At 38.3% G+C, this 144,179-nt stretch overlaps 3 protein-coding genes across 7 annotated transcripts in view; 2 read left to right on the top strand and 1 right to left on the bottom strand.

The window, feature by feature from the left end:
* The first annotated feature begins 32,854 nt into the window (after positions 1-32,854).
* On the top strand, positions 32,855-78,520 carry USP54 (ubiquitin specific peptidase 54). Its single transcript, XM_062496190.1, has 22 exons — positions 32,855-33,050; positions 35,688-35,780; positions 45,572-45,706; positions 46,822-46,935; positions 47,098-47,180; positions 49,048-49,153; positions 51,044-51,190; positions 52,546-52,695; positions 53,995-54,163; positions 55,387-55,557; positions 59,574-59,705; positions 60,003-60,383; positions 61,399-61,633; positions 62,416-62,555; positions 63,556-63,729; positions 66,651-66,770; positions 67,908-68,100; positions 70,352-71,805; positions 74,128-74,246; positions 75,375-75,515; positions 76,966-77,152; positions 77,844-78,520. The coding sequence occupies exons 1-22, from the start codon at positions 32,904-32,906 to the stop codon at positions 78,500-78,502; spliced, it is 5,250 nt and encodes a 1,749-aa protein (XP_062352174.1). The 5' UTR covers positions 32,855-32,903; the 3' UTR covers positions 78,503-78,520.
* Positions 78,521-100,062: 21,542 nt separating this feature from the next.
* PPP3CB (protein phosphatase 3 catalytic subunit beta) lies at positions 100,063-127,802 on the top strand. Of its 4 annotated transcripts, none has more exons than XM_062496934.1 (13): positions 100,063-100,117; positions 102,143-102,267; positions 104,293-104,404; positions 105,266-105,411; positions 110,658-110,797; positions 110,895-110,972; positions 111,072-111,166; positions 112,619-112,744; positions 114,682-114,759; positions 119,229-119,310; positions 120,189-120,286; positions 125,699-125,728; positions 127,394-127,802. In XM_062496934.1, exons 1-13 carry the CDS (start codon positions 100,090-100,092, stop codon positions 127,570-127,572), a joined length of 1,317 nt encoding a protein of 438 aa, XP_062352918.1. In that variant the 5' UTR covers positions 100,063-100,089; the 3' UTR covers positions 127,573-127,802. The 4 variants fall into 4 exon arrangements, with proteins under 4 accessions (XP_062352918.1, XP_062352916.1, XP_062352919.1 ...); XM_062496932.1 differs by having other exon boundaries at positions 119,226-119,310; XM_062496935.1 differs by lacking the exon at positions 125,699-125,728.
* A 4,786-nt stretch (positions 127,803-132,588) lies between these two features.
* ANXA7 (annexin A7) overlaps positions 132,589-144,179 on the bottom strand; it is a 12,011-nt gene continuing 420 nt past the window's right edge. The window contains exons 2-12 of one of the 2 annotated variants that reach the window (XM_062496001.1): positions 141,316-141,523; positions 140,910-141,011; positions 139,787-139,827; positions 139,420-139,522; positions 139,039-139,133; positions 138,252-138,365; positions 136,821-136,991; positions 135,173-135,343; positions 134,989-135,064; positions 133,678-133,790; positions 132,589-133,152 (exon numbers count right to left, since the gene is read on the bottom strand). In XM_062496001.1, the coding sequence (XP_062351985.1) occupies positions 133,030-133,152; positions 133,678-133,790; positions 134,989-135,064; positions 135,173-135,343; positions 136,821-136,991; positions 138,252-138,365; positions 139,039-139,133; positions 139,420-139,522; positions 139,787-139,827; positions 140,910-141,011; positions 141,316-141,523 (1,317 nt within the window). In that variant the 3' untranslated portion in view covers positions 132,589-133,029. Of the gene's footprint in view, positions 133,153-133,677; positions 133,791-134,988; positions 135,065-135,172; positions 135,344-136,820; positions 136,992-138,251; positions 138,366-139,038; positions 139,134-139,419; positions 139,523-139,786; positions 139,828-140,909; positions 141,023-141,315; positions 141,524-144,179 lie in introns of both variants that reach the window. The other variant, XM_062496002.1, reaches the window with a different exon arrangement.

The raw sequence follows: 144,179 nt of genomic DNA, 5'->3' as shown, positions 1-144,179 counted from the left end.
CATGTAGCAGGCAGTGAACTAAATAGGAGAGAGTTCTTGCTTATTTCCAAGTTTAAAGGTAATACTAGGGGCCTGCACTAATGTGATTTTTTTCTATATTTCAATAGCTATATTCAGCTATATTTCAATAGCTGTCACATTTATGAGGCAGCAGTACAAAGTCTGCAAGGTGATGTGCCTCTTATCATGCAGATTTTCCTAAACACATGAAGTTCTTGAGCTCTGAGTTGAAGGGATTGTTATGGGAACTAGTAATTAACCTCCTTCGTGTTATGGGGACTAGTAATCAATCTACTTGATCTACCTCAATCAAACAGTTCGTATTTAGTATCTGTTTCAAAATATACTGAATGCCAGCCCACTTCAAACTGGCCAGTAAAAGCGTATCTCATTAGTGATTTAGTTGTGATTAGTGGTTAATATTAATCTTCAAGATTAATATAATCTGTAACATTTTTACTACCTTCCAGACATTAATACTTTACTGTGCCTATAGCAAAAAAAAAAAAAAACAACAAATAAACAAACAAACAAACAATATCCTCCTACAAAATCCCACTAGTTGAAGCCTTTGTCCTTGTAAATTACTTTATCTCATCAGGAAAAATGTGCTAAGATGTAAATTAGTGAATGACCAGTTTGCAAATTTTCTTTTGTTATATTGTCTGAGATTTCACTAAGTATATTTAGTTAATTCCCTAGTGGTTTATACTAACTTGTTTTGCTTCTAGGGGTAATTGGACTAGAACTGCATTAGTCAGTTAATGCAGTTCAGCTGGTGGTCAGTATCTTGTTAAGTCATGATAAATCAGTGTTTTAGCCTTTTCCTTCTGAGGGGGATAAAGCAGGCATGTCTGCAATGGTATTTTTTTTCCCCTTCAAAAACATCTGGTTTTGCATTTTTAACTAAATACAGTCAGATACTCCCCAACAGCTACTACATTAATCTACACAAATGGTATTTGTATTATTTTTCTTCTAATGTTAAACTTGTTAGATTTTACTCCGCTATTTTATAAAGTATTGTCATAAAATTGTACAATGTGTCAGATGAATTTTGGATAATCTTAGGGGAACTGATTAATTCTGTAGATGCTTTTGCATCCCATTTTTATTAATTTACAATTGTTTTGCACTACTTTACTTCTTTTGGTCGCTGATATTTTTGGGAAGATTAAACTTCAATGAAGGGAAGGGCTAGAAGGCTATGAGTATGCTTAGTGTACACGAAAGATAATGAAGACTTTTTCAGTTTTATGTTATCATTGTATAATTCTTGTGAAAAGGAAATAAACTATTTGGGTTCATGGTGAATAACCTACAATACACTTAAGAAAACATAGGTATTACTTATCTTTAACTCATGTGTTTTAAACTTTTTTCTTCCTGTTCTTTGTAAATGTAATCTGACATTTACATCTTAAACTGCCAGATACACATGTACTATAATAAGGGTATTATTATGTAGTTTAATTTTGGGCAAGGACAGCAAGTTACTAATGTTTTAAAAGTAACGGTACAACAATGTAGGAATGTACAGAAGGGTTGCTGGCTTTGTGTGCTGTGCAGTCAACACTGAGAGCCATCATATCTGCAGGATCATTTGTGTCAGGTTTAATCCTGTTTTTTGTCTGCAATCCCTTGTTCAGTGTATGTGCATGAATTTCGTGAACCAAGTACTGTGTGTGCGTGTCTCATCCAACCCAGCTCCATCTGCCCGGCTGGGTGTAGAGGCACATTTCATCACTGACACAGAAGCGACGCTAATAAGCTGCAAACGATCTGGTAATTGGCCTCCCCTTGCTGGTGTGATCGCTAAGTGGATTGCAGAGCTCTGGTTCCCTTCCTGTCTTAGTGCAGCTCTCCTGTGTTGGCATTGCACTGGGGATGCCCACCCCAGTGGGAAGTGCCCCTTCCTTCTGCAGGGCAGTGTCCTGACCTTTCCTTTCTGCACAGCCCGGGGCAGCTCTGGAGCATCTCTGCCCGCTGGGCTGCACTCACCGCAGTGTCCTCCTGGCAGCCGTGGAGCCGTGGCTCTGGAATGCGGGGCTTTGGGAGGCAGCGCAGTTTTGTAAGATGGACTAGGAATAAGAACTATGAAAATGTCCTTAAAACATTAGCAGAAAAGGAGTATAAATGAGGAGCAGTTTGCACAAGGAGGAAATAAAACACATACTTTTTAGTATGCAAAACCTACTGGTAGGTTATTTATTAGGTTGGATCCTGATGACATGCATCCTTTTACTGGTTAAGGAAAAGTAAAATGATGGAAGCTATCTCAGTACAACTAGCTGCCCTTCGAGATGCTGGAACACATGGAAATGTAAAGAGAGGAAAGGTCTACAATCTCCTGTCTCCTATCTTCTACATTTTGAACAAATTCTTGCAGAAAGTATAAGCCTCAGGGAGACAACAGAAACATGAGGCACAAGCACGATGAATTTAGGAAGAGTAAATAGTCATGCCAGTCTAATTTTCTTCTGTAACATGACAGTAAGGCCAGAGAATTGACAAGTGAAGTGTGGCTGTTAGTATTTTTCATGTTAGTGAGTTCTTTGGCAGTGTTTCTTGCTATAATATTGCAAACAAGGGAAGAAATGTGACCTGAAAGAAACTCTTGTAGAGTAGGAGCAAGACGTGGTGGATGACTGTGCCTAGTAGGTGGTTACTAATGATCATCTGTCAGAATGAAATGGTTGCATTGAATGTGGATCCGCCACGGTCTGTTGGGTCTGTACTCATTCTGCTTCATTTCAATCTTCTTGTTAATGACCTTGATGATAGAATAGAGCATGCTTACAAAATTGATTCACTAAAAATGCTCCTAGAACTTGGAGGGAATAAAATATACATAGGACACAAGTCTATGAGCACAGAATTATTTTGAGAAAATTAAGAAAATTTTAGGAGATAAATAGTGACAGATTGAAGTTCTACACTTAAAAGAAATAATGAATACGCAATTGGACTGTAGGGAACAAGTAATTAAATGTTAATTCTCCAGAAATCCTGAGGTAAAAGGGCAAATGTTATACCAGGAGGGATAAAAAGATACAGAATAATCTTTTTTCTTTATCCATGAGTAAGTCATCTGTTGAAGTGTTGCATCTCACTTGGGGCAAAGGCCCTATGAAAATAGAGCTCACCTGAGCAGAGTTTGGGAGAAGAGTAATCAAATAATTTGAGGTCTAGAAAATGAGGCCTAATTGGAAAGACTAATAATTTGAACTGAGGAGAGGAGAGAGTGTGCAAGTGCCAAAAAAGGAGAACCAGAAGGCATAATTTTGTGTGTATGTGGTAGGCAATTTAAGGAAGGTAGGAAGTTGTTTGGTATAAAGCCCATCCATGAGAGAAAGGGAAAGAGTGATTTTTAAAATGTTGGAAAAGGCATAGATTAGGATTAACAATGAACAATGGACCAGTTGTTGAGATAGCTGACTGTTCTTTCTCCTAAAGATTTTTATTTAGCTGTTTTTTGAACAATATTTTAAGATTGATGAACAGTACCATATGGGTTTTTTGAAATGTTACTGAGTAAAAAATGAGCACTTTGTACATGGAGACAATATATCCTGAGACAGTATCCACTTGACAAAATGGTGATGCAATCAGTCTCCATATTGCCAGTCTTTTGAGTTCTAACATTCTCTAACTCAGTAGCCTCATCTTTTTCTTGTTGATATCTCACTATGCAAGTAAGAGTTGTACCACAGAAGATTTTAAGCTCTTTTTTTTCCTTTTCAGGAGCCCTTAATAAGCCTGTCAGTAGTTAGCTTTTATTTCTTTCTCATTTTCATAATGACTTCAGTTGTTTCTCAAGCACTCTGGGTACTGGACGTATTATTAGCATATGAAAACAAGGAGTGTACTGTTGGTAATTGTTTTGTTTATAAAATCTTCCCCAGTTTCTATTGTCTATTTCTCCACTAAGAAATGAATACAAGCTGCAGTTACCTGGGGGTGTAACATATGTTGTTAGTGCACTTCGAGTCTGTTTGCATTGTTATACCCTAGAATATGCGTCTTTAATCATCGCAGTTGGAAATTACCTTACTTAGCATTTTTAGTTTCTGTTTGCTCAGAGAGATTTTGTGAGTCAAAGCCAACAGCTTGTGTACAGTGTAGCCAGCCAAACCTGAATTTTGCGCCCGAGAATGGAATTTGTCACAGCTCCAAGCACTTTTTAAGTGCTTTTTGTTTAAGTGTGAAGGAAATTCCATCATTTTGGTGTTCCTTCTCTCTAATAACTTACTAAGACCTGCTTTCAATTTATGTTTTTGCCTAATATTTCCCTTCCTTTCTCCCATGGGCAGTGTTTAAACACAGAGCACATGTCTGATATGGAAGCATTAGGAGTTCAGCATCCTGCAGGGAGACACTCTAGAGCTTTTAAAAGGTGGAGGTTTTTGCATACTACAGAAAGGATCAGGGTGACTTGAAAATAATATTTGTTTTGGTTTTGAGGAGGTAATTTGAACTCTTCTCTCTCTTCTGCTACTACTGTTTTGCTTCTCCATCACATAGAGAATTTGGGCTGAATGCTGTAAGTTCTATTATTTTTCCCGCATCACAAACCTTGCTTTCCTAGATGAATGTTTGTGTTCATGTTATCTACAGGAAAAGTTACTGTTGACACTGATTAGTTAAATATTGGTAATTAACTTTCAAATAGCCAGACAAATCTATGTGAAAACTCACTGGTGCTTTTTCAAGCCCTGGCCATATTTTAATGATATTATTTTTAACCACCAGAATCAGAAACTCTTCCTTTAAAGTAAAAAATGTAGAGTTAGCTGTATATATCTAGTAAGTGATATAGATTAGGAATAAATAGGAGGACCCTTGCTGTACTGGAATGCAAAGTAAGGCAGTTATTGTCCATGAATACTCAGTGATAAAGTAATCTTTGAAAAATACGCCCCAAGTAGTGAGTCTCAGAGAGAGTGCCAGTAACATCTGCCACTGGAACTGAAAGGTAAGACTGCTATGTAGGAGGAATGTATAATAAAGAGGTGCTGTAGTGTAGAACTTGCAGGATGTTGCAGCCTCATCAGCCAGCTCTAAGTACTGGGTGTAGGAGACCAAACCAGCATTTGGTGTGATTCAAATGAAGTACTTAAGAAGGCCTGGGGTTTGGGAGTGCTGTGATGATGCTGAGCTGGGAGCTGAGCTCATGCCAGAGCCCGAGGTTAGGACACTAGAGCTGCTTTTCCCTTGCCTGGTTGGAATGAAATTTACTGCAGCAACTGTCTGCTCATTAGTGGACAATTTCTTGTTGTATCTCACCTATTGTTTTTGAAAGCCATAGGTAGATCAGAAGACCCATAGGTTTATTTTTTCTTAGACCTGGAATGTACATGCCTTAAATAACTTAAGTTTCTGGAACTGGAGTTCCTTGTTTAGCTACATTTGCAAATCTACTGAGGAAGCACAGACCTGTCTTAGTGTTTATGCTGCATTGTGTTGTACTTTCTGTGCTTGAGTTAATGAAGATAATTAACTTTGGACCAACAGAAATTTCTTTTGCTTTGCTTTATTTGGTAGAGGAAGAATGCTGCTCATTGTGGAATGCTAGATTAGGCTAATGGATGTCATAGTACCTAGTATTTGTCTGTCTCTTTTTAGAATAACATTAAAATGTGTAATAGAAGCTTTATTTATAAGCATAAAGTGTGGCGTTAGGAAGACTCTGTTAACAGAATTACAATCCAAACTTGAAATTTAGTGAGAGGGCAGCCGCCCCTTTCACTAAAGCAGAGTTTGAATTATCTTGTAGCAACAGAAGTAGATGAAGTTAATGTTGTATTAGAAACTTAGTAGCTAAGTGCTCCCAAGTGACATCAATTTATTTGGAGGACTAAAAGTGCACTAAATTTGTTTAAGCTACAGAAATGTGGATAAAAATCCAGTGTTCCATACATAAAGCAAAGTTCAGAAGTGCTCTTGTCGTGTGCAAGACAGAATGGAGCTGTAATTTTACTTATTAAGTCTTGCTTATTCAACAGTGTTAGTGGGATAGCTGTGTTGGATGGTAGTATGTGTAAATATGTTGGTTTAATTTAATGGTTCTAGGGGAAGGCAACAGGAAGGTGACACAATAGTCTGGATAAGCAATAGCCCTGCAAACATGTCCCAGACAATAGTCGATCTGTCAGCTGTGAAGAGCTGACTTCCAGGCTCCAATTGAAGTTGCACAGTTGTCTCTCCAAGGGTGGGAGTTCAGTGATCAAAAAGACACTAAACAGGATGGATAGCAATGAAACAAGGGATTATCTTAAAATATAATTTTAAACGGAGTAAAACTAGTTTTATTTAGGGAAAAGTGTATTTAAATTCCACATTTATTGTTATCAATAATTAAGATAGTCTGTTCTGAATATACTTTAAAATAAAATCCCACTACGTGTTTGCCACTAAAATTTTAGCAAATGAGATGCTGAATTGAAGCTAGCACTAATGAACTGGCAACCTAGCTTTTGACAATAAGTGGAGTTTTGAAATTATAGTGCAGTATACCTGTTTTGATTGTTCCACACAATTTCTCACCTTAGAAACAAAGATAAAAAGGAAAAAAAAATCATATTTAAATAATAGCCTAGGGAGCTGAGGGGATGAGGAGCCTTTGTTCTAGAAGCATAAAACATTTACTTTTTCTTTTTTTTGAAGTACCTAAATAAAATAAGATTGTATAACTTCTGTCCACATGCAATCTGAGATTAGTATGAAAGTGAAATTATGTTTTAGAAAACATGCCTTATTCATAATTTTTTGGGAAATAGTACAGATTTTGTATAATAATCTTAGGCAACTAAGATCACTAAAGCAGAAACACAGATTTTATAAGTACTTGGGGAGATGAAGTGGAGAAAACATAAAGAAAATGTTTTTTGAACATCTGGGTGCCTACAAATGTCACGGGACGGGAGAAGCTGTAATCTCTATAAGGGAAAACAAGAGTTGAATGGAAATGAAATATCTGATTAGATGTATATTTATGGTATCTCCTTATTAACAAAGCAAGAAACAAAAGCTTATGTATGAGGTTATAATATATAGTGTTAAAGTACAATTCAGCCTGTTCCCATATGCACAGCAGAATTCTGTCCCTCCTCTTTTTTCAGTGCTGCACTTCTGATGGCCAGCACCATTTTTGATGAGTGCTGGTATAACTGATGGTGGAACCCATGCACAGAAACAAAGAAAAAGAGGAACTTTTACAAAATCAAATAATTATTTGGAAACAGCTGTAAAAGGTTAAATAAAAGCTTTTAGATACTAGATGGACAATGAGTGACACTGTGCTCTCTTATTACTTCATCGTTGGTATCTAAATGGAGGAACTATCCCTGTGAATGTGCATAAAAATTAGGATAGTGTCATTTGTCCACGTTACAGATGAGGAATTGGAGCAGACAAAGATGAATTCATTTGCATGAAGTTGCCCTGAAAGCTGGAAGACATGATGGTTAATCCTGGTAGTCTGTCTAGACTGATGGTTGATAACAGTAGTGAGAGAACTTAAAAAGTGCCTGCATCTTGACAGTTCCCAGCAACTCCCTTGAGGTTTATGTGAGAGTGATGTATTTTCATGCCTGGCTATGTAAGAATAGTATTTTTCTGTATGGATTAGATATAAGTAGGATGAAAATAGATCTGGGTAGATAGAAGTAAGAAGGACGACAGTATAGAAACTGCCATGTTTCTGTTCAAATTTGCTTTTTGAATAGGAACTTTTAGTATTTGTATCTTCCATTTCATTATCCTCTCTTCCCCATTTCTTGTTATTTGTCTGTCTGGAGTTGAAGTGAGGCAGATACTGATTTAAAGGTCTCTTGTCCTCCGGCACATTTCCTTGGTAGAGAGGATCACTGAGCAGGGTAAGAGGACAATTGATTTTCACTAGGGAAGAGGATAGTGATAATTCTGATTTGCCCCAATTGCATTTTGTGTGTGTCTTGTTTGTTGATGATACAAAATAAGTGGTTATCAGTTTTCTGCCATGTTACATTGGCTGGTTTCTTGTGGCAGAAATCCAGCAGTTCTTGTTCAGTATCTGGTTCTGAACATGACGCTGAGATGGTGAAGCTGTCCTTTACCAATGGGCAGGCTGACATTGCGGTTTTGGGGTGAAAGAGGAAAGCTGCGGCCTTCAAGTTTCTAAAAAATGGAGCTGTTTGTATTCTTGGATGGGAAGAATCAGGGAGGCACATCCTGTTATGGCCACGGCCGCCTCTCAAAAAGATCTGTGGAAAGAATGGGAAAGGATTCGAAGCGCGTCGCTAAAATCTCCAGGTGAGTGGTTTGCTTGCCCAAATTATTTATTTTCATAATCGGCACCCTGGGATAGTTCATTCCCGGGAGGAGGGCTGCAGGCGTCCGCGGGCGGGGCGGGGCTGAAGGCTCTCTTGGGGGTGCCGAGAGGTGGCACAGGGGAGGCGCGGGGCGGCACAGCGTGCCCTGCGGGGGCGGGCGGGCGTTACCCGAGCGCGGCCCTCGCCGCCGCCGGCCTTCCTTCCCCGCGGGGGCTGCGGCCGCCGCGGCCCCTTTAAGGCGCGACCTGCCGGGGATCAGGTGCGCGGCCGGAGCGATGACGTCATGGGGCGGGGCCGCGGCTGCCGCTCGCGCTGCCCGCGCCGCGGGACGGGGCGGCGGCTGCGCACGTGCGCGGGACACGGCGAGCGCGCGGGACACGGCGAGCGCGCGGGACACGGCGAGCGCGCGGGACACGGCGAGCGCGCGGGACACGGCGAGCGCGCGGGACACGGCGAGCGCGCGGGACACGGCGAGCGCGCGTCTCGGTGCGGAGCCGCTGCAGCAGGTGTCGGCTTGGTTTGTGTGGGGCTGCCTGCCGTATAAGCGCATGAAAGGTTTTCTCCTTCAGCAGGCTGGACGGGGAAAATGTGCTGTGTGCGGGGTGTTTATTTGCAAACTTAATTGGGTTTTTTTTGTTTTGTTTTTTTTGGTTTTTTGTTGTTGTTACTACAACCATCCGTCATGTTGTACATTTCATTTGTATTTGCTTGTTTGAACTGCTGCTTAGACAATAAGGGAGCACCACAGACTGCCGTAGTTGATTCTGTTTTCCATGGTGATGAATTGTGCTGTGTACCTGCTGTCCTTGATAGAAAATGCTGCACTAAATTTAACTCTTCATCCTTGGGTAAATTAAAGCAATTCCAAACGCTCAGACTGGGACTAGAGGAGGGATGCAGATGTCTTGGAGTGGCTCTTCCTCTCTTGCCAATGGGAGCTTATATCCCATCTGTATGGAAAAGAGACCAGACCTTTTGCTGGTTAGGTGGGAATGTCTAAGCCCGTGTGGAATTTACACCGCCTAAATATTTGTATGCATAGGAATTGTATTTGCTGGTTCTGGAGAAGAAAGGCATTACTTTGTGGCTTCTGTTGGGGCTTTTGGTTTTCTATTTTTTATTGGTTGATTGGGATTTTTTTTTTCTTTTTAAGGCAAGGGGAGGTATTGAAACCTTTCTTTGAACATTCATTTAATCTTCATGATAAATAGACTTCTATATTTGTAGTTCTAATTTCTGGCTAGTATGTTCACTTTTCAGCAGATAAGTTAAAATTGGCAGGAATAATGAGAAAAACTCTCTGCTTGAGGGAATCATCATGTGAAGATTAAAGTTGGCCAAAAGGACCTCTGTAATATTTTGGGTAGCAGAAGGATGTGACCAAGTAAAACATAGCATTAGCAGGCTTGGCTGTTTAGACTAGAGAAAACTCTCTTGGGCATTCTTATGTTAAAAATGTAGGCTAAGACTTCCCTTTGAAGTCCTGATCTGGAAATGCCCATCTATACTGCATCTAATTTTTTGCATTAAATTCCAAATTAGATGTAGTCTTTTCTAATCTGTAGTGCAGGGTTCTGGAATAAGTCTTTGTTTAGATAAAAAAAAAACAAAAACCAACAAACTTGTATGGATGTATGTGTGTTAAGAGATGTGCTGGTTTTGGTTTAGAATGTACACCTCTGAATCCATCATTCTGCGGGTTTCTTTTTTTCTATTGCTTTGATAACATTTCAGTCTAATCAGCATGCAATGGGTGATGTTCTTGCTCTCTAAATTTAGCTGCTGATGTTCAAATACTACTTGGCATTTTCTATTGGTCTTTGTAGTGGGCATCCTGCTTAGATAGATCAGCCCTGACAGCCTTTGTCCTGGAAAATGCATCATCCCAAATGACACATGGACGGTGGGCTTTCAGATGGGATGCAGTATGTTAATCTAGCATGCTTTAAGAGCAGTGGAGTCTTCAGGCGCATTAATGTGTACTTGTTCTTCATGTGTGCCTCACCTCACACCTCAGGGAGAGGAAACTGAGTGAATGTCACACTATGCTGGTGTTTACTACTCTTTTTTCCTTTTTTTTCTCCCTTATTTGTGTAGAAGCAGGTTTGCAGTCCAGTGGGATGTTCCAGCATTAGGACACCAGGCTAAGTAGGTAACACCAGAACAGTTAGATAATCCAGGGCATAGCAGGATTAGTCCACAAGGTGAAATCTGGTCAATTACTTTTCTACCTGAAAATCTCTTTACCTTCTAAGTATATTTTTTCATTACAGCACCTATTACTGTGACAGATGTGACTTTCTATAGATTTTTGGCAAGTGGCTTACTGTTTCCTTTGGATGTCATCACCTGTTTCTTACCCTTCTTGTTCATATTTAGCATCTTAATTTCGCTAGCTTTGAAACTAATGAAATAATGAAATTATTAGAAAATAATTCAAGGAGAAAGGAAAGCTGATTCAAGAATTGCTGTTACTTCCCCTCTTCTTTCTAATGGCACATTTTCATAGAGGACTTAGTTTTATGAATTGCAAATAAAAGTTTGTTTTAAATACTGTTTCCCCCATAGTGATTGGAAGGATTCCTGGAATCACTTGTGGCATTGACTTGTTCTCAGCTCTTCAGTATTGTGGCACGGATTTAAATGTTCTTGGGAGTTCCATGCTGTATGTACATCCTGGCTGCATATCAGTCCGCCAAGGTTCAGTCATAGGACAAAAATAGAACAGAAAATAATTAGTGCAGGATGTGAAAGTGTGTAAGAGAATATTTTATGAGTCTCATTACCTTGTCTATTACTATGGCTTTGTGATTTTGTTTTTTTCTGTTAAATTGATACAAAAGTAAAGTAATACAGCCAAGAGTACTTTCCATTTGGGTTTCACAAATAACAGTAAATTAGTACAAGTTAGTTTCCAAAGTGAATCTTGCACCTTCAACCTCTCATATTTTTATGTCAGATAAGAGGCTGAAAAGCATTGTTTTTATTTGATACAGGCAGGTGAAAGGAACTTGCACAATTTTCTTTCTCAAGACTTTTTGCAAGCCTTTTGTCAAGGACAACAGCACTGCTAAGATTCAAGGTTTATAGGTTGTGTGCTGTAATTTAGGGTCACAAAATTATGTAAGTTCTTGATGAGAGTAGGAAAAGTGGATACAGATTTATCACTCCAGTTATGCTGGTTCTGTGCCATGTGTGCTTTATGTAGGAAAAGTTGTTTCCTGATTCCTAATTTAGTCAAACTATAAATTAATTCCTCAGTATCCTGAGATCATATTTAAACCACAAGAAATGCCTTTTTCTACAGGAAAATGATTTTGTACCATGCCTCTTAAGGCATTAAACTCTATGTGTATTTGTGTGTGTCTTTCCCATCTGCAGAGGATGGGAGACTTGTCTTTGGCTTTGGACATAGCATGGCATCAGTCAATCAAATAATGTGCTCATGCTTTGACCAAGAAACTTAATTTCATGCTTTGCTTGATTAACAGGCATCTATAACTTGGTGTCTTACTTGCAGTCAAGAAGACCTTTTGCCTTCTCTTTCTGAGAGGATATTTATAAAACATTCTTTTGGTTTGGGTACACTTACTAAGGTGGAATTTACAAAAAGCAGGATGGATTAAATGCAGTGCACTGTGTGTGGCAGTCACAGGGAGTAAGTATGCAATAGAATTACTTTTCTTCTTTTTTGGTGGTTTTAGGAGGGTAGTAGAAACAAGAAGTGCAGTTATTTGTGGTATTTGTGGTGTTACCTCTGTGGTGTTTAGATTGTTGTTTGTCTTTGGTAACTTTTAAACCCTGGCTTTTGTAGTCTCTGAGACTTCCCAGTGCTGCAGGTAAAACTAGTTTGAGTCACTCTTAAGAGTTCCTAGATGTAGAAGGTCACATTGCTAGCAGGATACGTTCATAGTAACGTGCTCAGGGTATTAGCACTTTATTTTTCTCCCAGTATTTTTTGTTTGTTTCACTCTGCCAAAAGAAAGACTGGTTTCGATGAGGAGTGCTCTGTCTCATAGCACATAGACATAAGAAATAAAACAGCTTTTATCAATTAAGTGGAAAATATTGAGTGTATATACCAACCTTTTACTCTTAAAATTATAAATGAGCCAGATTAGTTTGTCAAATACAAGGTTTGGAATGGAATTATGACAATAGTAGTCTTGATAGTGAGGACTGGACTTACCTACGAAGGAATTGTTTCCACTTCATTGCTCCCAAGCTTGTTTTTAAAGCAAGTTTGGATTGTATTTGAACAGATGTAGTTTAAACTAATATAACCAGTACTAGCACCCCAAGTCCCTCCACACAAAAAATGCTTGTGGAGGCTATGTAGGGAACATTGAGGAACAGATCTGACTTCAAACTACCCAGGCCTATCTTTCTACCTGGCTGTTGTTTACCCTGACCAGTTGTTGTGTTGCAAGTGTTGAAGGGTTGCACAAGGATGAGAATGAGCACCTGGGAGTCTGAAAGAAAGTGGGGGAGTAAAAACTCTGTCCTCACATCAATGTCTGAATAGTCTTGGAAAATATTTCTGATTCATTTTTGGTGACTTCCAGAACAGCACTGTGCTTGGTTTGGTTATTCTTTTATATGAGAAAAGGCAAAAAGAAAGGTTTTTACTCATCTTGTAATTTACAAGCAATTTTAATAGCTCTGGGTTTCCTGACTTCAATAAAGACAGTAACTTGGATGGTAAAACAGAATGGATTTTTTTTTTTTTTTTAATATGAGTCCATCTGATTCTAAGGATATGTTGATGAAGTAAAAACATGATTTTGCTGTGCCTCCCCACTCCTCAGGCCTTATTTAAACAGTTGTCTTGCCATTTGGAAAAGGTCAGCTGAGTACAGCATATGTATTTGCCCAATATGTTTGAACACATTGCCCAAAAGTTTGTTGGACTGTTGTTAGATTTTTTAATTGGCTTTTTTCCAATCCTCTTGAAAATTGCACTGCTGATGTGGGAACATGAGCTTTTCTTTCTTAACCCACCTTCTTCACCCTCCTCAGACCCCAAAAAGGAATTGTTGATGGTCATTGCTTTCTATCCACAGAATTAACTTTTTTGACCTTAGAGATTTTCAGTGAAGAGGGCAAACATCTGTTTTCAGACTTCTTAAAAAGTCCAGGAAATGCATTCTCCAAGTTAAAACTGCTGTCCTAGAAGAATGGACTTACTTTAAAGCAAGAGGCTAGAAAAGATAAACCAGGAGGTTTAATTTGCATCAATTGTTTTGAGCTGATCTTTCCCGGAGTGCAGCTTTGCTGTGGCTGCTTAAGGACAGGGCAGGGCAGGTGGCTGGGTTTTGACTGGGTGCTCTTGCTCTTTCCCTGTTCAGCTCTTGGTTGAAGTGGCTCCTGCAGGTGTCTCACAGCACAGTGCAGTGCTTGGGAGCAGTGGGAGCATGAGGCTAAGGAAAGTACACAGATTGACAGAGTCTGCTGTTTCCCTCAGTTAAATGAAACTGTACCTTCAGTCTGTGTTGCCAATTGCTGCACAGCCATCTGACTGCAGATGGAGGGGCAGCTTTGTTATCTGGGTAGGAGGATCTAACTTCAGGCCACTGTCAAGAAGCATTGTTCACCCAGCCTACTTTCCTGCTTTTGAGTGAGAAAGCTAATGAAAAAATAAAATTACCATTGGTAGAGTTGTTTTTTGCCAACTGTTTTTTGCTGCCCTGTTATACGTCATATTGCAAACTTAGCAGTGTTAGCATAAGGGGAGCGGAAGGGGCACATAATGGTGAACAGATCCACCCTGGTAGCAGCTGTCAGCTTGGCACAGCTGCACAGCTGTATCATAAAACATACTGTAAGTTACCTGTGCTAGCAATTAGTGGATCGGCTAGTACATCTACATGGTGTCTTGACTTTGGTGGCAAAGCTCATAAAGGAGCTGTTGTGACTCCTGTTTCTCTTCCCCTCTGTAGTTTGCTGGTCTATGTTGTGCCAACAATTACAAGTGCATACTGCAGTACTGTTCTGTATTCTGAATAACTGAAATTATAAAAGTAGCCCACTTCATACTTTTATTTTCTGGTTATTTTTAACCCACATTATTTTCATGAGGCAGTTTGTAATGTGGTCCTGCACTGGTTGCCACTTGCAGACCGGAGCATCAGATGAGAATAGTAAGAACTGATCTGTGAAAAGTGGTCAGTAATTTCTGCAACTGGCTTCTTTGTTGGCAGTAAAGAAACTCCATCTTTACCACATAGCGTTTATTCCTGACAAACTTCTCCATGTAGACAAACTTACGGTATTTAAACTGTACTAAGTGTGCTGACATTTACAGCTCTGTGAGTGGGAGTGCTGTGGTGGATAATTATATGAAGGTGAAGGGAAGGGCTAGCATAGCCTTTGCTAGGTAGGAAGCTAAAGGATCTGCAAAAGCAGAAGGAAGCCAAAATCATATGACTCTGCAGACATTTGGAAAATAACTGTTTTCAGTCTTAAGAGAATGGTTGTTTCAGCTCTGTCATCTATACTTTGTTTCTTCGGGTTTTTTTTAACATATGCTTTTGTCATTTTTCTTGGTTATTCTCTTTATCTTGCCAGCCGTGAAGATATACTGTTGGCATGCATGCTTCTAATAGATGGGGTTATTTGCAAATACATTTGCTTCAGATTGCTGATGTCTGAACCAAAGCAAAAAAGCAAGAAAGGCAGAGAGAGAGATTTCAGGCTTGTCTCTGTTAATTTATTTTGCCTGGTTTTCCTGTCTCATTTCTGTCTCAGGTAGCTGTGTTGAGGGCTGTATAATTGCTGGTGTTGCTGTCCCAGTTGCCCTAGGGGCTGTGGTACTTGACCAGAACAGTTTGAGGGTTTCTGTGCTGTCCTAATTAGATGAAATGTTAGAAGAGTTGAAATGATTTTTTTCCCCCTTTCTTCCTGTTCTCTGCAGAAATGTGGTGATTGCTCTGAATTCTTTCTTAGTTCGGTGGCAGTGAGTCAGATTCTTAGCTGGTTTGTTTGGCAAAGCTCTCTTTTGTGAGTGCAGCAGTGCTCTTGTTCTTCAGCTGGGGACTTGTCCCCCTGCTTCTGTTCAAGGCGTGGAGCCCTGCTTGCTGTTTGAACTGTCTGACCCTCATCAGCACAGAGTGAACTCTTATTTTCTGTATCTTTATTGCAGAGGAATTTTTTTTAGTAGTAAAACACTTGTCCTTTGCTGCTGAATGGTTCTAAAAGGTTTTAATTTAAGGTGTGATGGAAGCAGAACTGGTTTTGCTTTCAAGAGAGCAGTAAGAAATAATTTTCATGCTTTCTTCATGCACTGAAGTGTGGAAGAACTGGTTATTGTTTAGACAGGTAACTGATAGTCTCCACTACCCACATGCTGAGGGACTGTGCAAGATGTCAAAGTAGGTGTTTGAAAATTCCACAATTCAATCCATATTTCTAGCATTTACTCAAGTATGTGTGGACACCTGAAGCACTTTATCAAAAAAATGAAAAAGAGTTCTAAAATTATGGAAACTGAGGCTGAAGCAAGCAAGAACTTGCAAACATCAGTACCACAATACTCCCTGTGATACTGATTTAGATGCTCCTGCCCTTTCGTGAACATTAGCCAGCATCTCCTCAGCAAGAAAGTCAGTGGAGTCAGGGGGAATGTGTGTGATTTTTGTGTCTGAGGAGAAAATGCAAGTGCTTTGTTCTTTGGAAGGAGGACTAAAGGAGTGTAGAGACCAGTGTTTTCTCTGCAGGGTTGCTTACCAACCTCAGGTCATTGTGTTGTGGAAATAATGCTACCTGAGCAAATGGACTTGCTGCCTGTTAGTAAAATTCTACATTTGAGAGTAAACATGCAGATCCAAGTAATAGTGTGAGACACCTGGAAGACTTGGTCACTCTTTCTGCATGCTAAAAATTAGGTTTGGCATATTGCTTTTGCCTGGAAAAAATCTGTGTTGGTGTTGCAAACTGTGTTTTTAAGTGATTTGGCTTCCTTGAAACAAGCTGTTGGAGGAAAGAGTGCTACAGAGTTAACATGCTGCTTTAACCACGCACAGCTGTGGAGGAGGTTTTGAGCCCAGCATGATTACTGAACATTGGACTGGTTTTTGTTCACAATTATGGCACTGTCAGTGCACTTCAGAAAATTACTTGATTTGAAATTTGCTCACACTAAATCTTAAAAAAGCCAAGGCTGTGTAGAAGCATCATGAGGTAAAACTGCTTAGAGTATTGTGCCTTTGGTGTATTTTTCCTTTCTTGTTCTCCTATTTTTGTCCCTCCAAAGTCTGTCATTATGGAAAGACATAGTTAAAACTTGGCTCAGCCCCTTCTATCCTGCAGGACTAAATTGTTCTTAAGGCAAACCAGTTTAATTGTATTCCAAGTGCTTCCTTTTTGCATTGTTTGTTTCTTTTAGGTAAATGGTCCCAGTGGGGATAGTATCTTCAATTCCTTGTATGGTCCAAAGTATTATTATGTTTCAATCTGATTCTGTTAGCATTATATTGTGCTGGGACAGCAAGACAATGGTGTGCATTGGTTCGGGTTTTTGGGGTTTTTTTTGTAACATAAGCAGAGTTTTCTTTACAGCTATTTTGGTCTTGGATGTAGAGTAAGTCTCCCTGTCTGTGCTCTGAATGTGACCATGTTAGAAGAGCAAATTGATGCTGAATGTGGATGGCACCCAAGTCCTAGAGCTGTACTCTAGGGGTGTCTGGGAATATTTATGTAGTAATGCTACTGCTCAGCTTATGGGAGGTTTTGGGGACAGGAAGCCATTTTTCTGTACAAACTTCTTTTTTCTGTGATCTGTATCACTGGCTTTGAACCACAGGGGATGGTTCCAGGAAGTGTCCTGCAATAATTGTTCTTTGAAAAACTGCTTTTAAGTTTATATTGCAGCTGCAGGGTTGTAAACTGAGGGACCAAAACTGAAGCTATCTTTTAAGTCCTTTCCTTTTTTTTTTTTTTTTTTTTTTTTTTTTTTTTTTTTTTTTTTTTTTGTTAAATGGTGACATGTTGCTCTTGGTTATCAATTTCTCCCATGAAAAAGCAATCCTTGACATTTAACTGCACAGTCTGCAGGAACCTCTCCAGTTCACTTGTCACACTGAGGGGAGCCCTGCCTTGCACAGGCTGCTGCTGTGAAATGAAGTCATCCCTTGCAGCCCTGTCTCTCCTTGCCTGGCCCTGTGTCCAAGGGGAGTTGTTGGTAAGCTGGGCTGGGTCTCTGGCCTTATCTCTGTTGTCAGAGCTGCCTGCCTGGTAGGTGGCAGTGGGGGCAATGCTTTTCGAATTGGACTTTCCTGTGCTTAGGGAGGCCCTTGTTTTTCTTGTTTTAACAGCTTCCTATTGTTTGAAACAGCAGGTTATCCCCTCCCATGCTATTCTAGCTCTTTCCTCCTCCCTTAAATAATTTTTCTGTGCAAGTTATTACTCAGAGCAGTTATTCTCACAGTGAGTCCTCAGTTTTCTAAACTTGCTCTGATCTCCAGCTTCTGTTGTGATACCAGTTTAGAGTCCACATAATAAATAGAAAGCAGCTTCTGAAGGTAGGTCTTTCTAATTTTTAATTCAGCATCACTATCACTGTGATGTGACTGTTTTGATTGAATTCAAGTTGTCATAGGACTTCTCTCCTACATACAGGACTGAAAGATAGAAAATTCTGAGTTTCAATGTGGCTGGCTTTTGTTTCTAAGATACAAAGAGAAAGTGTTACTTCAGTTAGTTAATAGTTTGTTTTTCAGTGTTTCAGTCCTGCTAGATAATGGTGTTTTATATGTGTACACTTTATTTGTGATGTTCTACCTCTGTGAAGGGTACTTTCTAAGACATAAGCCACCTCTGGTCCACCATACCATAACTTTTTCTGTCTAATAGTATCCGTGATAAATTTGAAGATAAAACCAGATGGAATCTCTTCTCACCATATCAGTTGTTAAATCTGGAAGGGATGTTGGTAGTTCAATTCCCATCCCACTTACTTTAGTGTAAGAATTACCTAGTCAAAAGTGCTCCAGACTGCTTTTTTGCTAAGTTAGATGTGTTTTTCTTTCCCTCTATTTGTTGAATACTGTGTAAGAAAGCTGATAATTAAATGAGGTACTAAACATTCGCAGAGCTTTTCTATTATTTTAATGTGCTGATTTGTAAAAGTCAACTTGCTTTGTGTTTTCCTGATTCCCCTACTTTCTGTCAAGTGTTATGTTTCCAAAATTAGTGATAATTTTGTGATTACTTGAAGTCTGTCACTGCTGTTTCATACTGCTTTCGGTTCAGCTTAGCAAAATGTATGTATTAGTTTAGATTTGACAAAAAAAACCAAAACCCTCACACCATTTTGATATATTTGGTGACATTAAGCAGAAGTTTTAATAATGCAAAGTTATATGTCCAGTTCTAGACTTTGTCACCAGAGAGGGCAAAGGAGGGGGGTAATAATATATGTATCAATTCCAGTACTTGACATTCAGTATAATAAACATTCTGTCTGTTCTAATGCATTCCAGATTTTTTTTAAGGAATAACTTCTCAGGCAGCCCAAAACAGAAAAGAATTTCAAAGACATTGATTGTAGTCTTCAGAGACAGGATTCATCTGATCCATATCTGGAAGATGAAGTCCCAGTGTCCTTGCCCTAACTATAACTTCTTGATAAGCTGATTCAGGGCACTAACCTAGCAGGAACTAAAGCAAGCTCCCTCTTCCACTCTTGCCATCCCTCCAAAAGTGCTAATTTTGTGAGCTGAATTTGCTTCTGTGAGCCTTAGTGTGAACTGCCTGCCCAAGAGAACTCGTGTGGAGTGAGAAAGTGACCTTTCCATACTACTCTGGTGACCCCAAGATTCTGACTTCATTTGGTTATTTAATAAGGTTCCTCTCAGAGGTATTCTGAGATGATGCATCCTCTTTCTAGAGCACTGTGTTTCATGGGAGTTAGAGAAGCTGTAGTCTTTTTTATTACTACTATTATAACTGACAGTTCAGAAACCTCTTGGAGTTTTTTGACAGAAAAGTGTTGCGGTGGACATACAAAAGTTTGCGATTTCTGAAGTTGTTAATTTATATTGTAGTTAAGTCTGTAGGTTATGACAGTGGTCTCAAGAGTTTTAGGAGTCTTAAAAACTCAAACAGGATGATTCCAGGTTAGAGAGTTCTCTGTTTAAGGCCAGACAAACATGACAAACAGTGTGAGGAGTGAAGGAAGCAGACTGTGGTGGCTGTCAGGATGAACAATGGTTTTGGCACACCTGCTGCTTTGCTGCTGAGCTTCTCCGTGCTTGGCAGGAAAGGAGTGATTTGGAGGATAACCAGAGAGTTTTGTAGATGTTTTTGCTATGTTTCCATCTTCTCTGAGGGAGAGAAAACAGCGCTTGCTTTATAACATAACTAATGGCTGGTTGAAGACTGGGGCTATAAACTTTTGGGGCAGGATTTAATAATGCACTTAGAAACGTGGAAGTCAATATTATGCTAGACTTGAGGGCTCTTAGAAGGGAGTGCAGGTAGACTGATTTACCATGAGAAGGGGGAATAGTTGGATATAGTCAAAGCAATGTGTTAGAGCAATTTATGTTCATACTGCCTCTGAGTAGATACAAACATAATTAAGAAGCAAAATTAAGAGAGCTGAAACAAATACATTTGGAAGACCTTTTTTCAGTATGACAGTTTAACTCCAGCATGTTCCAAGTGATATTATTCCCTTGATGCTTCTTCTAGAAGTTGACACACATGTAAGATGTGAGACCAGATTACCAGATTAGTCATATTAATAGTCTTTTTAAGTGATGTGTAATGCCATACATATTTATACAGACTTTCTCTGAAGCATCTCATGTGCTTGATTTCGCAAGAGGATATTGCTCTCCTAAATTGTTGAGTACCTGGATCATCAGAGTCTATTGGAATTGAAGAACTTAGGTGTACTGGGAAAAAATGAGGATGCTAAAAAGCTGGAAAAACTACCTTTTAGTCTAGCAAAGAAAATGCCTCTAATACTGTACATTGTGGCTCAAGCTAAGAGCAGTTTAATTTCAAATGGAGGGAGTTCAGTCCTGATTGTCAAGAAATAGAAGATTTTTCCAGATCATCTACTTACTTGCACGTGTGCACACACACATGCTCATGATTTATTTTATTTTCCTTGTCACAGAGGAAGGATGCATAAACTCTTAATCTGGATAAAATATTCTTATTTTTTCCTGTTTCCCTTACAGGTGTGTATATGAGGAAGTGTATAAGACTTGTTGTAATTAAGCAATGGATAATAATTATAGTAACAGTGCACCGGAATGCTTTTGTCTAGTATTAAAGAAAAAATTTGTATATGATTTCTCAGAAAATCATTTATTGTGGTGTAATGACATGACTGAAAATACTGTTGTGGTGTGGTAACCCTTCTTGATAAGGATAGCTGTTACAGATGTTGCTTTCCCAGATGTCAGGTGATTGTTCCTTTAAGCCTGGTTATTCTGAGGGGAGATGACTTTTAAACAGGGCAGTGTTTGGTTTTGTCCTTTTATTGCCTTGCTGGTGTTCTGGATATGAATTTTTTTCTGCACCAAGTTGCTAATGCAACAGTTGCATCTGTACAGCAGCTTCTTGTGTTGCCAGCATATTGTCTGGGGAATTCTGGGGAACGCAAGTTCTATTGTACAGTGTTACAATGCTTGTGGATGCCAGCCTGGAGCAACATCAGCTGGTCTTGCGCTAACAGGATTTGGCAAGAGAAGGCATGGGCAACATGTGACTGCTTTGCAAGTGGAAGGTGAAGATTCTGTCCTGTGACCAGCTCTAGGGGATCCCAGTGTAGGGAGTGGTGGCTGTGTAACCTGTATGGGAGCCTGCAGGAAGAAGCAAGCCTTAGGGACCATTTTGGAATTCCGTGGCAGGATATGGAGTCCTCCACAGTTCTTGAGATGGATGTGCCTAACCCTTTAGCTGTGGTGAGTTCCCAAAAGACTGAAAGGATTTTAACATCAAAAGGGCCCTATTTTATTTAAATAATAATACAAGTATTACTTTTTTAAAATGAGAAAATTTAAAAAATCTAGGGAAGAAAAAGTGAAAAGAGGCTTGTGTGCAAGTTTCCTGTTACCAACTGTGTCTTGCCTTCCCAGCCTATCAGTCACTGAGTGATCCCAAATATCTTAGTGGAAATTTTGTGCTAAGACCAGCCATACCACACAATCCCTGGAGCTTTCATATTTGAACTCCCTTGGTGTCTACCTGAGAGGGCAGGATGGGACTGTACCCCTTTCCCCAGGGTGCTACATGGCACAGCGACGCTCTTAAAGAATTACACCCATAATTAGAAGCCAGAAACCAAATGCTTACATAAATGTTATCATCCTAAGACCCAGTTACTTTCCTGTTCCCTACTGTGTGTGATGGAGTGGAAGAACCCCTAAAGCTGCTGTTGTCTTTTGCCTGAGACCTTTCCCCAAAGCTTCTCTGTGCTCCATTGCTGTTCCCTGAAGCACTTTGCTTAAGGAGTGACACACATCATTGTAGGCTGGGCATTTTTTCTCAGTGAGGGAAGAAAAAACGGTGAACCAAATACACAAAAGATAAGACACAAGTTTAGGAAGCTGTGCTTTCTAAATTTCGTGTGTCCTGTGCTGGACTAAGCCAGAAGCTGCTTAATCCTTTGTGCTTAACATTGCAGCACTCCTGGGAGTAGTCCTTTTTTACAGGGTATGTGTGTTGTGTTTAGTTTCACTGGTGATTTCAGCCAGTGCAAGGTCAGATTTGGGATAGTAACAGAAGTAGCTACTTGCTTTTCTGCAGAGTTCAGACTCACAGAAGTATTGCAAAAGTTGAATTACTGCTGAAAGGAATTAAACGGAATCTCTAAGCATACTTTTTTCTTTTTTAACAGTACAGGCTGAAATACTGTTGTCGGATGTTGAGCTAGACTGTGGCTTTCTCTAGGTACTTTTTCAGTGTTGAAATTAGTGGCTTTAACATTTGTTGTTGGCTGGGTACTTCACGGTCCTGTCAGGACAGGCCTCCTTTTTGTGTATGAAATGTGTATATATCCTTAAATTTGCTCCTTGACAGTCTGTTTTAAAAAAACAACAGCAACAAGTTTCAGTAGGGGTGTTTTCCTTTCCACATGTACTTGGTGGTTAAATGTATTATAACTTCCCTGGGCACCTTCAGAAGTTTTAAAATTTTATCTTTAACAGATTTCTTGGGTTTCTAAGAGAAGAACTTCTGTGACATACCTTTTCATGATCTTTTTCTGCCAATGACCAACCCACAGAAATTGTGGAAAGGCCCCCTTCAGGGTATATACCTCCTCTTAAGTTCTTCCTGGGGCTTGAGTATTTTTTTCTGTCTGGGAGATGTTTTGCTTTTTGAGGGGAGGTAAAAGTTTGAGGTTTTTGTTTGGATGAGTTGGGGGGGGGGGGGGGGGGTTGGTGGTTTTTTTGGGTTTTTTTGTAGGAAGCTTTTGTTGTTACTCAGTTGGGTCATTTTATTGCCAGGCAGAGGAAAAAAAAATGAAAATCAAAGCTGTTGACATCCTTCTTCTTTTTCTTACCCCAACACCCAACTGGTCTGTTCAGCTTGTATTATACTGCATTTGCACAGCTTCTGCTTCTGTGACCCATTAGGACAGAGCCTGCTTGTGCTTAACAAGAGTCTCTTTCATGCTTTGTGGATCTCTCCAGGCCACAGCAGGACACAAAATAATCCCTTTTGCATTTGGTAGTTTCACAGTACTTTTCTGGTGAAGATAAAATAACCTTTCTGAATGAAAACAATAGCGTCATCTCCATAAGCCTGGTTTTGATAGAAGGAATTTGTGTCATTGTTTCTGCATCTTATAAATGAGCAGCAGTTTGTTTGGGTTTTTCTTCCTCAGCAGATTACTTACAGATTTTAATATTTTAAAATCTTGCGAAGAGTGTTATAAGCTTTTAAAATCATCATGTAATTAATTTCTTACAGTAGTGTCTGTTGAGACTTAAGAGAACCAGGTTTTTTTAAATCGTAACTTAAAAGTTTGAATTTGTATTTTGAATTTAATAAGGTGAGAGTTTTGTGAAAGTTCATATGCAATCTCATGGCTTCACCTTATTATTAGTTCTAACAGAAGATCTGTATTTCATAAAATGTGTTTGTACAACAATCTGCACCTATGAAGCTTTCATTTTTGTATACTAGGCTAATTCTCAGTTTAAGTTTCTGAAATGTTTGACAAAGTAACTGTGTATGACAAAGAAAGTATCCTTTGCCTGTTTCAGCCATCTGCTGCAACTTTCACGTTGTGAGACCCGTTAAACTTGGCTTTAAGGCTTTTTTTACAATCTTTCAGAAGATGTTTTATACCAGAAGAATTCAAGCACTTTATCTATTTGTAAAGGGCTTCTCAATCAATGAAAGTAAAATTTCAAGTAATGGAGGTAGCTGAACATCCTGTTATACAAGGGCTCCTTTCCTGTGTTTGTAGGAACCATTTCATGACTTTGCCTGTATTTGATGTTCAGCTGTGAGTTCAGGGTTATTGTGCATTAAGTTGTTATTATTCTCTTTTTTTAAAACTCACGGAGACCTGCAAAATGGCTCTTTAATTCATAAGGTCCTTTGATGGATGAGTCTGGAGCTGGGGAGAGATTCAGTATGTCCACAGCTGTTAGCTCAGCCAGCAATGGACCAAGTTGGCCAAGTCTAGTCTTGGGCTGCAGGAGCCACGGGGAGGCCATGGCAATATATTACAAACACTTTATTTGCTAGTTTGCATTGTAAAGGCTTGAGGTATGGTCATATCTGTTTGTTTCATATTTAGAAAAAGAGAGGAGCCAGCTCAGAGTATCTTCTCCTTTGATTTCCCTAAATCCATCAATCTTTTGCTTTGTTTTCTTCTTTGTTTTCTTCTGCTGGCCTCCTACTTGTATAGTTCTACTACCCTGCTTGTGTGTTCCAGGTTGTTGGTGAGGTGTATGGTGTCATGGCATGTTTCCCCCAACCTGTTTGTTTCATTCTTCCATGTGCTATTAACTGCTGTTGGGTATGGGTTGTTCTGATTAAGTAAGCTTTTTCTTGTGGTGCGTGCAAGTGTTTTTCCTACTCAAGTTCTAAAGTCTTCAGTGGATTTCACAGCAAATGCTTCTCTACACGGAGCCAAATGAAGCAAAAATGAGTGTCACTGTTCTTATTAGTTACACTTACTCCTCTAAAACTACATAGGAATGATCTTAAACTCAGCTTATGCATGTCTGTGCACCCTCGTGATTCTGCTGAAATGTTATTTATAGCTATACTGCACAGATGATTGCTTAAAAAAGAGGAATAATCAGCATGTTGTGGATGCTGGGAGCATTTGCTTTATATTTTTATGTGAAGTATGAATCTATATAATGTTCTGCAGTGCAGCAGTGCTCGTTCTGCTTGTCAGTTTTAGTGAAACAGGGAAAAAATGACGTAAGCATTTAATACTGGGACCCAGCAGAGGCACCATAAACTGCGGCTCACTCTGCCTTTACTTTTTTTTTTTTTTTTTTTTAGTTCCTCTATACTGCTTTAATTTTGCACCTTGGTATGTTATTAGTCTGTCAACGACCTGACAGTTACAATCTATCTTGGTGCGTTGTACTGGTGATATAGACAAAACACAAGATACAATGAACTAATACTTTAATCTAGAACTATTATTTTAATTCCAAATACTGTCCTGAGAAAACAGGGAGGGAATAAATGTTCTTATGGTACTAACAAATACATTGTCTGGCCCCACCTGTTGATCACAAGGGAGGTGGAAATTGTCTGCCTACCTCTGTGGAAGTTTTCACTAGCCAGTGTTATCCAAAGGTCTATTGTGCATGTGCTGAGGAACTGATTTCTGCCATGAGTGTCATCTTTCCCCTTGAGCACTGCTGGGAGAGAGCAGTACATTGCAGTAATTGACTCTAAGATTCTTAGCACATCAACAGAAAGACCTATTTTTCCACCCAAACGCTGTCCATCTGATCAAAGTCTGTTGCTACTCTCAGCGTGTTGCTGCTTTTACTTAATCTTTCTTGTGTTTCCTTTGAAATCGAAAGTACTAATGGAGCCGGACTTCTTCAGTTTGCCCGTTCTCCTGCAAAAGCTGTTTCTTGGTGGTTGTTATTCTATATGGATATATCCAAATGTATCAGAAATCATTGGTTTTATGTGGGTTTGTGGTGCTGTAATGTGAGCAGCTTATGATTTGGGAGTTGATTGCTACTGACTTCTGTTTTAAGCAAAGAAAGGGGTGTGAAGATTGACGGGAGAACTCAGAGTTATAACAAGGTAGCAGTTACAGACCAGGAAAAATTTTTCTGTTCAGCAGTGAAAATCTGCAGGGTCAGGAAAAGAATGGCAGCAGGATTTTAGGATTTAGAAAGTTCTCAGTCATTAAGCCATATGTTGTTGAGTACTGCTGACTACTTCTGAAAATTTTAGGGCTCTTAAGTCATTGTTGGACTGGAATTCACACGCCAGAGTACAAATCCCTTGGTCTTTTGGATCAGTGATGTTATCAGTGGAAGAGAGAGATGAGATCGTTTGTTAATAAGGTGCCATATGAAAATGGGCCTTGAAATCTTTTTGGCAATAGCTGATGTCTATAAAATACAGAATTTTGCAATCAAAATGTTTATATCTGGAGACTGAATCAAATACTAAATTAATCTTGAAGCTCCACTTTGGAAAGTCAAGGTGGAGATTTGGAAAGGGAGTAACTGGTAGCAAGAGGCTGGCTGAGCTTTCACTTGAGTCAAGCCAGAACCTTCCATTTCCAAATCCAGTCCAAACCCTAGGATTGACAGCTGCCTCTTTGTCATGTTTTCCTGTGTTACACATGATTGATTAGTGATGTTTAACTGCTTTTGAGCAATTGCATGACATTTGAAGTTGCTGTGTTTTTCCCATTTACCCAGACTCCTTAAGTTCCATGTAGAGTGGGACTGAAAGCTGGTTTCACCCTACCCTTCTTCCTTGAGAAATGTCTAGGAGCAGCCTGGGGTAAGATAGAGTGTTTTTTAAATATGGGCTTGGGAGAATAAACTTAGATTTCATATAGAAAGTAATAGGAAACTTGAGGATAAGCACTTTGGAAATCCAGGTGAGGTAAAATGTAGGATTTTATTATCATGTACAGCAGTCTTAGCATTGAACAGCTGTAAAGGGTGGATCTGAAGGGAGCGCAGATGGTGTTGAAAGGCTTTGAATTTACTTAGGACTGGGCAGACTTTCATAATTTTATATATATTTCTTGCCTTTCCAGGTATCAGAAAAGTTGCTGAGATAACAGGGCTGTCTAACGTAAAGGATTTTGGAAGTAACACCTTGGGCTTGTCTGCCTCCATTCCCTGTAACCTTCACAGCAAATGCATGTGCTGGAAGTACCATGATGCATGAGATCAGTGGTTATTAATATGTTTTTTTTCTATCAGTAGTACCTTTATCTGGGGAGCAAAATGTGTTTTGGCAATAAGCCCCACAGAAAGTATATGATGTATTTGCATCTTTAGCTCTGACCTCCACTGTCTCATTGTTTGTCTTTGAACAGAAGCTCTTTATTACTTGATTATTTTATATTGTGCTTTAATCAAATGTAGTCTTTAAGAAGATATGTGTTGCTCTAGAAACTTCTAGATCATTTTGCAGGTTAAGTAATTGTTGATCAGAAAAGGCTGCAATGCTGGCTTTAGATATTCAGAGTTGTGTTTGGACTTTTTATTTGTTTTTTAATTATAATTTGCCTTTGAATAATTGTCATGTTCTTCTGAAGCTCCTTACCAGATGGGTTTTAATAGCTTTTCTCATTATTTGACAGGCAGATGGATATTTTGAATCATCTTAACTGTTTTATGAAAGTCTGGACACAGCTACCTTAATAGGTAGCTATGTCTCAATAACTGTACAGGATAAGTGACATACTTTTCCATTATTCTGAACAAAAGTCTATGTGGTTGTCAGTTAGCACAGAATACAGGTGTTTATCAGCTGATGTCCTTACTTCAGAAAGGGCTGCAGAAAAGACTGCTAAGACTGTAACCCTGGAGGAGAATCTTCTGTATTTTAAAGCCAATGGCTTTCTGCTGGTTTTGTGTGGCTTTTTTTTTTTTTTCAAACTGTGAAAGATGCTCTTTAAATAGATTTGCCTGACTGTCAGGCTTAAAATCAAATGATTCAGATTAGGTAAGTGTTTGCAAGATTTCATTACACTGCTTTAAGAAGCAGTCCACCAGTTTTATAAAACCTACAGGCATTTTGGATGAGGACGTTGGAGAATGTTTTGCTATGAAGAGTATTTTCATGCAGTATAAAGCTATCCTTGATCTCAGCACCTTACAGTCTCACTTTGAAGTGTTTCTGCAGACTGTGGTCTCTCTATGCCTGCTGTTGGTCTGAGCAGTTAACAGGAATGTAGAGTGGGTTGGTTTTAATGTTTCTTGGTCATTGGTTTGAAAAGTTGGTATAAAAACATGTTCTTTCTTCATAAAATTGCTTGGTCTTTTTCCTTCCTATGACTGTAGTAGTGTTATCTATAGAAATGGCAACATTGCCACATTGGGGAAATGCATCCCTAAAAGGTGATTGAGCCGTCAGTATTTTGACTACAGTTTCTTCTGTTGGTTGATGGCCTGTATAAGTGCAGTGGTTCTGACCAAAAATAGTGTTTGTTATGCTAGTTTTATTTGCTGTTGTGTCTAGTCTTTTCCATTTTTATTTGCATTATCTTGTGGTGATCTCTCAGAAATGGCCTTCACTGTGTCTTCTGGAGAAGCCTGTAATGTGTGTTCAGGCCTACTGTATCTGTACTCTCTGAAGAAGTACATCCATGGATTTGGGGAAACACGTTTTTAGTCTTCACTCCAAGATCATTTTGATGGTCTTTAGCAGCAACTTTTAGTCAGACATTGTGATAATTTGCTTCCCTTAAATGGAAGGATTTCTCTGGTGTCTGAAAGAGTATTTATCCTAACCTTAAACTCTATTTTCCAAAAAGGCTCTGAGAAGTTAGCCTAAGGTCTCTGGTAGTCAAAGCTTTGTCTTTACAACACTTGAGAGACTGAGAATCAAGCAATAGCACATGGAAAATAAAGAAGACCAGTATGAGTCTGTTGTGGGCACCAGTGGCTCTGTGAGATGCTGTCAGTTCCCAGTTCCTGGTTCCACCCAGTAGGCACAAGTGGCACAGAGCAGGGCAATCAGGTTCTTCGTTTAACAAGGAAGACTGACAAATGGGTGCAAGCTTGACAGCAGAAGCATTAGAGACTCCTCCCTGCCCCTTTCTCCCAGCAGAGCCATCAAGGCTGAGAAATGCATGCATAAAGCAGAATTTTTTTCCCTCTGTTGTCACATTTGTACTGTGAAAAAATTCTTGACAACAGAGATGAATGTAAATCTACCTTTTTGTAGTTGCACTTCATTGTCTAGGTGAGCCAATATGTGTCTTGTATTTCTGGCTAGCTAAGAATCTCAAAAAGAGGAGACATCTTCAAGAGGAGGAAATTATCTTCTTTTGCTTCTGTCAGGTCACTGCTCTCTTCACTCTTTTCTTCATCCAGCCACATGGTTATTTGGTATTGGGAAATCTTTTCACCCCTCTATTTTATTTCATTACCTTCAAGATGGAATTTAAACTGACTTGTAAAGTTGACTATCTTTTGGGATCTCTAAACTAAATGAAGTCGGTAATATTGATATCTCTGCAATTAAATATAATTTAATCCATGCAGAAATCCACAATTACTTCCATCATTGTAGAGACATGGAGAATGTGTATTCTCAAGCCTCTATTTCTACATACTTTGCATCTAGCTGAGAGCAGCCATGGGATTATGCTTGTGTCTCTTCACTGAGAGAATCAAACGTAGAAGCCATCTGGGTGAAAACTTGCAACAAAATCCATTGTCTTGGACAAGACTATCCTTTTTTTGTTATCAAAAAGATCTTGATTTCAAAGCTATTTCTCTTCTCTTTAGGTTTCAGAGGTGTTGCAGCATGTGAAGGCATGATTTGCCTTCAACACCATTCATCTATTCCCACCACCAGAATAGGTGGTAGGATACTGGGGGCAAGGAATCTCTTCTCTAAAATCAGACACATTCACACATTGAAGGATTTACGTTCTTCTGTGTTTTGAAAGTTTTTTCAGAAATTTAGGTAATAAATGCTGAATTCTAGACCTCTGCTTTAATAGTGTGATAAATACTTAATTAGTGTTTTCAGCCAAACCTAGTGCTATATGGAAGCATCATTGTTTCTAAACAGGGTTGTTCTAATTCAACCACATGCTTGAACTGGGAATTCAAGAAATAGCCTTAAATATTTGGCTAAGTGAGACTGTAGTGAGGGAGGGATGTTACATTCCACACACCCCTCCTCCTCACTCCCAAAAATGAACAATGATAGTGGGACCTTGCCAGAGAATAAAGGATGCAAAGGATGTTATGTTTCTGTGTGATTGATTTAGCAAGGAAATATAGGGATAAACAGGGTCTTGAAATCTTCTGGTACATCTTGTAGAGTGTTGTGCTCTTCTATCTGAGGACAGACTCTGGTTTCTTCAGGCCAGGAGTATGTGCAGAACCATGGGCAGCTTTGCTGTGGGGTTGTGTTGCTGGAGTGATGCCCCATGCCTCTGTCATCTGCTGAGCCTCTGTGGTTGGGAGCCCTCCTGCCTTCCCAAAGGAAGCTGCTACAAAGCAGCAGGAAGTTCTAGAATGTTGGGTTTGCTTTTTTATTATATGTTCTTTATCTATTTTTGATTAATATTTTATTTGCTCCTTATTAAAACATTTACACAATTAAACATTAAACATTTGAGTTGTTTATTTAGTTGGTAAGTGTTTTAGAGGTTGGCACTGTGCAAAGCTTGATACGGTCATCTGGTTTTGTCCTTACTGGGTGATTACCAGCTTAAGTGTTTTTTGCTCGTTCTTAGCTTTGCAAAGGCCATGTAGCCAAATGAGCAAACTGAACGTGCTCCTGTGAGCAGTCATGGTGGTAAGAAGTCAGTTCTGCTAAGCCTGTGCAGAAGCAGTGCAGGTGCTAAGCTTGCACGGTTGCTGTGGGGGTTTGGGCCAGCTTGAAGTAGTCTTGCTGCAATAGCAGGTGAACTGCAAAGCTTCTAGTCTTGAATTTTGTTCCAACGCAATAAAAATAAACTAAAAAAAATAATTCACTTTGTCATATCTGATGTAGCTTTGCTCAAAAAATGTTCTAAAGTTAGCTTTACATCCCGTTTTGAGAGCAGAGTCTTGTTTTGAACTTCACTGAATAGGTGCAGCTATGCATCTTTGGCATGTTTTGGATTGTATTTTTCTTTGTAGGTGCTATGGAAAGAAAACTGAGTTTGGGTCAATGGTGTTTGTGAGGCAGCACAGAGCCTGCCTGTCTTGGTTCATTACATGCAGCACTCTGCTCTGTCTGTGACACACAGGCTTGCCTACTGTACCTATTGCAAGTGGTGGTGCTTTACAGAGATCCCTGAATTGATCCCCAAAGAGCTCACACAGTATGGTCGGCTCATGATTCATTAGGGGGGTTGAGCAAAGAAAGGGGGCTGAGGCTGAAATTGCTTTGAAATGACTCCTGAATAAGTTCAGCACTCAGGAATGTTGCGCGACTGGCACAGTAATAGTCTGTGTCTGCAGGCTTCCAAGCACAGTCTGAAATTTTGCATGGCACTCTGGCAACCAGGAGGACTACTCATCTGGGAGGAGATATTTGCCTGCCTTACAGCAGTGCTGAAACTTCATTAATATTTGTAGAATAAGTTTAATAGGAGTACAAATGAAGTATTGCTAGCACGGAATGTGTTATGCTGCTGTAACACATTTGCAGGCATTTAGGAAGTTCTTTGTATTTTGACAGGAGATGAAGAATTTAGAATTGTGTGGAGGTTAAAGAACATTCCTTCACAGATACCTAGGGTATCTTTGTAAGGTATTATACTCTCAGTTAATTTTTGCTGATGTACAAACCATACATATGTCTATTTTCAAGTGACTTCATGCTGCAATTAATACTTTAATACATTTGCAGTAGAGTCATCTTGCTCATGCCAGCCCTAATAGGTAATTTCAGTTGTTATTATGTGTATCAAAAGTGGCATAATTCTAGATGTTATTGGGAATGTCCCTGGAAAATACTACGCAAGTGTCTGTAAATATAGGTGGACTATACTTGAGAGAACTTAAAAAATAAGTATTGCTATCAGTCTTGTAGTTCCTGTTTGTTGGAGTTTCTTGAATCGTTTTTATTTTCAGTTTCTTGTATATGAGGAATAAAGTTAACTGGTGGTGGGAAGAGCACTTTCTGTTGAATAGTTGTTTTGGCTTCTTCAGAAGCTTCTGTGCCTTTTATATGACATCATATATCCCACATACCTAGATTAAGTAGTGTTTTAGAGGTACACATATTTTCTGATGAAGGAAATTTGTAGACTTTTTTTCTGAAGAGTGCAGTGGGTTGCCAAGTCAGGGATGGGCCTTGTGCCTTCCATGTTCAGTGCAAAATCCCAGTTCTAGTGTGGAGAACGTGCTAGCATGTATTCGTAGAACCACAAATCCTCATGTAACTGTTGGAATGAATAAGATATGTTAAAAAAATAACACTACAAGATTGTAAAGGATATGTTTGACAACTGCCATGGGGTTCACTTGAACGTTGTGGTTTATTTTTTTTAATCTAGTTTCCATCTTAACCTTGACCACATGCAAGGTTCTTGCTCTTACATGCTTTTCTCACAATCCTCTGTTCTTTTCCGTATTATTTGATTTTTTGGGTGGAGGAACATTTATATTTTTTGCTTTGTCTCTGAAGATTCAGTGTATTGTGGGAGGTGAGGCAACACTGGTCTTGGCAGAACACCACAAAACCAAGAGAGTAATTAAGTGACGCAAGCCTTTGATTTTTTTTTTTTTCCCCTCTCAAGCTTTCTGGCACGGCTGGGCATTCCGATTGCAAAAGGAGGATCAGGAGAAGAAATTTCTAAAGATCTCATGCAGAATTAGAAGAACTGCATCAGAGACTTCTTGCTTCTCTAAAGCTCTTCGCTCTCAAGTTCTGGAGTTACTTCTTTTTCCCCTGTGAGGATAATGTCTCTTTCATCACCCAAGATACGTGTCACTGAAAAGGAGCTGCCAAGGTTGTGTTTTGGTTTCTTTGCTCTTGTACTAAGTAGATTTTTCCCATCTTCTTCAGGAGGATTGTAGAAGGATAACAGAAGCTGCGTTTTTGGGGGTGTGGGAGGAAGTTGCGGTTTTTCTCGTCTTGAGTTTGGGACCTCCTTGATTTGCCATTTGTTCACTGAAGTCACTGCCTGTTTGGAAGAGGGAGAAGCAGCATAACATGAACTTGCACAACCGTGGATTCCTTCCCTTTGCAAATGTTCTATGTGTCTGCTTTTAAAGGATGTTTTGCATGCATAAGCAGCAAATGAAGAATAGCATCCCAGGCTGGATTTAAAAGAAGCAAACTCCTTGAGTCCTGGCAAAAGGATAAATACTGTTTAAACTATAGTTAAAGAAGACCGGGTGTTGTTCTAGTTTTAAATTTTTTGCAAGGAAGCATCTGATCAAGTCAAATATTCTGCCAGCCTAAGCCTAAAATTTCTACAGCTGAAACTGGAAGATGTCTTGGAAAAGAAATTACTTTTCTGTGGGTCGGGGGAATGTCCAGGGTATGTTTACTCCACGAAATACCACCTCAATAGCACCCAGTAAAGGTCTCAGCAATGAACCAGGACAGAACAGTTGCTTCCTGAATAGTGCACTGCAGGTAAGAGCACAGAATAAAGAATGTTTCTGGTTTTGCCCTCTGTCTGTTTTCCTAGGCACTGTGCAACAAATATAGTTGAACTTGAGTATGTAATTGTTGGTGGGCCCAGATAGAATAAAGCTACATTTGGAAAAGCAGACTGAGTTATTGAACAGCTTTTTAATTTTCAGGTTTTCCTGGTAAATTCAACAGCATTTACACAGTCATCATTTACTGTACTTGAATATCTTGTTTGTGTAAGCTTGTAGAATGTCAACCAAAGCTAAAAATATACGTAGAAAATATATTTTAAAACAATAGGATATTGCATAGCTTGCAGAATGTATACTCCTTAAAAGTAAATTTAACTTTTTTGTTGAACCAGTTAATGTCAAGGTTTGATAATAACTATGCAAGATCCATTTTATGTAGTTCAGTTTTCTGTCTGGCTGCTGCTTTGTAGCTTAGTTTAAATGACTGAGTGTTTATCTTTTGATTTAGAAGAAAAACCTTTTCTGGTGCCAAATTCAGTGGAGCGGTATGGCTGCTATAGAGGTGTTGTCACCAGATGCTTTGAATGTCTGATGGTTGAGATTTATTTTGGCAGCAGGGCTTAAAACCTCTTCACATCAGTTTCCATCCCTTCATATGACTTGTCTGTGCAGCACAGACTGTATCACTATGGGTTTGATTTGTTTGTTTTTTTTCCATGGGCACAATCTGGTTCTCGGCTAACTTCAGGCTTCCATATAGCCCCAGAACAAATAATACAAATATGTGTACCTATGACCCTCAGTAGGCTTAATATGTTAGGAATTACAGGGCAAAGAGAAGTTTTCAGTGATGTTCTGTATCAATTACCTTTATTAAGCTGTAAGGTGTAATGACTGGCTGCTTCCTGATATTGAGTTAGTGAGCCTAGGTCTGGACTAAGTAGATCCTAATACCAGCTGCATGCCATACATGAAGATGAAAGCATATGACCTGGTCTTTAATCTACTACAGAAACCCTTTTCTTCTAAAGCTGAAGAGGGATAGGATACTCAAAGTATTTATAATCAAAGCTAAATAAAAAAAAAAAAAAGGCTAGATGGTAATCATTTCATAAAATACTTCTGGGGTTTATCATAATGTATTAACATTTAGTATGAAATGCTCTTGAATGTTTGTTGCTCCTTGATCTTATGAATTTCTGTAAACATTCAAGCTAAACTCCAAAGGCAATTGCATAAAAAAATTGGACTCATTCCTGAACCTAATTTTTTTGTCCTTTACAAAAGTCTGCAGTAGTTCCTCAGGAATGTTTGTGTGTAATCAGATGTATTCAAGGCTTATGTTGCCTCCCATGCCCTTAAGTATAGGGATAGTTTGAGTATAAACATAGCCATTGAATTACGAAGTTTTGGGAAACTTACAGATTATATTCAAAAATGTGTTTACTGAATATTACACATTACTATGGTTTAAATAAATAAATTGTTCCAGTTGAAAACACTTCTTGAAACCAGCACAAATTTTGCCAGAGTGCTAAATTTTTTCTAGCCAGTTTCTCTAGGCAAATTCATCAGAAATAAGAAGTTGGGTTCCTCAGTTTGTGCTAATGAAGCATTTAGCCAGTCACATGTCAGTGTGGACCTTGCTGCTCTGTCCGGACCCTTCTAGGACGTGATTTAGGTCAGGGCTTCTTTCAGTGCAGACTTCTGCCTTCTGAAAGGCTGGTGACTGAGGATTGCAGGAAAGTCCAGTTGCTGTTAGTTTGAACTGAAATACCCAGGGCTGACCACATTTATACATAAAGAGCTCACTGTAGAGCACCTCAGAGATGGGTATTGTTGCTATTTTACAGATAAAATTTGAATAATTTCCCAAGAGTGCGCAGGTTTAGTGGTAAAACTGAAGAATAAAAAAAGCCATGGTGCTGTTAGAGCAACTGCCACTTCTCACTGTTGCTAACAGAAGAAGTAAAAGCCTGCTTGCTTTTCTGTGTTGTGACCCTACCTAGTCACACACCTGTTAATAGCACCATACCTGTCCTGAGAGAAAGGTCTAACTGCCCTAACAGGCTGGGGTTAGTAATCATGGCCTGTGAGGACACTTAGTAATGATAATATTGGGCATAGCGGATTTTAGTACTCTGCTGCTTTCACTTGCATGAACTCGTTAATGTATATGCTGCTGGTGCTCCATTTTTGCAGCATTTGGGCTTTCTGCTCAGAACAAGGAAGCTGTGTAGGATTGGAAGAAGGGAAGAGTTTCATCCCCAGCAGTCCATGGGCTGTCCTCAGCAGCTCTGCTCAGCCTCATGGTGCGGTTGCCCAGCAGCCAGTTCTGGTGCCAGCACAGCAGAGCAGTCAGAGCAGGTGCTGTTTAATCCAGCATTGCCACATGGATGAAAAAACGAGTTTTCTAATCTAAAAGCACATGGCAAGAAATTCAGAGGAAGGCCATACTGTAAATTAAAAATGTGAAGGTTACAGCTAAAGAAGAAAGTTGAAAACATCAACTTGCAGTTAGATAAAAGGCATCCCTTTTAAAGATGATCACTGATGACATTGGTAAACTCCTTGGATTATTCAGCATATGCAGATTACTCAGAAACTTGGGCAGTATTTTTTATATATATTCATAAAATTGTCTGTGCCCCTTTTTCTGTTTCAGGTTCTCTGGCATCTGGACATTTTTCGCCGCAGTTTCCGGCAGATCACAACACACAAATGTATGGGTGATTCTTGCATCTTCTGTGCTCTTAAGGTAAAAGTTAGAAATACATTGAAAACCATTCTTTAAAAATTTGAACGAAAATATTTATGATATTTAATTAATATTTGTGATCAAACTTGCACTTGAAGATTTAAGAACAATGTAAATGTGATAGCTAGTAGTCCGAGATCCAGTTTCTAAAATCTGTTCAAGGTAAAAAATTGTGAAAATACTCTTGGTATAGTTTTAGTTACAAGGACTCTTCTTAATGGTGTTCAGGTCATTGTGAGTCTCCATTACTTTAGGCAGTAAAACAAGAGTTTGCTTTATTCTTTCCAATTTATCATTTGCTATACAAATACAATACCATATGCAGTCAGTATGCTCATCAAGATTTACCTGTCCCTTCAGAGCTACTTCAAATGTCAGGATGGGGAAGGCCATTTAGCTAAGCCTTTCTGTTCAAAACTGTTGATTATGTAAGACTAAAAGGCTATTTTCTACTGTAAATATTGATGTCTGCATTAAATGGCTCAGTTCTTTGTAGTCTCTGTTTTAAAAAAACATCAATTCTGTTTGTAGCTGCAGATTCAATAACTGAATGTCATAGAGGCTGCCTGGACAGTAAGATCTAGATGCTAGCTCTGATTTTGAGTACTGCTATGTACTTGATTGCTGTTGTGCAATCCTGTGTCTCTGTTTGTATCTATCAATTTATTGTACTTCTGGGGGTTTTGTTGTGGCCTCCTTTCTAAATTTTGTTAGCTCAAACCCCTGACTTCTTGTGGGAGAAATGGACATGATGCAGACATGATGAAAATATCAGCTTTAATCTTCCTGAGCAGTGATTTTCCTTTCTGAAATTGAGACCTAGGCATCTTCTTTGATCACAAATGTGTTGTAAAATCCAACCAAATATATCAACTAATTGTGGGAGAATTTGTGTCATGAATTCTCTGTACAGTAATGAAAATGACAACATGTCTCATAAAAATGGCAAAATCGAGAGTGCAGGTTTAAATTAAGATCATCTGATGTTTCCAGGCAATATTTATGGTATAACAGTTGTCTTGCTGCTGTTAAGTAAAATCATAGGTGCTCTGGTAGAGACAGGCTTGAAATGAGTTATCTAGTGAGCATTTGGGCTGTTGTTGAGGAGTTTTCCCTGGCATATGCAACAGCAAAGGGGAGACTATTAAGGCATGAAGTGAGAGAATTTATCTTTTTTTTGGAGGGAAATTTGTCTCAAGACATATCTGTTGAAATTATGAGACAGGATGATATTTACAGCAGTATCATCAGAAGAGGATGTAACAGTGGGTTAGGGGCAAGATAGAGCTTTTCAGACACAGAAAAAATGGAGTATTAAATATGTCCCCTTCCTTAAAGGGGAATGACCAGACTTAGTCATGATCTGGCTTGAGTTTATTAAGTTCAGTGGGATAATGTAAAGGTATTTTTGGATCATGCCCTTGAATAATGTCAGGTGATTGTTGGTATTCTTTGTTAGCCAAGATGAGGTCAGAAAGAAGAGAATTTAGGAATTTACCATGAATGTAAGCTTTTGCCATTCTGAGATTAAACCTAAAAGCATGATCAAGGAAATACCAGGGGATCAGACAGGCTCTGCTGTGAATGAAGGTAGACTCTCAACTCTGTACCAGAGTCCAGGTTCTTAATATGAAGATAATAGTTAAAAGCCTTTCTTTATAGGGTACTGAAAAAGAGGGAGAGAGATGTGAAAGGATATTATAGGGAAAAGGAGAGGATGAACTTCTGTGGTAGTGGTCTTGAAAGATGCACTGCAGAAAAAGATGCAGTGGATTAGCAGTACTGGTATGAGAGAGAAAGCCCTACAGGAAAACTGGAGGATGACAAGATCTCTGGAATATATGTATTAAAAGCAGACATTGGGTCAAAGATGTTTAGTTTTGTTGGTAAAATCCTTGGTTTTGATGTCTTTAAGTGTGTAGTGTGCTATTAAAAACTTGGCAATGACAGGTGGTGTGGCAGAATTCACAAATTCTATGCCTGCAGCCATATGTTTATTTTTTAAATTAAGCAGCTTTTGAAAAATTTGCTGCTCTCTCTTTTCACTCTCAGATATCTGCAAAGACTCTGTGTGTGTGTGTGTGTTTGTGTGTGTGTGTTTTTGGTTTTGTTTGGTTTTTTCTACATGAAGCTCTTAGCAATAATTTTCCTAGCTGGGAGTTATTACAGCCCTTTATTTCCAATAAAGCAATAATATTGTACCAAATCCTCTACTACTTTTTCACATTTTGGGAAATTTGTGTGTGGCTGTGTGCAGAATTCCTAGAGCTCACAAAAACTCTAAAGAACATATAAGCAATTAAAGAATTATCTAGTGGACAGTAACTGAAACTTGAAAAAGTAAATAAATTCCAACTGAATCCAAATGAAAAAGTTAGCATTTACTGTATCTGCAGTCTGTTCTTCATGGGAGATTGCTGTGTGTCCTACCAAAGCCTGTTCATGAAACTCTTTCTCTGGGTGATATTGTGTCAAACTTTTATCTTGTGTAAAATGATGTGTGTATGTAAGTATTTGAAAGTTCCCCCCTCCCCCTTTTTGTGTTGTTATCAAGTCAGTATTATAAAGCTGAGTTATATGGGCTGTCACTTTAAGTGAAATTGGGGTGCAAAACCTCCCCTCAACCCCCCAAAAAACCTCTGGGCGACAGAAACAAGAGCTGTTTTCTTTGAATGCATCTGAAAAGGTAGGGGTATTCACAAGGGACAGCCCCAAACTGTGGAGATGGTCACATTCATCTTCATATACTCCTTAAGCGGGCGGAAGAAGGGGGAGAAAGGTGTTCAAGGTATTTACTCATTCTCTGCTGCCCTCTGGGTCAGAGTTTTCAAATTGCTCTATTTTTTTTCCTCCTGTAAAAGTCTGTCTGTCTGGTACATGTTGAGTGTAAACCTCTAAGACAAGTGGGATTATGTGCTTAATGTGCACCTAATACTGCAAGCATCACCAAGAGCATGTTTTGTGTCCCAGGGCAGCAGGGTCCTCCCCTCCCTTCTGTGCTCATCTCTTCCCCTGCCCCAGCTCTCCTTTCTGCTCTGGAAGCATTTAACTGTTGTCCTGCCGGAGTAATGCTGGATTAGCCTCCAGGTCTTTGACATCCTCTTTTTCTTGAATCTTGCCTTAGGCTTTGCTAAGATGAGGGAGAAGAAGTGGCTGGATCCAGTGGGAACACCAGAATTTGGAGCTCTATACCAAGCGAAAATCTCCTATTAGGGTCTGGGGAGAGGTAATTAGCCTTGCATGCTGTCAGGTGGATCTGCCCAAAATACTTGTCCAGATCGAGCAAGGTGGAGGCAGGACATGTTTACTCTTCTTCAGAGCATGCTGGCATGTTCAGATTCCAGCCTGGCCTGGGAAAGGGACAATATTTGTGGGGAGGAGCCTGTGTCACTCACGTTCCCCCACTTCACTTCAGGGTCCTTTCACAGCATACCTGGCACCATCTCTGTTGTACAGAGAGGGTTCATGCTCTGCTCCTACTCTGACATGTTGCTCTGAAGGTGATATCCTCTTCCTTTTGACTCTAGAGGAGGATAGTCTTCTCTAAGCTAAATTTAGCCATGGAATAAAGTATTTTTTTCCACACTTTCTTGGCTTGTTGCAGCTGCTTCTAGGGATTCGGATGTCATGCAGAGTATTTACTGTAAATGCTCACTTAGCTCTCTAAATATTACTTCTAATTTCAAATATGGGATCACAGGACAGTGATGTCATACTTGATCAAATCACATTTTTTTTGGTAACACATTGAAGACTTCCATTTCACAAATTCTTGAAGTCATTTTAAAACTTGATATGCTACCTCTCTGTGTTTATGTAGCTAGAAAATGAACCTTGAAATCATTCCAGATATGCATTCCTTGGTTATTTGGAAGAAACCTCTTGCATCAACAGCTATAAAAGGGAGAGCTGCAGACTCTGTGCTGGAATCCCAAACGCTGCTCCTTAAGATGAGGCATTATTTAAATTTTTTTTTCAATACACAAGCTGTTCTTACCACTGTGTGGTTTGCCTGCCATAACACTGGAACAGCTTTTTGATGTATTATTTATGCTGAAGTCTACTATGGTTTGGTTTATTTTCCTTTTTTTCAGCTTGTCTTTGCTTTGGTGTTTATCACAGCTGGAAGAGGGTAGGAAGGGGGAAATCCGTCCACTGTACTGAGCATGCCACAGAGAGTTTGTTCTCCTTCCAGGGATTGTACTGAGAGCTCGGTAGTGCCAGGATACAGGACAGAGTGTTTTTTGTAGGTCACAAAGAAGAATGTTCTATTGATTGATAAATTCTAATAGGGCTGGTCTTTTCTGTTGTTTTGTCATGTGCAACAAAAGCAGGAAGAATGTGGATTTTCTGTGTAGAAATGATTTTGTTGTTTAAGATGAAAATGGGGAACCGTAGGGGTTTACAGTGCTTTAAAAAAGTGGAATAACTGTAACTATAGTTGGTTCTCATAAGCCACTTGCTTGAAATGGAGTGATTTATTATGAAATGTTCATCATGTGGTTGAGACCTGAATAGGTTGGTTGCAAAGATTTCATCCTCTTGTTTTATGCTTTTTTTTTTCAAATGACAGTAGTATTTCAGAGTAAAACAGTAGTCAAAATACATAAAATAATGACTTTTATTGTTTCAACTTTTTTCTTCAGTTGTCGCTTGCAGTTAACTGCCTGCCAAATAGACTAGCAGCAAGTACAGTTTCCTGAATTAATAAACTGGTAATTGAAGCTTTCAAATAACAGTTGGCTGTTTTATCTTGATCAAGCAGTTAATGAATTGTTACCTAGTGGATGTGCACATTCTATGATTTGAATTTCTTTTCCATCTAAACAATGCTTGTGGAAAGTACTATTTTTACTTCATTTTGGTTGTTGCCAGGAGTGCCTGACTTGACAGTCTCTATTGGGGACCTGATCTTAATATTCAGGGTACAGTGTGAGTACAAATGGAGGAGACATAAAAAGAAAGGAATAAATGGAAATCCAGGTAGATTGTTACCAGACTTGGATGTTTGAAAAGAGATCAAAAGACACAAAACCAAATAGACCTAGAATTTGTTGCAACCTAGAAGGTGGATATAACATGAGGAAATGTGGAGAAGAAATATGAGTTACTGGAAATACTGTGGGTTGAGGCTGATGTGTTTGGATAGGAGAAAAGTGATTTTTAGCAGCCATTCGAAACAGGTTGTACTGAGTACGAGGCTTCACTGGGAAAGTGTGATGTTCTGAATGAGAGATTAGGTACTACAAGCAAGAAAAAAAGCCAACTGAATTGAGCAGGGTAAGAAGGGCATGCTATTGAAATGGAAAGAAAGCTTAAAAAAATATGCAAACAATAATCCCATCACCAAAACCCAGAAGCAATTGATTAGTGTAGGGAATACTAAGGCATTTGAGGGGAGCATATTTTGTTCTTTGAAATACCATACCACTAGAGCTGCAGTGGTATGGTATAGAAGAAATCCCTATATAGAAGAAACTTCTGTGTAATTCTGGAAGGGAATAGTTAGTTCTCAGAAAGCTGCCAAGGACACAGCTCAAAATTACAGTGCATGAACACTGTTCTGATTCAGTAGCTGGTCCCTATTGTCTTCACCCATCAATTTATTCTTATGTCAGCTCACTTTTGCATGCTTGATTAAAAAGTCACATGTGAATGTTTATCAAGTTTGGTTTGTTTCATCAATAAGGTTAGTTACACATTGCAGATGTCACTTTACCCCAAATAAATGGAATACTTCTTTCCTAGGGAGGAAGTTGATTTTAAACACTATTGAAGATTATTGGGAGCAGGTCTTGTAAACTATTTGGGGTGGGGTGGTTCACAGTTATTTCAACTTTAAAATTTTTAAAAGAACTCCCAAGAATGCATGTCAATTCCATGAATTACCTAAAAGAATACTTGCTATCTTTATTCTCTAAACCAGGTGAAAAAAACTTGGTTTATGATCATGCATGTGTATTTTAGTGTTCTGAAATAGCTTCAAGGTTTCTTGAAGTGTTGCATGATCAATGTACCTTATCTCAAAACTTAGATTATTTTCCTTCATTTCATACTTGATCAATATGTATCTAGAATGTTCATACTGATCCCCACACCCACACTTCCCAAAGTGGAGGACATTATTTTGGAAGCCCATTGACTCTGCAAGGCTTTGTTCTGATATGTGTCAGAGGCCCAGCTGTGTAGTAGTAGAAAGGATATGAAGCCTTCAGTTTAAAAACTATGAAAATTTCTTCTGAATAGTAAAAAACAAAGTGACAAACAATTACCATTAATTGTTGGAGACGGTTAAGGAAGTTCCAGGTTTGCAGCCATCTGAGAGCAAGCTGGTGAAAGATAACATTGTAGTTGGAGTTGATCTTAGTATTTGGGGGAGGACTATATGCAATTAGATGGACTTGGCAAGTTTGTTGGTCTTAAAAGAACACATCCACTTCCTAATTTTATTCTCAGCTACCCTTTCCAGATTTTTGAAGTGCTGTAGGGAAGGGGATGTGAAGGGAGATGGGCCTCTTTTCCTTATAGACCTCTCGTAAGAATGCAGTATTATCAGAACAGACTTCCTTATCAGAAAAATCCCTTACTCACACTGTTCTGTCTTAGCTTGTAGACAGGCCAACGTGCCAAGAGCATGTCCTCAGTGTAGAAATCAAAGTACTGCTATAAATAAAGTATTAGTAATCCTTAGAATTTATGTTAAGCTAATTCTTTTCTTGTTCTGTATCCTTGATTTTAGTTACTGAGAACAGGTAAAATAGAAGAAACTTCACATTTTCATGGGGCTTTTATCAGTGTCCATTCATACTGTTGCCACTGTAAGGGACACACTCATTTGTGTTGGAATGTAGCCATTGAAAGAGATCATCAGTGCAGTGAGTACACTGATGGGATTTCTATCATCTTCAGTTTCAGAAGAAGTTTTTGGAGGAGAACAACATTTCAGCGTTTCATATATGAAATTGTTCTGTTCCATAAACCCATGGAAGAAAGGTGCCGTGAGAACTCCCGGGGCAGAATCAGGAGTGCTTTCCTTGTCTGCACCCAGCTGGCTTTCATACCTGTGTACAAACCAATGTTTGGGCAATTAACAGTATCGCTCACAGGCAAGACCTTAAATTAAGGAGGGAGATCTGACTTAGATAATGTAAAGTGATGAAATTGCAGGAAATGCCACACCTGTCCATCTGAGGTTGAAAGACAAGAAAGACTTGTTCTGAAGGGGAGCAAAGAACCTATCTTGAAAAAGAAAGGGGAATCAACCCCAACAACCCCATCTTCCCCCCAAAACCCCAACCCAGCCCTACTGAATGAAACCTAAGAAACCCCAGATTTCCCTGTGTTCAAAGTGCTTTTGACTCCATCTGAGGTGCTTTGGGACTTCCCACAAGCACTGGGTTCCAATGTGCTCTAAACTGCACTGTGCAATGACATAATAAGATTTCATCTTTATTAGATTAAAATGCACAATTACTCACTGGTTTTAAGATTTTTTTCTCTCTCTTGTAGTCTGAATAAGACTACATACCATTATGTGCCATGTCATTACAAATTTGAGGAAGCATTCTTCCATGTAATATTGGGATCTGTTGCATCCTGATTTTTGCATTCTTCGCAGAATTGACATTGCTTAATTATTTTTTGTTCCATGGTAAGTATAGTGTTTCTTTAAAGATGGAAGTTTAAAAGAAGAGTTTCAGTTTCCTTGTTTGCTTGTCCTTTAACCTAGTTTAGAGCCTGCATTGTTTCTCACCCCCCAGGAGTGCAAGCCATTTCAGGGCTCTCATTGAAGCAAACTGGGTGTTGCCCCTGAGCTCACAGCAGTGAGGTTGTGGACCAGTTGCTAGACAAGTGTCTCAGATCTATGAAGTGAGATTGAATAAACAGAATAAACCCATTTCTGAAGCACAGTTATGAACATTTTGAAGTGCTCTTAAATTATTTAATATAAAATGTGAAGCAGGGTGGAGTTAGGTTTCGCTGCCTTTTTTTTTTGAGGGTCACTGAAATGAGAAGATTCACTAATGAAACATCAAACTTGCTCAGTTATCAGAGTGACAGAAATGGCAATCATGTTTAAGTGAAGAGACTTTGTCATTCTTTCTGTTGTATGTATGTATATAAAAGATAACTGAGGAGGGGTGTTGTCTGTAGTTCATGAAGAATGATACTGTCTCGCAGCTTTCTCTTCATTACCCTTTTCTCATTATTCTGTGATACTCTAATAAACACAATAGTAGAAGAGCTGTGGGATTCAGCACAGTGAGCCATTATCCAAGAATGAGCACCTTGAGGACCACCAAAATAAAAGTTGCAGTAAAGAGAGATAGGCATATTACATCTATTTTGGATTATGTCAACACTGTAATTCCTGTGAGCAGAAATGGCAGGGGCATGAAGGTTGGTTTGCTACCTGTGCTCTGCACTTTTTCCAGCTTCCTCAAAAGAGACAAGACTTCCATTTGGCAAAACTCCCAGCTTACCTTCTCATTTCCTGATAAGAAACAAGTAAAAATAGTTAAAGGAGAGAAAGATTTAGATTATTTCCAGTTAATGTAGATCCTAAGTATGTTGTGGAGAAGATTTCTGTAATTAAAGGAAGAAGTGCTAAATGAATTGTGAATTGCTGCAGATTAATATAGATTTGAAAGAAAATCACCTAGGCAAGCCAGTTTGATTTTCTCCTTGTTTTACTAGGTTTAGAAGGCAGAAGTGTGGACTGTTGCACAATTAAAAGTGATCCCTTTTTCCTCTCTTGCAGTATGAACTGAGCTTTTCCACAGTTTTTAGAGAAACTATGAGGAGGTTTTATAGGAAAGGACAAGCAGAGTTTTGAGGTTGACAGTGATGAAGATGGCTGCTTGTCATATGAAATGAGGTAGAAAGTAGAGCGCAGTGGTGATGGAGAGTGGCCTTGTATTAGAATAAGGACTAAAAGTTTTTTACTTAGACTGAGGATCTTGCTTACATAATTAGGTTTCTGTTTTTGTAGGAAGGGCATAGTGAAAGTTAACTGTTCAGATGATGTCTTGGATATTTCACACATGTGCACGCAAGCACACAAAATAATTGTGGTCATTTAATCAGTTGGAAATATGTACGGAACTTCCATGCATACACTTGAGACAATGTGTCTTTTTAGAACTACTCCTTGCAAATGGTTGTTACCCAGGTGATGTGTGAGTTGCAGTTATGAAAATGCAGGTTTATGGCACCAGGTGAACAGCTGGCTATACACAGGAACTGCCGTTCCTACTCACATCGTGCCTTTCTCCTCCTGCATGCTGATACAAAAATCATCTGATTCTTACCCACTTGGACTTATGAAAGGTAAATTTCTTAAAGTGTGCAAGTATCAGGTTGTGGCTAGAGATGTTTGGAAAGAGTTGCTTAAAGGAAGGAGTGAGGCAGCATGGGTAAGCTGGAAGTGAGAAAGTTAAATGGAGAGGGAGAGGTGGGAAGAAAAAGTGTGAAGTTCTGGTGTTTGTTGTATTTGCTTCAGAAATCAGATTTGGAGAAAGAAAAATATATCCGGGGGGATTGACACTGAGGGAAATTTCCTCTGTAACTCCTAACCCTCTCTTGTATATGTGAAAGGAAAGGAAGAAATACACAAAGATGTATATGATTTCAGAGGAGGAACTTTTAGGATTTTCTGTTGTAGTCTGTGTACCATACAAGTATCTGTGTGTTGCAGGATCCAAAAAAGTTAAATGTTTGCTGTTTTCAGATAAACTGAGTCATATTTTGAAAACTACAGTCACTTAACTATCTTCCTGTTTTTTTACTAGGGTATATTCAACCAGTTTCAGTGCAGCAGTGAGAAGGTACTGCCTTCTGATGCCCTGCGCACTGCTCTTGCAAAGACATTTCAGGATGAGCAACGCTTCCAGCTGGGCATCATGGATGATGCTGCTGAATGTTTTGTGAGTATGACTGAAAGATGATTTGGTGGGTAGTGGCCCATGACTACCCAATCTCCCCTGATTTTTTTTATCCCCTTGAGTTTTTTCCACTCTATTTCTCCTTTCCCCAAACTGCAACAGACTTTGCATGTCTGGCTTGAAAAAGTGTACAGAGAGATCCCCAAACTAATGATTTGGAAATGGTAATATCATCGCTGACAATTTTTACAGTTTCTTTGGCATATGTACTGCTTGACCTCTCCAGTGTGCTTTAGATGTGAATTATGAAAAAACTACACTAAAAGAATGATCCAGGATTCTAGTTTTAAAGATCACCTCAAAAGGGTGGAAGGACATTTTGTTTGGCAGTTATTCTGAAATTGCATTTTCACAAGAAGATTTTTCCAGGAAAATTGTACAATATTATAGCTGTTTTGCCAAATAATTAATCTTGACCTGTTTATAGCAGGCCTTTAAACCACCCAGGCAGTTATCAGCGTTAGTGAAAAGTGTTCTGCTGGAAGAGTTGTCAAGAGATTTGTGGCACCCACAGATTAATGTTGGCAGCAGTGGGAGGAGAGAAGGTCTTGGGACAAGAACTCCTGGGAACTTGAAAACAGATGTAGTTGTATGAATTAAAAGGACTGAACATTTCCTAGATATTGTTTCATGCAGAATTTGGTCTGACTGTTCATTTATTAGTTCTCCCTCTTTTTGATAGAATGTAGATGATGTGGCATTATTTCAAAGATCTCATGGAATGTAGAAGTTGATTTATTTTGTGTTGATGAGAAGTTAGTGTCAATCCAGTGATTTTTAAAACTACATAGGTACTCTGTTATATTTGGTCATATCCATGGATGCTTGAGAACTTGCCAAACAAATGAGCAGCAGGGTCTTCAGCAGTGCTAGTAAATAAAATAAATGGTTACCTGATCCAGCATTTCAAATCAGAAGTGGAGGGCACTTCTTTTCCATGAAACACCAACTTCTGTGTTTTTGAAGCAACTTTCACAAATTTCCAGGAGCCTTCCATTTAACATTATTGCATCTGACATGCTTTTGTGATTTATATCTTGGCTTTTGTCTGCAGTTGAAATTATCTAATGCATTTTTTACTTTTTTCCTTTGGCTAGGAAAACCTGTTAATGCGAATTCACTTCCACATTGCAGATGAGACAAAGGAAGATATTTGCACTGCGCCACATTGTGTTTCCCACCAGAAGTTTGCAATGACTTTATTTGAACAGGTGGGGTAATGATATGTGCTTAATACCAAGGGCCAGTTCTCCACTTTTGTGTTTTCATTCCTAAAACATGCATTGCCACAGTAAAGAAATGTACTGGCAGAAGTGTTGCAGTGGAAATACCTGTTTAAACTTGTCAATGTATTATATTTTCTTTCTCTTTAGTGTGTTTGTACCAGTTGTGGTGCCACCTCTGACCCATTACCTTTCATCCAGATGGTACATTATATTTCCACAACCTCACTCTGGTGAGTTGAGTTTTTCACAGGAAACCTCCCCCACTCATTTTTTCACCTGCTTTGGTTTTCTTCCCCACACTGCCCCCCCCACCCCTCCATACTGGTATTGCAGTTGGATCTTTATGATCTTTATTGATTAAATGTCTAGAACATGGTTTGTTCAAAGTTGGCAGAGCTTTGATAACAGTGATAAAGAGCATGAGGATTTAGTGAAGCATAAGATGGCAGTTTAGGCATGGATCAGTGTATCTGCTTGTTTATGATTCTGCATCTTGACAGCTGTAGCGACAAGGACTCATGTACATTTTGAAAGACTTTAGTGTGTGAGCAGATGATTTAAGAAGACAGATAAGAAAAACAACAAAAAATTACATTGAAAAGGACATTTGGACATCTACTCCATCCTCCTGTTTAAAGCAGGGCTACCTTCAAAGCTAAATCAGACTTCTTGGGGTTGCATGTAGCTGCACGTTTTGAAAGTGCTTAAAGGACAAAAGGACAAAAATTCCATGACTTCTCTGGGCTGCCTGTTCTATTTCTGAACTGAAGGGTTTTTTTCTTCATTCATGGTGACCAAAGCAGTTCTCTGATAACTAGGGGAAGATGCAGGAAGGGAAGTTCTCACTGGAGGTCAGACATGGTTTGCCCTTGGTAAATCCATGCTGATTGCTCTGACTCCCCTTATCCTTCACGTGCATGGGTGTGATTTCCAAGGGGATTGATTTGGACTGTCATGGCCCCAGGTGGTGGAGTGAGACTGACCAGCCTGTAGTTCCTCAAATCCTCTTTTCTTGGACGAATATATAGCTCTTGTTTAATCTAGTTACGGGGAGAGTTGCCTGGTCACTCTGACCTTTCATTAAAGGTGGTGCACCGAGCATGAACACTAGGTCTGTGGCAGATAGTTTGAACTAATGCTGGAGAAGTCTTCTCTGAGTAGGTGTCTGCTCAGTTAAAAGCTTTTTAAATCTGTTTAGGCAGGAATATGTTATTTGTTTCTGTATTGAAATTTTTATTGGGATTAGAACTTCTCTTTGTTTTATGTCTGGCACATGAGATATGTAGTTACAGAGCCTGAAAAAATTGTCATGAAAACTGCTGGTTGCTCTTCACATGCAGATCTTTTACAAGGTACCACTTTACCTGTATAGCAAGAGTACTGTAAAACATCCCCCTTGTGGCTGCTGCCTGCTGTTCTATCAAGCTGTAGATTTTGATTAGGTTCCAGCAGACACTGTATATCAGAATATTATGTATTAGAAAATGGGGAAAATAGTTATGTAAATGGTATTCAGTGTTTTTAGGAAATACCAAAATAGATCTTAAGTCATGCATTATTTTAGAAATACTGATGCGTACTAATATGTTTATTTACCTCTGAAACCATTTTAAGCTTGAACATGCTTTGAGCACTAATACTCTTGTGTACATATTGTCATCTTTATTTCAACTTGGACAGTGAAATAAATTGGATGCTGTGCTATTTTTTGTTTGTAATTTTATTCAGACTGTGTCTTTTTGTAGTACTTTAATTGTGCTTATTGAAGTGGGCACATTTTGAAGCAAATATTTAATTTCGAAACCAAGTATTTATCAAAATGCTTATATTTTCTTTTAACAAAATTTAAGCCAAACAATCTATTTCTATTTTGAGTTTTGTATTCTTTATGCAGTATTTTTGTGAAAGACATAGTAATTCACAATTAATTATGTGGGGTTTTTTCCGTAGTATAATATTAAATATAAAAATTGTTGTGTATTTTAAGTTTCTTAACTTTAAAAAAAAATTAGGTGAAACATACACTAGATTAGTTTGGGTTTGTGTTTTTATTTTATTATTAAGCATTTTTTTTTCTGTACTTTGTCTATACTGAAGCAATCAAGCTATTTGTATGCTGGAGAGGCGGGAGAAACCAACTCCAGATATGTTTGGAGAGCTCCTGCAGAACGCCAGCACTATGGGGGACCTGCGAAACTGTCCAGTGAGTAGCCTTGGTTTTCTTTGGGTGGATTCACTGTCTCAGTTACTCAATGAAGGAAGGGAAAACTTAGTGATGATGGGTGCTTCTCTGACTAGCTGCAATTATTAAAAGCAGGAATAGATGCTTATTTTTTATGTATATTGTGTTAGATTTCTAAAGTAAGAGTTCAATATCTTGTTCTGCTTTTTAATAAATATGCAAAAAGTGTTAGCATCAAACTTTTTTTACATATTGGTTAATAGGTAGGACAGGAAACAGCTGCCAAGTTGCTGCTTCATGTAATGCTACTGTTAGGTGCAATAGCTTTAACAGGAGGGTTTGTGTACCTGGTCCCTGGAGCCAGTGTATTTCCATTTTATACCTGGCTCTACTCCCAGTTTATAACTCTGAAAGCTTCAGTAAAAGTCTCCATTGAAATATATACTTTTTAATATTGGCAAATGGAGGCTTACTTATCTAAGTAAAAGAAATTGAGATATTTTATCGTCACTTAAAAGGTGCATATGACTCCAGCTATTTAATAACCAAAGAATGGGAAATTTAATATAAATACATTCTTGGTCATGGCAAACTGCTATTTGACTGTGAAATAATCAGTTGGATAAAATTTCATACCAGCATTTGCTGCCCCTTTCTTTTTATACTCAAAGATTTTCTATTGAGGTTTAGCTAAGTGTGACCTCAAAGCTATGCAAAGGAAGCTTTTCATCAGGATGCTGTGTTCCTGCTGTCATGCTGAAAATGCTGAAGCAAAGAAGAAAATTTGAGACTAAGATAGGTTGGGAGGTAATAAACAGAATTGCTTGTATTTTAAATTACCCTTTCAAAATATGTGTGAATAAATTCATCTTAATATTAAAACCTCATATCTACATTGAAACATCAGAGTCCTCTACAGTTTCTTTCTTCTGCTTTATAATTTTTCAATTTTATCTCTCACTGATGGTTGGGACTGAAATTCTGGTTAAATTTTCTAGATTGCTTTGGGGAAGAGACACTTTTCAATCTCTTGCCCGGTTTTAGTGTCAGAAATTATTACATTCAGTTGTGAAGCTGGACTCTGTAGACAAGAGGAACGATTCTTGGTATAAAAATATTTTTTTCCTGCAGTCTTGTAGGGATACCTTTGTGATGTGCTCAGGGAAAAAAAATGAATGTTGGAAATGGACTTTGTCATAGTTTTTGTTGTGTTCTCTCCACTCTGTTGCATCACTGACACCCCCCTCCCCTCCAAAATGCACTGGTAGTTATTTAAAAAGTTAAAAAATGGGAAGAAAAATTGAAACAGGAAATAAGAATTGTAGAACTCCTATTAGTTACTGAAACAACTCTTATTCTCCTGATCTTTCAGCTGCTGTTGTTGTATTTATACAAATACTGCTGTAGCTCTGTCTAAGATGGGATGTTTGAGGTACCATGTAGAAACACTCAAATTTAACAGCAAAGCAGGACTTTTTCTTCTTTTTCAGCAAAGTGGAATTTTTTTCTGACACTGACATGTAAGGCATTGGTCTCTGTACATACAATTTTTAATCTGAGATTCTAATCAAAAGTGACCTTTCTGTCTAATTCCTAAGAATGTTACTGGAATCTTTCATGTCCATTTACTTAACCTTTTTTAAATTAGCTTGGTTTTGTGCTCTACGTATCAATATCAATAGCAGGAGGAAGAATTGGCAGTGTCACTTTAAAAGCTTGGGAGCGCAGGGTAGTCTTGATAGCACATCTCCTCTCTGACATGAGAAAGCTTGGCACTGAGCATGTCTGCTGTGTTTCACCACTTCCTCTTTGGAAGCTGTACTTCTGAGACTTAACACTTGTTAGTGCCTTGCCCTAACATTATAATAAGCAAAGAATTCTCTAGGTGTCTTGTTTTATTTATATGCTCAGAGTAACTGTGGGGAAAAGATCCGTATTCGTCGTGTGCTGATGAACTCGCCACAGATCATCACCATTGGCTTGGTTTGGGACTCGGACCACTCTGATCTGGCTGAGGATGTGATTCACAGTCTGGGAACTTGCCTTAAACTGGGAGATGTAAGTTTTTTGTATTTTGGTACTACTTACAGAGACAGTCTTTTTCATGGTAGTCTACAGTAGCAAATGGAGAAAAATACAAAGTTGCCACCTTCACTTTTTTGGTGTCCATAAAAAGAGGAGCAGAGGGCATAACCAAGGGTCTGACCTGTCTCTGGAAGCCTTAGAAGAACCTGTGAACTATATATTCTTGAGTTTCTGAAGTATCTGAAACTGTAATTACTTCCAAGTGAAAGGAAATTCTGGATTGGGATTGTGCTATTTCAGTGAAAATGCATGTGTGCTCTTTCACTTTAAAGAACAGAAGTTTATTTCTATTTCTTTTGAAGACAGTGTAGTTTAGTGGTCTTTGGGGTTGATTTTTTTTTTTTTTTTACCTTTAGGTCCTTTATTTGGTAAAATGTGTGGTCAAAACACTGAAAAGCTACTTGAACAGTCTCTAGGAGGTGGTGGCTTGCGCTGTGTAATTGAATAACAGACTATATAAATAAATATAAATAAATAGGATCTAGATGTTTGTTCCCTGGAAGATTGATTCACTCCACATTAACTGAAGCTTTAGAGCTGAATTATTGGTATACCAAATTGTAGCTGTGTCTTAATGTAACATTGAGATACTACATAAGAGTTAATATATATACACATTATGTTAAAAAAAATGCAGTGTCCAGTGCACAGTGTACCAGAATCAGTGTGAGCTGATGGAAATGTGGTCATGAAACAGTGTAGTCTTTGTGTAGTAAAGCAGTAATGCACTAAAACATGAGACCTGTGCATTTTAAATTAATAAAATTCCATTAAATAGAAAAGACTTTTTTTTTCTGCATGCTGAGTTCTTTTGATCTACTGATATTTTCAGTTGATCTTTTTTATGTTAGCATCATAAACTGGTCCATGCTAAATTTTGGACAGCCCTTACTAAAGTCAGAATAAATGCCAGCTGTTTACTATCCAAACTGCTTTGTTTCTGCAAAAAGGAATGAATGTTTTAAAAAACATTTTATATAGTCAGTAAGCATGACACAGAATGCAAATTTTTAAAATAGAGTCACGTTCAAATTATGTAACAGGTATTTTATCATTGTTGTAAATATCTTCTTGAAGTAGATACATATTCCAAATCCAGCTCAATTTATGAGCATCTGGTAAGTTGGTCAGAATCCATTTCTGGTCTCTGGCTCTGGGTTTGCTTAAACATTGCATGACTGCTTATTTATTGCCTTGTTTTCTCCATCTTTTGAAGTAAAAGCCTGACACCTCCCTGTAGTACTTTGAGGTCTTTGAACATAAAGCAGTATGTAAAATTCTGAACACTTTCTTGATTTCTCCTGTTTTTCTTTCTTCCCTGTTTGAAGCTCTTCTTCAGAGTAACTGATGACAGAGCAAAACACTCAGAGCTGTATTTGGTGGGAATGATCTGTTACTATGGAAAACACTACTCAACCTTCTTCTTCCAAACTAAGATCCGCAAGTGGATGTACTTCGATGATGCTCATGTCAAAGAGGTGAGAAAAAAATGTTTAGGAAAGTACTCCAATTGAAATTTGTTAGCTGCCTGTGTGTGAATCCGTACTGATTTTCTACAGATTTTGAGAGGTTTTTTGCTGGTTTTCCACTCGGGATCTGCAAATTTGTTACTCCATTTTTCTCAGCAAAGTGAAGTGTTTTCCAAAAAAGCATACCAGAAATCTCAGAAGCCCTATTTTTAGTTCTGTTCTGTTGGCTCCCAGTCTTGCTTTTATGCTGTTGTTTGAAAATGTTTGCTTGTGCATACAGCTAACACCCATTTCTTTCCCTTGCTGACGTGCACTATAGCTGTCCAGTGCCTGTTGTTGAACTCTGCTTGAGTGTCTACATGCCAGTCTTCCCTAGTGCTTGCTGCCAACAACAAATTTTCCGCTCTTCTGTTAGTGCTTTTCTTTAACCTTTTCACCAAGCATGAGGTCCTTGACTTTAATGACACCAGTGCTGGGATCTTGGCACGACAGTATAACCTATTAGATTGTTTGGCATTATTTCATACCACTCTCCTTTGTTCCTTCTAGTCATGGAATCACAAAGATGAGAGAGGAAAATTTTCTCCTGTATTCATGCCAAACATAGTCTCAATAGGGAAAAAAAACTCTTAATGCATTTGTTTGGTCATACCTCTTAGCAGAAAATTTTGGCTAGGATAGGTACTGCAGTGCTTTAGTGGAATACTCACGTTTGGAAGAAATTTGTTGGACTAAATGTTGAGTATATCAGGTGAAACCTTTATCAGTACATGGGGAAGATTTGTGAGATTAGTATTATTGTGTAAATTAATTGCCTGGCTTATCAGTGCTTGCAGAGATTCTTTCACAGGAGAAAGATTCACACACTTGAAGTATTTAGCTTTAACTTGAATTTATTATGCCGGTATCTTTTATTGTTCATTTTGTTCATTAAATTCTTTTGCTTTTTGGTTGATGGAAAGTTAGAACATCTCAGAGGATGAAAATTTTTTTATGGAAAAAGCATCTGAAAGGGAACGATTATTTTTGTAGTTGTATTTTTAGCAGGAATTGTAATCAATTTAGCCATAGGATGATGAATACCTGGATTTTAATGAGGTTGGCTCAGAAGCTTTCTTGCTGAGTCCAGGTCAGTGCTAGCTATAGAAAGAGTTAATGTATGTCAGTGGAAAATCAAACTCAGAGAGAATTGTGATAGGGAGAAAAAGAGAACTTATTCTAGAAAATGATGACAGAAAACCTTACTTGTGTTTTTTCTTTTTCTTTTTCTTTTGTTTTTTTTTTTTTTTTTTCTGTTTGTCAATTCAGATTGGTCCAAAATGGAAAGATGTTGTGACAAAGTGCATTAAGGGTCACTATCAGCCTTTGCTGCTGCTCTATGCAGATCCTAGAGGAACTCCAGTGTCAACACAAGACTTGCCCCCTCAGGTGGATTTACAGCAATATAGCAGGACTTGCTATGACAGTGAAGACTCAGGTAAGCAATGCGGGCTCTTCACACTGAAATGCAGCGTGTGGAACGTTTTCCTTCTTTAGGGCATATGTGTTATTGTCAGCAGGGGTCCTTATTGCTTGTTTAAGCTTGTCAAGAATTCTGAAGAGGCTTTCCAGTGTTTCATCTGTGAGTCTCTCTCTTGATCTTAAGACTGTTGATTGTTTGGACAGCAATCTTTTCCAAAAAAGTTTGGAGAAAGAAATTGGGAGATGGGGGAAGTGAAGGACCTGGTGTGGAGTGGATGTAGAGAGAAGCACTAAGCAATGACTTCAATAGCTAAAGTTTCTGACTTCAAAAGATCTAAACCATCCTTAAATAGGAAATTTACTGCAGGACTTGTTCTCACCAAAAATGCAAAGTGCCCTCAAGGTCAGTGTTTGCAGTAAAACATAAGGACAACTTCCTTCTTTATTATATTTTTTTCTAATTTGATTTCTTCACTGAGAAATGAGTATGAAACTCATGTGTATTAAGGAGTATAGACATCATATATGTAAAATGTCCAACAGTCTTCAAACTATTCAGATTTTTTACTTTTATTTACTGAAGGTGGTGGGAGGAGATTTCACCTCCTCTAAGGAGTTCAAGTATTACTGTACTGAAACTGAATCATGGTGCTTCATACTTTTCAGTAGGGGATCAATGCTGGCTTGTTGAGAAGGAGCAAGTTACTTTGATTTAGATAAAAGTATTTCAGTATAAAGTTTATGCCAGATAAGCTTTTGGTTTGTAACAAGTGAAACCTGTTAATTATTGTAACATGGTGTTCCTGTTATCCTTATTAATATTTTGTACTTGAATAATTTTTTACTTTCTCCAAAGCAGTGTTTCATATTGTAGTTGCACTCAATTAACAATATTTAACAAAATTAACCATAATTTCAGTATGGTATTAATGTGTACTTTCAGTCAAATGGATGGAATTTAATTTTGCATATTAAGATTATTTGATAAACTTGGACCAAAGAGGAAGAGACAGGTTTTCAGAAGTAATGACACTGTTTCCCTGCTTCCCAAGGAGCAGACTTCTCCCATAATCTCTGGTCTTCTTGAATATGAGTTAGTATCTTTGGTATCTTTTATTTTTTTCTGTTAATTTCTGTATAGTTGTCCCTGTTCTCTCTTCTTAGCCTTTCTTGGCTTTTGTAATAGCTGAAAAAGATGGAAATTTGACATCGCTTCCTTGACATTTCTTTCTTACCCAGGGAGAGAACCTTCCATTTCAAGTGATACCCGGACAGATTCCTCTACAGACAGCTATCCTTATAAACAGGCACACCATGAGTCTGTGGTCAGTCACTTCTCCTCTGACTCCCAGGGGACAGTAATCTACAATGTGGAGAATGATGCAGCTTCACAAAGCAGCAGGGACACAGGTAGCAGACACCACTACATCTGTGTGTGATCTATTGTCATTAGATAAGATGACTGCAGTATATTCTAGTTGAAAATATCTCTATATATATGCACAACCTTTGATAGAATAGTCAACAGCATTTAATATCCTGAGTTTTTGATTTGTAATGAACTGTTGGCATTCACCAAAAAAAAAACCTATTTAAAAGTCTTGTTGGCTTCCATGGACTTGTGTCCAGCCAGACAAGCATTTACAGATTTGTTTTTCTGTTATCAACAATACTGCCTGCTCTGTTATATAATTCTGTGAGTTGGAGTCTGCACAGCCTTGTTGTAGGGTTTGGTAAGTGTTGCATGTGCCACTTATTCATCTCCAGGCAGTTGCTTCATTTCAGGAAGCAACTGTCAAGAAGCTGTCTGGGAAAGGTGCTTTTATCACCAGAGTCCCTCATACTTGGGAACTAAGGCCTTTCTGTGTAAGTGGGTGTTGGTAGTATTTACTGCACCGGTGAGGAGCTTAAGAATTTCTTGTGCCATGGAAGCAAGTTAAGGTGGAATATCCAGTAAGAAGACAGTCTGTGTGTGTATATATATACATGTGTGTATGTGTGTGTGTTCTTTTGGGCAGCTGAACAGTCTGCCTGAACACTATTTAGTTGAAAAGAGGTTAACTGGAAGTCTAAAGATTTGATCTCCTCAATTATTCATGGCCAGTGTCCACAGTTAGCTTGTTTCTAGACACAGTAACTTCTAACATCACTTCTAAAAAACTAGTGCATAAGTTAAGGTCAGACTTCTGTAGCATCAGAAATAGGATCTGCTATTTCTGTTTGAAAAGTTATTTTATTGTGCCATAAATAGATTTTCTAAGCAGACCTAAGAGTAGAATCAGCAGCTGTTGGGTTTCACCACAGTGTCAAAGGTGTCAGACTGCTTTGTCCTTTTATTTGTAAAATTGTTCCTCTTTTATATCATAATTGGTTCATTTGTAACAATGTATGGTGCATCAGAAACTGAAAAAAAATGTTTTAAGTTCATTTTATTTAGTGTTTTTTCATTCCTCGTCAGAGATCTGAGTAACTGTAATACACAGGTTAAGACATCCCAACAGTCCTTCCAGTTTTAACAAATACTTAATGCTGTAGGGACCAGTCATAATCTTAGGGTGTGAGAAAGAAATGAAAGTTGGAACAGAAATTGAGTGATGCAGAAACAAAATGTGTGCTTGTCTTCAGCAAAGAAGACAAAACTGAAAGAGCTAGTGGTATATATTTAAATAGTCTGCAAAAAATGGCACAGAGTTTATTGAATTAGCTTCCTACCTGCAAAACTTGCCATGCAGAAGTTGGCAGAAAAGGAGACTAAGAGGAAGGGTTGCAAACATGTAAGCATGAAGTTCAGCATGTAACCTTTTGTTCAGTCTTTTTTTAGTGACTTTGTCCTTTTCTTTTTCTTTCTTCTCCTATTGATTCTATCCTGTGTTATTCCCTTTAGCTTAGCTCATTTCTCCACCTAAATTCAGTTGTCCTTATCTTCCCTGATTAAGCCTTAGCTGTGGTCAGTCTGTCCCTTTAGCTAGCCACTTGTCTGGGCATTTCTCCTCTTTTTTCACCTACCCCCTACCTTTCCAAAAAAAATCACTCTGCCAACTAATAGAACTGTTCTGTCATCAAATGGTGATCCGTGGGGCTATAAAGAAGCCATCCACACTGACTTGTCAACTGAATCGTTCTGGGCAAGAGCAGGATTCTTCATTTAATGGCCATTTACCCACTACTCCAGCCCAGAAAATTATGGACCCTATCCCACATCATCCTTCGGGGAAGCACCACCATTGGGTTGTATGGCCTCAGCCTCCTGGGTACTTCAGAATGGGGGCAGAAGAGTGGCTGCATAAGCCCTCTCTTTGCTCCTACCCACCTGTGCTGCTGAGAAAAAAGTGCGTATTCTGGCTGCCCAATTTATGCAACTGAGATTCCAGGGGGAGGGAGTAGAGGGTGTTCTTTCTTAACCCATTTGATTTCATTTTCTTCTCTAACATGCTCTTAGATACACACACAGCTCCTACAAAACCAAAGTTTTCCTTTGAATATTGCTGTTTGCTTGTGAAGCCATCCCAAGTCTGGAGGATGAGGTGTTTAGGTGATACATTCACCAGAAGACAACTTTTAAGCATACCATTAGGCACTCAGAAGTCCTGGCTTGTTATTTTAGTGAATTTTAAAAAGTGAGTGTTAAGTGTTAGCTAATATTCTTGGAATTTTAATTCCTATATTCATGCATTATGTGAAACAAAGAATAAATCCAACAATATCCAAGTAAAGACAGCAAAGCCTGTGTCCTATGGACTTCTGATTCTTGACATCTCCTCTGTGACTATTAAATGTCTGATGACAATGGGACAATGCAGTCTTTGAAAGGAGGAGAAAATAGTAATGCAAAGCTAGCAGCGCTCATTCTAAACCACTGAGTTGGGCTTTATTCAATGCAAACCCTCAGCTAGTGCTAATAGCACTAAATACTAGCAAACAGTTTCTCTTATGGTAGTTAAGGATACTAACCAAGTCTGTCAGGTTGGAATGTTTAACTAGAGAAGTTGTGCATGCTGAAGTGAAGCACTAGTCTCTTCTGTCTTGAGGGGAACCACTACAAGGATAATAATTCCTGAAAGATACATGGCAGTCCATGCTGTGAAGGGAAAAAAAATTTCCATCAAAGCATAGATTTATGTTCAGCCTCCAAAATGTTACACATCTTATATCTACATTGCCAATATTTTACTTTTGCTTCCTTAATTTCTTTTATGTAGTCAGCTTGTTTCTAAAAAATTTGGCCACAAAACCACTCTTTGCTTTGCAAATGAAAAGTGAGCCTTGTGTAGCTTGCTTTTTATTGTTTGGATTCCTTCCTCCTTATTTATTGTAATATCTTTGTAGCAATTGTAGTTGCAGTGAATTGGTTTTCTAAATTGAAAGGTACAATTGAAGGTACAATTTTATATGTAAAATCTGCTTTTAATGATGTTGATTTTGATGCTAATCTCCAGAGCAGAGAGAAGGCTCAGGAGGGCCAGCTATGTAGTCTGGGGACTGTTGTATCACCATTTGCTGTTAGGGATTTTAATTTCCTATCATCCTATGCAAGGTAAAAGTTTGTGATATAAAGGCTAGAAAAAAGTCTTTATAGCTTATCATAAATTCCCTTCTTATCCTGCATCTCTGCTTGGGACTACTCACGTGAGTAAAGCCATGCGTGTGTTTGTGCTTGCAGGTTTAGGACTGTGACTGTGTGAGAACTGTAGAATTAAGCAAAGGCAATACAGAAAACTTGTGATGTCAAATAGTCTTAATTCCCATTTGGTGTGAGGAAATGAGGAATAAATTGTGTTCAAGAGAAAATACTGGCACTCAGACACATAAGCTGTAGTAAAGGGAATGTTGTGTGTTAGCTGATCCATGTTCATGGTTTGTGTGTGTCTGCTCTTAGCTTGTGGCAGATGTGAATTAGCTGGCTTGGCCCTTGAGGGCCAAGGGAGGCTTCTTCACTGTAGACTAGGCTAACTCAGATTACTTAGTGTTTGCTGCAGGCAAAGAGTGTAGATGAATAGTTAGTGCAGAGCAGCTGATGATGTGCAGTAATATATTATTAGATGGTAACTTGTTTGTGTGTTTGAGTCTTTATTCAACAGAGTATTGTCTGGCAAGCTGTCCTCAGGAGTTTCATGTTCATGGTCATTAAAACTGGCAGCAAGAAAGTGGTGTCCTTAGTCTATTAGAAGACAGAGTCAGCCTTTTCCTTGCCCCTTGGATAAGCTGTCATTAACCAGAGCCGTTGGACTCTGTTCTTTTATGACCTTAAAAATGGAGCATCCTCTCCAAGACAAAACCAAAACTTACGGTACAAAAACTTACCTAACTTGCCAGTTAGTGTTGGAGTGTCTACAGTTCCTAAGGAGCAGGAGTCCTGCTGCTCTTACCACAGTGAACACTTGATCTGAAGGCTCTTGTCATCTCTGCTGTGTTCTTCCTCCTTCCAGGCCACCTGACTGACAGTGAGTGCAATCAGAGACATGTTTCAAAGAAGGGCTCACTGGCAGACCGCAAGAGGAGTTCTAGCCGGTCTAGGCGGAAAGGAGATGAGGCTCAGTCATCAGGATATCATAGTGAAGGCAAGAGATGTTACTTTATTTTAAATATCAATATTTTTCTGAATGTTTTTAATATTCTCAGTGTGTGCATGCATTTCCCTCATAGTGTCTTCCATCTTTGTCTTTGTTTAGTTCTCTTTGCTTTTTGATGTTTAGTTCTGATTTGGTTGGATGTTTGTTTGGGGAGTGTTGGTTTTTTTATTATCATTTTGTTGTTTTGGATCTCACTTTTCAAAGTCTGCATGAAGATGCTGCAAGTAGGGTTGCTAGTTTAATTAAAGTTATTTTTGTGGCTTTTGCTGTCTCTACAAACTGCAGGAGAAACCTTGAAGGAGAAACAAGCCCCCAGAACTGCCCCGAAACCATCCAGCAGTACCAGCAGGCTGAGGGAATTTAAAGAGACAGTGAGCAATATGATCCACAGCAGACCACAGCAGATTTCCCAAACCATCCAGAATTCCCCTCGTGGAGGGAATAGTGTGGATCAGGCAGAAACACGACCCCCAAAAAGCCTGTCTGTACATGCTCGAGACTGGGAAGTGGAGAGTACCAGTAGTGAGTCGAAATCCAGTTCATCTAGCAGGTACCGGCCAACGTGGAGACCCAAAAGAGAGTCTCTGAATATAGACAGCATCTTCAGTAAGGACAAGAGGAAACATTGTGGCTACACTCAGCTTAGCCCTTTCTCTGAAGAAGCAGGTAAGAGTTTGAGATTTATTTCAGAATGTGTGGGAAGTGAAATTTTGAACATGGAATTCAGGTCAGTGGTGAGTCATGTCTGTGAAGACTGTGGGGGTATTCATAGTGTATGTATGGTAATTCTGTTTGATTTCTGTGTGCTACGTTTCATGTCTAAAGAAAAATTAGGGGAAACAATACCATCTACCCTGCTTAAATGGACAAAAGCAATATTACCAAATGGCTGAAGTTCATCCTTTGGAGTGAGCTTTTGTATCGCTCTGCTTTTTCCTCTGGCTCATCGTGGTATTTTTACTTGATGGCTCAGAGTATGGTGCAGAAAGTACCTTGTATATCAGTGCATAGTTCTTGTTGTGAAGATAAGAGCCTGGAAGCCAGTGATGATTTATCTGGGAAAATTTTACAGCTATACAGCTTGTACGTAGAGACTTTGCTGGTTTTGACAGTTGAAAAGAATTGGAAAGCATAAAGGAATATGTAAAGGGAAGATGAGGGGGAAGAGAACTTACCTCCAGGGAAGGAAGGGAAGCAAACAAGAATCAAGTGGAAAGACCGTGAAATGTATAAGGGAGAATTAAAAAAAAAAAAAAAAAGTTTTCCTGTCCTCTGTATAAGCCATGAATGGCAAAATAAACAGTGTAAAAATGAGCACATCTGAAGTAGATATGACAGAGTATTGGAAATGCAATTGGGTATACTGTAAAATTATCTTGTACAAATAAGAGTTATTATTGGAAAGAAAGGATTTTCATTCCAGATTTAATTGTTACCACAGGGGAATATGGTAAGTTATACTAAAGGGGAAAGATTCAAAGATAAATTTGGTGAGCAGATTATTGCTCAAAATTGCTAGGAAAGCTGTAGAAGTATTGCATTTTTCTTGCTTAATACTGCAGGTTTTATACAAAATTAAGGATGGAGCTTCTGATTTAAGCATAGTTAAAAAGCTAACGTATATGGATGTTTTACTGGTATTGAAGCTTAGGTCTTCTACCAAGCTATATTATCTTGACAGGTAAAGAACTTAATGAGAACGAGGTGAAGGAACACACTGTTCACGAAACAAGGTCAAGCCAGTCAAATGTCAAATACAAGCGTGGTGTGCTGGGCCGGGGCCCCCAGCACCATATGGTGGATCAAAATCCTCACCTAATACAGAGGATGGAGTCTGGCTACGAGAGCAGTGAGCGCAACAGCAACAGCCCAGTTAGTCTGGATATGCCCTTGTCTGACAGCTCAAGCACCCACAGGTAGATTGTAACAAAACTCATGTTTGGAATGATTGAAGTCTTGATTTCTTGGTTTTTTTTGTAGTTACATAGCAGTGTAGAACATTTTGCAAAACAGTGGTCTGGTCCTAGTTTTAAATGCAGCTTTATTTTATTTATTTTATTTATTTTTTTTTATTTATTTTATTTATCTTTTAGGGAAGAAATAGTAGGGAAATGGGAGCCTATTCTTCTCAGCATAGGCTCCTGCTAGTGAGAAAAGAAAAAAACAGGGCCCAAATGAGCAAGAAATATGGTCTAAAGTGATTAATCTGAAGTAGTTGTGCCCTTAGTCTGTGATTTAAAAGCTTGTGCTTTGAGTAGCTTATAGCCCTTTTTGTTCCAATTAAACCATTGGTTCATAGACACCTTGTACAAAATCAGAAATCAATAGCCTTGTATAGAAATCTTTGTTCTCAGACATATTTGCAATATTTGAAATAGACAGCACAATGTGTTTCTTTCCTTGACTTAGGAAGCTTTGGGTAACCACAAACTTGGCACTGTTTCTAGCCAGAATATGTAAGAATCTGTTCTGAACAACTCCTGGACCACAGTTTTAATATAAATTGCATAATATTACAGAGGAGAATGGAATGACTGTCCTCCTTGTTAACTTTCTCTTCCCCTGTTTCTTATGGTAGACTTCTTTTGAAATGAAATTAAAATGCAGGTATATGTTAGTGTGGATACAAAAAAGATAGATACAATTCCTCCTGGAGAGATTAGTCAAATGGTAAACTCTGATTACTCTCTTCTTGGAGGGATGTTCATATGAAGCGAACAGGTGCATTTGTTCCCGCTTGGCGTAACATCCCAAAGTCTCACAGTAGCAGCATCTTGGAAGTGGAGTCTGCTTCATCAATTGGGAGCTGGACAAACAGCCCACATACCATGGGAAATGGTAAGATACACTTTGTAGGAGTGGTTATGCAAGGTAAATTGTAGCAGTTTATCTTCGGGGAGAAATTATAAGGAAAGGGAAAAGCAACTTCGAGGAACATAAGTTTTACAATAAATAATTGTAAGATTTACCAAAGGTAATTGCAAAAATTTTTGTTGGAATATCCCTTTGATCGTGTTGCTCTGACATGTCTTTTGTGTATTGACTTAACTGATAATATAAAGTGATTTTGCCTGTTCTTGCTTATAATTCAATATTCTACCGTCAGTCAAAAATACACTCCTAAACATAATTCCTAACTCAGCAGAGTCCTGAAAATAGGCTTGTAATTCTATACAAAATTCCAAACTGTCAGAACTGTGAATGTTTTTTTACAAAGTGTTTGGGCTGAGGCTAAGCTTTTCTGCTTATATATCATTCTAAGCCAATGCTTTATTCCAGAAAGGGAAAGGAAGGGAAGGGCAGCAGGGGAAACACTTTCTGAATACCAGCAATAGCTGAACTGAGAATGACAACTGGTGGATTTCTGTTGTGCAGAATACTGAGGTGCTTTATTTTCCTCCCATTTTCATCCACTTTAGGCACTTAGATGAAAAATATCTCACTTCAAACCCATTTAACTTTCACAAGCTAGTGATCTGGCTAATTTGACACAGCATTGTTTACAAATTATAAACACAGTAAGAAGCCTCAAGATTTCATCATCAGCTTAGGGTTATTTCTTCTAATGATTCTCTCTGTTCCATATGCTATTTTCATGAGTCAGTGAATCCATGGGCTGTGCTGCAGGGGAGCTTGAAGCACTACTGTATTGGGTGGGGTTTTATAAGTAAAATTTAACAAAGCAAAATTTGTTCTACAATTCTGTGGTCTCAGACACTCTTAAAATTATTTACTTAATTTTATTCTCTGTTAATATTTCCTTTTCTTTTAAGGGATACTTTAAGAAATGTAGCTATCAAACATGTTTGGTTGGTTTGTTCGTTTGTTTGATTTGAAGGTGGAGACATCTTTGTTCCTTTAAAGAGTGAGCTGGATGAATTGCAAGAAGAGGTGGCAAGGAGAGCACATGAGCAAGAACTACGCAGGAAAAGAGAAAAGGAAATAGAGGCAGCAATGGGCTTTAATCCCCGTCCCAGCAGGTTCATGGATCTAGATGAGCTGCAGAATCAGGGTAAACTTTGAATGCAGTCTGTTTTGCAAGATGGTAGTGCTGAAGTTTGAACCTTTGAATGTAATTTCCTGTTCTAATTGTGTGTGTGTGTCTCTTGCTACATCCACCCCTCATTACAGTTTTGTACCTTCAGGAAGTGAGATACTGCCCATTTCAAACCTGTAGAAAGTTTAAAAACTGTTTGGTATTTTGACTAAATTTCTTTTTAAATGAGAAAACAAAGTAATGTAGAGATATTCTTAACACATCTGCATTTTTCCAGTGATATGCAGTGTTAATAGTATTGATACCTCAATACTATGATTTAGCTGTAAGCCCTTAAAACCAGCATCTTGGAATGAGCAGGGCTGTTTGTGCCTTTCAGGCACCTCAGCTCCACCTGCAGCAGAGGTGCTTTGTATAAACCACTGTTCTGTTTCTGCTTGATTTTAGTACCTTTGCAGCCCTAAACAAAAATGCTTGTTCCTGCCCTTGTGCTTTCCAGTCTTTGTCCCTGCCTGGCTGTGCACCCACAGCACAGGTGTGCGGACAAGTACTCTGGCTGGATCTAATTGAAAATCTGAGCTGGGTTTAGGTTGCCTATCTTTTCTAGGGGAAAAAAAATTAAAAAAAAATGTTTTATTGTCTTTTCCATGACTCCTCATCTTTCTGGTAGGAGATGGCAGCAAAAGAGATTTAATTGAAAGGATGCAGTTGAAGCAGAGGGAAGATGACAGGATTCACATGTAATATCTTTTTTTTAGCCCTGAGTCTCCATCAGCCAGTAAGAGGATTCAGTAGAAAGGTGGGTTAAAGTACACTGACCCAGTCAAGAGTGAACCTTGAAACCTGCTGGAACACTTAAGTGGGGGTTGTTGGATGGTGAGCAGAGTCAAGCAGGGTGAACACCTGGCCCCTGGTCCAACAAATAAGTGTATGTATGATCAGGGCAATCCTGATGTAGAAGAAAAGAGTTGAGGTTGTTGTTTTGCTGCTCAAGGAGAGGAAGGAGTGGAGCAGCCCACAGCAGTGCCAGTTCTGGAAACAATCCCAACTGTGTTCTGCAACCTACAGCCATGCCAACTGCTCAGCAGGCAGGATGACACTGTGCCAGTGGCAGCTGAACAATATGTTCTCCATGAGAATGTCTGCCTGGGAGTGTTTGTATTATTTTTTTCTGACCATCAGTTATCCTTTACAGTCCTTCTATGGTCTACTGGTAACCACATGAAAAATTCCGATGTACAAGAGTAGATGGATATGTTTTTCTATTGGTATAGTGTTTACTTTTGTAACATAAATGCCAGTGATTTAAAAATTGAAAAGTAAACCTCTATGCTCTGTTGAGCATGTTGTCTTCTCTGCTTCTCCTGCATGAAAGAAAATGGCATATTCTCTAATACCTTACCCCTCTTTTTGATCTGTTCAGGTAGTTGATGGAAGCAAAGATTGCTTAGCTTTTCTTTGTTAAAAGGAAAGTAAACTAGACTACTGCTTAATCAAAAAAAAAAAAAAAGAGAATTTAGTAGAATGTTTGAGTTCAGATGCATTGACTTGAGATCTAGGAAGGTCTTTGTTTAGTCCTTTTAAGTCTTTCCCCACCCCAGTCAGAGGTACAATAGCTTAACAAACTGCTGGACTGCCTGGAAGGCTTGCTTGTATGCAGAACTCCAGAACACTTGTGACTCATTTTCCCCTCAAGTAAACTGCTAAATTCATGCAAAGAAAGCTAACTTTAGTATTCTGCCCTTAATTACAAACCCCAGTTTCCTTGATTTTGAAACTGAAGGTGCTGCTTGATTGACTTACTGATCTATCAACTCATTTCTCTCTCCAATACTAGCTTTTAATGCAGGTTCTTTGGGGTTTGTGGTAGAAGGTTTTGTGTTTACATCTGTGCACAGTGGTGTTAGGGAGCAGGTCAGGCCATGGCATGTGTTATGCAGATTGAGAGAATGTAATTTGTTGTTGGCTGATAAAGGTACTCATGTTCTCTACCCCAATGGCAAGAGATGTTCCGTTAAAAAGACCCACACCTAAACAGAGTAAAAGTCAAGTTTTATTTTCTGTTTTCCCTGCCTCATTTGAATGTTTACATTTTAGTGTATAATTTGCATAATGCCTACTAGGCGACACAAAATAGTTTGGGCATTTCTTCCTTTCAGAAATGGATGTTATGATGCCAGGATGCAGTTTCTTTTTTGTCTCCAAAATTATTTAGCCTACTCCAACACTGTTTTCTAAATTGTTGCAAAAGGAATTCTTGACAGTTGTCCTGTTTTTCTCAGCTTCTGCCACCTTGTTTGTCAAGTTGCAAGGCTGTTGGGTTTTTATATTCTGTATGTTACTTACAGCAGTTAAGTGTATGCATTAAACTTGTTTATAGAACTATAACTAAATGCAGGCATTTATGTTCACATTCAACTCTGAGTTTTCTTCCCCAGACATGTTAGTTGTATCAGTTTGTTTCCATTTTGATGAAGAAGACACACATGGATTTTGTCAGGAAACTTAACATATAATGAAAAAACCCTAATCTGCTGTATTTCTTTTACTGATTCATTTTGGTTTAGATTTGGTTCTAAATTTTGTTTAATTCCTTCTTATTAGAAGTCATTTGAAGTGGCTCTTTTATGTCTGTGCCATCTTTTATACTGATTTAAAGTGTTGAAAATAGTGGAGTAAGCCAGTACAACTCTCTCAACTTAAGAAAATTTGAGGGAAAAAATGTGTTTCATGTTGTTTTACTGTGTGGATGTCAAGCATATCAGGGTGCTCAAGATGTGCTTCTGCTTGGGGAAGGTTAGGTGGTGCAGTCTGGGATATACGCAGCCTCTGCAAGAATCGGTGCGCAGAAGGATTTGGTGATCACAAATGGGATGAGGGTAAGTGAGGGTTCTGCAAGGAACGAAACCAAAATGAAAGGTGCTGCCCATTTGCAGGGAGGAGTGATGGCTTTGAGAAGTCCATGCAGGAGGCAGACTCAATCTTTGAAGAGTCGCTGAATCAGGAGCAGAAGGGGGATTGTGCTGCAGCTTTGGCTCTCTGTAACGAAGCTATATGTAAGTAACCTTAACTGCCTGAGCTACTGCGCTTTGACTGTTTACTAATACAGAACAGAGTCTGAACTGCTGCATCACGTGAAGGCAGGTGGTAATATGGGGGTCCAGCTGCTCTTGAGCAATATGAAGGTGGACAGAATTTTTGATGTTTATAAGCATTCCCATTTGGGGGTTTTAGTCCTATTTCTCTTCATCTGTTTTTTCATGTTTGCATTCATTTTGTTGTTCTCTCCGGTGCTAAGGTAGTAACGGCACTGGGGTGCTGATGTGCCCTTTTTGGTGTTAACTGGTATGTTTCAGCAAGCACCTGGTTGCTGGTTCCCCTTGCCACTCAGTCCTCACAATTTTTCCCCACTGTCAGGCTGAATTGCAAAGGCCATTAAGCTCCCCTGTTTTTCATGGAGGGTGTAGCATAGGAAGAAAATGGTAGCCCACTCTTGAGTCTTCTGGATTAGCAGAAGTGAACTATGCTGTACTTTAAATTTCATGAAGAAAAAAGCATTAGGACATTGAAGTGCTTAAATGCATTGTGACCTTTGAGAATGTGTGCTATGTGATTTCATTTTATTTTTGGTGTTTTTCCATTATGACTGGCTGGCTGTCTCACCCCATGTTCCCCTCTGTCTGTGTAGAATGGCTGCAGACAGGGTGAGTAGCTCCTGATCTGTTTACATTTAGAAATTGGCTTTTATGGACTGCAGAATAAAGGGTGCAGCATACAGCTGTGGTGACAGCTCTCTTAGTTTTCATTCCAGTAAGGAATCTCAAATCCTAGCTGGGTATTCCTGCACACAAAGGGAGTCACAGGTACGGAGGATGCAGGAGAAGAGTACATGACAGAATGAAGCATCATTTGTAGTAGGGCTGGAAAGAGCCTTTGTCAAGGGATGAGAAATTGGGCTAAAAAAGGATCTTGTTTTTATTTTATTTTAGTTTTGTTTCAATTAATGTGTTTGTACACCTGGCTAAGCTCAATGTGCATTAATGGAAACAGTAGCATCCTCGTGAATTCTTTTGTGGCAGTATTTGCATGGTCCATGTTTTTTGTTCCTGCTGCATCTTTTTTCTTTTTTTTTCTTTTTCAATTTTATTCCTTTTTTCTGTTTGTTTTCTGCTATGTTTTCTTTTGCATTTTAGCTAAACTAAGACTTGCCATGCATGATGCCAGCGCTAGCACTCACAGCAGAGCCATAGTCGATAAGAAGCTGCAAATCAGTATCCGAAAAGCCCGGAGCCTCCAGGATCGCATGCTGCACCAACAGCCACCGCAGCCGCTGCCTCCGCCAGCCTGCCACCCACCACAGGGCGGCACCATGGCCCAGCCTACCAGGTAGTGCGAGTGCCTCGCCTAGGCACGGACCTGGGCTGCGTCTGTGAGCAGCACGGTCTGCAAAGAAATAGCAAACTATGTCTGTTCCCCAGACAGTCCAAGTCCTACTGTGTTACACCCGTTCTTCTCTTCTCTAGGTTAAATCCTGTTATAAAACAGTCAACTACCCCATTTTCCCCCTCCCTACCGCCCTTTCTCCCAGTCTTCATAGAATAGTCCAATGTGCATGTGTTCAAAATGTGATCTGTGACAAAGAATTGTAGCAGTCAGTGCCTGGCAGCATTGATGTCTCGTGCACCAAGGGAAAATATACAATAGACAGTAATCCGGCATAAAAAAGTGGGGATACATTAGGATGAAATGTGACTCTTTATAATTGGGAGCAGTTTCAGGATGCAGTAAAAGACTGCTACAGTCAAAATTTTGCTGTAGTTTTTTTTATGTTGGGAACATCAACCAGTGTGTTTAGTGCTCTGTAGTTGGAAAACTGTCAAGTACACTGATCTTTTCTTTCTATTCCACTTCTAGTGGTGCACTGGTACAACTCTTGAATCCAGATCTTAATCCTGTCATCTTGACTACTCCATCATTCTTCGTTTTTTTTTCTGTGCTTCCCAGCATCCTGTAGCCTGGCTTACCAGCTCTTCTCAGTGTCTCTTCATGATTCTTTCTTCCATACTGACTTTAACTACAGCATAATTAACTCTGCTATAACTGATCCTTTCTTCCTACCCTCTTTAGCATGCAGCTTAATCCTCCTTTCTTCCCATGCCATTCCCTCCTAGCTCTAGACCATCTCTATCCAATTCTTAGGCTATTTCTTGAACTGTTACTTTTTTCCCCCTCTCCCTTTTCTTACGTGTTATATTACCAGAAGCTTAGATAAAATCTCAGATGAGAATCCTTTTTCTGTTCCTTTCTGTAATATGTCAGGTACAGCTATATACAAACCTAGTTAATTTGCACACCTGCCAGGCTATAGTTCATAACGTTCTTTTCTTTTCCTGCAGTACCTGAATTATGTGTAATGAAAGCTGATCTTGTTGTCAATCAGAGGTCCATTATATTCTCTCTTACAGGAGAAATGCAGAGCTCAAATTAGGCGTTTTGGCAGATTCTAAGAAAATGAAAGGCACTTTTCTTAATTAGTTTTGCTAATGCTAAACCTGCTCACTCTGTTCTGTGAAAAGAGCATTACTTTTGCTTAAAGTTATATCCAGCTGAATGTTAAAATTTCAGTCAAAGAAGAAGAAAAGCTTTTCATAGCCACAGTTCTGTACTCCAGTTTTGATTTAAATAACGTAGACAGTACAAAGTTTGCAATTCCTCACAAATAATATTCTATTGCTACACACATTAACTAGGTCTTCATGATAACTTTCATTCCAGTCTTCATGATAACTTTCATTCCATGCATCCAAAGGAGGAAACAAAACAGTGATTTTACAGTTGTCTTAAGTTTTCTGCTGGATGTAGCCTGTCATTTTCTCATAAGTGGTGGACTTAGTACTGTTTGTTCTATCTGTATATTAAAATGCTAACTAAATGCAGAAAAATGCCAGAGACATGTATGACCCAAGAATATAACAATCTTGCATTGGTACTTAAAATAATGAACATTATTTTCTAGAAGTATGCTTAGGATACACATTACTGCAGAGTTTTAGTTATGTATTTAGCTTGAACTTTAACATTTTGGATAAGTATCTCAAGAATGAGAATATAAAGATGGTATAAGAAAATTTTCAACCTGTTCTTCCATTTCTCAAGTCATTCTTCATGAAGTTGCCTGGTGAGACGGGACCTTGTGGAAATACTGCCAGTTCACGTTCAGATCACAAACATGTCCAAAGTATTTTAAGATATCTAACATGTTACTGTTGAAAGCAGTTATTTTGTTTTATTTTATATAAATGCTATTCTTACTCTTCTTACAGTTATCCCTACTCACATACTCAGTGTACTGGTTGAAATGCCTCTGGTGCTGTACAAGAGTACTTCATATAGAGCCTAATTGTAGCAAAATACTCTAAAAAATATGAAATTGATTCAGTTAGATTGTTAGATAAGGAAAGCCAAGTTAGAAGCAAAGGACTAACACAAATGTGTCTAGTGAATTAATGCAAAGTCTTCATGAGATTACAATGAGCATAGTGTGTTGAGCTGTATGTCACCTAGTGCAGGGTCTGTACCCTAGGAATAAACGTAAGCAATGACTACTGCTAATCATTTACTCTTCTGTGTGTTTTAGTGAACAGACTGGCCCGCTCCAACTACTGCTGAGCCAGGAGGTACCACTGGAACCCAACAAAGAAGTGGAATTTGGGTCCAGTTCTTTCTTCCACCCACCTGCTTCCTGCCATGAATTGCACTCATCATTATATCCAGAGTCTTCCTCCTTGCCCCCTTCTGAAAGCAATCCATCCAACAGGATCTCTCCAAACTTCCAGTCTGCTTCTGCTGATTTTCATGACCAAGTTCCCTCTTTTCCCTATAGGCAAGGGTTGGCAGAGAGGTCTGCAAGAACTGAGAATGATACCCACAAGAGTGGGGAATTTGCTGACACGACAGCCACAGGGCTAAAAGACTATAGGGATTGCTGCAGTAGCAGCAAGTTAGAAGAGGTTCATAACATAATGCCTGTTCTCACACCTCAGTACCAATCCAAGACTAACACAGTAAACTCTGGGTCTTTGCCTACACTGTTTCCCTGTCCACATCCACCACAAGCAGCATCTCCTGAAAAGGACAGCCAGCACAGTCCTTGTTCCAAACTTGCAAGCTCTCCAGTGTGGCCCAGCATTGATCATTTAGGGGCCTATCATGCAATGACCCCTGCAACTTCATCCCCTACACAGCAGTGCTCCTCGGATCCTTTGCAGAAAAATAAGTACTACAGAGCAAACAGCCAGGAGATTTTATTACCCTCACAGGGTGAATATGGCACAGCAGACGGTTGTAAATCTGAGGCTTTTAGTACAAAGGGACATGTTCGCTCCTTGGCAGAGCAGTTTCAGAAAATGCATGCAGTCTCCCAGAGAAAAGGTACTCATGAAAAAGACTGGATTACTGCAGTGTGTCAGGATGAGAAGTCTCCAAAGTTAACACAAAAATCTTTCATCAACCATTCATCTTCTGGTTACAGACAGCTAATCCATCAAAACCAAGAAAACAAAAATCAATCTTCTGAAAAATTACACTCAACTGTGGATATTAGGGACGGGGTAGTTTCTTTGAAGGGTTTTAGTGCCCAACATGTTGCTTCTATGAGTTTTTGTTCTCACAGTGAAGAGCTGTATAGAAGAGGTGGACAGAATATAGCAGACCCTGTACCCTACGTGGAAAGGCACTGTCATGATGGAGGAATGAAAGAGGTGGATGATGGAGCTGCTAGTAGCATGGTTGCCTCTGTGCCTGTGGACCGTTGGGTGAATAATGTTAGTAGGTATTACAGTTCCCAGAAGGCTAATAAGAATACTGAATGGCTTCCTGTACCTGGGAGGAGTCCACTCCTTTCTGATCAGAGAGCAGTTGGAGATGACTTGAGCAGGATCCCAGTACACCTGCATCCACAGTGGAATCAAGACACAGAACAGGAGCTCTCAGAACTGGAATCCCTCTATCAGACTAGTCTGCAGGCATCTCAGGACACTAGGCCTTTCTTGGGAAGACAGGACAGTGCTAGGTATCCATTTGAACAATCAGGTAAGAATGATGCAGTTGTTTTTCTTGGTTGACCTGCCTATGTACTCCTGTGTAGGTGAAAATGCATTTTCCAGTCGATTTAGTTGAATGGGTATTAATTTGTGCATAGATGCAGAAAAATTCAGGTTGTAGACTCTGGAAACATTCCAGCTAGCTAGAGAAAGCAGTGTGATAGCACTGCCTGGGGTGACTGTAGAGTAGCTGTTGATTACGGCAAACATCTGTTAAGAGTAATACAGAAATAATTGATCCTGTTTTCAAGTAGGGAGCTAGCTGCTTATATTAAGCTAATGAATTTACTGTTTGAAAGTTCTACATACCCTCTGGAATTTATTAAACTGTTTCTATGGCTGATGTTAATGTTCTCCACATTGGCGAATTTTAACTGATTGTGTTATAGTTGAGAATTTGGCCTGTATTTGGTTGAGGGAAATGACTTTTAAAAGTTTTACAAGAGCTGAGTTGAATCTGTGTTTTACTAAGGACTGCCTGCTTTAAGATCTGGAAAATTACTTGTGAAAGCAGCACTGAGGGTATGTGAGGATCCACGAGACCTTGTGGGTTAGTTGGTGCCGAAAGAAAATGAGCAGATTCCATCAGTGAGGACAGCCAGCTGTTACTGGAGACATTCAATTAGAGTCTGATGACAGCAGTCTGGTTCCACTTAAGCTGATCTAATCTCCTGCCTGAGATAGGGCAACCTTGCTTCTCTGCTTCACAAGTGAAGCAAATTTCTTTATAATCTGTGTCACAGCATTAAAGCTGTGAATTTTCTGGTTAAATACAAGGCAACCTAAAATTGGATGGGTACCAAAGTGACACTGATATAGCTGTACACATATATATATAATGCAGTGCATACATGAGTCAGGTTTTCCCCTGCCCTGCACCCATGGAGGTGGAGCCTCCATCATTCCTGACAGTGTCAGACCTGGCTGTGTCTAGAGTGAGTACTGCAGTAAAGTTTTAAACGGGTTTTTGTTCAACAGCTTGAGTTTTCTTTGGAACTCTCATGTTTTGCAGTCCACTCACAGACCAGTTAAGACATTGAAATGTGGCTATTTATCATTTGTTGTCCTTTTGGTTTGCTTTCAGAGTTAGGCAGGATCTGACTTCACAACTTTGCAGGTACTGTCTTGCATGGGCTTGAATCAGAAGGTCTTATATGTTCCTACTTAGCTGACTGATTTTGGAAGTTCTTTCTGGAAATCTACCAGCATAAAGCCCAGTTAGTTTAGTGGTACCTGGAGTTTCAGAGTTCTGTCATCAAATGACCCATTTCTTATGCTGACTTTTCTTGCCTATTTTCCCACCACATATATAATATGAGATACGGATATTCTTCTAAATGAAGTTTTTTGTTTGAGATCTTTTGGTTTGCTGTAACTTTCTGTTGTTTCTTCTTAAGTTCTGCAAATTCTGTAGAAAACGGAAAAGTTTGAACCAGTGCATCTACTGTGATGAACTGGATGAAAATCACCTGAGTTAGGTCTAAAACTGCTCTTCTTTCTTTTGACTTGCATTACCTATTCATTTTCAAATGGTGTTGAAACTTTGACCCATATCAATTGGTTTTGTCAGACGTTTGCATTCAGAATCACAGTGAAAAGGCCTCTGCTTCATTAGAGGAGCTTTACAGCACAGCTAAAGCCAAGACTTGCTTCTCCAAATGAAATCACCTCAATGCAGAAAAGGTGTTGCTATCAGCATATCGCCTTCCTTCCTTAATAGAGGAACTCCCTGGGACTGGTTTAATTAGGCCATTGATCTGTCTATTCCATGAGAAATTTTAGGATTGTAACTGATTGATGGGGATTGCACTGAAGTGATTGTAGCAATCCTAGTTAAAAATAGCACCTTTAACTATTTAACCTGTACAACAAATGGCTGAGAAACTGTAGCATTGAATGGGAAGGAGCAGGTGAATGTGCGGGGAACCTGAGGCTGACTTGTTTATCCCAAATAACTGCAGGTAACTTCCTTCTGGTAGCTAATTTTCTGGTTTTTTGGGCCCTCTAAATAATCTCACCTCTGTATCAGGCGAGTCTTGGTGTGCAGTTAAGTAATTTCAATCTTAAATAGTTCAATTAACTGCTCCCATGAAGCCTGCAGAAGGGCCAGGGAAGTAGGCATAGTAACCTGATAGACTATCTCCCCTTGAAGTGTTGGGTGTTAGCTGATGTGTATGTGTTCCAAGGATCTGTGACTTCTTGTTCTGTGTGTACAGTCCCTCTGTCTTTGCTGGAGTCAGACCTAAGGTAGTTAGAAATGTGTCATAACATGCAACCAGGTGTTGAATTTAATTAGTGTTTTCCTTCCCAGTCTCTGTGAACCTGAGTGTGAGGAAGCTGCCTGCTACAGCTGGCATGGGTCTGTCGAAAACCCCAACAGCGGAGATCGAGCGCAGTCTGTGTGGATCCACTGTCTCTTCTGTCTCCAAGGTGACATTTTGGTACTTGAGATGTACTAGAGGGGGAAGGGCTCACCCTGTACAAGAAGGAATTTGGGATAAGTGAAGTACACTATGAAAAAGATACTGGGGTCATTGATATTAATGTTAGAAAGAATTATAAGTGTGGTCTAGCTCAGGACTGACTAGCTAAAATATGCATGCTACATGCAGCTTGCATGCAGTCAAATGATGTAAATTCTGGCTTGGAGGAACACACTTCTGAAAACATTAAGATCTAATCTCTTTGAATTTAGTGGCATGAATTCCCTTACATCACAACTGATGATAACTGCTTCTTAGTTTTACCACTTGCAGGGACACAGGCTCTTTTTTTGCTGTTGTTGTTTTCACTGTGTCACTACGTATTTTTAAAGTAGGTGATAATTTGGTATTTGCTGCAGTTGGTAGTTAGTCAGCTCAGAGTGGGTGAAGATTCTTTCTCATTTTTCCTGGGAAGAAACTGTTTAAATAACTGGCAGTTACATATCACCGCCTGTATATGAAGACATGAAAGTATTGTCAAGGGGAAATGACATTTCCTGTAATATCTCTGTACTTGTTAAAGGGAGCTCAAAGTCTATTCCTTTACAGAACAAAAGAAAGAAAAGATGGAGTAAATGTTCCCTTGCTAGCATAAGATTAACAAACTTCCAGCATTCATCAAATAATCCTAGGTATTACTTTTTTTTTTTTTTTGAGAAGACTGTAGTACTTCATCGTAAGATGACTGTCAGCTGCAGCCATGATTATCTCTCCAGGGGCAGTGATGCCTGTAGCAGCAGTCAGTCCTTTAGGTAGATTCATCCCACTAAAGACATTTTGTTCTGGCTTTAGATATTTATAAAAGAACATATCTCATTTAGACAAATCAATCTGTGTATATTTACTAAGGGGAGAAAGACTATAAGGAATAATATTTTTAATCAGCAGATCCAAACAGACCCATTTATCTTAAGTTTTCAAAGTAGTACCTGAATGAAGGATTTCAGGAAAGAAAAGGTCATTAAATATCATTGAAGTATGCTCCATTATATTTCTGATCGTCTGTTGCCTGTAATTATTGTACAAAATTGGTATTATGAAAAACCTTGTCTGAAATGTGTGATGTTGTCTGCAGGTCACATATACCAGAGAACATAGCAGGGAACCAGAAGAAGAGGAAATATACAGTGCAGAGAATTTCCGTCGCATTGCTCGCAGTCTCAGTGGGACAGTTATCTCAAACAGAGAAGAGACCTTGGTCTCTTCTCACAGTTTTGTAAGTAGAATGATGTGCAGCTTTCCATCTGTGTGTAGGGTTGCTTTTTTCTCTGTCTGCATTTAGTAGTTAACAAACAAGACAGAAGACAACTCAGTAATAAGCTGTGATAAAAGCTTGCCTTTTTTGTTCTGTCTTTGGAAGGAGAATGAACTTTTCTATAGCTAGCAAAGCCATCTTCTTCAGGTGTCATTGCAGAGTAGCGGCTGCTGCAGCTGGTAGGCACATCAGCTAAGGTTACTTGCCAGTATGCAGAAACAGCCAGTATAAATATGTTTTTCAGTTGACTTAAAGTATCTTCATACACCTATAATTTAAAAAAACCCACCAGTACCAATATGAAAGTTTCTGCTCTCTTGGGAGTTTATTAAGCAAGTAGCAGTTTTAGAGAGTAGAAGTAAACATTCAAGGGGATGCAATTCAATATTTGGTGCAGATAGTTACATACAGAAAATAACTAGAAATAAGGGAATTGATCTTTCCTTTGTCCTCTCTGTTAAGTTTTAGATGCAATTTAGAAGTCTCAGAAAAACAGTAACAGAGCATTTAGCAGTGTAGCTAGATATAATGTCTAGTTTTGGCTTGGACTGAATTTTTTGCAAACTGTACTTGAGCTTTTATTTGAAACCAGCTGTGTTACAGGTGCAGAAGGGTCTCTGTTGCAAAATCAGTTAGGTTGGTCCAATTGCACCTCTCTGCTGTGCACCATAAACTAAGTATATGTCAACTTTGAAGAGTTTGCTCCTCAGCGTGCTTTTTTTTAGTTAAGGACTCTGACATACCTGGAGTGCTGGCAGAAGCAGTTAAAAACCTCTAGCTGTCCAAGACCCACTCTCTCTGCTAAAGTTTCTGTCCCCACAACACAAGCAGCCAATAGGATGGTTGTCTGTTACAACTCTTCAAGTAAGGCCCTGTGCTCAAGTCTGTGATGGTTTATTGTCGTGCCGTTCAGCCATCCCTGCTTTTTGGGGTGGGTATCTCCTAACAGAGGGAAATGGTACAGCACAGGTAAATACTTCAGCTGTGACGGGTAAATCTGTTCACAGTCTGGAATCAGAGCTTTCAGTAAAGCCTGATAGAAAACAGGAAGAATCAGCAGTACTCTTATTTCATGGCTTGTGTTGTATACCATTTCCAGTACTGACTGGCTTGACGTTGTTTTGTATATTCAGTTTGTCGGCCAAACCTCCAGGAGTGGTTTGTGTTTGTTTTGACTTTTTCTTTTGGTATAATTCCAGTCTAATGATCCTAAGTAGCCCACCACTTCAGTAAGAGCCTTACTGGATTGATGCAATTTTTGTCTGTCTTTTTCACATACAGATGCATGTTTTTGTTCCAGTGACTCATCCCTTTCTTCCTTGGATCAACACCACCTCTGCTTGTTTCAACCCAACTCTGTGTTTACTCATCATTTTATGTTCTGTTCTTCTCCTTTCTCATTTTATAAAAGGAAGCACCAAATACGAGGAAAATGCCAGTGGACACCAGCCACCGTTCTTCCAGCTCCACTTCCCTTCCTTTCCCCCATGATCCTCCTGTATTTCCCTTTGATCCCCAGCACAACCCAAACCAGGTGCAGCACCCACCCCATGATGTACTGATGCCCAGCATGGCGGGCAAGGCACGTAAACTGTCAGGTAATAATCACAGGACTTTTCATCCTTCTTTGTGATCAGAAATGCTGCTGAAGTACAGCTGCTCAGTTCTTGTCTTTCACAATGGAGTTTCACCATCTGCCTGAATTCCTCCAGAAATCTGGAAGGACAAATCACATTTCTTCTCTGCCCTTCAGAATTTATCTGTGGTTCTGTGCTAAATGTGCAAAACCAAAGCCAGTAACCCTTATGGAAACATTATGATGGCTTTATATAAAATCATATAAATATTTTTGTGAGTTATTTTCTTTAACATTAAAGTAGCAGTAGGACCCATCACCTTCTTGCCATGTATGAGAGTATTTCCACAAATCACACATGTGCCAGTAGAAATAACTGCTTCCTGCATGAGAATTATTTTCCTGTGACAGCATCAAAACCAGTTTGGTCTGCCAGCCTTGGAATACTTTGTTGGGCTCCTCTATGATGAAACAAGGGGCTAGTAAAGAAATCTGTGACAGCAGCTGCAGTAGGATAAGGAGAGGAAATGCAGTGAGGAAAATGAATGCTGGAAAAGGTACAGCTAGCTTTTATTCAGCATTGCATGTCAGCCAGTAACTGGATGCACTAGTGATTTCATTGTTCTTCTGTCACCTGCTGGCCACAGCTGATAGTTCAGAGAGGATTAAACAAATTATAACTAAGCAAACCTTTTTTTAAAAATTTATTTCAGGAGATCAGAAGAACATCATCCAGAAACTTCTGGTTGTGCCTGACAGGGGTGAAGCTTTCCAAGGTGAAGACTACCCAGGTGTGGCACTGAGCTATGGGAGTCTCCCTTGTGTACCCAAAGGCACCCTCTCCCAGGGGCAAAAGCCTCTCATTAATTTGCATTTAGGAGGTGGAGCACCAAGTGTCTCTGGCCATTTGCTGAACACAAGTTTTCCTGCTGGGCAAACAGCCACGTTACCAGATAAACGAACAATGCTCTGGGGGAAACATGCTGGCCAGCCAGGCAAGAGTTTACAGGAAGGCTTCCTCCAGCAGCCTTCAAAACATCACACGCGTGAATCTCACGCCATCAGTTGCAGACTACCAGCCAGCACAGACTACAGTACTTTAAGAATGCCACGTGAGCCTTCTTGGGATCCTGGGGTTTCTCAAGGTTGCCCTGTGCCCCCATCTTGTGTTAAGGCCCCGGGTCCAAGGAGAGTTGATATGCCTCCAGAGGAAGACTGGCGAGAGAGCAGCTACACCCCTCAGCCTGGCAGAAGGCGAATCATGCCAGTGCATGTGATGGATGGGACTTTTCCTTCTGCTTCCGAGGCACACCGAAATATGCTGGCTCGAGCAGCAGCAGCTGCTGGCACCGTGCAAAATAATGGCTGGTGAGATCCCATCCACTCCATGTGCCCCAGTACATACACCACTCTGTGGACTGTGGTTGTTGCCAGAGTGTGGATTGCATGGAGACGGGAAACTCTTCCAATCAGTATCTGTGCCAATTTTGTCTTAAAATGTAGCTATAAAGTATGTGGAAACTAATTGCACTGTATTTCGTTTCTGACACTACTGAACTGCTGTCTGGATGGGGAATCTTAACTATTACTGTCCTGGCCTCTCTTAGCAAACAAGTGCTATAGGAATGGTAATTGGCTTACGGGTAAGTTCAGAAGTGTGCGCACGTTTTGAAGGAAGATGGCAACTAACAAAAGGACATTTTTAAGGACTCTTTTTCATGAAATGTAGCTTCGGTAAATTCTTCACAAAAAGAAACCAATCCTTTTGTTCTCTTCTCCTTCCTCTCTCCTGTTCCTTCCTAGGGGGAAAAAACTGACCCGCCTTCCAGGTTCCAGTAAATCTGCACTTGGCAGGTGGCAGTTAGTAAAGCAAGCACAGTTTTCAATGTTCTGAGATTTCCTACAGAGATCACAGCTGTAGTTGCTGCAGAGGAAGTGACAGGGAGACATTGTTCATCAGTAAACCCCAATTTTCTCCACTTCTTTAAAGCGAACTAATGATGCTTCAAACAGGAAAGACTGTTAATGCTGCACGCTTAATTACACCAATGTAAACACAGAATAAGTTTAACTATTTTAGTGTCAAGCATACTTGCTTTTGTAAGTATTTTTCAAATAAATCTAAGAAAATAGTTCTGTTTACCTGTCTGTGTTTGAGCTTTCTTTTCTGTTTAGCCTTTACTCTTCAGCTGGCTGGAAACTTCTGACTGATTTTCTTACACATGAACAAACATGAGTAAGTTGTTTATTCTAGTTCATTAACAAACTTTATGTAATAAAAGAGTTAGATTTGAGGGCATGCCTAATTTTGACTCAGGACTTGTTATGTTTCATTACTACTCAGCACTTAAATTTCTCCTCGTAATGGACAGTAATTAAGTGTCCTTTGAAAAGTATTTTGAGACTGACTTCTTGCTTTAAGGCAAACTACTACATCTATGCAGGATGGTTGCGTATGCAGATAGATATAGAGAAAAATCATTAGGAATGATTGGTGTGGTGAGAAGTGTCATTTTAATCATGCTTGCACTCCTGCCCCTGCAGATGCTTTCAGGTGTGGTGGTTACAGTGTTCAGAAGCATGGGGACTTCTGTTCCATGCTAGTCTGGTTCTGCTGGGAGCAGAGCTGGAGCTGTGGTGGTGCCAGCGCTCATGGAGGGGCTGCCCAGCCCTGCCCCATCCCTGCTCTGTCATTCACAGTGCTCCTGCTCAGTGACCTGAGGGGCTTCACTCTCGTTTCATGCTTGGCTTGATGGAATCCCATCAGTTGTTGCTGTTTAGGCTGAGACCAAGCCTTGTTCCTTTCAGTTAGTGTAATTGGCCAGTTTCTTGTTTCTAAATAATCACTATTGCTTCTGTTATTGTTGCAGTCTCCTGTAACTACATTTTACATTTGGAATTATATTGCACACTTCTTTGTACTTAACTGCTCCACTAGTAGTGGTTACCAGAATGAGGCACTCTGCATTCTGTTCTCCCACCCCTCTATTCTGAAAAAACCCTCATGACTTTTGACTTTTTTACATAATGGTTTTGCCATCTTCATAATATGAAACTTCAGTAGTGCTAATTTTCTAAATACGAACAAATGGAGTTTATATTTTACTTGAAACAACTGCTTGAATCAGGTTTCCCTACAGATACAGAACTGTTAGTCTCTCATGGCATAGTCACCTCTGTTTTCAGATTTTTGGTACCTTCAGCAGTTGGTGAAAGCTGCAGCAGCTCCAGGATGGAAATGAGGACATGGATAAGTATTTGACACTTTGCTTGACTACAACTGTAAAAAATTCAGGTTGCAGCTCTTGATAATCTAAAAAAATAAGCTGCCAAAATAAAGTACAAAGTCATCGCTTCAAGAATCAATATAAAGTATGAAACTTCTGCAACTGAAGACAACGTGTGTGCTTAGCTTTCTTTTGTCCTAGCAATGAGGAAAGAATGGAAGTATACTTACATAAAGCTCTGCAGAATAATTCTGAATTGGTGCAATTTACTAAAATAATCAGTAGTAACCAAGTGGGTTTTTTTAAGAGAACTGTTGTTTATTCTGTTACAGTTCGAACTACCAGGTTTCAAAACTATTTTTGAAATGTCCTTTGTATGTAAGTTGCTTTCTATGAAGTTAACCAGAGGCCTGAAAAGGAACAGCTGGGTCCATACCAGCTTTTTATCTGAAGGGAAACAAACTGAAGTATATTCAGCAACATTTTTAACATGGGAGAAAACATGAGATTGGAAAACTACTGTTACTTCAGCTTCAGCTTGTACCTGCAGATTTTAGTAAGGTCAGTAAGGTAATATTTACTTTGAAATTCATTTGACTAAATTGTCTTTTCAGTGGTATTTATACCATACAAAAATCAATTATGTAGTAGTTTAATAGCTTGTTAAAGTTCACTGTTGCCTGTAGGAAGGGTGAGGAGGGAGTTCCCACAGGAATTCAGCAGCTATTTAGAATTGTTAAGAGTTAACAGTCTGTAAAGCTTCAATGCAATATAACCTTTTCTTTGTCCCTGGCTGAAGAGTATATTATTGGATGGAATTAAATGAAAAGAATGTCATACACACTTAAATTCACCTTTTTAAAATAAGTGAATGTCAGTTCTCCTAAAATAAAATTCTCATTCCCTATATTTCTATGATCTCTCATTGTGTTTGTAATATGCATTTAGACCTGTGTAGGAAGTGAAAGAAGGCAATAATAAAATGAAAAGTAACTTGGTGTCCTGACAGGAGCAAAATTATGTAAGTATGATTCTTCTGTGTTTGGAAAAGGAGCTACCTAGCACAGTTCCTTCTCTCAAAGGCAACCAAATTTGTACCTGCTGTTTGTGGAAATCATTTTCAGACCTGCTGAGCTGCACATGTGCTCAAATGGAGCATGCAGCACTTGGGTGTTAACCAAAATGTGCTCTGCTTTAGAGACGGGAAGTGCCTGTTTCTTTTTAACAAAGGCTACTTCACCCACATTAAGGGGAATTTGGGAAGAGGAAAGGAGCTGTCTTACTGATGGATTTCCCTGATTGCTAACACTGCTGGAATGGACAGTGACGCAGTGATGGTTGGGTAGGACATAAAAAGTACAGGCAGGATTCCAGAATACTGGAATTCATGCAGGTTTTGCATCTAATGTCATGTAGGGAGAGGGGCAGAGCAGAGGTGTAGGGAGAAGAGAAAGAGGAAAGCAAAAGAAAGGGTGGATTGGAATAGGAAGGAACAGATGGATATATGAAAAAGGCAAAATGAAAGGAAATGTGTGCATATCTTCACTCAGATGTGTCTCTTCAAGGAACACCCAGTAATCTGTCTAAATTTTCCTTCCTTCTTTCAGTGGATACATTCCTGTACAGAGATGGTACTCAGCAGCAATGGGGTGCTGAAGCTTTTGAGAAGGGATGATTGGCTGATGGAGGAAGTAGGCAATGTTCTTTCTGGGAGCCTTTAGTTATGTTCCTGCTGTGGCAAATGAAACAGTGCAGAAGCACTTATGTACTGCTGCTGTATGTATAAATTGACATTGGCCAAACTGGAGGTTAAGTCAGTATTTGTGCCAGCTTGGGTAAAGATAAAAACGTGCTTGGGATTTACAGACACCTCCCTAAAGCTAGAAGTGTTCTGGAGTCTCCTACCACTGTGCTGTCTCCTGTTCAGTGCTGTAGCTGGTAAAAAGCAAAAGTATATTTTCATCCATCTGTACTTGCTGCCTCTAGCATTTTATCATAGCATAGACCAGAATATTTTCAAGTCTAGTTACATATCTGTAAGGCTTTCTTAAGGCTGATTCTTCACCATTCTATCACTGATGGAATTACCTTTAGAGTTTCAGAAAATGTTTTAGAAAAAGCATGTTAGAATCAATTATATTTTAATTCTCTTGTTATCTGCATCATTCTTCTAGTTCTTAAAATGAATTTTTTTTATCCTTTAAAACCAAAACAATATAGCTTGGAAATGTTTTTAAGATTGCTTTTTCTTAATGGAAAAATACTAATACCAGCTATACAGTCACTTGGGGGCACTGATATTTTCACTAACAAGTTTGTGGAAGCAGATGCAAATGGAAGAGTTCTGCTGAAGAAACACAAACTTCCTTATTGTTATCAATAGACTTGTTTTAATATTAGTTCTTGAGTGAGTAAACACTGAGTATATTCATGAATTAGAAGGTCAAGTGTCTGTTTGTAAACTAACTTACATTAGGTTTGTTGAAGGAGAATTATCTAAAGTTTTGGCTGGCCTAATCCCAGATGATTCACCAGTTAATCACAGGCTTGAAAGTTTTATGTGTGTATATATTACTAATCAAAATAATTTTAAATGGGAACACATGAGAAAAGTGAGTACAATAAACAGTACTTCAGTAATAACCATAAGAATAATTTCATTTTGCTGAATTTTAGCTTAACTTCTCTACTACTCAGGCAAAATGATTGGGATGGCAATTTAGGGTTATCTATTATTCCAGGGTTTTACTCAAAATTCATACCAGTTAATGTGACTGTCAATTGAGGGAGCTCCTAGCATAGAATTCTTGCTGCTTACAAAAAAAACTCAAACTATTCAAGGTTGTCTTAAATTGCTGAAAGCACCTTAAAGCATGAGCATGTTAACAGAGAGTATCTCTCTAAAGGTTCAGCATTACTTTTGTTTAAGATCTCAAATATGTCAATCAAATGGAAGTTAATATATTACAGTTGTCAGCTGTAAGTTTTCAGAAATCAGGTATGTATTTTGAAGTGCATTTAAGAAAAAATAACCAGTTGTTCCTGGCACTATGTATTAATTGTTCCTAATAGGATAAAATAATGCATACTTTCCTTTTTTTTTTTTTTTTTTTTAAATCTCAGTTGACATAAAACAACCATTTCAGTGCTGTAGACTGGTTTTGGATAACTGCCCTTAGAGGCATAAAAGAAGCTATTTAATGTAGCAGATGAAGCAAGCCAGGCTTTTGACACCATACTCATCTGAAGAGAGAGAAGAAGGTATGTGTGTGGGAGTCTTAACTGATCAGTAAACTGCTGATTTGAACACAAGGTTGTAATTCATGAGAAGAGCTCAGTGATACAGGATGGGAAAATAAAATTGGAATGACTTCTCATAGAATGACTTTGGATGGTGGGTTGGGGGGAAGCCCACATCTCTCTAGTGGTTTCAGAATTGTCTATTGGCATACAAATTTACTGGGGCAAAATACATAGTGGAAGAGCTTTTAAGTGTTTATATGGATTATTTTGATATATCCTTGAGATGTCATTTTCTGCATTCATTTTTCATGGCCTCGGGGTTGCCCAGTTATGAAAGTCAATTTTTGTTCAACCCTATATTCATCCCCTTTCAATCCTAATGTAACAGTTAATTCTGACTTGTACTTCACGGTGTTTGGTCTCAGGAACTTGGGAAAAGGATGCAGAGAGGTAAGCTGAAAGCATAGTTGCACTTTCACCATGTAGTCACTATGGCTAGATGTGTTTGTGAGAAGGGAGTGCATGAGCTCTTTGGCAACTGAGTTGCCATACCTGCTTTTTGTGGGTTTATTGCACCGACACTTTACTTTAAAATTGATTAATGTGATTTCTTTGATCTGTAGGACATTGTGTTCATGGATCAACGAAGTTGAAAAAAATTAGTAAAATGTATCACACTGTTTTCTATCAGTTCCTGTTACAGAGGAGTAGTAAGTTTGGGGGATGTTTGCAAGGTCCTGTACGTAGAACTGCTTACTTTGAGTACTTTGTCAGTTAAGTCTCTTGCTTGTGGAGGTGCTGAGGAAACGAGAGAACACAAAGGAGGGCAGCAAAAAGCAGAGTGAACTCAATTTTGAGAGTGAGTAGAGGTGACTATTAATAGTCTATTAATATCATTAAGGTAGTAAGATAAATGAAGAGAGGGAATTGGTTGGTCTCAGATGGTAGGAGAAAGAGCAATTGCTTAAGGCTAAGGAAGGAAAAGTTTGAACTAGATAATAAGGGCAGGGGAAGGAATGCTTTAAGCAGAGAGTAAATGATGTTTTGAGGAACCTAAGGAAGAGTTTGAGGTACCATCGCTCTAGAGGTGTGAAATTTAAATCAGACGTGTGCGTTGGTAGGGTTTGGTGTGTAAAAGTTACCTAAAATTCTGGAGTTAGGTTGGGTTGCTTTAGCCTGTTTTTTACAGTTTTTGTATGATGCAAGTAATGCCTGTGGCCTTAACTAGCTTTTTTAATGTAGTCTGTACTTCCTCAGCCTGTTCACAGAGTTTATCAGGCAATGAGGGAATGTGTGCAGGAAGGGAGTGGGACAGGATACACTTTAACAGTAAAGCAGTTTGTCATTTTATACCAGCAACTATCTAATAATTTGGTTTTTGGTTTTCTCTTGAAGTCACTGCAGCTTCTCAGTACTGGATGACATTGGGAGCTGGAGTATTGCAGTGATAATGACTCTGTAATGCTGTAGAAAATGGCTTAAAGACCATGCTTTCAACCTTTCTGAAAAAATGCCTCTGTGTTGCAGTTAATGAAGCTTTGTTATAAAATAGCTGACTTGGGACAGCAGGGAAACCTTGTGCCCTCTTAAAAAGAAAGCTTTCAAGTATTGATATTGAAAGTCAGTGCAGCAGTATGTTAAGATATATTTAAAATAGTATGTGCCTTGTTTTGGGGCAGTCCTACTGTTCATACCAACCTCAGTACCATTTCTGGCATTTCAGAAAGGACAGCTTCAAACAGTCACTAGTGAGAGTCAATGAAATGGAAAAACTTCTTAAAAGTTTTGTCTTCGTTACTCTCTTGCTCATATCACGTCTTCCCCTCTCAGACCTGGTTTATCTTTGCAAGATTTGTTCTGTGCATCTTTCTCTTGGGATCTGGAATATATCTCTCTCTCCTGTGAATCAATTTCCTTCTTAGTTTTCAAAAAAGTTCTTGTTGGGTAATTAGATGATTCTGGGACATTGTGCCAGTTTTTAAGGTATGTCGGTGCTAGAGTCAGAAGAGACTGTTCTGATATCTGCCCTGCTGCATGATATGGCCACAGAATTTCACATAATCATTTTTATGTGTGACTTCTTTCTGCCTGAAATTAAATAAACAGCACTTGTCTGCAGCTATGATTAACTAAAATGTAGTTGCTAGTTTGCAGCCCTCCATCGGGGAGATGTTAGAAAAGTCTATGTTTTAACATAACACTTTTTTGTTTAAACAGCTCTTGGCATGCTGCTTCAGCAGGTATTGCTTTGAGATGGAGCAGAAGGAAATCAGGTATCTACATCCCAAATGGTCCCATTCCCCATGGTACAGAAGATGATGGATTGGTTTGGTATTCCATGTGCTTCTCCTGCTGAACTGTTTATTCATTATGAAAGCAGTTGTCCAGAAAGCAGTCCAGTGCTAGCAGCTAGGTAATGGTTTGGAATATCCCATCAGAACAGGAATTTATCAGAATCCTTTTTTTTTTTTTCCCTCTCTCCTCTCTCTTTTTCTTTTTTTATTTTTTTCTTCTCTCTTTTTCGACGTGTGGAATAGAACAGCCACTTGGTGGCAAAGCTGAACAGGAAGTAAAACATGACTCTGCTTTTCAGATTTGTCTGGAACTTGTTGGAAACTCACAGGATTATAAAGGCAGGCTGCCTTCTACCTACAAGGTTTTATTTCTGTTTGTAATTGTGTTCCTAAGTTCCTACAATCATAATGCTACTTGTGCTGGTGGAAGATGTTTGATTTGTTGAACACAAGATGTATCAAATCAATCATCTTTGCCATGAGGTAAATCAGGACAATGTGAATGTCTCTTCCGGAGTCAGTAGCAGATTTAGAGGCAATACCACATGAAAAAGTTTCAATGACAAGATAAAGGGCTTAGTGAGAGAGGCAACTACATATTTCTGCCTAATTAATATTTTTATATTGTCCTAATGAGAACTGTACATGCTCAGCACTTTAATGAGATAATATAGAATATGTCAGAAAAATAATAAAATGCCAAGGTAACTGCTAGCCAACTTCTTTTTCTAGCTGTTATCAGTAAAAATGGTAAAATAATTATTTTTAATGTTTTTAGGATGTGTGGTTTGTAGGGAGACATAATACCATTTTTCATATCAACCTGATGCATGGGGGGAGCAAACCCAGGAAGATTTCATCCATATGAGCATTTCCTTCAGGTAATTCCTGGATATAACTGGAAGTATTTCAGCATGCAGGGCACTAGGTATGCTGCCTAGAAGCTGATAATGTCCCCTTCTGGCACAGTATCATAACAATATTACACTGTGCTTTTTCTTTAATGAGCATTCTGACTGCATCAGCCCCTTTTACTTCACACCCCAGAGAATATGGCTGCAGGCTCCTGGGAGGAGAGAACAATTCAAATAAGTAAGACATCTCTCTTGCAACTGCACTCCAGGTGAGGTGAAAAGGAGATTCCTGACAACATTCAGCAAGGTCTCTGGCTCCCTGTGTGTCTGGAAATGTATGGACAAATTTATTTCTTTATATTATATGGGACTCTGCTGTTTTATGCTGTAAGAAATTCAAACTGAAGTTATTAGTGGGCTCCTCTTGATTTTAAATACAAGACTGAATTCATTCCCCCTACTCCTTGTTTCAGCAGATCTGCTTTAAGCTGATGTTAAAATCAGTAGGAGCAACATTTGCTTACTGCCCTTCCTGTCCTGTGCTCTCCCTGCATGCTCTGAATTTATATGCATTCTTGCTATGGAAGGAAATGAGCTTTTGTCCTATTTAAAAAACAGGCCCTTTAAACTGATTGTACAATGATAGACATTTGCAGAACATGTGGTATGAAGTAGTAAGTCCTGCTGCTGGAAATCTTAGCAATTTAATCCAAAATAGTCATCCAGGATTTTTTTCCATGATAGTCTAATGTCTCCCAGCTCTCTTTTTGCATGCATGCACATGTTTTACTTGTGGGCATGGAATTACTAGAATTCTGTTTTTCCAAAACTTTGGAGTCTTGCAAGTGTACTAATAAGTACCCCAAGGGTTTATAATTCTTATTCCCTTAAAATTTTCATTTGCTTCCTTGAATGTTTTTATGTGATGTTTCATTCAAAGTTTCTTGCTTGTACTTGCTTGGCTGTAAAATTAAAAAAGCAATGTGTCAATTTCAATGTCTTTTTGCTTAAGCCAGAGAGCTTTTCATGCTCAGCATGGCAGATCCTCACCTCAGGTGTCATCCTTTTTCCCTTGGACCTGAATGGGGCAAGAAGCAACACCTTGCTGGAAACCAGTACTTCAGGATGGCTTTTCTTTCTTAAATTCCTGGTTTATTGTGTAGGATAGATTGCACAGCTCAGTACATATTGTTGTTAGCTGGGATGCAGAGCAGCAACTCTTTTAGATAACTGTATTTAATCAAATGCAGTATATATGTATATATTTAGATGTTTGCTAGATCGGGCTGGTGTGTCAGCTAATATTTAAGTGATGCCAAATCTGAAGATTGTCAGTTGGCTGGTTGTTGTTTGGGTTTGCTTTGCTTTGTTTGTGTGCTTTGTGGGTTTTGTTTGGTTTAAACACAACTCATTTCTGTGATCTCAAGTACAGTGCCAATCCTACAGCCAGCCTCCACTGGTCCAACTGAGACGACAATAAATCAGAGGAGAGAGGGTGAGGTTAGTTGCTACAAAGGAGAACAGGAACTACTTAGCTTTTTTCATCAGCAAAGTTAATTTAATATGGAGTAGTCATAATGACCAGATTACCTTACATGTAGGAGAGTTGTACCAACCTTTTGGCCAAGGCAAAGCCCTGTCTTATGCCCTGGACCTACTGCTCTGCACAACATTTGCATGGTTTATATAGAACATAAGGGCTGCGATGTGCTGCCCTTGCCCAGAGCGGGCCTTGGTGCAGTCTCTGCCCCCGCCACCCTGCGCAGCTTTGGGGGATGAGGGCACTCCTGCCGCCGTACCCACGGGGGGTAGGCCCCATACCCAGGGGGAAGGTCGAGGCATTCGTGTGAATTATCTGACTGGGAGCTTGCTGCAAGCTGTGTCCAGGTTCTCACTGAGGGGGAACTTCTCTTTCCTCCTCCCTCTCCTGCCAGGTGAGGCGCTGGGTCCCTTTTGCCGTGCACGGCCCCTCCCTCGCTTCGCCACCCCGCACCCCCGCTCCCCCCAGCTGCGCCGCCGGCCCCAGGGCGGCCCCACGGAGCTCTCCATGGTGGCCGCCGGCCCTCGCCCGCGCGGGGTCGCTGGGGGCCGGGCCATCCGCCGCACCGCCCCCCCAGCCCGCCGCCCGCCCGTCCCGGGGCGGGGGCGTTCCGGCCGCCTCGCCCGCCTCCCCTGCTGTCCGGGGCGCGCCGGGAGGCCCCGGGCCGCATTCCCCGCCCCGCCCCGCGCCGCCGTCCCGGGTCGGGCGAGAGTCTCGCCGTGGTCCCGGTCGGGGCCGGGAGCTCCGCGCGCTCCCGCGGTGCCCGGCGGGCGGCGGCGCGGTGCATGCCGGGCCCGGGGCGGACCGTCCCCGCGCTGCGCCAGGAGCCGCGAGCCGCGCCCGCCGCCATGTTCCGCCGGGCCGCCGCCGCCCGGCGCCTGTAGCCGCCCCCGCCCGCCCCGCCGCGCCCCGCCAGCCGCCGGCGGAGGGGCGGACGACGGCGCTGCCGCGCCCAGCAGCCGCCGCCGGAGCCCGGCAGCGCTCAGCGATGTCCGCCAAGGAGGGGAGCAAGGTGCTGCTGCTGACGCCCCACGCCACCAGCGAGCGCGCCGTCAAGGGTGAGCGTCCCGCTGTCCCGCAGAGGGAACATGGCTGCGCGGCGGGGCCGCGACCCCCGCCCGAGTGCCGGGGCCCGCCTGGGGCGCGGAGGGGCGGCCCGGCCGTGGGGAGCGGTGCCCTCCATGTGCGGGCCGGGCTGCCCTGCCCTCAGGCAGCTCGGCACCGTGCGGAGGCGTGGGATGCCCGCACGGGCGTGGGAGTACCCGGGGTCGGCCGCGCTGGAGCGGGGAGACGGAGCCGGGCGCGGGCGGGCCCGTGAGGGCGGCGGGGCCGCGGGTGGAAGCAGTGACCGGGGCCTGCGGGCCCGGCGCGTCCCGCCCAGATGCGCTGCCCGGAGCGTGTGCGGGGCCGGCCGGGGGCACCGCCGGGCTCCGGCCCCTCCGCGACCCGGCTCTGCGGGGCTTTTCCGCTGTCTGCGCAGGGGAGAGCCCTGTAATTGCAGACGCTGCCGGCGCCGGGAAGAGCGAGTGGGAAGGTGCTGCTGCCCGCTCTATCGGCTGCTGTTCTCAGGTTCCAGTTCTGATGGAGAATATTCACCTTGATCTATTTCTTTGTGGCCTTCCTTAGTAATATCATGGGGAGCCGTGAAAAGTCAAACGTTATACTTCTTAGGAGAAAAGGTGAAGCATTTTATAGCAGATACATTCATCTAAAACTAGGGTGGTCTAGCGACCAAAATGGTATAAAATAGCTCTTTTCTCTGAACCGCACGAAATGTATCGTTTTAGTTTTTGTGGGGTGAATGATCCTTTGCAACCAGAGCATCTTGAAATATGTGTGTTAGATCTAAGTTGATAGTTAAGGGTAGAGCATAGGTAATGCTTCAAAGGATTCCGAGGTTGTGTTTATTCAAGTTACACATCATTTTATTTTGATCCCAGTGGTTTTCATATTGCACTGTATTTGATGGTGTGGACAATTGTTATGCCAGGCCAGGTGTATACAAGCAGTCTGCTTTTAAGATTGACATTCTTAGGAACACAGTGTCTGACTGAGTTCAAAAGGATGCAATTCTGGTTGTTTAACTTTTTATGTAACAGGGGGCCTTGAGAAATGAAAAGGATGCATTTGTCCTCAGCAGGTGTTAATTAAAGCCTTGGAAACCAGTTGGATGTTTAGGACATTGGCATGTTTTCTAGTAAACTGGAAAGCTTTACTTGCAATAAGTTGTTACTCATTTGGAATTGCTTAACTTCTTGGTTTGTTTGAACAAATTGTAAGGGTGAAAGTAGAAAATGTTAAAACCACTCTATTGGAAACCTGTACTCCTTAGTGCTACTTAGATGTGTGGTGGTTAGACCTGCTGAATTTTTATACCTTTACTGCAATTTGTGGCAAGAAGTTAAGTTCTTGAAACAGTGTAGAAGAATTAATAGTAAGTGATCAGATACTTTAGAACACAATGGAAAACCTGCCGATTTCCAATCACTTCATAATCGTTCAGCTTTAATTAAGTGTTAAATGTGACCTGTGCATCTGGTTGTTTAAAATTGTAGTTAAGACTTGCTTCATTCTAAGCAGAATTACTGCCTGAGTTTGCATTATTTCTTTGTACCTAGGTGGTAGGATACAGAACTATTGTGAAGGTGATTGGTTTTGGATGGCTCCATCTGCCATAATTGCAGCCAGTTCCTATAGCAGCATTTTTCTGTACCTTCTGTTGACCTGTCCTATCCATCCCTATCATGCTGAATCATTGGCTTCTGGAGAAAGCCTGGCCACTTGTGCCAAGATGTCTGTGTTATTGATACGAAGGACAGGCTGGTTTGGTTTCTCCTCCCCCACTAGGTGCAGTGCAGTTGGAAATATTTTTTTAGACAGTGACCCCAGAAGTGCAAGATTGCAGGTTTTGTCAGTCCTAAGTGGGAGTATCTATGCAATTTGTTGAAACCATGCTAAAATGTGACAAGAGGGATGTCACATCCCTCTTCACAAACAGATGCATTGCCTCTCACATACCAAGAAACATTCGCCATACTCTTCCTATTATACAATGAATAGGTCTTTTATAATGCCTCAGACTGTTAAGAAAAGCCACAGAGAAAATGTAGTAATATTATCTGATTTGTCTGTGTACTGGTCTGTATTTCAGCTTTCATGCTCTCTATATACCCTTTCTTTTGGGGAGAAAATTTGAATTCAGGACCTAAAGGTTGCTGTTATTTGCATTGTTTATCTTGATTTTATTCAAGTTTTATTTTCTTCCTCTGTATCACTGGAAGAGGGGGATAAAGAGCAGAATCCATTACATTCCAGAGGCTGTGAGAAACTGAATTCTTTACCAGAGTATGTTAGCAGAAATGGGCAAAAATATATATGTTAGCAGAAACATGGGCAAGAGATGCTCACCCAAGAAGAAATCAACGAATTACTGTATCATCAGTAACTTTTTCTAATAAACTGTCCCCCTTCATGTTTTAACTTGTATATTTAACAGTTGATGGGAAGTACAAATATGTAAAGAAGTATCTGAAAGGCTATCAGATGCATTATGTCATATCAGAATGATATATATAAAATAAACATAATAATAGATTTAAATAAGCAGTCTAGCTGTGTTGTCTAGCATATCTTTCCAAGTATGAATTGTCTCATCAAAGGTCATTGATTGCTTTTAAAGTGTATAAAAAGCTCAAATTTTCTTTTATATGGCTTAGTTACATTGCCTATGTAATTTGTACTTACAGAGTTTTCTATAAATTAGTGGTTAGCTGTGGAACTGAAAAGCTGTCTAAAGTCAGCTTTTGCATTTGGTTCCCAAAAGTCTTGTGACGAGGCCTTTGTTACTGTTTGGTTGGGTTTTTTTCCCTCCAAATAGGGATGAAAAAGTGTACATGTTGTTTCAGTTCACTGCTTTCTAAGGCACCCTCTCCATCTTTGAAAGATACTTAGTGTTTTACTGTCTTGTGGAACAAAGTAGTTCCCTTTGTTATGTTCTGTCAAAATCTTTTTTTTGTATCAACTGCTGTAGGTACTTAAATCCTGTATCTGGTTCTTCGGTTAGCCTTTCTTTTTGGAGGACAATTGACTGACTTCAGTCAGCTCGCCTCACCTTTCAGCACATGTGACTTTCAAACTTTAAATTTATCAATGTATCTTTTCTCCTGAAACAACTGTTTCACAGCTTGTAGTAAAGTACTTTTCCCTGGTGGGGATGAAGAAGTGCTTGGAAGCTCACGCTGGTAGGGTGGTCCTGAGCATGACAGGGATGAGCCTTCATTGCCTTTTCTTCGAGGGCAAAGCATCAGGGCTTCTGTGACTCACTTGTGGGTAGTTACAGCCCAGAGTTGTACTTGGAAGTTCCTGTCCTCCAGCATTACGCTTTGTCCACTGCGGCTGTTGCTAGGCCCTGGGACGCAATCCACGGGACCTTGCCATGCCGACCTAATGCTAAATTTGGAGATGATGTCTGTTCTTCTGGAAATGGAAAGATTTCAGTATTCCTTTGTTTTGGATAAAAGTCATGGTACAATCTGATTGGCAGACAATCATTTAGATATTAAATGGAAGCTTATTGAAACAACTCTTTAGAGAAACCCAAAGAAACGTACCTCATATCCTTGAACAAGCAGGCTCTCAAATTAAGGCTCTGAAAGATACTTTTGAACAATTATGCCCATGTAAGGAGAAAAAGAAATAATTGCAGTATTTAAATTTATAATTCAGAGTCTGGTTTTAAAAAAGGGTAAAAGGTTAGAAGTTGACAGGCAGTATGAAGCATGTTTTAGAAATTTTGTAAGGCACTTATACTGCTGGCCAGAAATTATTCTAAGATGATCCAGGAAAAGCAGCAGTGTGAAGAGACTATTAAAGGGTCATATTAAAAAAAACCCAAAACTAAAACTCGCAGTTTTGTTTTGCGGGAGAGACAATGGAATGGAACTGAATTCTGACAAGTAAGCGTTTGACTGGTCTTTTTTTTTGTTTCAGGGGATGTTTAGAGTGGATAAATCTTGAAATAACAACCCCAAAAAGCTCACTGAAAAATGGAAGCCTACTTCAATTTTAGTAGGGCAAATTGGCAGTTGAGGGCTGGGAAGGTAAGACTACAGCACAAAAATCTAGCAACTGCTTATATGTGTGCTTATTGCTTAAGGAACTAAGGGCTCTCTTGCACATGAGCCAGTTCTTATTGCTGAATGGATCAAATAATTTTCTCATTGAAATGTAAGTGGTTTCAAAATGTATCAATGAAAGAAATGTTCCCAAAAAGTATCCCAGGATCTGAAGATATTTGTCTGGTGGCTCCAAAGGAATTCTTTGGGGGTTTTGGGTACAAAATTGTGGGTTTATTTTCCATTGCCTGTGGCATAACTCATCTTCTTAGTCTGAAAGACGGAGCTTGGCAGCATTTAAAAAAAAAATTCTAGATTTAACTGGACAGCTGTAGATCAATAAGTTTAATTTAAACAGATGCATAGTCCTTGTAAGAAAGTGTGGCCTAACTATATCCCCAGGAAATACAGTATTAAAGAGGAGTTGGTACAGTTTCATAGATGAAAATCAAGAGAAATCATTAGAATGTTTTGAAGAAGCCAGTGAGCTTGTTGATCCAGGCAAAACTATTCATCATGTTTCTTCACTGAAGTCTTTAAAGTAAGGAGAAGAGGAAATATCCTCTTCTGTATCAAAATTAGTTAGGAGGGAAAGGATGTTGATAGGTGATAAACTCCCATGGTGGAGGGAGGTTAACATCTGTCATCTCTGCTCTTTAAATGTGTTGATAAGTTCTTTAGAAAACAGAGTGACTAGCAAATAGTAACACTTCTATAATACAGGACAGCAAACTTCCAGAGATGCTTCAGTACTCCTGCAAAGAAGTTGTAGGAGATGCTCTTAAGAGAAAGACAGGGCAGACTGTATGTACAAAGGACAGAACAATTTTTTCTCAAATGTAGAAGGGAGTGAACTTGGGAAAGAAATATTAGGATCTGTATGGTTAATATTCTGAAAATGTTAATGCAGCGGCAGTCAACTGGTCTGATAAGAATTCAGGGAGTATTAGATGACCAACTTAGAAAAAAGGGATTGCACCATCATGCCATTATGTTTGTATTATATGTGCATCTTGAACAACAGCACGTAATTTTGTTCCATCTTCCTGATTTTTTTCTTATCTAAAGACATGTTCAGAGGCACAGAGTGGCTTTTGGGCAAGGTGGAATGATAAAGATGACAAAAATGACAAAAATGACTTTCTGATTTGGAAAAGGAGTGGTTGAATAGGGGAGAGAGTTAGATATTTCTTACCTTATGAAGAATATTTAATGGAAAAGTTGAATAGGAAGTAGTAATAGAACTGTAGTTCTTGTCTCCCTGTTTAAAGGAGAAATGCAGTACCAAACAAAATAGAAAATGTGAAATACCTTTCCACATAACAAGTAATTTGAATTGTGTAATTCATAGCAATAAGGTGCAGTGGAGACAAAAACTATGAAAGTGTCTATTCAGAATCTGAACAAAATAGTGAAAACAGTTCTAGCAGTGGTCATAAACATGGTGGTCTGGATGAAACTCTAGAGAAAATCCTTAAACCACCATGTTTCAAAAAGAGTATGGAGAGGGAAAGATCTATGCATCCGTCATTGCCAGAGGTGCATTTAAGCACTAGGTAATCATTTGGCATAATACAGTGTGGCCATTGTAATGGCAGGAGTCTCTTTAAATACTTTTCAAACAAATGATTGTATTTTTCCGTTGAGGAACTTCCAAAAACATCAACCAAGTTAATTGAAAAACTACACAGTATGCAAGATGAATGAATGCACCATGGCATGCAAGATATATCCATAATTTCATTTGAGATTTAAATTTCTATAAAACTTTTGAGACTGCAAGTACATGGTAAGTGAGGATGTAATAAATAGTACCTTCTGTGGTGTTATAGGATTTCAAGGTTTACAGGGCCATTTTTTCTTGCTTCTAGAATGCTGGCTAATGTAGCAGGAACCTTGCATTCAAAGAACCCTTGGGATAGTTTTGGTAATTTGCAAGAAACTGACTTTGCTGGCTCTGTGCTTTTTTTCTTGGGGAGAATAGGGTAACTTGTGGTTTTGGTCAGCATTTGATTGTAGCTTTCTGATTCCTGTAGGTGCAGCTGTGTATTTGTGCTTATCTAGTATTTTCAAGAGTGCTGGTCCACGGACCATCTGCCATTCCTTTATGCCATTTCTTTTCAAATCTGTTCTGCCAGTGCAGAAGAATAACTGGATATATTCTGTCCTCACAGCAGTTATGGGTGCTGCATCTTTTCCTTCCGTAGAGATGTTGGTAGAGGTGTGAAAACTCCAGGGACAAACTGTAAGATGTAAGTAGGTGTTAGGCTTCGTTATCCTTCTGTGTGACAATACATAGACAGCAATGCATCTATAAAACCAAAAGACCACAAAAGGTGACTAAACGACAGAAAAAAACACAGATAATTTTGCTATCATGGTAATAAACCTGCTGAAAAAATTAAGGATGCTGGCCTTCCTTTTCACAGGGCACCATGCTTGTATTGCTACATGGTGGTGCTGCACTTGGTGGAGATAAACGTTATATATACTGTTTTATGTATACCTATCACCAAAGCAACACATTCTTTGCAAACAGAATGTCTGTGTTTAGTAACCTTAGTAATGTGAGGTGAGACTTCAGCTATGAAATCCAAAGCATTCTTAAAACAGAAAATGCAATCTGGGATATTGAGCGGGTTTTAACAGCCAAAACTAAATTCATGAAACATGCCATGGACTCTTGATGATAGAAGAAAAATGGCTAATTTTCTTTCACTCTCAGAGAAAAATAATTATTTAAGTTTTATGGTCGTATGAACAGAAACAGTTTTGCTTATAAAAGTACAGTGCCTTGTACGGTTGTTCTCTGATGCTTTTTCTTACATTAGTCCAGGAGCTTTGATCTCATCTTGTTTCCTAAGTCTGTTCTAACAGGGTGTCTCTTGATGCAAGCCAGATTTAACTGTTTTACAATGGGCATATATATATATATATATATATATATATCAGTGTGGTTTAAATTTGCAGTATCTACATGTAAGATTTTATTAGCAGCTACTGTTGTATTTAGTTACCAGGCAATGTGAGATCTGCTTTGAGTCTGTAAGTAGCATGTTTGTGTTAGTTGCCATATTGCACCTCTCAGCAGGATTATTATATTGGTTAAAGTGCTACACTAATGTAGTTTTTCTCCTTTGAACTTTTTACTGTGTCCTGGGAATTTATCCCTTCAGATTGGTGCTAATCTTTGAATCTCCACAGCATGCTTTATTGTAAGGTATCAATGTACCCAGAGGTACTGACTTGTGGAAAGTCAGTGTAGAACTAAGTTTAGATGTTTTGCTTTCTATATCCCTTATTAATAATGCAGTGTAAAGGAAAGGTGATTTTTTTCCTCTTTGTTAATGCATATTCAATTAGTAATAAAAAACTATCAAAATATTTTCATTAACAAGTCCCAAAAGCTATTCACTGTTTTTTCCTCAGCACTACTGTTGCCATTTTTTGATCAATATATTAAAATTGTATCATCTGTATGTATTTTTAACGTGAAATTGATTAATTTTGACTAGTAAGCAATGGCTTGTTTTAGAAAATCTTGTCTGTGGTTGTAAATCATTATGTGTTACATTTGTTATTAACACCTATACTTTTACTAATAAGATACTGCAGAGTGTATTACTTTAGAGATTCATCTGTAGATACATTTCTGTTGTTTAGCCTGGCTGGGAATGGAGGAGGAGAATCCTTTAATGCCCAACACCATGTTATTTCCTTAGGGTAATTCCTTTTTATTACCATTCTGTTACAGTCCCGAGAGCACAGGTTGTGCACAAAGACTTTGAAACATGGATTATATTTGTGTCTTTAAACAAACACATCATGCTGCAATTCTTTTTCCTTAGGCTATAACAGTCTATGACTACTTCATCAAAAGTTTAATTAAACCCATTAGTTTGCAGAAATTGTCTACATGCTTCAAAAATCATCATCCTTAACCTTTTAAAAAGTAGTTGTAATTTTTTTCAAAGGTATGCACTCTAATACAGTGGTAACTTTTGCTGAAACAAAAAGTATAAAATGGAAAGAAACAGTTTTTCTAAAAAGTGTTACTTTTTATTTACTGGGTGATACAGATCGTGGCTAAAATCTTTAACCATATTTTATTCTGCCTTCTCTTAAAATTATTCTTAAGGAATCCTTCTTGAGTAATGGGAAAATACATGTCTTGTGTGAAAAGGATTTTGTTAAACTGAGGAACTAGTTTTAAGACTTCATTTTTTCATGCGGCAAATATAACTAGAGATGCTTAATTGCTTCTCATACACTGCTGTGGGTCTTGGGCATTATGGATAACAAACGCCTGGATATAGAGTTTTAAATCTGAGTCTTGATTAGTATATTAATTCAAGTAATTTGAGACAGATCTTGACACTGGAGTAAAACAGCTGTTTTTTTAGCCTTCCAGAGAATAAAATTTGATGGACAAACTCAAAGCTTTATTTTGTTAGTAGATATAAGAACTTCACTAAGAGAAGAAAATTTTATTTACCATGGACTTAAAACCCCTGAACCGCCATAAAGAAGAGATGTTGAATTCTGCAGCCTCTGGCAGTTGTAGTAGGTTACTGGTGATTTGCACTTAAGAGAATGCAGAAGGGGTGGTCAGCTCAACAGATTCTCTGCCACACCCTGCATCTACTCAAAAAAAAAAAAAAAAACAAACTCCCCAAAAGAACAAAACAGTCATCTTTCACCTAAGTAGAGCTGAACAATACTAGGCTTCATGAAGCTCAGTTCTTACAAAACTGTGTCTTGGAGGTGACTGACTTTGGTTCTGGGAAGGTGTGTGAGATCTCTAACGCTATTGAGGGAATTAAAGCAGAAATCTTCTTTGTGAGTTTTCTGGTCTCTCTTAAAAAGATGAGTTCAACTTTGAATTGCTGAAGGCAGCTGTGGGCCCACAAATAATGTATTAAAAGAAGTGGGGCAAGAAAGAGCCTGAAACTAATTCATTTACGGGTTGATATAAACTTCCAAATAATGTAAAAAATAACATTAAGAGAATCTGAAGGTTGGAAAGTTAAGTTCAGAAAAGTAGTGACTATTAGAACTGGTGATTGCGTGGTCATGATTAAGTGCTTTTAAAAATCAGATAAATTTATTTTGTCGAAATAATTAATTTCTCAGATCCAGGTTTATGTTTTTAAACACCTGTGCATAGAACAGAAGTGATTGTCTTTTGGCATCTTAAATTAGTTAAGTTTATTAACATTTGGGCTACATGGAATTTTAACATTTCTGCATGAAACTAGAGTTGTTGATAGAGGAAGCTGAAGGAAAAGCATCTAAAATTTCCCTTTTGTTAATCAAATATGTCCACAAAAAAGTGGTGAATCCATTCTACACTGTGTAAAGGCGCATTTTGCAGCTTCTTCCTACCTAGAAGCTTTAGTAAGAGGAATAGTAGATACATCTCTGGTTTATTTTCTAGAATAATTGAATTTCAGTGAATGTATGTATGATTTATGCATCAGGTCTTTTATTGATAGATTTTTACTACTCCATAAAACAGAATGGTAGCAATGTGTTACTGATGGTCTAGAAATCGATTTAAATTAAATCAGAGCGTGTTTCAGTACCTAAGCTTTGATTTTGGAATGTAAAGTGTAACTTCAGAGAGTAAGAAATATGAATACTCTATCTACAAGTGTATTTGTGCTACTTCTTCTTATCTTCAAATAGATGTGCTCCTCCCATTTTTCTCTTTTAACATACAGTATTTAAATGGTGAGAAACAGAATGGTTTTGCTTCGGTTGCAGTTCATTCTTTCACCGCTAGTGTGATTGAGGACACGGTCAGATTAGTTTTATTTCCTGAAACATCCTGAGTGCCGTGACATTGCTTAATGGCAATTCTGTGGTGTCCTCTTTTTGCATGGCTCGCATCCATATTTCACCTGTGCAGTAACTGAGCTGCTACAGACTTGCCAAATGTGCTGTTGATCCTGCTTCAGTCCCCAGCCACTGCTTACTAACTCCTTTTATTTCTAGTCTTTCAAACAGTATTGAATCCTTTTCTTGCTATCTTTGCATTTGTTTTGGTGGTTCTTTTTTATTTTTTGGTAGAGGGGTTTTTATGTATTTTTCCCCTGAGGCTTGGATGGTCAGATAATTTTTGAGGCTTTTGAAAGTCTGGGTGGCTATTAAATGGATAATCCTGCATCACCTGTACTTCATGAGTCCTTCGGGGAATGAATGGTGGTATATTGGAGAGAGATCATTTTCCTTTGCAAAGTCAGTTTTTACCATTCCAGATATTGTACATATTACTATGCCTTCTAATTCTGTTTTATAGTTTCTACAGCCTTGCATAATATAGATGCTTCCTTTTTTTTTCACTCATACACAGCACTATTCCAGATTTTAACAATGTCGTAAAATTCCTTGGTGAAAAGATAAGTTTGCTGCTTGGGATAGCAGCTATTCCATGATAGATCCTTGTTCTTAGATGGACTCTACTTTTGAAACAGCAGTATTATAACTACTGTTTCTTCTTTTTAAATTTTAGCTGTCCCTTTTCCACCAACGCATCGCTTGACATCTGAAGAAGTGTTTGACACGGATGGAAGACCAAGGGTTGACATTTTGAAGAACCACTTGATAAAGGAAGGTCGAGTGGATGAAGAAATTGCACTTAGAATCATCAATGAGGGTGCTGCAATACTACGGAGGGAAAAAACTATGATAGAAGTTGAAGCTCCAATTACAGGTAATATTTCTAGGTAATTTAATGCATACTTAAATTTGAAAAAGCCAGACTTTTTCAGTAGTAGAATTTGTCTTAAAACTGATGAACCAAAATTTTTGTTAGTCCTACTGAATTATCCCTCTCAATTGTATTTGCTTAATAGTTTGCACATTGTTTTGCAAAATGAAGGCATTAAACCTATTGAAAAAGCTGGTGAGATTGGTATTGAAATTGGGAGTAAAGAAGAAAGTAGCTAAATTCTGTTGAAATATGAATTTCTAATTCCTTCAATATTATAAGTAGGAATAAAGGCATCTACCTGAACTCAGGATAATTCTGAAATCTAAATATGTGAAGAGAAGCTAATTATTTGGGTTTGAAACAGATATGCTGAACTGGGATTCTTAGCAAAAAATACACCTTTATATTGGTCTGTGAGTGAGACTGGTAACTGCATGTAAAACCACGTTCGTGTGAGAGTAGTGGTATTGGTGAAGATTGTTCTAGCATCTTTGATGCTAGGGCCAGAGCCACTGGGATACAAAACTGACTTGTAGAGTTTTCTTGAGTATTTTCATAGTTTGAACAGTTCTGTTTCTGTTTGATCTGGTGAAACATGGAATTTGTGTCCTTTAATACTTCTATTTATAAGCAGTCTAGACTCATAGAAAGTAGCTATACTGGCTGTTATTTATGATAATGAAAGTAGATTTGTTTTCTATGTTCAAATCAGATTTTCTTTAATCTGAACGTCTTTTCTTCTAAATGGACTTACATGAAATTGGTGCCCGAAAGCTTCTTTTAGGGCATCAGCTTGTTATTTTTTAGTATTGGCTAAATGAAAACTTTACATCAACACATCATTATTATTGACATTTAAAAACAAATGGATGATTGAAATGGCGGAAAGTACTAAGTGGCTGACTGAGCTCAGAGTCCTATAAAGTTCCAGATGCACTCAGAATTAAAGTTTATTTAGCATTTTCATATCTCTGTATATACAGGTAATTGGTGTATTAGCAACTTAAAAAGGAGAGAAGTTTTTTCAGTGTTTGTGTAGGACAGAAACACAAAAGAATAAACATTCTATTTAGTCTCATATTTTGTAGGTTGTGATGACAAATGGTCTGCTCTGAGGGAATAACAAACTTTAAAATATGGTGTGCCATGTCCAGTATTTCTTTCCAAGACTAGGACTACCTTTTTTTCCCTGAAGATTTTACTGATAAACTCTTAAGAGTCTGAAGATGCTATTTGTCAGTTATCAGTGACATTTTGCATCAATGAAAGACATAATCTCTCAATTCCTGTGAATTGCTACCTGTGACACCTTATGCAGAAGTGAGAAGGCAGCTCCTGACTTCCATTGAACTGACAACTCCTGTAGGAAAGAGGAGATAGGAGCAGTTGTCTCTTCCATGTGTTTTTTAATTACTTTTTTAAAATTTTGAGATGGCCTGGTTTTGCTGTATGTTCCCTAAAAATTTCCCATCTGCTGCTGTCTTTGGCACTTCTGCCTTTGGTTGCTGACCACTGGGTCTTGTCCCTTCTATATTCTAAAAACACAGGAAAAATACACTGTTGAAATAATGAACATAGATATTTGAAGGACAAAAGTAACTGAGAAAGGAGAAGATATGATCTTATTTAAAAATATATTAGTCTGACTCAGAAATACACTCCCTGCTTTTTCCAAGTTCACATGGGCTCAGCAAATTGTTGAGAAGCAGCAGGCATTTTCAAATACGCATACCAAGGAATTGGGGAGGACATTAGAGGTGCTGACAGCTTTCAAGACCTCAATGTTCCCTGCATTAAATGTGTTGGAAAAACACTCCCCAATCTCCTGGGCTCATAGGTGACATTAGTGTTGTCACAGGTACTGAAGACAGCATCTTAGTGAAAAGCAAAGGGGTAACCTTCAAAAATTTCTGTTATTCCTGCCTTTCTTCATAATTTGAAGTACTTTGTGGCTGTTAACTATAACTTGGTAACTTTTCCACTAGATTTTTTAAAAATTAATTTGAACAAAATTTTTGCTTGCAGTGTGTGGTGATATTCATGGCCAGTTCTTTGATCTAATGAAGCTGTTTGAAGTGGGAGGATCACCTGCTAACACAAGATACCTCTTCCTCGGTGACTATGTAGACAGAGGTTATTTTAGTATAGAGGTAACTGAATATATTAATCTGTTCTGTCCTAATTTCTTTATAAGCACACTTTCACTTAGGTTTTCAAATGAAGTTTTAAGTGTGCTTTAACATTTGAATGTGTTCTTCCTTGCTGTGCCTTCTCCTGTGGTAAAGACCTGTTTACAGGAGGATGTTGACCAGTTGTTTGGACTGCCCTGTTGAAATCACCAGACTTACTCATTTTTTATCCTCTTTCTTTAGCTAGTTTTCTAAAATTCTGTTACATTATTATACGTGCTACTGCTTGTTTGTGTGTTTGTGGAGAACAGGTGAGTCATGACTGCAAGGTCTTTCAATTGTTTGTAATATTATTATCTGTTCAATATTACCTATTTATTTTTATAAAAGAAACTAATTTTATTTTGATAATCAAATGGTTTTTAATAATTAGTAATATTTTTCTTTACAAAAATTCTTAGAGTAAATACAGATATTCCCTGAGGATGACCTGTGTTTCTGCCATTAATTTTTCAGTTACTTTGAATTCAAACAATTTTTTCATTTTCAGCATGTGTTTTAATTGTGCTGCATTTCAAAGATATTCACTTACATTGATTAGTTTCAGAGCATGGTTTTTAAGTTAAGTTTTCTTCTGGAACCAGCCTGGATAGTGCCTCAGCTTGGGATCTCTTCATAGATACCAAATCTAATGGAATGGCATACCATTTGAAATAGTGTCTTGCAAATCACAGTGTGTGTTCTTTCATTTCTGTGTTAAAGTGTTGCAGTTCTAATAATGTGTGGATATGTGCTGTGAAAGACATGCACAAAGCATTTTGGGGTTGTTAGAGATGAACAGGAGATGCAGCAAAGGATGTTTGCCCCAAAGTCATCTCTATGGAGAAATTTCGATAGACATTCCCTATTTATTAATTTGATCTTCTTCACTTGTTCTTGATGATTACAAATAATGTAATTGTCCTTGAAAAAGGCATTTACATATCAACTCCATATGTTAATATATCAAGACCTGGTATGAAAGCTTTTCAACCATTACACTTAAAACAACTTCTGAACAAAGACTGGTTTTGCATGTTTTTACTAAGAAGATAAAAATTCAGTCATTAGTTTAGCTAAACTTCACAATAAAAGTCTTTGGTGTGTTTCTCAGTGTTAGCAGTGTTTTTCTAAAATGTCCATTTGTTTTATTTCTTCCTTTCGTGTAGTCTGCTATTCTATGCAAAATAACTTTGAGGACTGGTAGCTTCAGGGTACTGGTATTGATTAGGAGCAATGATAACAGCTTGCAGGTGACTTCAGTGAAGTCCAAAACTTGTGGGGTTTTCTGATTTCTGTGCTCAGTTAAAAATATAAGAATTAGATTTGAAATTTATGAAATACGCTTTGGGCATTCAGGACTGCTGGGTGGTAACAGACTCTAAACTGAAATAATTGTGCATGTTCTTAGCTCGTATCATTTTGAGGGTTTGATGCTGATGTTGCAGTAATAATGATAGATGGAAAATTGCTATAATTCTTTGACTTTGACTACGGCTGCTTATACACTGAAAAAGCAGTCAGCTTCTCCAGTGTTTGGGGAAAGGATGATTTTCTTTGTCCATTTGTAGTTTAAAACTTGTATCCAAATGATCCATCTAACCTTAAGGGAAATTATTTTGTCAGGGTTTTTTTTCCCCAGTCTCTGTTAATAAATGTCTGCTTTTCTTCTTATGCCAGTGTTTAGAATCATGCATTATACCAGATTTTAGGCAGAAACACATGCAGTATTTTTCTAGATGGAATTGTTCTACAGTTTAATTCTGCTGAGTTTATTTAATTATTGAATATCCAGCAAATATAAACATTTTTTTCACCATTCTGTGTGGCTGTTATTAGGAAAAGTAATATCAGAACTGGACTCGGAGAAGTAGTGCTATTTTAAAATGGCACATTAAGCAGTATCTGCTTTTTGAAACTGTCAGCATCCTTACTCAGTGTTTCTCAGTAATTTTTAAAGTTCATATTAATTAGTGTATTTTACTGGTTATCCTATTTTCTCAACAGTGTGTGCTGTACTTATGGGTCCTGAAAATTCTTTACCCAAGCACATTGTTTCTTTTGAGAGGCAACCATGAATGCAGACACCTAACTGAGTATTTTACCTTTAAGCAAGAATGTAAGTACTGTTTAAGAATGTGAAATTAGTTACTCTTAACCTGCTGATCTATAGTCTGTCATTGTGCTTGAGGGATGTTTGTCTCTTAGTTTAATTAAGGCCTTGTAAACGTCTGGAGGCCTTATTGACTTCTGTAGAATTGCTTGCAGTTCACTGTGGCCTCGGAGTGCAAGAAGAGAGCTGGTTGTAAATATACATTATAGAGTAAGTTTTGATGTAACAATCTTAATTTTAAAGTCCTGGAGAGAAAGATAATTTTGCTGTAGTCCGGAGTGCAGAGTAACTTGCTGAGCAGTGTTGTGAAGCTAGCACAAAATCCCTACTGTGGGGTAGTTTTTCCATTTGGAGGATTGATTTCAGCTATACTAATAAGATAACTAGTGATGTGAGCTATCTCTCCATTTGAAGGCTTGTATAAGTATTGATCCTGTGATAAATGGATCATTTTCCCTAGTAAAACCTTTTTTGATGTGGGTAAAAATAATGTAACCTATAATCAGTTCTTAGCTTTTCACTGTAAGTGAGAATTCACAAGTTTCTTCATAGTATTTTGTACTGAAGTATGCTATATAATTGTATAAAAATATTAATTAATTCAGTTGTTATTTTAAAAACAAAAACAATTTCTTCACACTTGATAACAGAATAAGTGAAAATGGTTTATAGTTCTGGAAGAAAATATGTCTTAGAAATGTGCTTGCTGTTGAAGTGTTTAAAAATGCTCATTTAAACCCCAAAGCATTCATTGTTTTGGGGTTTTTAAAGCATTCTCTTTGATACATGTTCTTATAACCATGATCCACTAAATTACTTCATCATATATTATGGATTTTTTAATGATTTCTATTTTCTTTCCTGCAGGTAAAATAAAGTATTCTGAAAGAGTCTATGATGCTTGTATGGAAGCTTTTGATTGTCTCCCTCTTGCTGCTCTCTTAAATCAACAGTTTCTTTGTGTTCATGGTGGACTTTCACCAGAAATTAATACACTAGATGACATTAGGAGAGTGAGTATTTTGTGTGTTTGAAAATAAGTGGAAATAAGAGATATTTATATGATGCTATACAAAGCCATCTTTATGAAGTTGTCAGTATATTTTCTGTTCTTGTCTCCTGTTGAAATATAAATCAGGAACTGAAATGTAGGCTAAGCAGTATCATAATCAAAATCTCATGGATTATCTGGTGCATTTTTCATTAGTAGGCTTCACTGGGACAGCTGGGACTGTTACAAAACACACACAAAAAAGAACCCTCAAAATCCCCACACAGTTTTTTGAGACAGGTAGTACGTGTGAAGAGTTTCATATCCAATCAAAATAATACATTCTATTTCTTTCTAGATAAGAGCTAGTGTTCTCAGGGCTTCCAGGAGAAAACTTACTAAAATTAATTGTAGTCTTAAAATTTTTTACTATATCTAATGTCATATTTCAGTTATTATATTGCAAAAAGTTTACTGTCTTAAATATGTGGACTTTAGTTTTGACAAAGTGAGATATTGCAGTATTTAATAGAAATTCAGATTGCTATTTAAAATGGCAAATTTGGTAGGCATTTGAGTAACAGTTGAGGAGTACTTCTCACTGTGGTGAATGTGCCACGTATATTAATAAGAAGAAATTAAAAGTTGTTTTTTTTAAAATTATACAATGGGAACACCAAATAATGGTGTGCAGTTTAAGGAGCAGAAGATTGTGATGACACGAGGTATCTGTTTCTAATAGTGTGGTTTCTCCTTGCATGGATGACTTGTCAGGTGGAGATTGTATCCGATGGGAATTTTTCAAGTCCATTTCTTTCCTTTTTGCATACTCCTTTTAGACTTCAGGTTAACTTAGCTGAGGTCTTGAGTGCTGCACTTGGAAATCAAAACCATTCTTGTTATGATTAGGAACAGCTAAAATATAGATGATTTCAGGTTAAAATATACGTAGGTGGTTCTAAGAAAGCTTTGAGATTATAAGTAAGGATGGAAGAAAAAAAGTGGTTTATTCACATATGGAAGAAGGTACATGGGGCCTGTTTGTAAAGAGATCTGAAAGTAAAAGCATGCTCCTAAATTGTTTTTATAGTATATAAAACTATGTATTGCAGTCTGTTTTGTCTTTTTATCTTCATTAATTACATTTCTCATTTTCTTAGCATTTTCTCCTTTATTTGTGCTTAATTTTTCTGTTTTCCCTCTCCCTTTCCTTAAATTTATATGCCGTCCAGTTGAATCTTATTTTTATTTATTCATTAGGGATTTTTTTTGTAATGATTGGACCATTTCAGAGCCTCAAATGTCAGTTTATTTCACTTACAGATACTACACTGCTAAGCAGAGTGGTGTGAGAGGAGAAGTAAAGGGTAAAAACAGAGAGGAGGTGTTTTTACAAGATCAGTGGTGTAAGTGGGAAAATGTACTAAGGCACACTGCACTGTCAAAGCAAATACCGATATGTACAGAAATCCAAATACGTTGGGTAGAGAAAGGGAAGTAAGAAAGCAAGGAGACTAAACAGTGCCATTCTCACAAAGCCTTAACACTTCTCCCTATACAGATGAAAAGAAGCATGGTCAAGGCTTTTTGGAAAGTAATGTAAAGAACATTTTCTAGAAAAACACTTTGGAAAGCCACTATCATAACAGGATTGTGATTCATTTTTCTGTTAGTCTCAGTCTTGCAGCCAATCAGGTTTCAAAGTGTCAAGTAAATTTAACTAAAAAGTAATTCTCTTGTCTTGGTCTGTGCTTTCAGATGTGCTTCTGTGATGTTCTAGGCTGCATTAGGGTGAAATGTTCATATGCATATATGAAAATCTGCACTGTATTTTGTTCTAATGAAAAACACGTTTGTAAATGTAAGGTAGTGTAAGAATTGTTGCTTGGGCTTTTTTTGTTTTTAAAGAATCATCTGGTAACCTGAAAAAGGCGCTAGTTGTGGATTGGCAACAGCTTCAATAGCTGCATTAGAGCTTGGAGTGCACTGACATCTTAAATGTATTTAAATTATGAGGGTGATGTGAAATGCTCATTTTATATCCAGGAAAAAAATCATATACTTGGGGTACAAGTGTGGTGTGTGAAATTACTTCTGTAAGCAATCAGACAATTGTGTAATATTCCAGGTCTTCTGTTTTATTAGCGGAAGTTCTTACTAAGGAGAGGGCTTTGCTGCAAGGACGTAATTATCTGGCATAAAAGAGAAATCACAGCTCGATAAATAGTGCAGGAATCACCTAAGAAAGATTCTGTGCAGGGTGCACTTTCTTCTGGATAAAGTCTTTCATCAGTATTGACATGCAGGAAGGTGATTAAACTATACAATTTAAATTATTATTTTTCCTGTCATAAATTTACTTCCAGAAGAGGACAGCTATCATACTAGACATGACAGTGAATCCTAACTGGAAGGGTTGTTCTAGGAGCTTCCTATTTCTGCCAAAATGGAAGTTTGTGAAACTTGCGGCAATCTAACTTTTATTTTCTGAATATCAATTTCACAAATGTTCTGATTGTCTTGGTAAAGAATGTCTCTTTCAGACACATGTCCATCAACTTAGAGATGGTGGTTAGTTGATTTCATTTACACTGCCAAGACTTCTACTGAAACAAAATACCAGGAATTGTGATTTTAAAACCTAGCATTTTAGAAAGAAGGAAGTATCCAGGCAAGATTATGGGGACTCTTAAAAAGAGAGATAAGGAATTTTTCCCCTCATTTACAATAGATGGTCACTCTTTTGTTTAGCTCTTGGTGATACTAAGACTTGGTCAGCAAATTGCCTTGAAATATATGGCAGCACAACTGGGAATCTGTCTTTGTAATACTTTGCTACCTTTCTGTGGCCTGTTGAAATTTCTTTTGTTCACTAATATGTAAGATGGCTGCCCCTCTTCATTGGTCTTCATGTTGTTCTTTAGGCTTTATTAGGTGATAGTTCTCAAGAAAATTAGGACAGATTAATTAAAACTGGTGTCTGTGTTTGAAACTTCTGTGAAGGCCTTTTACCTAAAAAGTAAAAGTGTTTTAATATGCTGTACCTGAATCTGCCTCTCAGGTTTGGTACTTCTGAATTAGAACATCCATGTGGAGATATAATGCATGTCACTGTAGTTGTCCTGGCTGCACAGTACCTAGAAAGTAATTTAGATTTAAGTGTTTTACAGTACATTAAAAGTTATACTACCAGTTGTGTTTCAACACCAGGTGTATTAATTCTTGTTATTAAAAATTGTCTTTCTCAGTTACCTTAACCGTATTTAGAAAAATGTTGAGCCAGTTTGTATTGAGATTCTGTTTTGCTGTAGTCAAAGCACATTCAGAAATAGTTAAATCAGTAACAAGTGTTTTGAATTTACTCATGTCCTTTAACTTTCTTGTTGTGCCAATAATAGACAAGCCCTTAAATTGATTATTCTCATTTGATATATGCAGTCTGGGTTGAGTAGCTCGAAGTGACATTTCCTTAAATTTTGAAGTATCCTGAGAACCATGCCAGTTAGTAGACTGTCTAGTGAAGAACAAATTGATTTGGTGTGTTATGTATATGTAGTGTATGTATAAGTGTATGTATTTTTTTTTTTTTTTTTTTTTACAAACTGACCTTATTTCAGGACATAGCTGCATTATTGTTTCAATGCTATGAGAAATTAGTTTGGGAGAGAGGTGTGTTTATTGCAGGCAACCGAAACTTTTATTTATAATGTCTCTATCCATTTGGCCAAAGTCATAAAGAAAATCCTTGAAGACTGAATAAAAAATTCTTAGAAATGTTTTCTAGACTTTTAGCCTTCTGTATTGCAGGAAACATCAATCAGCAAACAGTTGAAACTTCTTTGTGTGAATGTCTCTGTTAGCTTCTGGACCCAAATTTATTGCTGGAGGTTTAGAAACTTGATGGTTTAATCTACAGAAATTCAGGTACTTGCAGAAGTTGATGGACTGACTTCTTCAATCTGGAAGAAATACTCCATACCAGGTTTATCATCCAGTATGGGAAATGTTAAACCACAGGATTTTTAATATTGAATAAATTCCAACAACAACTTCAGTTAATACCTGCCTTACCATTATCTGGCAGGAATTTGTAAAGATCTGGACCTCTCCACTTATGTTACAGGTGGCAGCCTCGGGAGCTCTGATTTTCCAGGGCATGAGAGAGCTTGGCACTACTGCTGGTTCCATATTTGAATGGATTCCTATGGACCGTTAGACTCAAATTCACCAGGTGCTCGCCAAACCTCCCTTCGAGCCTGTCATGAAGAGTTAAGTGTTCTCTAGTACCATCAAAGTCATCTTCTTTGGTATGGGAAGTGAAGTGAGATAAATGCACTGTCCATCAAAGAACCGTTCCTACATTTCTTGGATAAAATCATCTTGTGAACAAACTCCAGCTACATAAAGAACAAATAAACTTACATTGAACCTGGGATATCTACTTTCTTTTCTGGGACATCAGAGATTGATTGCCTGTAACTTACTTAAGCAGGGTGTTTTATGTTAACACATGCACTTTGCTCCTTAACTTCTGCCCCTTTTGACTGTGGTTACTAGGAAAGTTGCAGGCTGCTAAAGTAGGTGTTTCAAGTGAAAGTCCGTAAAGAAGCAGCGAGAGAGAAAACGCAGGCATCTCCCAAAATTTTTATGGCCTGTTACATCAGGGGTAGAGCTGAAAAATAAAACTTGTATGAAAATAATCTTAGACAGTTGGGCCAGTCACATCTTCATTACATTATTAAATAATCCACTGTGGAGATGGGTGTTTCAGGGTGGTTTTTTTTTGTCTTTCATTGGTTTGGATTTTTAGGGTTGTTTTGTAACATATATATTTAGTCTCTTCTAGTTGGAGCTAATTATTCATTCTTTTCTTTTATAATTCCTGTTTTCTGTACTGTTTCTCTTTTCTAATTCCTGGTAGTGTCTCCAGATTGGTAGATGTGGCATGTGCATGCAAAAGGACTATTTTGTTCCTTGTCTGTATCTTGACCTTGTATTACACATATCCATCAGTCTGGAAGTTATCTCTCTTCTTTTTGCAACTAATAAATCTTATTGCTCTTAACAGGTTTGGTTCTTTTGGCATGCCTGTGCCTTATTTCATGAGGAGGAGAGGAAAAACTATACAGAAACTACTTCTCTTTGATATGGTTGGGATTTATTACAAAAATGTTTGGTATTGATGGATATGTAGGTTAACAAACATGTAAAACTTAATACTTTAATATCTAAAGAGTATTTGTGCTTTTGCCTTTTCTTTCTAAACAGTTAGATAGATTCAAAGAGCCTCCAGCATTTGGACCAATGTGTGACTTACTGTGGTCAGATCCTTCAGAAGATTTTGGAAATGAAAATTCACCAGAGCATTTCAGTCATAATACGGTCAGAGGATGCTCATACTTTTATAGGTGAGAGTATGCTATGATCTAGTTGGTGTTTTAGTACTGACTCTTCCTGCATATTTTAACAAAATATCTTTTACTCATAATTGTTTTCATTTCACAGCTATCCAGCAGTTTGTGAATTTTTGCAAAATAATAATTTGTTGTCAATCATTAGAGCACATGAAGCACAAGATGCAGGGTGAGTACTTTATATCTTTCAAGGAAGTAGTCACAATGTAAAATAAAAATCAATTGCTTATTTGCTCTAAGATGTAATATAATTTGTTTGGTTTTGCAGTTATAGAATGTACAGGAAAAGTCAAACTACAGGGTTCCCATCTTTAATAACAATTTTTTCAGCACCTAATTACCTGGATGTCTACAATAATAAAGGTAAGAACTTGTTATTAGTAATTGTATGTTGTAATAAAAAAAATGTGTAACTAGATAATCTAATATCAACAGCTTTTTGCCAGTTAAGAAACTAAAGGACAAAAAAATATCCATCACTGAAAGTTATAAAGAAGCGTCATAAATTACAATCTCTTGTAAGAGGAGTCTCTTGAAGTATAAGTGTGGTCAGAGGTTTTGTTTGTGAAAATTGTTGTTATTTAGTACTTGTGTTTAAATCTACTGGTGTTATCCAGTCAGGCAAGGTTTCCCTGTGCTGAGTTTTCACTCATCTGATTGTCTTTAGTGGGCAAGGAAGGTGGTTTGCATTGTGTATTGTGGCATCTAAGCATTTTAATTGTGATTATAATTCCCATAATTGCCACATATGGGAAATCAAGAAAGATATTAAAGTACGGATCACCACTGGAAATACTAAGATTTCATTTCTGTACATCCTCTGCTAAGATAGAGTTGAACAGGAGAAGCATGTTTAATAGCGTGGAGAAAGATTTACAAGTCAGAATTACAGAGAAGAACTTAGCTGTGCACTAGTATTATTCATAGATGAGAATAAAATTCAACAATGAAAATTAAAAATAAAGCCTGCTGACATTCAAGTATGATATTAAAGTAAGGCATTTCAAGTATGTGATGAATGAATGATCTCCTTCAAATACTGTTCCTTTGAAACCAACACCTTTTTTCTATTAAATACTTTGCATTTTCTTCCACCCACCAATAAAGAACCACCCCCAGACCATACCACTTCTATAGGGTGAATAACTGTACACAGAAAAAGATGAGCTGTTATGTTCACTGATTGCAAAGTAAGGGGGAAGTAAAAATATCTTCAACTGGCTTTGTAAGTTTTTTCACTATCTCTATGGATACTGTGTTCATAGAACCCTTTTTCACATGAGCTATTCCCAGTCTGTTGCAAGTGTAAGTATAGAAAAGTGTGGTCAACTGCTTGTTTAGCTCTAGAATGCCTCTGTTTTTCTTTTTTCTTTGGTTTCTCTTTTCCCTCTTCTTCTAGATGTCTATGGTTTTACTCCAGGCTTAAAGCATGGGAACCCATACATGAAGACACATAGGAAGAATTAAACCTGAATTTGCTTATACTGAATATACTGCTGTTCTGAGTTAGTTTTGTTAAAATTACTCAAATTATACATTTCTAGGACTTCTAAAAATCTTTGTTGATTGTAGACCTAAAATAGGATAGTACAGACCTATACATGTAACAATACCTTAAAGTGAAACACTGACAGTAAAATTCCAAAGTGCTCCCTGAGTTACCTGTCTGTAAATACTGTGAAAGAAAGAGCATAGAATACCTCTGGGATTATTTAGCCTAAAGTATAAATAGACCTAAGCCAAGCCTGTGACTTTACATTTGTGGTACTCACAAGTTTCAAACATTCTTTTCAAAATGTCTGAATTTCATTTTAGCTGCTGTATTAAAATATGAAAACAATGTGATGAATATTCGTCAGTTCAACTGTTCTCCTCATCCTTACTGGCTGCCAAATTTTATGGATGTTTTCACATGGTCTTTGCCATTTGTTGGAGAAAAAGGTTAGTAGCTGTTATACATCAACTATTATCTGCATTTCTCCCACATTGATGTTGGGAGTAATTTTGTTTCTTATAATGTATTTACCAATTAGAGATGAATTGCATTATTTTTGTGGGTTTTTTTTACTTGTTTAAGTCAAAGTGGTTAGAACTGCATCTAATATAGCTAAGATGTTAATAGAAATTATAATTTCCATTGAGAGTGTACATCTGCATTGTTAAATAGTATCTTTGGACTGCATTTGAAGTTAATATTTAAATTGTTCCTGTTCTACAAGATGCTAAGTTATATCCTGTGTAGTAATACATATAAATTTACATTGAGATGTTTGTGTAAAATGTTTAAAAACTTTCCTATATAGATATAACAGATTGACCTACACTAAAGATAAGTTTTCATTTATAGTTTCTCTTGTAAAAAAGATAATTTAGCACAGATCCTCCTTTTTTTTTTTTTCCCCTTTTCTCTCTAGAGATGATAACTCTGAATCTAGGACACTGGGGCCCCAAGTAGTCCTCAGTTGACAAGCAACGAGGTTAGAGGCTATTTGGGTCTGTTTAAAATCCTTCCATGACAGAAACTGCTCTTTTCATAAAAACAGATGTGGAGAGCTCTTTAAATTTCTTTGAAAATTTCTTTGAAATTTAGTTTAAATTTAATTCAAATTAAACAAATTTAAATGAATTTTAGGTTTCCTGCAGTTATGTATTTAAGGACATAAATACCTAGGATTCTAGATTTGCTTATGTTATCTTTAGTAAGCAGTTAAATGCAAATCGTTTGCACACTTTTTACTGTGGTTAACCCACTCAACATTTTTTTATGTTTAAATGAAGAGACCTAACATTTGAAAGGAGATTTTATTTATATCTCTCTTGCCTGGTGATGCAGGAGATAATGTTTTCAACAGCAAAGGGTTGATAACTGTGTATTTTGCTTTTGTTGTGTTGCTTGCTGGTAATGACATCCAGCAGCTTATTTAAGAGTGTTTGAATGTTTCATTGCCTTGCTCAGTGCTTCAGGCTGCTGGAGTCATGGTTGTTGTAGGTAGCCTTGCCTTTGGACAAATGCATGCTCCCACTTTTGATGAAGGATTTAGTGTCAGTGTTGCTTGGTCTGCATTGATCAGATCAAAATCATAATTTGGTTGGGTTTTTCTTTTACAGTAGAGAGTAACTCTTTCCCAAGAATGAAGGATACAACAGTAGCAGATAACACCGGGGTTGTATGAATTAGTCATGAATAAATGTAGGCAGCATTTTATAGGGTTTTTAACCAGCTGCCTTTTGGATAGGTTTCTGAATACTCTGTGTACAGGAAGGTTTGAATATTTTAAGAAAGAATCTGATACATGTCAGAAAGATTGAGTGGCAGAATAAGAGTATTCCTGAAGAAAAAAAAATACACACACTTGTCTCAAAAAGCTTGTATCCAGTATGTTGATATATTTAAGGGGAGTTTGAAAAGACAAAATCCTATATTTATATTCTATTTTTTTTTCTGCTTGAGTGCTTCTGCTATGTGCCTGCAGGTGTCAGGAATAGAACAGCTTTTTCAACTCAAGCCTAAATTTGAGCAGTCAAAAAAGTTTGCGTAAAAACTAGTTCAAATAGTTGACTTTTGATGCAAAGCTACTAATTTGCAAGAAAAGTCTTCTTTTGTAAAAGAACTCCTTGTAAGAGAGGATTGCTCTTCATGTTGTTTGATTGTTTTGTGTTTAGTTGTGTAATTTATAGCTGCTTATTTTTCTGAGCTTTTAAAATTCTGTGACAGCTCACATCAAGAAAAACACTTATTTTGAAATGGGTTACTGAGCAATGGTTGTGATGTGAGAAGTTCATTCACTAGAGTTGCTGATGACTAGCTTGATCTTGTTTGCATGGAAATATTTTAAATTCTACACAGAATGAATTAAGGTTTATTTTTTCCTATACAGTAACAGAAATGTTGGTGAATGTTTTGAGCATTTGCTCTGATGATGAGCTGATGACAGAGGGAGAAGATCAATTTGACGGTAGGGTTTACTTTAAGATATGTAAATCTTCCTAATGGTAGTAACCTGTAAACAATTGTTAACATAGACTGGTGTAAAATTGCCTGGCATTTGAACAAAATTGCCTTCAAAATTTTCTGTAGAAAACAATGTTTTTGGTTTAGCAGAGAAGGGAATTTTGTTTGTGTTTGTGATCAAGAAGCAGTAATAGCAACCTTTGCAAATCCTTATGTGATTTTTATTTAAAACAAACCTTTTGCAAATACTCATGTCTGATTGCAATATAAAACAAATTTTTAGTGGGAAATTCTCTAAATGTCTTAAAATTTGGAACATTCTAACTTACTCTGCTACTATTTAGAATAAATGTATTATAATACACTAAATTTCATCATTATTGCCCTTCAGTAACAGTTGACGTAGGAGAACATCAGATGCAATATTTTTTATGGCAAAGTATTATTAATAAAGTCTAAAATGCAAGTTCAAGTCTGTGCTTGAGTTTAAAGAACAACTTGTATATGTACATTGTATTAGGTGTATTCATGTAATGAATTACAACATTTTTTTGTCTCAAACTGTGATACAGTAGATTGTTAAGAGTGGTTTGTAGCATGATGATTAGGAAGCAACATAGACATGAAGACCTAGCATATCACACTTTGTTTTGTTGGGCTTTTTACAGAAGTGCTCAATGCCACACCTAAGAATTTTTAAGACTTGCTTATTTCATCCAATATCAGAACTGATCTGGTGGATAATTGTTGATGGGGGAGGAGGAAGAAAACTTTCAGCAGCCTTTGAGGAACATGAAAGGATTATTTATAAAGACATTAGAGACACAGCCCCTTTCTTAGCATTTGATAGCAGAATAGTGTTGTGCTAAGCAACTGTGTGTTTTCCATTGGAGTGCACTGGTTCTGAGCCACTTCAGCTTTGCTGCTATTCAGATAGTTGCCAGAAATGTGAAAACGTGGAAGAAGTCTCAAAAGTGATCCTGCCAACAGTCAATTCCTGTTTTTTATTCAAGTAAATTTACTAAACTGAACATAAAACATTTGAACCAGGCAGGGTTAGGTGATACTCGGAGGCATTAGGATTTATGTTTGCCAGAGTAGTTGCAATTGTCAGTTGATTACATATGCCCTGTCTGTAGTTTTCCAATTTGAATTATTTTATTCTTCTGTCTCCTTTAACAATTTCTTTGCTTGATGCATCTCTTATGCCACCTAGGTACTGTCTATGCTTTATCTTTCTATGTGGTTGGATCTTTTTTTGAACTGTTGACTTTCAAGCTTTCACTTGTTATTCGTCAAATTTTAAATATTCTCAGCAATTCCACTTCTTGTTTGATGAATGCATTTTCAAGTGTTGCAATTTTCCATTCTATCTTTTTCACATTTCTTCTCCATTCCTTCTTTATTACCACTGCCAAGTTAAATATCTTTTTTTTTTTTTTTTGTCTCACTCACCTTTTTCTTCATCGTTCACTTCCTTTTTTTCTGGACTCTCCATCTGAAGAGCGACTCATGTATGGCAATAAAAAAGGTACAGACCAGACAGAGTAGGAATGTTTTGAAATATGACTTCAGAGAACCTTACAGTAGAAAGTATTATTGAGAAAATACCTTTCTATTCAGAGTTATTATGTAGATTTTATTAACCATTTTAAGGGGAATTTTATAATGACTTGTGTATTTTGTTATGAGAAGTCATACTTCAAGACATCTGTCTTTCTGTGCATGAATTTTTTTTCCTCCTTTCTTCATTCCTTTTTTTTGTAGAATTTCATTATTTTACCTACTTCCAAAATTTTATCTTTGGTCCTGCATGTGTAGGGAGCTTTCCATTGTCTGTCTTGCTCTTTAATACTTTCCTCATTAGCTGTTTTTTTAAGGTTGTGCATGGAATGTGTTTATAAAATGTTCCAAAACCTGGTTTGTGTAGTACATTTCGTCTTCTTAACTGAGATGTCAAAAAAAGTACTTTTTGATTCTCTGTGCTATTCTGAAGATGGTCGGATGCAAATTGTAAAAAGAAGCCTACTTACTAACTCAAAGTCATGGTCTGTCACTTCTTTTTCAGAAATCACAGGGTAGATAGTTCTGTACAGAGAAATTCTTCTGACTACTACTTGCCTAATAATAATTTTTCTCTCTGTATAAATTTGTTGGTTCCAGAGAATATTTGTAATACTTGGGAATGCATTAGATTATAGATGTGTTTCCAAGAGTTTTGTTTGGGGCATAACATGTCAGCATTTCAGAATTTGTTTCTTGTGCAGGCATTGGGAATGGGAAATGGGGAAGTTCTTTGTCATATCAACTATGATTTAGGGTGTAATCAAGACATTCTTCTGCAAGCAAATGCCATTCTCTTAAGTAACCAGGATTCAATGGCCACATTAGTGCAGTGCTGCAGCCTGGAAGAATGCCTTTGGCTTTTTGTCTTGGCTGTGTTGCTTCTGGAGGGCTAGGGCAGGGAGAGAACATCTTAAAAAACAAACAAAAATGAAAAATCCCAACAAACAAACAAACAAAACCCCCTCAAACAAACCAAACACCCCAAAGCAACCTTTCTCATTTTAAAGCACAGGGACTAGCACTGCCTGAAGTCTATCCAATTGGCACGTCACAGCTTGGCATCAGTGAAGCCTGCAAATTGGTGTGGGTAGAAGGAAAATTGAGGAACTTAAAGAGAAATATTTGACACCCCCCTTAGCCCAGATCTTTTCAACCTCTAAAAGAGTCTCCTTATTCCAGATTCTCAAGTGGCTATTCAGTAGTGTTCAAAGAGACAAAGCAAAAATTTCTAGAATTGTAAAAATTAAAAGTTGAGATTTCAAGGAAATTATTTTCAGTAAAAATTGAGTATTTCATACTATCCTATTCCAAGTTTTTCCCGTTTTGTCACTTTTTGTTTCCACCTGTTTTTTCAGGTTTTTAGTTTGATGTCTGTTAGAATTGTCTAAAAAATTTTTTTTTTTAGTTTTGTTTATGAGGACTGGCCAGTATTTGTCATACCCCATGATTCTGTCATTGTGTTCTTACAAAGATTGTCTCTTGTCCCTATTTTTTCTTTATCATTGCACCTTTTCTGTCTTGTGTGGTTTTGTTGTTGTTGTTTACCCTTACATGCTTTATCTTTTGTATTGAATTTGTTTTGGTGTTCAGGGTGGAAAGTCTACCCACTCTTGTGCCACATAAAGCTTTGTGTCCTTGCAGCTGTGGTCTGAGAAGTGTGACTATTGTACCTGAGTGTCTGTGCCCTCACTGGGAAGCCCCATGCTAGTGAGCAGGGATGGAAAACAGCTTCTTCCACAGCTTCTTCTCCCTTTTTGAATGCAAGTAGGCAAATTTTGGACACGTGGCTCTTCCTCTGCCCTCTTCTGTGGTCCTCTACACTCTACATTCTTGCAATTTAGTTGGCAACCTCTTATTGTGTACCTTTCTCCCAAGACTGAACAGCGCTGTACGTGGAAGTTCTGGAATACCTAACAGACCTGTCTGAGCTTGTTTGCTCTTGACCCCTGTGGTTCAATTCAAAGTATGAGTGAGTTACTCTCACCCTGATGGGACTAATGCTCTCCTTCTCCAATGGCTGAGGGGAAGTAAGGATTTTGGTTTTGATACCTCCTCATCTGCCTCTACTGCTTTAATAAAATTGAAGAGTTGGCAAAGGGAAAGTGAAATGAGAGGAAGGATGACGTTTATACATTGAAACAAACCAGAAACTCTTAGAGTTGAGAAAGGTGCTCCCATTTTCATATCAAGGCAGGCAAGGTGGCTTTTCTTCCCAATCACAAGCCTCCTTTCAGAGTTTTGTCTTCACTTTTGTCTGTCACAAGTGGTATCACTCTGCCCTTTGGAATGTGCAGTATTTACTCCAGATCTTTGATATTTGTAGTTTCTGTAAATTATGCAAACCTAAGATGATGTGGAACACAAACTTAAGTGGTAAGAAAGGTACCACTGCTTGTTTATTTTCTGGGGGGTTTTCATGGAGCTGTGTTTTGAGTAGCTGATGTAGAAACAAGGAAACCACTGTTTTCTCTTGAACAGCTGTGTAATAATTTGAAAATCTTTGTTTTTTCTGGCTTTAATATCTCTTTGGCTTACAAATTGGGCTGCTTGCCTACATCTTGATATACACAGATGTCAGTACTAAGAATTTAAAGTGTAAAATTTAAGCAAATGAGTTATGATAGTTACTACACCGTAGCGGAGGTAGTTCAGATGCTTACTGGTTTAGGAAATCATTGTGAACAATCTGAACTTTTTTGTGTGTGTTTTGTGGACAAAGAGGTGATGGTGGTTTAGCTGGCATTCTGAAGCTCTAATTTGATAACACTGTGCCCTTAAGTGTTTGGGTACTGACCTCCTGTGAAGATTACTGAACTTAAACAGTTGTGTTAAGTTTGATGCACTTTAAAACTATGACCTTCTAGATACTCATGAGCTTGAGACTCTTTCTTCTTCTATTGAAAGTAGGTACAGCTGCTGCACGGAAGGAAATAATCAGAAACAAAATTCGTGCAATTGGCAAGATGGCAAGAGTCTTCTCTGTTCTCAGGTACTTGCATGATTTCTGCATTCCTAAACCCTGGTTACATATGCAAGGTAAACACCTCTGTTTCAGGATAATGAATGCCAAGGATTTTTCAGGGAGATAGATCACTGTGTATCAGAATCTTGTTTGGAATATTGGTGCACCCTGTTGGTGTTGGAATTTTTGGTTAAATAATGTTTTTTAGTTATCTTTGAGATATGTTTCAAGAAATTAGAACATGATCTTTAGTTTACATGTTGTTTGTCAAGCTGTTTACTAAGAGTGTTGGAAAGGCAATACCAGATAAAAAAACTGAAATGAAGGGTGTAATGGAGGAGGTCAGGACTGACTCTGAAAATTTCTGACATACCAGGAACTTGAGGAGTAGAGGGGTTTTGTTTCCAGTTATGGTTTGTTTCTTTTGAGCTATTTAAAAAATACCCCATCCTCTTTAAATCTAGAGATTTCGTAATCCTTTTTACCCAAAATGTCTGTTTTTCCACAGAACAGAATTGCTCAAATAGGGGTAATTGTTTAAAGTTGTTATTTCTATAGTAGAGACATTTAAAACAAAATTGGGGATTGTTTTCTGGTAGTGAGATGTTCAGTACCTCATGTGGCATTCAGTGCTCATTTCAAAACTAATGAACCTGCATATGAACAACTGCTCAGAATTTGGTTCAGAAGTAGCCAGCATTTATAACTCCTAGGCAGAAGAAAGACTGGTATGGAATAGAATTATTTCCACCTTTTAAATTGTTGGAATTTGAATTTACATTCAGTCTTCACATGCCTAAAACACAGCAAAACTAGGCTCTCCCTTTCCCCATCCATTATTTTATGTCAGTGCAAGTTTTCATGCAGAGATATTTAAGGTTTTGTTACTGTTTTTTTTCACACAGGGAGGAGAGTGAAAGTGTGCTGACACTCAAGGGTTTGACTCCCACTGGAATGTTACCTAGTGGAGTGTTGGCTGGAGGACGACAGACCCTGCAAAGTGGTAATGATGTTATGCAACTTGCTGTGCCTCAGATGGACTGGGGCACATCTCACTCTTTTGCTAACACCACACATAATGCATGCAGGGAATTTCTTATGCTTTTCAGTTCTTGTCTTAGCGGCTGATACAAGCATAGTGTTATGTGTTAATCAGGCAATGTGAAATGGATACTTAACCAGGGTATAAAACTAAAAGCCAATTAGTTCAGCAGTGTCAGGCTGTGTTTTTCAGACTCTGAGCTTCCTTAGTTTACGATTTTTCAGGTGGGGTGACCTTACAGATCTCATATTAAGGCGTTTAATCATTACAGATACAAAAATGGCAGTGTAATTTTGCATCATTACTTGTGTGCTCTCCATTAAAATGGTTTTATTATAGCTGTGTTAGTATTTTCATTGACAATGTCAAATACTTGTTGATATTAATATTAACAAACAGCTACAGACTGCATAGTTCCATATTACACTCCATTGACAGATTGGAATGTGCTACGTTTTGTACCCTGGTAATTAATGCCAAAGTTTGTTCTCTATGTTGTTTGTCAAATGTTCTATGTATAATTGACCTCCCTGAATTGTCCTTGTAACATGCTGTTTCCTTCCTCTGCAGATGTAGCTGCTTTCTTAGATCTGTCTGTCTCTCTCTAGGTATAGATGTATGTCTGTATAAGTGTTAAAATTAAACCACTATCCCAGACACTTGTCTGTCTCTTGATGTGGAAGCAATGTTGTAGCACCTTGTTTTTGAGGTTTGCTGCATTTGCTGCTGCACATTGTCTGTGCATTTTGAACAATAATGTACTTGAAAAATATTCCATCATTTGTTATAAAATCAGTTGAGAATAAAGGGATTGAATTTAAAACTTGTAAATAAATCAAAATAAAAGGGTGTTATTAAGTGTGCATATATTTTTTTTGCATGAAAATAAAAAGAACTATACAAAATATACCTGTAATCTGGCTCATTGAATATTTTATAAAAGGTTTTTATTATTTTTTTAGTTTGTTGAATCATTGGATCATATTTTTCACGAGGCCCATAATGATTAACCAGGATTAGGGAGGATGCTATGAGCTTGTACCAAGTGTATTAAAAGAATGAAGTCCACGTTTTCTGTTCACAGTGGTGAATAACTAAAAAACACCAGTCTGAAACTGGACTTCATGTCAGCAGCACTCTTAACATGCTCAAGGACTTTTTATTAGCCACCTTCAGGCTTTACTAGGAAATATAAAATTAGAGTATGGGGACTCTGAATTTTATAACTATTGAAAGATTGTGATATGTGAATACCACTTTTTACACAATCTATTTTCCAAGAGTAGCTGCTTTTCTCATTTCATGATTTAGACTGTTTATTTGAATTCCATATATTTTCTATGTAAATTTTATAAAGCCTTTCACTACATTTCCTATTAAACTATCAAAGCTGTTTTAAATAGCTTTGAAACACAAATGTTACATTTTAAATCATTTTTCAGTGGACATATAATGTCTACAAGTAATTTTATATGTCCAGTGTATGTATGTGATTGTTTTGTGAGTGTCTATAACAAGAAATGGTGTGTGTTTCCTAATCCATTCAACTATTCCAAAAGCATATGTTCTAACTTTAATTTTCACTGTTTAATAAGAAATTTTATTATGCTTAAAAAATGAGTCTGCATTCCTCTCACTCATTTAACAAATTTTTTATCCATGTTGCATTACAAATGGCAGAGAGGATCAAACTGACTAGAAAATTTTTTTTACCTAAAGCATATGACTTTCTACCATTACTGAAAATGTGGGACATTTGGAAAGTATGCAAAATCCAATCTGGATTTTTGTGGGTGTGGGCTTTTTCTTGACCAGAACTTCTGATGGCAATATTCCCTGATGTACTACATTAATGTACCTAAATTTTTTAGTCATGTTGATTGTTCAAAATAAATCATGCCAACTGTTAGTTCTTAAACTGAATTAACTTCTTTTTACTGATAAGACTGATGCTACTGTTTCAGTCTTAAAGGAGTAGTTCTCAAATTATAGTGCTCAACTGCAAAGGTGGCAGTAAACCAAAAATAAAATCAAACTTCATTAACTGACCATTTTCTAAACCACTGTAGTATGAATTTATATTCTTGACAAAAATATGGTCACTGATATTATAATAGGATTTCTTACTACAAATATTTAATTACTCTTTGAAATATTTTGTACTATGTTGATCAGTACACTAGCAATAATTTAAACTAGTCTAGGCTTGCAAAAGTAAAAGAACGTAATATTAATTGAAGTAATTTTTTTATTCTGTTCTTTTTTTGGCTTAAAAATACACAGAATTGACCAGTATGCCCTCAGTTTTCCTGCTTTCAGTCTTAAAAATGCTCATTTTTCAATGGCTCTTTCATTGATTGCTGTTAAATCTGTGAGCAGCTTTGAAAGTTGTAAGAAATTGGAGTGTATATCTGTTTCTTTAAAGAGCTGGGCTGAAATTATTTTATCAGGGCAAATAGATATAAACACCTATGCAATTTTTGCAGATACATACCTATGATATCTCTTAATGTCAGTAACATTTTCCATACTGGGTCTTAGCAAATGCCACTGTTCTGTCAGGACTTTGTTGAGCCCAGCTGCTGTGTTTGTGAGCTGCTGGCCCTCCTCCTCCTCCTCCTCCTCCTCCTCCTTGGAGCAGGGGTGCCTGGTGGCTTTGCCTGGTGGCTTTGCTGTCCTGTCAGGCAGCACCAGGACAGATCCTCACTGCAGCACAGAGCAGCCCAGGGGGGAGTGGCAAATGCAGACTGCAGCCAAGGGCTTCAACAAAGCCATCTCAGATCAAAAGCATAAATCTGGAAAAAAAATGCAAGCCTACATCCTATGGGAGATGTCAATGTATGATTTTTTTCATGAATATATGGATATACTTTTTAAAAATTAATCATAGCTTACTTTTGAATAGCTTTAATGTTAGGATAAAAACAGACTTTGGGAAATCATGGCCTTTGTATCTTTCTAGGTTTTTTAAATGTACATTTGGTTTTTATTATTTTTGTTGCTTGTATTATAGTAGCTGAAATAATAAAGATCATATTAAGTACTATTATTTAAAATAGCATTTCCTAATGACTTATTTTGTGAATTGAATTCAATTAAATTAGCTTCCAAATTGAGCCAACATCTGCTAAAAACTGACAAAACACCTAGAGCATTATTCAGCAACATACTAAACAAAAGTCTAATTTAAAAATTTGAAGTACTTCCGTGGACATCATTTGAACTACTGCCCCTGCTATTAGTCAGAAAGCAGTTAAGATAGTTTTCTTTGTTTATGTTAAAAATTAGCAAGGATTTTCTATCACATCCATCCATTAAGTAAAACAAGGGGAAAGCTGAAATTAAGGATGTAAATGCCATTGAAACCTGTTGCTTAAAATAAACTCTTAATTGGGAATTTTCAGATCAAAGACATCAGAATTACCTGTTAATATGATCCAGTATTTGCTTGAGGTTTATCAAAGTCTACAAAGAATAAAATTTTAATTTAGATATATCTGCAAAAAAAAAATCAACAAAATGGTTTTCCAAATTCAGTCTCTACAGGTTTCTTAAGTGCTTGCATTTTCCAGTCAGTTTGTTCTTTTATCTTTTTCTTAACTATGATGATTATTCCAAGGTCTTTTTGGAATAGTAATTCTACAAGTAGTGTGAACTAGGAGTAAATTTTAAAATTTGTATTTATGACGAAGCTACATAATTTGCAGAGATAAATTAGTATTCGTGATCTTTTCAGGGAAAGATTGAAAACAGAGACCTCACAGGTAACAGGAAATGGTGGAAAGAGGTGGTTTTTTAATATAGTTTCATATTTGTATGGCAAATTGATTATAGTTTGAAAGTATATATTTGGTGACTTTCTAAAACAATTCTTTAAGTAATTTATTTTTAGAAATAGAAAAAAGTTTCTTTCCCTTAAGGTAAATATAACTAACCATCCATTCAAGTGGCTGTTTGATTTAATTCTGGAATTGTCCTTGTCTTTGTAGATTTAAGTGCAGAACTGTTCTAACATTTTTTTCATTTTTTGTTCCATGAAAAGTGCAGTATATGAAATTCAAAATGCTGCACTTGCCTTAAGTATTTAATATTATTTTATGAAATAAAATAGTATTTATTGGATACTTACTTAATGCAAGTATCCAATTTTTTTTTTAGACTATGTCAGTGAAAATTAGAATCTTATACAACAGTGAGCTTAACACATAGTGTAGGCAATTCATACATAACATAGTGTAGGCATAGTGTAGGTGATTGGTTTTGTTGGATAGGAAATGAGAAGTAATAAACTTAAATCTCTTTAAAGAATTTTATTCTCGTCTAATGCACTATTTTCTTATAGAGCTATTTTCCCCAGCACTTTCTTGAATACTCTGCCATGATTTTTGTTGTTGACAGTATGTATGAAGCACTACACAAGTAGGTTTACCACTATGTAAACGACTTTTTTTTTTCAATATTTCTGAAATTGTGGTATTAGAGGAATGGCAGATAGTAGAGGAGGTAAAACGTTGTTACCATGATTGACTTAGCTACAGTCCAGGTTGTAATAACAATAATAACCTTATGTTAAAACTTTGCCAGCTAGAGCTAAACTATAAGGAAAGATCTTACACATAAGAAAACAAAGTTGTCATAGTTACTTAGTTAGAAAAGCAGCTAGTGAGCTAGGTGTTCTTCATATTCACCTTAATTCACCCACTAAGACTGTGTTTAATCCAGGCCTCTTCCTGCTGTAGACTTTGTTGATTCAAGCAAACAATTTAAAAGACTTTGTAACTATTACTTTCTAGATTTGTCTTCTTTGGCTGAAATTTCATGATTCAGTTCTCAGAGATGCCCATTTTAGCTTAAAACATTGTGAGAAACTGAAGTACTAGTTTAAACTTCAGGGAGCTAAAGATAAACAGAAAAATATTTTTTATTATTATTAGAACACTGGTAGTGTTATTTTTATAGTGCCTATCCTGGTAATTTATTGAATATCCCTAATGCATTTTAATCATCAGTAATAGTCTCAAATAGATTTTTAGTATTTTTTTAAACCATACCACAACTTTACCATCAGTTGAAATTTTCTGTTGCTGTCTTAAAAAAACCCCGAAAGTTACAGAAATATATAATTAATAACACCAGTTCATTAGTGTTACTTTGACAGGCTTTTAGTTGATAAAGTCTAATAGTTAAAATTTAGGAAAAGTTTTACTTAGACTTGAAAACAATTCCCCAAAAACTTAATTGTCATTTTAACTAATTGTAATCTAATCTGGCGTAGCATACTATATTAAATTGATCATTGCCTTTTCTGCTGTGCGATATTACACTCTTCATCTTTCTCATTCATTTTGCATGCATCTGCTCACTTCTGTACAGCCACTGTAGAGGCAATTGAGGCTGAAAAAGGTATGATCAGAGTCTTTGCCCTTGGCAGAGATCTGTGGTGTCTGGGAGGGAATTCAAAAGTACTCTGTGTGGGTGTGTTTTATTTTCAACTTGCACAAGCAGAGATGAATCAACTGCATTGATTCATCTATTTTACATGTAACATTCATTTCTGGCTTTAGGATGATGATTATCTTTAATATTTTAGGGAAATTCTTGGGGGGTTTTGGTCTCCTTATGTTTGTTGTTTTTTTTTTTTTTTTAACAGAATATTCTGTAGGGTTTTGTATAATAGCATGTTGTGATGTGATGTTGTCTTGAAGTTCTTAAAAATCAAAGTGTTTAGTGTCTTTTTTTCTGTATTCAACTGAAGGTTTTGTTTGATTGTGGGGAGGGGATGTTATATGTGGAAGGAGGGTTGTTTATGCATGCCTTTTCTCATAAAATATATTTAATGGCTTTGAGCTTTTTTTTTTTAACTTTCTGTGATACCTGGTAGTGTAAGATATATAACTTTTTTCTATAGATTTTGAATATAATTTATTGTTCAAATTTATTTCTAGTATTTATGAGACATATTAAATACAATGGATTATTAGTGCTTCTCTGCTAAATAAGTTGTATATACGTCCTCTGTTAGTGATATTGAGCAAAATGCCATCAAATTACTTGGTTCAGAATATTCAACTTCAGATTGTTTCTTTTCAGAGAAAATTTAGTTTCTTGCTCAGAATTTAATGAAGTGAATGACAAACAGCATAGCATAGTTGAGAGAGCTGCCTTTGGGGTATTTCAGATTTAGTTGCAAAGCACCATTTAATGACTGTATTCTTTGTTTTTTTAATTAAGGAAGTCAGATCTCCAAAAATATAAACAAGTGCCATATTCTGTTCTCACACACACCTGCAAGAGGTCCTGTTGTTGTGAGTGGAAAGCTGTACTTAAATCTCTAAAGAATTATTTCATCCCAAAGACTTTAGTCTTATTATGTGGTCAGCCATTTTTAGGTGTAAATTCAACTACAGACCTCATTCATCAAAATAATCAGTAGAAAAATAATACCTGTTTTCTATACTTACTTTAAATACATCTGTATTTAAATGACACCATTGTTGAACCACGGTGCTAACTCGGTGATTGTGGCTGTGTCCATTTCCATCATCCACATGATTAGCACAGTGTGAACCACATCCTGCAGTTTTGCCTGCATGAAAACTGCAGGATCAGGCCATTGGTGCGTGTGCAGGATGTAAATCTGCCACTACTTTTGTAACTCTTTGCTGCTTTGCCTCCGCTGCACTTGCTGTGCTGCTTAGATCTTACTGACATTGCCCTGAAGAGAAGGGGGATGTTAAGATTGGCCCGGTGAGCTGGGCAGCAAAAGCACAGCAGTGATAGCTGGCCCCCACCAGGGACAAGCAGAAGCAGTCAAGTGGGCTTAAATCCCTCGATTCCTACTTGCAGAATATTTGCCATACTTTGTTCTCTTTGTAATGAACTGAAATCATGATTGCCATGAACATGTGAGGAAAGCAGGTTAGAGAATTTTTTAGCAATACAGTTGCAGGGCCATTAAGTTTCTTTGGCTGAATTTTTAGCTTTTTTTTAAACGTCATTCATTAGAAAAAGTATATGCTTTCCACTTATTTTTCCATTACTGACATATCAAATTTGCATTTTGTTAAGCAATACGAGGATTCTCTCCGCAACATAAAATCTGCAGTTTTGAAGAAGCAAAAGGTTTGGATAGGATCAATGAGAGAATGCCACCAAGGAAAGATACTCTTCAGCAAGATGGTATTAATACCATAAACACAGCAAATGCCAATGGAAACAATGGAACTGGCAACAACAATGCACAGTGACCACAACAGCTTCTGGTTTACTCACTCATGTCCTGCCTGAGAATTCCTAGATTACTGCTTTTTGATGTGACAACAAATGAAATAGGGGGATCACTTGAAGTGATTACTTAACACAAGTGGAAAACCATCTGACTTGATCCCACTGAAGAAAGACCATCATGCTTTTGAGACAACAGCCCCTCTCTTACACGGTGACCCAACCTCCTGGAAGCGTGTGCCTCACCCTTTCACACCAACATCCATCACTGGCTGCTGCAGCTTCAGAAGAGATCTGGGGAAAGGATTGGACTGTTCTCACTAAGCACACCTAGACTAGCATCTTACACTTACGTTGTCAACACTTTTAAGTTTACAAATGGGATTTTTCTTTCAGTAGAGGTAGTTTGTTTGTTTGTTTGTTTGTTTGTTTGTTTTTTTAAATCAGACATTCAAATACAACCCTAAGAGCTAACTATTTATTAATGGACATTGGTTTCATGACATGTCTTTAAAATTATAGATTAGAATGGTCTTAAAATATCTGAGGCTGCAAAAACTGTATTTTAAATAACAGAAAAAATGCCAAAAAATTTCAGTTGGTCATTCTGTAAAATGCTGACCTCAGGTTTACTCCTTTAGATGTTGCTAATTCTATATTGTATTCACTGTATTTTTTAGTTACAGCTTATCAGAAGATTTCTATGTAGGAATGTTTATTACTTGAACACAGATTTAAAAAAAAAATATTTAATTTAGAAACTTTTTTGCCCAGCTTTTTCAAGACTTTTTCCCCACCTTGAATTTAAATAAAAAATTATATATACTAATTTTAAAAGTAAGAAAAATATGGAAGTGTTAATTTTAAGGTACTTTTAATTGAACTTTGTACATTGTTTAAGTAAATCTTGGTTCATATCAAGTCTGTAAAGCTTGGCATTGTATTTTGTGTATGCATGTTTTCTTTTTCCAAATATTTAATATATAGACCTATGATGTACATCTATAGGTTACCTAGATGCTATGGGTACTTTTAGTTTATTGTGAGTATTACAGTTGCATAAATAGCTAATAATCACTGGGCTGAATAGCTGCAAGCTTTTTATTATTTTTAAATCTGTAAAGGAAACTGAACCTGTATTGGACATAATTTTTGTTTAAGCAAAGCAGCGCGTAAGCAATTGCTCTGTTCAACTGCTAAGGCATTAGTGAAAGTGTAAACTTGAGACTGCATGTATTTTGGTATCTACAGGACTGCTTGGTTAAAATAAAAATTGAAGCCCTGTGCTGATTTGTTCACAAATAATGGACTGTACTGATTGCCAGTGTACTTTGTTATATATTTTGACATTTGCTACATGTCCTTCTCATCCCCTGGAACACAACTTGAAACTTATGTCACTAAAGTTCATCTGTTTTTTTTTTTTGTTTGGTTGTTTTTTTTTTTGTTGTTGTTTGTTTTTTTTTGGTTGTTTGTTTGGTTTGATTTGGGTTTTTTTGTTGTTGTTTTGTTTTCTTTTCTTTTTTGTTTGTTTGCCATAAACTACAATCTGTACATACCCCTAAGTTGGAAATTTTATGCATGTTCTGAACTATTCAAGTATTTTATAAACAGTAGCACACAATAAATTTTGTGCATGGGCTGCGGCTCCTATCACTGTGTATTTGTTTTATTTGGCATATATAGGTCTAATCTGACCTTGCAAATTGTTTAGAAATAGTCTTCAGGATTTAAGCCATTCAAAAAAATTGCAAAAAAGACCAGATTTAGCTTGCAGAGAACTAAATTACTAAGTAATTTAAATTTTATTCCTGCTGGGTTTTTTTTGTTTTGTTTTTTTGTTTTTTTTGGTTTTTTTTTGCTTTTGAGTTCTCTCTCAGAAATACTTTGTGTGATAAATCACACATCCACTTCTGGTTTATACAGGCTTGTCAGACCAGGGTTAATGGACTCTAGAAGAGACTCTTATGCATAGCTGTGTTTCATATGTTGGTTTGAACTAAACATTTGACTACTGAAGTGTGTTGGGGCTGCTTTTTGGGCAGAGGGAGAAAATTGTTTGTTTTGGCCCTCTGTACACACCTATTAGCCTTTTGGCATATTCTTTTTAAACTAAGGACAAGCTGCTGAACAGGATGAGAATCAAGATAAGTGACACACTGTTGGTAAGGGGAGTTTTAATATTCAGTTTTACTTTATTGCAGATGCATTCTAATTGGAAATTCTTCTCAGAGTTCAAGTCCAGAAGATCAAGTTAAAAATGGTAAGTTTTTTTGGCTTTTTTGTGAAGCACTCCCATCCCTGTGAGCTGTACAGTCTGCATAAGGTATCATTAGAGCAGAACAGAAACCTATTACAAAGTACAGATGAAATTTTATGATGAATGTGGTGATGGTACCTTTCTCCTCTAAGTGCTACTGGAAGATGTCACAACCTCACAAGAAAGTATTTGTCCTGATTTGATACTCAGATCTTGGTTGTTATGAGGATTTCAAGTAGCTGGAATTGTGTATATGAAGAAAATACAGATGTAGTCTGTGTGGAAAGACATCACTGCAATTGGAGAGCACTGGTTCTGATACTTGCATGGCAGTAAGCACCCAGGAGCAATGATGTTCAGTTCTATGAGGATTCCCTTGCAGTTATCTATTTTGCTGCTCTAAGGACTCCCTTGCATTATCCATTGTCTGTAGGAGTTTTTGCCAGATATGAAGGCCAATCTGCAGTAAAGGAGAATACACTGGGTAGTGTATTTGGCCTGATTTCTCATGCTGTGTTTCTCCTGTCACCCTTTAGGCAAGTAGTCAGGTAACAGGGTTGTGTCTGGGGGTGTTCTTATTTGTAAAGTAGACACTCATTTTCTGCTACTGTGTTTCTGTAAGGTGGAGTCTGGAGCTGTCTCTAATTCTTGTATTGTTTGGGAGAAGAAATTATTTCCTTACTCCCAGAAAACTGTAAGTAGTTTGCATTACTTGTTTTATGCCTTCAGCATTTTGAGGGGAAGAAAAAAAGAAGTCACCTATATGTCCTTAGTCTGTTCTTGGATAGGGTAGGGAGAAGGCTTGGCTTTGACAGCCAAAGGAGACAGGCAGCAAAAGCTGTGAGAGGCATGGCAGGTTCCTGGTTTGAGCTGAAGTGGTCAGTGCCTCCCTGCCCTGCTCTGGGCTCAGCAGACATGTGTGGGTCACTTCTTCCCTGAGCTGAGAGGTGGGACCATCATCTGTGGTGTGCTTACTGGAGGGTACCATCAGCCCTCCAGAGATTCAGAGGTGGGCTGAGGTCTCTGACTGCCCCAAGGAGCGTAGCTGTGTGTTGGAAGCAGAACACCGAGCTGGGTCAGGGTTTGGGGAGTTATTTTCTAGCAGGGCCCTGTGCTGTCAGGGAATGTGCTGCCATTTGCTGAGCCAAACAGAGAAGACAGCCGAGTTCACAACCTATCTATATCCAGTTCAATGGCAAACAAACACTTTCACCTCCCAAAATAATAGTGGGAAACAGCTTTCCTTTCAAAACTTACCAAATTCAGTTGTGAAATGGAAAAACTGCTCTAGTCTTATGTCTTGAATTGTGAAGATTGGCCCTTTGCAAAATGCCAGATGGTTGGGGTTGAGGATGTTTTTCTCTTGGAAAGGGAGGTCTCTTCTGTGCGAGTCTGAATGCTTTTGGAGGGAAGACTCTCATAACAGCTCACTTTTTTCCTAATGTTTAATCTGAAAGCACTATTACATTAAGTTAGGTAGAAAAATAAGGCTCTTTCAGAGGCAGGATAGACAGTATCTGTTCAGTCTTTCCTTGCCTATTTTTTGCTGTAATTGCATTGTCAATCATTCAATTATTGCTACCCATTTAACATGTGTTATGTTGCTAGCATGTAATATTTTTTTGCCATAAACCAGGTAAATGTTTTACATTCACACAGAATAGAACATATTCATCTGTTCATTTTCTTGTGATAGTATATATGAGCCAGATTTAATCAATATTTTGCTTTGAATGGCAAGTGAATTTGTAGGGATTTTCAGTCACATAAAAAGATAATCTGCACTAATATGCTTTAATTATTAAGTGTTAAGGTGCTTCACTTGTAAGGAAGTTTGTTCAAGAACAAATAAATGAGAACCAAAGCTTTTAAGAATCTTGGTCAAGCTTGGAAAGCTATTGATAGGTGGATATCTATGTACACACATGTATATCTATTTATCTCAGTGGATACTTGCACTAAGTATGACCAAAATAGTGCAGAGTAAAATGTCTCTCCAAATCAACTTCCATCTATTTTGTATTTGAAATAATTAATCTGACCCAGCTGAACTGTATTTCTATTAGTATCAGAAAAAGTTTATAGTCTAAAATCAGATTTAGGTTGCAGACCACTGACACAAGTAAAATACTTTTTAAATTAGCTTTTTTGGTATGGTACACTTGATAATCTGTTGTTGCTGTGCAAAATCCTCTGTGTTCCTGCTGTGCAGAGTGAAAGGTTTGTCATCATGGAACCAGCTCTTCCAGCCCTAGCGATTTTTGTCTGAGAGATACTAGAAATAGGTTTTTGCTGTTTGTGTGAGGGTGTCCTATAATACCATTGTTACTTGTTAAAGCATTGCTGAAAGAACACTTACTGCTTATTACTGCTGGACTTGAAGCTTCTCTTGAATTTATGGCTGGGGACAGATTCATTGCAACTTTCTGAAAAAACCGAATGTGCTGTTCAAAGTTGTTGTGTTTAAATCCTTTGAAAACATCCAGATAACCATTTATATTGTGTAGGTCACAACTGCTTTGCGTTGGATTTACAGGTTAGAATTAAATAAATGCTTTTTGACTGCTTGGTCAGCTGCTGTATAACCAAGTCCTTTCCAAGGAGAGACTTCAGAATCAGATCCAAGGTGATTTGTCCTTTCCCTTGCTGCCTTAAGTGTAATGGTAACTAACCACTAGTTTAAGGAATTTAATAGGGGTGTACAGTCACATTCTGCCAAGGCCCCTAAACTGTTAGCATATTGGGCACTTGCATGTTTTTCAGCGTTATGATGGAAACACATTAAAAGGGGACAGGGTGTAAAATGCTTTACACATCACAGCCTCAGGCTTTGTCTGTCTTTCACAGTAAGCTCAGCAGTTTAGGTATTTCAGGAAACTTGTGAGTGCTGGAGCTTCATTTGGCTGAAACAGTTGATTCCCACAGAGATGCATGCAGGAATCCAGTAGAGGGGAAGTGGTTCTGTCTGGGTCAAAAAGACTAAGGCTTAGGGCCTAATAGACAAGATATATCTTTTATTATACAATAAAGAATATTTTGAGCTGTAAATTAAGGCATTGTAAGTGCAAAAAGCTTACTGAATCATCAACAAGGCATATTTGATTAAGCAACCTTTAAAATTATTCTTTTACAACGATAGTTAGTGTCTACTTAAAGCATGTTTCATGTCCTTCGGTTTGTTTAAAAAAAAAAAAAAACAAACCAAAAAAACAATCCTCTTCTATTGCCCAACAATTGCCAGCAGCAACTTCCTGTAATCACCGCTTGTATCACTTGCTATCATTGTAGCCAGTGTCTTCTGATACATCTGTGTGAACATCTCTTTAATTTGCACAAGGTCAATCTATGCAAAGACAAAAAAAAAAAAGCAGAAAACTCAACCACAGTATATGATTTAAATCCCAGACAGTCACCCCACATCTCCCCTGCAAATTAGAGAACACATGCCAAGGGTGAGATGTGCAATGATTAACCCTGTGCAGTTGACAAGCCACCTGATCCCTCCAAGGATAGAAGAGCAGCTCCCAAAGCAGAGTGCAGCAGTTGTTCCATGCTTTGTTAAGATTCTGCTGTCCCAACTCTGAACAGGTGAACTTGTCACCTGGAGGTGCTCACTTGCTGCTACATAGACTGGCAACAACAGTTAAAAAGGAAAACAAGCAGTTACTACTATCTGGGCAGAGTTAATTCAATTACTATGTGAAAGCAGACTTTAAAACTAATTAACACACGCTTCTAAAGATGAGTCCCATAAAAGCTTTATGCAGGACATGATTTTACACCTGTGAAAGGAGGACTAAGGGACAAACTGGTTTGGGTAGATGGCTTTCTGCTGCATGTGGCTCGTACACAGGAGAAAATTTCTTACCTCACTGCGAGTGACCACAATTCTGATGAGAGTAGAATCATCTGTGCCAGCTCCTTTCATAGAATAATAAAGTCTTTCTGCAAAAAAGGCTGGACGATTTAAAGCACATTGCACTGCAATAAAGTATATTGTTAAGATTAGTTCCAGTAATGTATGCTGTATAGTGATACTTGGCAGGATTCTTATTGTAGACAGCTAGAGGTTGGTCTTAGTGAAGAACCAGTTACTGTGAATAATGAGACTTGTTTATAGAGATAAGCTGATTTTTAAGTTGACCAAATAAGTTATTTCTTCACACAAAAACTCATGGTTAGAAGCAGTTAACTCTTTCGGAAGTTTAAAACTCTGAAATACTAATTCTCAAACAGGTAATTCAAAAACAGTTCTTCTCCATGGATAGCTGGTATTGGGACACAAGGTATTTTACTCATGTTTCATTGCTAGACTTTCACTAAGAAAAGTACAAATGCAGAAAGTTCTCTAGTAGTTCTGTAACTCCTGTAGTTATAGATCTTGTTTCAGGTAGATTGTTCACACTCAGAGACAAGCCATTATTCTTCTACCTGATTCTCAGACCTGAATTTTTCCTATCAAATCCTTGAGTAGAATATACTCTGGGAAGTTTTTGCTTATCCATTATGGCTGCAGAATTGCTGTCATTTGGGCAAGCACTGATATGACTGGTGTCTCCAGATTTACTACTAAATATTACTGATTTTCACTATCAGTTAATTGTGCTGAATTATGTTGAACTGCTTTACTATAACAAGTTGGTAGGAAAAGGTGAATTCAAAACAATGTCTTCTATTTTGCTAAGCTTGTCTTTAGCCAAAGCTGAGCTTTTTGGGGGTAGATAGTGGTGGGGAAGGGGGTGGAAAGGTTACTTTGCCTTCAGTAGATTCACGTTGGCACTGAGGTTATCTGCGTGGGTGGCTCAGCTGTCTCTGCTGAGGTGCTGCACACTCAGTCACAGCTCTGTGACACTGTACCCCCTTCTGCAGAACTCTGAATTATACAGCTACAAGCACTAACAAGTGAGCCTTGGTTCTGTGCACTTGCCTGCCTTCCCAGAGAAGTGACAAGTAGTTTCTGTGTCACCTTTTCTTATTTGAAATGGAATTGTTCATGATGGATGCTTATTTTCTTCATTTAAGATGAATCATTTGAGTAATTGAAGCTACTTCTGTTCTAGCAGAGTCTCAGATTATGTGATCATTTGCCATATGGCCAGTGCTGAATTGGATTTTTCTTTGGTAACATTTAGGTTTAATTCCTAAAGGATAAGGGGGGAGGGAAGAACATATAACTTACCAATAGTCTTCAAACCACGTTCCACATTTCCAGAAAATTCTCGGTCAATGCTGCTTAATAAATCACGATTAGCAATCTACAAATAAATGAGATTAGTATGTGGATGATGAAATGCAGTAGAAACTGGAACCTTAATTTAAAATACATTGACCGAACTTATTTGAAATTAGTGAAGAACTCCTACCCTGGAGTATGCCTCAACTGTTGCTTTCAGCTGGGGAAAACTTCTGCTTGCCAGAACCATATTAAAGCAAGATTCATCAGTCCCAAGTTTTCCTTCACCTGCTTGGTACAGACGCTGAGCATCTTCTTGAGCTTTTTGATAATCCACAGTTTGATTCTCATCACGATTACCCTTAATGCAAAGACAAGGGATTTCACATGAATTTTCACAGAGAAATTTATGATTTAACTGCTTGCAGTGTATATAAACCCCAAGCACGTATCTTCAAAGCTTGAAACAGAAATAGTCTGAAATACATTACATTGCTTTAAAACTTCTCTTGGGTTTAACAGTCCTTATAGGAAACAAATACAAAAGTGGCTCAGAACCCTATCTGTAGGACATGCTTTAAACTGCAGATACACTGCAGATAACTTCATCCCTACAAAACATCTCATAGTTCTAATTAAGTACTGTATTTAATTCTTTATTTTACTTAATAATGTAAGCTTTCTCTTGATTTGTTTGTTTCTAGGCTTCAAGTTGCAAAGACTCTTCCCAAATGAACTAATGAATTATCTTACTGAATATGCACACCTGAAATATCTCAGGTTTCCCTCCTATTTTATTTTGAAGTCGCCTATTTCAAGTAAGAATGTTTCCAGAAAGCACTTACTACACTTGTGTCAGTAGGGCTTATATGACATTTTCTGTGCTTTGGTGGTTGTTTTGACATTTTGCTGCCCAGTGCATGGATGGGTACTGCTAAACATACTGGCTGAGTAGGCTGAATACATTCTCTCCAATACTGTTGTATCTATAGAGGTTAATATACTACTTAAATGATGTGGTTGTCAGTTATTGTAAACTATTGGATTTATCAAAATAAAAATTAGCAGCATGAGCTTCTCCAGGTTTGCTTTTTTGGGGATTTTGACTTTTAACCAAATATCTAGAGCATTGCTGCTCTCTCACAAAGGAAGAAGACAATGAGATAGTGAAGTGTCAAATTCTAACAGAAATAGGAATGTAGGAAGTTGCATTAGTTACATATTTCATCCTAAATATGAGTAATTGCAAGTTACTATTCTTCAACACAAAATGAGCCCTAGTAAATTATATGGGATAAACAAGCTCCAGTGATCATCTGAGTTCAACAGCAGCACCTTCCTAATTCTGGTGAGATAAAGGGAAGGCAGGCTATGGAGAAAAGGGGGCTGGGGGGGGAGGGGTAGGTTTTGCCCTGTGGCAGGTTTTATCTTGTTTGTAGGGATTCTCACAGGCATTCTACATACCACAGAGGTTATCCAATCAGCTTCACCCAGATTACTTTAACATATGCAAAGAATTAAAAGCATCTTACTCTTACAGCAGTGTAGAGCACTGTCTTAGGGAACCACTTGGTTGCATCTGCACAATATTTCCATGTAAATTCTGGTATTAACTGAGGGTGCTAAATTAGGTCACACAATTCATCATGGATTTGTAGGTAAGACATATCTCTTGAGGAGGGACTGAAGTGTCATATTTTAGGGGATAGATTAATGACCATGGGCTAATTGCTTAAAAACCTGCCTCTTGCTAAGCACACACAGGCTATTTGTGGAACTGTTATGACTAAACACAGGCTGTACGCTGTTATCTTATTTATAAAAGAATTAAAACTCACTTGGCACATAGATATAAGTAATCGTTCAAAGTGTCCTGAAGTGTCTGATCTGATGTCTTGTTCAATATCCCTTCCAAATTCTGATTTATAGCAGTTCACTATTTCACGAATTTCCTGGTTTGTCCTTGTGCAAAGGATCTCAATCAACACGCTCTCCTGAGTGCCTGCTCCCTGTAGGCAGAGAAAACAAAGGTATAACTACAGAGCACTACCTATGCAGTTTTCTTCAATTGTGAAATAAGGCAGTCATCTGCTATTTCAAAACTTAATACAATCTAGATTGTAAGAACAGTAGCCCTGCAGTGCGAAAACACCAAGTCTACTGTAAACTTAAAATGGAATGAAGATTCCTCAAACATGTCATTCTGCACCAGTTCAGAGAAACACCCCAAAACTATACATCCACATCAGTGACACTGGCCAAAGTTAAATGGAAGAGGGTTAAGGAAGGAAATTACTTGGCAACCTTAATCTGGAAATTTACCGAAGGAAGGTAGAGCCTTATGATAATCATTAAAGTCAAAGGTACACATGTAAATTCTGTTCTGGTCAGTACACAAGTGTATTCCCTATCCAAATATGGCTGCTTCAGCAATGTGGAACTTTTTATAGATGCTTCCCTCCCCCAGAATAAAAATCAGTTGTGATTTCTGTGTACAGGAAGATCTTAACTGGCATGAGCATCTCAGTTCAGGGAAGGATTAGATAGGAGAGGAGATGAATGTGAGAATTCAAGGCAATCTTATTTTATAAATTTTTCCAAATGGCTGAGTGGCTATTCCCTATTAAAGGCAGATCTTCATTTAAGCTCCACGCACTCCAGAAGGTGTGCATTCATAAATGGGCTGAGTTACTCATTTCTACTATCAGCCACTTGCTAGCTGCTGCAGCTCAAGCAAGACATACCAGTAAACTAGATGTACCAGTGTACCTGAGTTAAAACTTTAAACCAACTAACTCACCTAATCTCTAAATGCTGTCTTTATATTTCAACAGATAAATCCATCATTTGACTTTAAGAAATTACTTTTTCATTGTTTTTTGGGGGGAAAAAGGGATAATCCAAAAATACCCTTCAGTAACAAAGGCTTGTTCGTAATAAGGAAAGGCATATACTTTTTGTTTAATCAGTGGTTATGGTTTTAACAGCACCCTCGCTCTTTGTAGGTTCTAGCAAAAGTTATGCCCAAATGATAGAGAATAAGATTCTGTCCTGCAGCATTTCCTCCTCTACTGAATGGACGTCTGCCTGAATTGCCTAATCCTGCAGAAATTGTCTGGAACTGGGGGACGCAGCAGGAAATAACTTTAAGCCCTGCAATTCCAGGATTTGTTTGACATTAGCGGATTTTTCAACAATGCTGGGACCAGGTATTCTTAGATGAGCATTTTAAGATAGTTTTAACTGTTTCCTTCACAGGAATACCATACCTTCATTGCATGACGTAAACTCCAGGCATCATAGTAGGTACTAGGCATGAAGAGGGCTAGAATCAATTCTTCCACATTGCCACTTAACTCAGACTTCAGATCTTTAATTAAATCCTGTTCAATTATAAACACAAAAAGGGCTTTGCAGAGTGTTAGGCATATATAAATTATAGACTGAAGAAAGATCAAACTAGAACTTACTTTTATGACTTATTTCTACCTTTCTACCTTTGTGGTGTTTTTCCTGTAAAGCTTTACTTCTTACTAAGAACTTCCATCTGTCCAAATCTGACAGCTCAGCTTTTTTTCCATTATCTCCTCACTAATCCACAGCTACAGAATTTCACTTTAGGTTGTAAAAATGACAGGGAAGAAATTAAATTAACCTGGATTTTTATTTACTATCCAATCTTCAATCATTTCTCAGTTTGTTTCTTGGGAAGAAGATGATTTCAGTGCTGGTTTGTGTGCATAAAACTCAGTAGTAGTTTCAGTCACTAATACAAGGGCAGTTTAAGCTTGATTATTTTCTGTCAAGCATTAGAGAAGCTTCTTGTATGGTCAGGGACAGAGACAGCCTCCAGCCTTCCCCCACCCCTCCTTCTGCCAGGTATCAGTACAACCCTATGTCAAGTAACAGATGTCTCCCAATACATAAGACTATAACCAAAAGAAGTTCATTTAAAAAATGCCCAAATCATTCCCCAGGACTGAAATGCAACTGGGCAGTACAGCAGCAGCTGAAAGTTTGGGTTTGTTTCCCCATTCAAAGAGCTAGTGAACATACCTTGCCATACATAGTCTTGAAAGCTGCCTTGATTTTTTGCCTTTGATCATTGGAGCGGTTAGCAACAACATTTATGATGGCCTGCTCATCAGTTCCTTGGAAACAGAAAGGAAAAGTCATGTAAGAACACAATATAGTCCCTCCAAAACTGTGCATTTTATACTGTTGCATTTGGGCATAATTACGTAATAAGAAGCTGCTATTTAAGTCCACTATATTTTCTGTGTAACTTCATCTACTAAATAGCCCAGGTCATTTTGAAAATGTAACTTTTGAAAAGCTTGTTGGGAGGAAGTATAGTTAAATAAAAACTGAAGAAAACAACAAAATGGCATTAAGAAGTTAGATCAATGGGAGCTAAAGCTTCTATTGCTTACTTACCAAAACCCTTCATAGCTTTGCGTAGAATTTCTGCATCCCTTCCAGCATCAAAGTTTGGAGCAGCTTGAATCGTACCCTGGGTATACTGACCCACTGCAGCAGGCTGAAAAAAAGAGTCACATGTAACTAGATATCTACACAATAAAAGTTCAATTTAAAGTCACAACTCTGCAATCAGTTCTGTCATAAACCATGTCAATTAGTTGTCCATTTCTTCCTCTAACACAGAATCAGGGCAACTTTACTCTGAGGGTAGATGGAAACTCCTGATGCAGAACACAGTCTAAACCTTTGCAAATCAGCTGTAAAAACATTAAAACTACAGAAGTCACATAAGATTAACTATAGAAAAGAAAACAGCACATACCGGACCAGGCATTGGGGATGGTACTTGTCCACCAGGAAATCCTAGTGAAAATAAAGAACAAGGTAGGAGAAATTAATTAGGTCTCCTCTTATTATGGAAATGCCATCTAGTCTGAATATAAAGCTAGATCTACCACTGCACACAACCTGTTTCCTAATGATACCTACCACAATCAGTAACTGAATTTCTTCCCTTGGGGATAATGGGAAGAAGACTCACAGATGCATTTTGGGACATACACTAGCAAGGCAATTCTAAAAATACTAAACTTAGTGCTGTGGGAACTGGAAGGATCTCGCCTTATGAAATTCTGCTGGTTTTGACAGAAGCCAAGATAGCCCAAACAAATGAAAAATGTGTGTTCCATGCTCTCTTTAAAAGCTGTTATATACACTTTAAAATGCCTAGCATGGAAACAGTAAATATTCAGAATTCATTGCTGAGATTCTGTCAATCTCATTTTGTGATCAAAAGCACTGGTAATACAAAAGCTAAAACTATTTTTTGTACTGGAATTTTATTTTTATTCATAATATGTATGCACATTGCTTATCACTTTAATAACAACTTAGTACCAGAGTTAACAGAAGAATCATAAAACAAAACTCTTTTGCTGCTTTGAATTTCTTTAAAACACAACTGATATATTCCAGGACAAAAATAATCTCTATAGTAACTGACCACTCAAAGTATTACAAACACTGCAGTGCTTTTAAGCAAATGTGTGCATTCTGCTTTCCTCTTTCTCCAGTGTGTCAGGAATCACTGTGAACACACAGATCTGAGAAATGCAATTAAGACTAACAGAACTGCTAGATACTCATTGAATGTGGACTCTGGATTTCAGTTCTCATCAGATACTTGCAGCTTGAAAAAGGGTAAGCACCTAAACCACTGCATCATGACCATTACTGAGGGACAGCCATCCCTTTTGGATGTAGCACCTACAGAGCTGGTTCTCATCAGCCCTCCAGTGGCCTGATCAAGAAAGGCGGCAGGAGGTGCACAGCATGCAAATCTCAACAGCTACAAGTAACAAAGGTAAGGGCTTAATTTGTTACGACCTAGCCTGGAGCCTCTTGGTTTAACCTTGGATGCTTAAAGATTCTTATATATAACATACCTGGAATTTGTGCTGGTCCACCTCCAGCATAGCTTTGGGCAGGAGGCTGCTGTGGATAGCCACCAAAGCCAGGCCCAGTGGGAGGCACACCAAAGCCAGGGCCTGGAGGAGCCAGAGAAAAATAAAACAGACTTTAGCACATAGTATTTTGTATTTGACTTTTTGACACAAGAGGAGCCAGGTTATTGAGCAAAGCTACGTAATAGACCAGTTTCTCCATGTCTGTGCAGTGACCCAGAACCACCAAGGCTCTGCCATCAGCATGCAGGTATTTACTGCTGGATGGCAACCTGGCTGCCTGCCTGCTGCTGCCTGAATAAAACTGCTTTTCTCTACTCACTAGCGAGCACGGGGAATGGTTACACTGGAAATGCCTCCTGAATGGTACTCTAACAAAGGATCTTACCTCCAGGATAAGCTGGCATTCCTCCAGCCTGGGCAGGGTACCCTGAAGCAGGGTAGCCCCCCGGGGCAGGATATCCTGCTGCCCCTGGAAACCCAGCATTCGGTGGTACTGCAGGATAGGTCCCTCCTCCTGATGGAGGGAATCCTCCAGGAACAGCAGGATAGGTGTACTGACCAGCTGGTGGATAGACAGACTCCTGTCCTGTCGGCTGAAACACAAAAATGGGATGTCTGTATGCCTGTTAAGAGCACATTAGAGCAAAAACTCCCAAGCTGCCAAAATGTCCACGTGTATAATAACAACGTGAATGATACAATTAGCTGTAGGGCTTGAAGCAGCAGTAGCAGAATTCCTGAAGCCTGCATGGGGTCCTCTTGGTTGGGTGCTCTGATGCATCTCCTAAGTTGACACAGAATCAGAGAGTGCTGCGGGGTGGAAGTCACCTCTGGGTGGCCCATGATCCCATCCACCCTCAAAGCTGGGCCAGCTTTGGAGTTGAGTGAGCTCATGCAAGGCCTGATAGTCAAGCTTTCAGTATATACAAGGAATGGCAAATTCACAGCCTCTCTGGACCCCTGTTCCAGTGTTTGACTACTCTTCTAGAGAAAAATGTTTTCCTCAAACCAAATTGCAATTGCAACCTGTATTTGCTAGCTGCCCTTTCACTGTGTACCTCTGATAAGAGGCTCCAGTCTCTATTGCTCCTTCTCACCCAGCAGAAGACTGAACAGGTCTGTGCTTAGCCTGCTCTTCCAGGCAAGCAGCCTTCCCTGGACATGCTCCTCTTTGTCTATGTCTTTGTTGTACTGGGAGGCCACAACCAGGTACAGTATTCCAGAGGTGCTTCTGCTAAAGCATGGGTTGTCATTAGCCTTCTTCCCTGAGGGACTCACAGTGCTAAGCCACACTTGACTTGTCAGCCACTGGGACTCCTGGTCCTTTACTGGAAAGCAGCTCTTTCTATCCCACACAAGCTCAGCTCAGCTTGCTCTTAGGAGCTCCCCTTTAATCCCCTGTTAAAAGACTTTTAAGAGCAAAGTAGCTTTGAAACTTCTGCCTCTCTTGCACAAACAGTATTTCCAAGTGTTACAGGGTAAGAACTTTTTGGGGTTTTTCTTCCCCCCATTTCCTCTGGAATCCAGGTGATAGAGCATGGACATTCAATGACTAAATCTGGATCACTCAATCAGACTGAACACCTATGACAGGTTTTAAATAAAGAGAACAAGTCCAACAGCTATATATTTGTTTTGCTACATGTATGATTTACCAGCCAGAGCACAAAGGTTGGTATTAACATTAAGATATATTAAAAGTATTTACTTGAATGATCTAGATCTCTGAGGGAAAGCCTTGTAAGATAAAAGTCACTATTCATGAGCTTAGAAATCAGGCATTCAAAATCAGCTTCATAATGAAGTGTAATGGATGGACCCATTACTCATTTACTGACTAGCTTTAGAAATACTAGCTTTAGAAATAACGAGTCACACATTATGTACATTTATTCTTGACCCCAGAAAACAGAAATAAAGTACAGAGCAGCAAAGCCTATCTTAAATGTTCTCCTCAGGTTTGGCTGCCCCAAGATTTCTACCCCCAAACTCCTGTGCCCAGGCTATATAATATTCTTTTCCCCAGAGATACAGTCTAATATTTCTCTGCCTGACTCAATAAAAAGATTTTATTGGAATTTAGATTCATAAATCCAATATTAGAACCCTCAAAAGCCCTGCTCAGATTATTACCAGTGCTGCAGAAAAAAATAATTTCACATATGCTTTTTGAATTGGTTATCACATTGGGCATCATCAATGAGACTAGGAAGACATTGATAACAAGTCTAAAAGGCCTTTTAAATTAATTCATGAAGCTGGCTATTTTTAGATGCTAGCTAAGAAAAAAATATTTTCAGATCTAGTTAAAAATAAACTACAAGGTAAAATAAAATCATGAGGGTTTACAAGAACCTTGAGGGAAGAAAAAAATTCTGGAGTTAATAGTCTTGTTTCTAACATGTTTGTCTTTAGTTTGACTGACTTCAGTGTTTCAGAAGAAGGATAGATTGTAAAGCAAAATCACCAGAGAATGTATTCCATGTATTTATATGTATATATTTATATCTTGCACATATTTATAGCTTTTCAGTACCTTAAAGGCACTCAGGCTGAGATCTGTGCTTAAGTCTGGTTCTGTACTACATAGAACACAGGTAAATTACACAATTACAGTATGACCAGTGCCATGATCAGTACCATGAAAGCACTGAGATTAATTTAGCTTTGAAAAATATTCCAGCCATATCAAAAGGACTGCAGTATCAGCCATACCTGATACACTTCAGCCTTCCATTAAGTTTCCTTCAAATTTTCAGTCCATTTAGATGTGAGCTGAAGGTGGAACAGTCCTGTGGATAGCATAGTAAAGATACAGTGTCCCCTATCCTCAGAAAAATATTTACTTGGTGTTATATGAAAGCTGGGATACTTGAGTGAAGTGTTCCAAGCTCTTCCTGATGGCTGTGACCACTGAAGCTTGTTCAATATCTCTGTAAATCTTGGGATATGGCTATGTGAGTATTTGGTACAGATTGGTTCAGAGATTACCTCTAACCCTACATGTAAAGGGCCTCCTATTTACAGAAGAAACTTTTTTAAAAAATTAAAATAAATAAAAAGAAAGAATTGTTGAGATGAGAAGCTGTATTTAAAAAAACAAACTCACAAGAAAAATATAAAATAAAACAAGACCAAAGACCTTCCTGGAACAATGGGCATCATTAAAAAAACTAAGCTTCCTTCTTGGAATTCTTGTGTGACAGCTGTAAAGTTATCCTCAGAGATATACAGATGAAAACAAAGACC

This window comes from Cinclus cinclus, chromosome 7, assembly GCF_963662255.1.
Source record: "Cinclus cinclus chromosome 7, bCinCin1.1, whole genome shotgun sequence".
NCBI classification, from domain to species: Eukaryota; Metazoa; Chordata; class Aves; order Passeriformes; family Cinclidae; genus Cinclus; species Cinclus cinclus.
This window is presented reverse-complemented; position numbering and strand designations above follow the sequence as displayed.

Coding starts and splice junctions, on each gene's coding strand:
- PPP3CB (XM_062496932.1), top strand. CDS start 100,090: ATGATAGAAGTTGAAGCTCCAATTACAG. Junction 120,287..125,698: donor ACGACAGACCCTGCAAAGTG/GTAATGATGTTA, acceptor ACTTCTGTACAG/CCACTGTAGAGGCAATTGAG. Junction 125,729..127,393: donor GGCAATTGAGGCTGAAAAAG/GTATGATCAGAG, acceptor CATTTTGTTAAG/CAATACGAGGATTCTCTCCG.
- USP54 (XM_062496190.1), top strand. CDS start 32,904: ATGTCTTGGAAAAGAAATTACTTTTCTGTGGGTCGGGGGAATGTCCAG. Junction 71,806..74,127: donor GTATCCATTTGAACAATCAG/GTAAGAATGATG, acceptor TTTCCTTCCCAG/TCTCTGTGAACCTGAGTGTG. Junction 77,153..77,843: donor CAAGGCACGTAAACTGTCAG/GTAATAATCACA, acceptor AATTTATTTCAG/GAGATCAGAAGAACATCATC.